This window comes from Anser brachyrhynchus (assembly GCF_964034855.1).
Source record: "Anser brachyrhynchus genome assembly, chromosome: 3".
NCBI lineage: Eukaryota > Metazoa > Chordata > Aves > Anseriformes > Anatidae > Anser > Anser brachyrhynchus.
Window position 1 is genome coordinate 83,839,536 of NC_137696.1, and position 144,179 is coordinate 83,983,714.

A 144,179-nucleotide genomic window follows, 5' to 3' on the forward strand; every position below is an offset into this window, starting at 1 on the left:
AAATAAAAGAGGGGAGATTTAGATTAAATATTAGGAGGAAATTCTTCACTCAGAGGGTGGCGAAGGACTGGAACAGGTTGCTCAGAGAAGCTGTGGATGCCCCGTCCCTGGAGGAGTTCAAGACCAGCTTGGATGAGGCTCTGGGCAGCCTGATCTGGTGGTTGGCATCCTTGTTCATGGCAGGGGGGTTGGAACTAGATGATCTTTAAGGTCCCTTACAACCCAAGCCATTCTATGATTATATGAATAGACTTTGCTCCCAACTGGGTGCTTATATTGTAAGGACCTTAGATCCAGTTGAAGGTGAGATAGACTTTTCTGTCTTGTATAGAGAGGGTAAATTTTGCTTCTCCAGGTACTGGATACCTTGCAACTATAATAGTTTCTATATTAATGTTTCAAAAGGGACAAAACAGTAGCGCCACAAAAGACTTTGGTGTATAGATACAGGCAGATATTTTATGCTTACATCTAAATTGTAGAAATTTTACATCTTCAGAAAGTAGTGCTTTTTCTGACGGTGCTCAACGGTGAAAAACAATATTTTAAAAGAAAACTACTCCTGAGTTTTCTGTCCTGAAGCAACTATTATTAATGAGTACAGGATGGTTCTTTTCCATTTTACATATGGCATACTTAGCATAATAATTATTGCATTCAAAAGAACAGATTTATTTTATAATTTATTTATACTACATAGTATACTGCGTTGATATAATAAAAATAAAAATGATAATAGTCTTTTTACATTTCTACTGGTAACATCCACAAAATGGACCACTAATGGGATAATATTTTGATTCATCATGGCTGCCAGCAATGTAACAAGACAAAGAGAAGCTAGTGCTGATATTTTACTGCTTTGAACATTTACTATGCAGTTCGTCCTGCCTATAAAAACTCAGTCTTTGGGTAAAACTAAGTGGTGAGTGGGATATGGATGTTTTAGCATTGAAAATCTCAAGCTTGGATGATGTTTGTTCATGATAAATAATTAATATAAGACAAAGACAAGCCATTTGTGACTATGGTTTTGGCATCCGCAAGGAGTCTAAAATGTCAAATGGTCCTTATAGTAGAATGGGGAGGAAATGAAGGAGAGAAGATTGTCATCATATGATAAGGAAGAGAATAATGAAAATAATGGCAAAGAAATAGCTAATAGACATCAATCAATGAAGGATTAGTGGGGAAAGTACAACTACAAGATTGTCTTCAAAGACAGGGTACATTTTCATTTATTATTACAGATTTTTTTCAGTCTTGTCCTTTCTGCAACAGATATATTTCCCTATTGCAACTATCATTACCTGTTTTTTATCTATTAATAAATTATTCAGATATGCTATTCACATCTATTCAATATTTAAACTTTGAAAGTGGTCAGGAGTTTCCCCGACCCCTCTCCTTACAGGAGTTGGTAAAGTAGGTAAAAGTAACAAGCATGGACTTTAGAAAGTCACAGCCTCAACTATTGCACACTGAAGTGGTTCTCATCTACCTCCCATCATTTTGGTAACATAGACAAAAAACAGTCACTGACAACTGATTAATACGACAACTGTTTTCCATCCCTAACAAACAAGACTACTGAAACACTAAGACTCCTTTGATTCTTGTAAAAACTAGTTCTGTTCCTTGAGGTTCCCCAACAGTGGTGTGATTGCTCATATCCCTGCACCATCCTGCACTATTTTTCTGTATACTACAGTTTTCAGTTTCTGTTATCTTATGGTATGCAATACCATTCTGGTAACTTCACTGACGTTACAAACAGCAAAGAAAAAGAGCTGGTGTATCAGGGAGATTTTTTCTTAATCCTGCAAAATCTTTAGCTGTGCACTTCACCCTGTAAAGTATGAAGTGAGCTAGGCCACACATAGGTGCCAACTCAGCAAAACAATTAAGGAGAACGTTTTCAAAGGCACAGATGACAATTAAGCAATAATTTGCAATTGAGGTTGAAAGTAGTAATTATCTAGCTGTTATCTGTGACCTTTAGATCCATGCCCACAACCTGTATAGATGCCAGTACATCCCTAAAGGCATAAAGATTCAGCGTAATGCTGAAGGGCATGACTAGTGTTTTAGGAAGAATTACCGCCAAATCTTAACTTATATTCTGCCACTGGTATGCAGCAAAACACATAAGCACATCCCCTGTAGGACTTAAAGGACAAAAGTGATTTGATAGTTGCATTCTGCATACAATGGCTCCCTTGGAAATAAAATATTTCTCCCTTGGTAAGATTATATGTTAAAAGAAAGCTAACTGCAATAAATAAATAAATAAACTGCAATAAACAAATAAATAAAATAAATAAATAAATAAATAATATTTAATGTCTAAAGAACTGGACACAATTTTATCATTTTCTTCCAATTTACTCTCTGACAGAACAGCTGGAGGTCCAATAAACAATCTGTAACTGCATTGAAATGCTGTCAGTTGGCACAGTTGTAAAAGTGTCTGGAAGTGCAGTGAAGTCTGGAGTGACAGTATGAAATGATCATCCTGACTTTGTCTAGTTTTTGATGTCTTTTATTTCCTTCTCTGCCTCAGACTTGTCAGGAAACATTCTCTGTCTTTGAACAGCTCTCTAGAATTCTGTCCACATGAAAAAATAAGAGATATAGACTACATGAAGAAAAAAAAAAAAAAAAAGACAATAAAATTGATTAAATTTGTTTGCCTCTTAGTCACAAAAGCAGAAGTCAGGAACATACTTTCTGAAATCAGTAAGGCAAGATTAGATTTCAAATCAGTAGAAATCAAGAATAATTCATTATCAGTAAATGCAATGACAGCAAGCCTAAAGTCTCAATTAGCATTTTAGAAATCTTTGAATATAAAGGTGCATCTTTCAGTTTCTTACAAGCCTAGCAATAGAAAAAAATAGAAATTTCATGTGAAATGTTGTTTTCTTTGTCTCTGTGTTTTGTTTACTCTGGCAGCTTGGAAGGCAATATGAATGCGTTTTACATTCAGACATGCTGGGTTGGGCTGAGGGTTGCTTTGGTGCAGAAGCTAAAATTGCATGATGAACTGATTGCATATATATTACATAAAATATATGTGATATTGCAATATTACATATATATGCCCCTATTTCTTTAAGACTGAAATATGTAGTTACCTATTCAAAGGGTCTTTCAGAATATCCTTTCTAAAGAAAATAAAATATACTAATTTGGAGACTGATTGGTCTTTTGAAACCATGGTAAATCTTTCCACGTATGTTAGAGCAAGTCCATAATAAGATTACTTGTATGAAAAAAGCAAGGAGGATTTAGCCATATTGTTTTTCATTACTGAAGACCAATGTTTCCTAGAAAATAAGTAAATCAAAATTTAATTTTGCACTTGACATGCTTATTCTCTTTTGCGAATCTGATATTCTACAGTGGGAAGAAGATGTAATATACATTTGAAAATGGATGATATTTTCTATGTTTTTGGTTAATAAATGAGCATTATGAAACTGATGCAGGGATGTCCTAAATATCTGTGTGAGGCACTGAGTTTTGAGATAAAGTCTAGTAACTTATACGTACTCCTATGAAAGTTATCTTACAGTCATCATATACAACACATAACTAGATGTCAGTTTCAAAAGTAACCTGAACACTATTAATAAATATCTTAATGAAATCAGTCAATTAAATAGTTTAATCCCATATTAAATCCCTCATAAAATCCCTGTTAATGCATACTTTGTTGATATGCTTTATTATGCTAAAGAAAAAGGGATTGGGAATTGTGTTCCAAGCACAAAATCAGATGAGCCAATCTAATGGCAAAGAGCTGGTGAGCAGGGTTCACACGCCCATTCCCCCATCCCTGGGCTGTCCTTGGCCACAGGTCCCACTATCTCATTTTTCTCACCACTAGCTCTTGTGCAAACTTGTAATGAGCTGATTTAGAGCACTAAAACACAGAAAATTATTCAGTGCTTTTGTTGGATTGTTTTCCAATTCATTGGTAAACCAACTCACCATAGAGTTAGGAAAAAAATCAGCTTCTGGGAAAAAGTGGTGATGGGAACTAAAAGCCAAAGAGAAGGAGATGCAGACCCGCATGCCATCCTGCTGTAATGTACTTTAAGCACTATGTAACTTTTAACAAGGCAACAGAAATAGACATAGGGGAATTTGTCTTTCCCTTCCCTATTCTGTCATGATGCAAGGTAAAAGGGATTTTGGAACAAGCCATGGGATAAAAGATCATACTATAACTTAGAAAGGAGGTAAACCTAATTCAAATAAATATTGGGGCTGGTAGTGAAATGAAATGCTAGGGTGAGAGGGAGCCCAGAGAAATGCCAGAAAGAGGAATGTGTATGGCCTGGGCAGGTATTAATAACAGTTTTTGCTGTTAGTAAGCTAGTAAAAACTGAATTGTGTGCTTGTCTACAGGTGAGGGAGACTTTGTGTTTTTACTAAGAAATAAAGTTTGAAAATCCTTTTTAACTATCTAGCTATTATTTCCTTCTATGGGTAAGGAAAATCTTCAAATAATAGGTAACATTGCATTTACTCAAGCAGACACAAATGTCCTTGCATTTTTGGGAGGAATCAAATTCCTGGTTCTTCCAAGGCAAGTGGATGGACTATTTGTCATCCCCACAACCATACAACAACAACAACATCAAAACAAAATATCATTCTCAGTGAATATAAGATAAAGAATTTCTTTGAAATCCTCCAAAGCAGTAACTTTTTTTCTAATCTTTCTCTATTAAACAGAAGATATTCTTGGTATTTCTGCCCTAAATAGTCTCTGAGAAATTAATCAATTTGTGATGGTGAATCTATCAGTTGAATTATTATCGGTTATTATAATTCTTAAAACAATGCTGGTCATTTTCTGAATGAACCTTTCACTTCTTTTTGAATATAAGAGGTCATATAAACTTTTATAAGTAGGTATTTACTATTGTAGCTAAGTCTTCTAAGAGCTGAAAGCATTCTGGAAGAGAGGCCAGAGAAGATCCTGAAGAGATTTAAGCTATTTATATGATAATATGCAGTATCTATCAACAAGAAAGGAAGTCCTTTGGCCTCTAAGGATTTTGCAAACTCAGGCTCGGTAAGAGTTTCCATCTCGGTTTCTGGATAAAGTCTGAACCATCATTATTTTATAATCAGAAAAAGCAGATAGAATAGAGGAGTAGCTAGATGGAGAACACTGCGAGACAGGCAGTTGTAAGTTTCCAGACAGTAAAATCCTTGTGGATGAAAGGCAAAGAAAAATTGTACTGATAACAAGAGTTGAGGGTGGTTCTAAACAACTCCAGTGTCTGGTAAACTTGATGCTTGTGCATCTCTGAAAGCAGTTGTTTCTGCCCATATTGGCCAAAACCTATATACAATGAATCTGCACTGCTCTGACAGCCAGGTATTTGTAGAGACCTATTTCAAATTAAACTAGATTCTTGTATGAATCCTGAACACACAGAAATAAGATGAGATTCCCACAGCAGGTACTATATTTTAAACTCTTTGTGTTAGCAAAACTAGCTCTTCGTCTCTATAATTTGAATGAGAGACGGGTGTTTTTAAAGATCACCTCCTTAATGTATTAGTATTACTGTTTTCTGCAGAGAAACTTTTTGTTTCTATCAATGCTCTTGGCAGAGAAAAAAGACCTTGAAAACAATTATATTTATGCAAAAATAGATAACAACTGCAAAACTACTATATTTTCCAAGGGTTGACTAGATTAAGCTATAACATGAATTGAATTATCTTTTACTCTTCTAAGACTATCAAATGTTCCAATTAACAATACTAGCTGAAAACCTTTTTTTTCTTTTCTTTTAGATTTGTATTCTTTTCACTTCCTCAGCCCAAATTAGCAATAATACAGCAGTGAGCTACACAATTGCAAACAGAGAAATATCCTTGCCAAGTTTCTAGCTGCCATGACTGTGTTGGATAGAATCCGTATTATCCAAGGAATCAGAGTGACCTGGGATATCAGCCACAGTTTTTTGAGAAAGAACTCTCTATTCACTGGTTATTTACTCATTCTAATTAATTTCCTTGTTTTACTCATTTGTTCAAGTATTTGAGAATAGGTAAGTAACATGGGAAATGTTCCAGATTAAACTATGAATTGATAATTAAGCTACCTGGCACTTACTACATGAAATAAGATCCTTGTGAATTCAACAGTTTCACTTTGGAAAACTGTCTTCACAATGGAGCTACCACTATGAAGTTATACTTCTGTCTGCAGGAGACGGTGGTTTCTCAAGGGCTGTTCCAGTAATGAAATGAATGGGTTTAGAAACCATGACCTGATCACAAATGGCTGCAACTTTCATTTGAAGTAAAAAGTATTTTGATTTTACCAGATAAGAGACGTTTGATTGCTTATAATTCCATTCCAGTGAAAAAATGCAGAATAAAGGAGCTGTGTAAGTCAGGTCTTAGTCATATCAGTTAATAAGCATGTAGAAGGTGATCAGACACAATAGTGAACAAAACTGGTGTGAAAGAACACAGAAAAGGAGCCTGGCTTCTTTCATCTGAGAACATTTATCTAAGTGCAGAGTGCCCTCTTTCTCATTTTGAACAGTGAGCTTTTTACAAAAACAGAAAAGACAAAAGCATAGGAACTTCACCTTCCCAGCCAAATGCTGTAAGCATGTTGCTCCTGTGGTCTTTTCTGGTAGTGTCCAAGGTATCGAACCTCCAGTCAGTGGGAACCTGCTCCCAAAAGCTAAACAAACATAGAGAAGTAAAATTCAGCCTAAAGTAGGAGCTCACAGACTGGCCAGCTTAAATTCTCTCCAGCTCCAGCAAGAGCAGCAAAAACTTAAGCTTCTGATGCATATGGACATCTACATGTGGACATGAAAATCTAAGAATCTTAACCTGAAGTGAAAGCCTCTCCTTGCACTGCTTGATGCCCTGAGGTGCTGCCACTTTAACAGGAGAGCCAGCAACAGCAAGAGCTTGGTTTCTCTCTCCTAACTGTCTCTATGTTTAAAGACACATATAAGTATTGTGTAAGTCCCTGAACCCCTTGCGGCTGTAGAAGGCACAGAACATCATCAGCTGTGGCAATAACTTCCTTTATAGCCAGTATCTCTTATTCCTAAGGAATAAGTATTCTTCCTAAAGAGACAGAATGTATTTCTTTGACTCATTGACTTGCCTAATGTCGTATCTCATTCCTATACGTGAAGTGTGGGTACTAGAAGGGCCATTTGCAGAAACGTGAGGCACGAAAATGGAATTTTCAGGTAAGGTGGGGAATGGAGCACAAGAAATTGAACAAAGGTCTGTAGTTTTGGATTCAAGTGCCTGCAATATAAAGAAGTCATCTGCCCTTACTTGGATCTAGCCTATTTCTTTCATCTGGGATGAACATAAAGTCTCTGCTGTTGATACTATTATAAAATTGCATTCCAGGCAGCTAGACCAGCATTTTGCTTAGTTCATTACCCATAGTAACCTTCTGCCAAACAGAACAGACAGAGAAGCTTTCTGTGTCAGAGGAAGGTTAAATGTTCTTTTCTTTTTATTGGTGGTGCAAATGATTTAATAGCTCTTTTAAACTGTTCTTTGTTTATCCCAGTATTTCACAATGTATTACTAAGACCACGGATTTTTTTTTTCTCCTGTTTGATTATGATATATGAATCTCATCAATAGCCTCAGTAGATAGGGTTTGGATGTCTCCCAGAGCAATGAAGAAAATGTTGGGATCACATTGGATTTGTTTTGATTTTTCAGTGAAGGGGAAAAAATCCATCCCACTGTGAATTGCTATTGCTTTTGAAATCCTTATCCACAAAAATGAGAACAGCTGAGATGTTTGGATACAACAGAAGGAGCAGAAAAACAAGATGCCAAGAACATAGAAAATTACTGATTTAACTCTTGTGATTCAGATAGTAACAATTTCAGTGAAAACACGGAATATAAGTGTACAGAGTATAATATACACTGAAAGATAGGTGAAGTATTCAACATTTGTTTGTTATATCAACACACTTTCACTTTTCTGCACCTTACAAAGTGATTTTTCCTCCTCTCCATCATGTTGAAAGTTATGGCTAAGATTTCACCTTGCTTTGTCAGTGAGTACTGAGAAAAGTATGACACTGTTAAAATTGTCCCCTTGTCTGCTATTTTACTTGGTTTAGACTTTCTAGGAGCTGTCATTTTCCAAGGACAGCACTGAATTTTCTGGCATCTGTTTTACTGAAGTGTTAATGAGCTTCTGTACTTTCTCCTGAATATAAGTGCATAGCCCTCCAATGCAATGCGTTGCTACTTGTATGCCTGGACTCCGATGTACTTGTGTCTCTTTGAGCTGACAAATGCAACACAATCAGCATCGTTCATCTATCCTATGAGTGGCAGAGTTTATACTTTATGTATCATATATCCAAGTTCAACCCTCATAAATCATGCCATGAATTTCCGAGAACGCATGAGATGAAGGCACAAGGTCATTGCTGGCCATAATTCTGTCAAACACAACTGCATGCACCTTCAAAAGCTGCATTCAGGAAGGAAAAGGGACAAATTCCAAACCCGAGAACTCACTGTGAAGTCTCTGTCTTCACTGCACTTGGCAGCTGCTCAGGGCAGTACATTGCATGTACTGTTCTCTGGCCACATTGTGCCTCCCCAGGCAGCCCATGTGGGAGGGTTTAGCAGCATGCTGACCTGCCAGCCCTGTTTACCCATGCAACTTACCCCCTCCTTTCTGGCTGGTGGATGGGGGACCCTAGGGGCACAGGGGTACTTTCCAGCAGCTTGCTGCCTGCACAGGCGATGAGGATGACTCCAAGATGAAGGGCAGCTCACCCTTTTGAATCCACTCTCACAACTCCCATGCCAGTGCTTCTCACTTGGTCTGAACAACAGTCAGATGATGTGACTCTCTAGGCTGCACATTGCTGAGTTGGATGGATTTTCCGGCTATGTCTCACTGGTTATAAGTGCTGAAACACTCATCAAAAGCTGACAAACTTGACATAGCCTGGCCTGTGTCTGAAATGTGGCCCCTGTGTGACAACATTTTGTATAGCAAGATTGCTAATGACTGCAGGGCTCCCTGCTTGAGGAGGAAGTCGCTGTCTCTGAAATCCCCCATGGCATTCCTTTCCTACTAAAACTAATATGAGTTGTGTCTACAAGTTCTGTCTTTGAGCAGTAATGAATAAATTGAAAGTAATAACTTACTCTTTAAATACTTTAAATGCTGATTTTTGAACTAATGACACTCTCAATATGAAAGGTTACTTCTTACTGAAGGGCAAGTTTTTTCCTTACATGGAGTTATATTTAATTATCTCTGAATATTCCTACTTTTAAAGTATGCATTTTCTGTCATGTTTGCATTTTTTCCCTGACAAACTGTTGAGAACAGTTATGAAACTGTATAGCTCATTTTCTTCTCCTCCAGCATATAAAACCTCTGCATTTGTAAGAAATACTGGCAGGAATCATATATTGTGAGAAAGATATACAAACATCATGGCTAAAATGTTATTACAATACAGAGATTCAAAAGAAATGGGATTTTCTAAACTTGACTTTATGCTAAAAATGCCCATTACTCTTGCTGGGGATAAGTTTATAAGCCAGGGTATACAAATCAGACTGTTGGGCTTTAAGCTTTCTGGAGTTTTAGGATGTGCTAATTCTGTACTGGAAGATAGTGAATCTGATCTCTCTCTTTCAGTGGAGTTTTTTTGTAGAGTTTTTAAGAAGGGAAATGGGGGAACTTGGGAAAAAATACGGACCAAACGGGAGCATCAATAAGGTAAACAGATAAAGTATTACTAGTTCAAAAGTATTGGCTGAAACTTGGAAATTTCAATTTAAGTGGTTTAAATAGACATCTTTAATTAGTTGTCCTGCTGTTTTAGAACTGGGGAGTGTTCTATATTTTCACACCATCCTCAGTGATCAGCTGATATACTTTAGCCATCTGGCAAATCATCCTTTTCTGATATTCTGTATTCAAGTTTAGAAATTTGTTACATACTACATAGCTTACATTCCAGTCCCTGAAGAAGTGACTGACACTTTTTTATAGGAAAAATAGGGAACGATGTGCTTCTGATATGATTTTGTGTCAGTACTTACTCATAAGCTTTTACTGCCCTGTGATCACTCAAATATTCATGAACAGCAAATTGTAGTTGCAAAAGAAATTGAAATAGCGTGCTTCAAAAACAAGCCTTTATGATCACGATCAACTCTTTTGCAGGTCAGTGATATCATTCCATTTTACTTGAGACTGCAAGTGCATTTTTAAGGTTGTTAGAATTCAGACCTACCTCAGATTTCTCTGCGTGGGGGTAGAGTAATACAACAAATAAAGCTGCAGTAGACGTTGCCATAGCCCCTCAAGTTAATATCCAACTTATTGATATCTTTGTAGGGACTGACTCAGTAAAGATAATGGTAAGGACATCCCACACCCATAGGGAGACAGTTCTGATCAGGCTGAAAGATGGTGAGCAGTCCCCAAGGAACAAAAGGGTGCACAATGGAGAATGCAGAAGTAGACCCCACCATTTTTTTAAAGGGGATTTACCTAGCCACTGGTCAATTTACAAGCAATGAGTTAAGGAACGACTTACTCCTTTTCCCTTTCTTTTAAAGTTACATTTAGGAGTTTAAGAGTCTGTGGTTCACTTGTGTTTTGTTTTTTAACCGTGTCTATGCATATAACGCAGGATTGGGTGTTGGAGATCTGCTTTATAACTTTTGGAGTAGAGGGTAGTCAACATGGATTATTCTTCCTTGGAATTAAAGTGCCAGATAGTTAGTATTTTACTCCATTTCTCACAAAGCCAGAGACTCAAAGTTTGGTTAAATAAGTGCTGGGCTTTGAAAAGAATGCTCATTATTTACAAGACTGCTCGTGTGTCACACACTATGGCTTCTATTCAAGGTGAATAAAAAGCCATAGATTTAATTTCCAGCAATAAAGATGACCATAGAGTTCTTGGTAGACCTGTGATTGTAGTAAAAATGCATAGCTGACGTTCTTACAAGCTGAAAATCTTTTGTTATCCTCAAAAATCTTTGTAAGCAAGAGAGCTCTGTAAGGACACAGACTGACCCAAAACCTTGGCAAGGCAGAAGCTGCTCTCAGATTATGAATTATGTTGTTTCCTGTGACCTACACAGTACGGTCTCTTAAAAGTCAGATTTGGTAAGTTAATAAAATTACAATGGGCTACTGAAATCTTCCCTTAGCCAAATCAGACATCAAAGAGACTTGTGGATGAGTATTACGAACTTCACTAGAGATGAGCTTAGAGTGATGTAAATCAGTTCACCAAAGGGAAATAGGAAATACGCACACCTCCCAGCTCCTGACACAGAATGGTGCAAGAGAAAGGAGGAGTGAATGAGGGGGTGGAAAGGGTGATTTGGCCTTTTGGAGAAGCCATATTCTTGCAGGGGCAGTGCTTCTTCTTTCCCAAGGACAGTGCATGTTCTGGCTTCTGCAGTGCTCCACAGTGGAGCTGGGGCATCCCTGCTGGGGCATCCCTGCTGCAACTCCTGACTCTCCAGGCCAAATCTCATCTCCAGTTGCTGCTTCAGCAAAGCATTTCTCCAATGGTTACTGCTGCAGGGAAAAGAGCATCTCAGTTTATGTCATTTAATTCATGATCAAAGCAGTACATAGACTTGTTAACAACAAAGAATTAACTGGTAATCAATACACTAAATATTCAGGGCAAATACCAGCAATCCAGCATATAAATGACTATATTAGGCATTTACAGAGCATTAATAAACAACTACATATTTCCCAGCCCCTGGAACTAAACCCCAGAAGCACAGCCCCTATATAACCTGTATGGTTATATACTCACACCGTCTTGCATGTACATTTATGTTTGAATTATTCTCCTTCTGGACTTTGGAAACAGAAGGAATTGCTATCACTTATAATGGGACTGACAGGGAAGTAAACACAGTTAATAGCCCTTAAAACATTTCAGTCTTTTTATCTCAAATGCATTTTCTTTTTAAATGAAAATTTCCTGTTTCTGCCAAACCTACAAAGATAGGGAGGTTTCTTATCTCTCTGCTTACTTACAGGCTACGCTAACTGGGAACCAATCAGCTTTTATAGTTGCCTTCTGCTACAGAAATGAAAGAAAAATGAAGCTATTAAAGGGATAAAATCAATTTTACTGGATGGTATTCTGAGAAAAGAAAAAAAAAAGTGTGTTGGGGGGAGGATGTCTTAAGAAAGAGGCAAAAAATAAAAATTGTATGACGTGCAAACAGTCATCGCCAATTAACTCAGTGAAAGCCAGCACCAGGAACACAGAACTCATGTGAGTTTTCCTCTGAAGAGATCAAGGGGGTATGCAGAATCCTCATTCAGACAAGACAGTCTTTGACATATACTCTCAGTTTTTCATAGCTCACTTATGGCAACCAAAATTCTGGGTTATATCTTAGAAAAATAAACAGGTTATATAACACCTGTAGAAGAGTGGGGATTCAAGACAACAGTTTGCACATTAACTAGGTGAAAAACAACAACAACAACAAAAAAAAAAAAACACACTCCAGCCTGCTTCCTCACTTGTACAGAGTTCATTTTAAATTTAAGACCTAAAAGCTTTCAGACATACAAGTATAAACTGAACTGATCAAACAGATGTGGTTCAAGTAAATCTTTTTCTTCCTGGATCAATTTAAGAAACCTGTAATGATGCCAATCCTTAGTGTAATAGCCAGTAACACTTTGATAGAAATATGATAGAGGTGTCTCTGTTTCTGCATACAGTTTTCTTAATTTCATGATTTTCAGTATTTTACCTGCAAAATATTGTCATTTCTCTTTCATCAATTCATACACACTGTCTTTTTCACTTTGTTGACCTTTCCTCTCAAGAACTGCTCAACAAAAACAGCCAAAAATTCCACAACAAAGTTCACAGGTAGCTTGCCACACATCTGAGAAGCACAGTGTTTCTGGAGGGAATGGATGCCATTTCCTTTTCTGATCTTCCAGCTCTGAGTGACTGAGGCACTGCTTAGCTTCAATACATTATGCCTTACGTTAACAACCTGTTAACAGCAGCACAAAGGTGGTGTTACAATCACAGAAACTTTGATTTGAAGGGATCTCTGGAGGTCATCTAGCCCAGCCTCTCCATTGAAATGGGTCTTCACAGTCCCACTCAGACTTGAAATCTGTACATTGTAAAGAAAAGTGAAGAAAACTTAATTTTCCCAAGAAAAAGAGAAGTCTAGCTGACTGTATTTCACGTGTAACACTATTCCCTTTAGCATCTGAAAGAACAATGAATCTCTATAGAAAAAAAAAAATCAGTTGTTTTGGCTGAGTGTATGCAGTTAGCTATTCTCTTTTGTATGACCTCTCTATTTTGTACTCCACACATCTGTGCATGTTATTCCCTTTAAAGTCTCCAGCAAAGTAACAGCATAAGTTTTGTTAATTTATCACTTGGGGCTTCGATCCCCAGTTTGGTTCTATACCACAAAGCTAATAGACTACCTAAATTAAAATTACAGTGCCAAATCCAGATGTATGGAGGACACTAGTGGGGAACCACATGGATTTCACAGGAACATTCAACAGCTGGCTGTACTCAATCTGCTAATATTTATGTGCCTGGAGACACAAGATGAAAGTGTTTTAGGACCAATTTGATGTTATACCCTACAGGTGGCTTTGTCTGGCAGTACTTCACATCAGTTTTTCACTCTGGAGATGGGCCATTGGAAGCTCAGGGCTACTATTTTACTTTATTTTCTATGCATGCATAAACCACCTTTGTTTCTGTTGTATATGAGCATATTCTGGAAATACATTATACCTGAATGACTGGGGACTGGTGAAATACACCCTATCCTATCTCTGTAAGTGATACAGTCAAAGCCCCCACACAAATCCCTTTTCCTCCATTTACTCAATTCACTGTTTCTAACATCAAATGTTTTAATATGAGTTCAGATAGCTAAGGAGCAGCAGGGGTCAATGTGGCTGAAACATTTTTCAGGGCAATGTCTGTGATTAAACAAAGAATAGGAACCTCCAGACAAATTCAAGAATATCTACTTCTGAGCACAGGCCTAGAAAGTGAGAGAAACAAATAAACTGCATTTCTGAAGATGGCTACTTGTCATGTCTACATTTATGGAGCAATTGCTTGACCCAGAAAATCCAAGTTAAATTTGTCAGTGTTAAGAGATAATTAAGATTTTAAAAAAAATCTGAAAAAAATCAGGAAATTGCAAGTGCTATTTCCAATCAATAACAACAACACAGCATTTTTTCATCTTTTTCAGTTATCCTGCATTTAGTTCCTGTAATTGATTGAGATGTTTTTTATACCTAATTTTCAGCTCATGCACTTTCTTTTATCTACTCATTCATCTCTTTGTATAATACTTTATTTTTTTCTCCCTGTCTCAGTCTCAGTTTTTGCTGAGATAATTGGCTTCATCTGTAATTTTCAAAAGCACTCAGATGCATTTTTCCAAATGGACTTATAGTCCAAGTTACATTATAAGTCACTGAGCCTAAGGGTTCTTAAGTGCATAAGCAGTTTTTGAAAATGGAACTTAACCTCTTAAGTCAAGTATCTGCTTTTGAAAAGTTATCCTTCATGTAACATGCAAAAGACAGGAAGAAAACCTAAAAAAAAAAAAATTGTGATGTGCTACTGTTGATCAGTATGTATATATATATCAGTATGTATATATATACAGTACGCATTTCACATAAAATACTTGTTAATTAATTCTTTGAACAGAGGAGAAAAATACACTTAGGAACATAAAACTGCAGTATAGTGAAACAGATAATAACAAAAATATTCTAGAAATAAAATGTCATCTTGTTCAGACTATGCTAGAAACTCTCCAGAAAGTACCTACAGTTCTGCAATGATATCGTGTTCACTCTCACTGAAGCTGATGACAAAGCTCCCAATTTCTTTTCAATTATTGTATCTTCGGAGCTTCACATGCATTTCAGAAAGAAAATGTGTCTTTTTTTTTTGTCTTTTTTTTTTTGTCTTCTTTTTTTTTTTCCCTAAAAACCTCAGTATAATTTAAGTAATACCTTCAGCTGGGCATGTTATCTGTCTGCAGATTAAGTGAAACTTTTTCAAGCCTAGCTTGTCTATTAGGACTGTGACAGGTAATTAAAATAGAAATAGATATGATTTAAATATTTCAGCCTTTATGAACTATATTTCCATTGTACCTAAGGGAAACATGTACAGTCCAAGCAGATTGGACTTCAGAAATATTTAACAAAGTTAGTACTTTAAACACAAGTAATTCCATCAAAATCTGTAAAGCTACATTTGCATTGCTGGACAAAACTATTGTGCAAGTTTTAGTACCTAATTCAGTAACTTATTTAAAAAAGCTCTAAAAGCCAGATAACTTTGAGGTAAAGGCTTGACAGAAGCAGGATTGTCATGCTGGTGCATATTGTTGGTGAGGTGCAGAAAGAGTTCTGCTATGTCAGGAATAAGCTTTGTATATTCGTTAGCAATAGGAATGACAAATTATTTCTCAGAGTAGTAAATGGAATCTTAAATGGATCTTCAATAACATGCTAATTTAGTCTAGTGTCTTGACTGTGGAAGTAATTTTCTAACTGCCAATTTAAGCTGGCCATGCAACTGCTTTTGTAAATTTCAAGGTGACCTTTTTAAGGCCATAAGAGACATTTTCGTTCAGTGGATAACAATGTTGGTTCCTTTAAAGACCACTATTTTGATCATGCAGTAAGTTGTTCTCAGTGAATTTATCAAGCACAGGAAATATTAACAAGATAGCCTTGTCAAGCATCTGTATTCACAACAACAACAAGTTCAGATGTTAATGAGAATTGTTATTGTTGTTATATTGAGATGGGTGGCTCCCATATAATAAATCTATTTGATACAGAAATCATAGTCTACTGGAAAGTGAGAAGAGGGAAGATGATATAAAAGGGAATTTTTGGTTTTAGGCACTGGTTGGGAAAACTACTGGCACATCAGGCAAAGATGGTTAGTGATTGCATGGTTATGACTTTTATCAGAAGTAGGGTGTTTACTCTTCCGTTCTAATACTGTAACACCTAACATCTGCTAATTAACTGAGGTAAAAATAATATGATTTTGATGGAGGCATACTTTTTCAGGAACCATCAGAGAGCATTTATGAGCTTTCTTACACCTAAAACCTGAATGGGTAGCTACTCTGAGTTGTTCAAGCAGAGCCCAAAGTAAATTAGCTCTCTGCTCAAGATCTTGAAAATGGATGTGAGTTTACCTTTTAGTGTCCTGTAAGAACTCAGTGATACTTCTGCAAGTAAAGACCTGACAACCTCACATAGTCCATATATCAGGGATAAGCAGAACAGAAACCTTTGTTCTTGGGAAAGCTCAGTTGATTGACATCCTGTAAGAAACCTGGCTGTTAAGGGTCAGAAGAAAACCTCTATCTACACCCCCTCATTTGCCAGTGAATTGGCTGAGCAGTAAAATGTGAATTTACTCCAGCTGTCTAAAAATGTGTATCAATTATTTTCCTCTTAGCACAACCAGGCTGCTTTGAGAGATAACACACTGAGAAAGGAAGCATCATTTTCAGCCCCATGAGGCAATGTATCTTCACATGGCTTCTTGCAACAGGCTGTGCCTGGAGGCACAATTTTGTACACTGCTAAAGTGATCAAATGAGCAGAGTGTAAGCCTGAAAATTGTACTAATATAAAAAAGGACTGCTTAAGTAATTTTGTAGGAGAGCTTATAGAACTTTTTAATAAATTTGAAAGACAAATCAATTAAAATGTTTGCCGCAACAGAAAAACAGGCTTGTGTGCCAAAGCAATGCATCTGTTTCTCTACTTTGGGGGCCTGGCCTGAAACCTCTTCCTAAGGCTCCATGTATCAGTCTATGTATCATCCAAAAGAACACCTAGATTTGAGAATAGGAAAAAAAAAAAAGAAGAAAGGAAAAGAAAAAAAGAGATGTATTAATATGAGGTATCCTTGAAACAATTAGACTTTCTGCAAAGCTAATCAAAACACAGTGACAAATAGCAGAGTTGTTTGACACACCTAGTCACTGTTTTTGGAAAAAGTAATCTGAGTGGATTTCAATTTATGTAATAAGAAGATAGCACAGAAGAAATGCACATTTTACATTGCTTTAGGTATACTTTCCTAGAAATTTGCATTCTTGTCACTTGATATGATATGCTTTCCTCCAAAGGGAGAAATAACTCTAAACAATACGCCTTATAGTATTTCTCTTCATCTTGAGGATCAGTCCTCTCAGGCAGAGAAAATGTAATAATAAATAGTTTGGGCTGAATTCCTTCAGAGACAAGAAAATCACCCCAAATCCATCTCCAATTAGGTGGCAGAATTCATCACAAAGGACTCCCAGACCTCCTGTAAGCTTCTTCCAGCATGTCATTTAATCTGCCTGACAGCACGGTGACTCTTCAACTATAGCCTATTTTATTCTTTTCAGAGGTTTACCTTCAGATGTCTTTAAAGACTTTCTTTAACTTTTTTTTTTTAAATTAAATAAGGTTTTTCAAGCTTGAGGGATGATTTTTTTTTTTTTTCCCAGCAATTGTTCTGCAGTCATGAATGGGGATCTAGGCTAAACCTACTGCTTCAATTAGTTTAATTGATGGAGGCTGGTGTGTGTGGATTTTCTCAGCTGAGTCTAATGAAAGTAGCATTCGGTTTATAGATGATATTTCACAGTCCAAAATGTAAGTTTGAGAGTGAGGAGACCATAATTTGCTTCTCAACTCCTAAAATGATTTATAATGGGATGCTGGCCAAATCATTTCACTTCAGTGTCTCAGGGCTCAGGCAAATGACTTCTACTGAATTTTGATGGGATGATTTAAGAAGTTACCAGTTTTAGCTGACAGTCCCCAACCTTGTAACAAAGCCTATCATGAAGTATGCCAATACTTCAGCTATGCCAGTAGAATAAACTGCAAAGAAGATTGATTTGTGCTGATACTCAGCTGTACTCAGAAGAAATGCATCAGTATGTTGTTCTGCTTCCCCTGCCAACAGTGCACAGGCCTGGCTGTGAGGCTAGGCTCTGGATGGAGAGTTGTGTTTAGTGCAATTCTGAGTCTTTCTTTCAAGGGCTGGGAGGAGAGCTTTGCCTGTAAAGTCACGGTTTGCATTAATTACCTTGCTTGTAAAATGATGTTGGATCTATGAATGAAATGTGGTATATAAAGGACTAACTGCCTATTTTTTGTTAGATCAATACTTAATTTCCATTGGTGTTTTTTTTTTTTTATCTCCTTCATCTAAGAATCAGTTATGTTTTACCTAAAAAGAAAGCTTTAGTTATTGCACATCAATATTTTAGAGCAATCATACGTGATTGATTTTTTTTTTTTATGCTGAACTTTTCAGTAACTTCAATGGGGATTTCTCCTTCACATTGATTGTACAACATGGCCATATGTAACTAACAAGTAATTCTCACATACTATATATATTTAAAAAAAAATACAAGAGGTTAGAAAGTATCTGTGTGGAGGGTTTAAATTAATCAGAACTATGAGGTGGAACTGTCTCCATATTTTTGTCTTGTTAGTGAGACTATCAAAAGAGCCCAAAAGTTTTCAATCTCCTATGCTATATTTTATTAAAGCACAAAATAATAGTTTGGGACACAATGACTCTTTTATACAGGGAGAGGGATTGGAACCACTGTCTCAGGCAGATTAAAGAAAATCTTTGGGGAAAAAAAATAATAACCCTCACCCCTTGTACAACATATCTTTGCAAGTGAGGTCCTTTTGTTCCTTTTAGTCCAAAAGGCTGTATAGTGTGAGACCAGGACATAAATACAAATACACAGTCTTCTCAGCTTCCTGTTCTCACAATATTTTAAATAATATATATATAATGTGCAGTACCTTGTCCTAGTTTCAGCTAGGATAGAGTTAATTTTCCTCCTAGTAGCTGGTAGGGTGTTATGTTTTGGATTTAGGCTGAGAAGAATGTTGATAACACACTGATGTTTTAATTGTTGCAGGGCAGTGCTTGCACTAAGCCAAGTATTTTTCAGCTTCTCACACTGTCCTGCCAGCGAGCAGGCTGGGGGTGTGCAGCAAGAGCTGGGAGTGGACAGACCCAGGACAGCTGACCCAAACTGGCCAAAGGGGTATTCCATACTACCTGGCGTCATGCTGAACAATATATAGGGGTGGCTGGCCAGGGTGGGGGGCCGGCTGCTCGGGGATAGGCTGGGCATCGGTCAGCGGGTGATGAGCAATTGCATTGTGCATCACTTGTTTTGTACACATTATTATTATTAGTAGTAGTATCATCATTATTTTCTTTTATTTTCAGTCCTGATAAACTCTCTTTATCTCAACCCACAAGCTTTTTTTTTTTTTTTTTTTTTTTTTTTTTCCAATTCTCTCCCCCATCCCAAGGGGAGGGGGAGAGTGAGCAAACGACTGTCTGGTGCTTAGCTGCTGGTTGGGTTAAACCACAACGTACTTGTACTGATATCTGAAAGAAAGCAATATATAGATCTGTTGTCTGTTACGAAGTCATCACTCAGTGTTATGTTGTGCTTCCAGGATCATATATCCTTTCAGGTTATTGACTGAGAGGCATTTTAAGTTCATGATACCTTCTAGGACATGATTCTTTTTTCTGACTTTAAGGAGGAATTGTGTACTATTTTTCTTTTAGTTAAACAGTTTATGCATTTTTTTTTCCTTAAAGATACAGGTAAGTCACAATGTTCTGCTTTTTCTTTTGACTCTTACTTAAGGTTAGAAGAAAATATTGGATAAGATGTAATAATTTATCTATTTCTGATCTTGTGAGCCCAAACCCAAGAAGATGTTACACCATTTCTTGAAGAGCTTTATATCCCTATTTGACTAAGTAAGGCCAGGACTACCTAGGTTTCCTTCAGTAGGCTAGTTTTCCACCTGGAGATCTCTCCAGTCTATCAGTATTTCCCAGGATTTGTTTCATTTGAAAGTCCCAGGCACTCCTAAGACATCGATCCTGTAGAAACCTCTGTGCAGTTTGGAATCCTTGCAAGCAGCACTATAAAAGTACTGCAAACATTGTGACACGTACATTTAAGAAGTTTTCATGTAATCAGTAAATATGCTAAATTGAATAAATTAGAGTTACTTTTTCTACTGCAGAAGTTTCCACCTTCTGGTGTTTGTGGCAGGAATATAGACTTAGAATTATCAAATAAATCAACGTGAAGTTTCCATTTTTTTTCTGCTTAACTTGTATTTTCGTTGCTCTCCTTGAGATATTAAGAAAATAACCTATATGATTATTATTTTTTTTCAAAAATTACTTCTGATTATTTTTCAAAAATTACTTCTGATCTTACTAATTAAGTGAGCTCAGCTCAGATTCAGATTTCATGTGGAACTTTAAAGCCCTATCATCTTGCTTTTCTTTACTATTAATTCTAAGTATTAATATTTGTATTGGGTCGGGCTGGGATGTTAACTTTCCCTGCAGCAGCCCATACAGTGCCATGCTCTGCACTCGTAGCTAAAACAGCAATGGTATCACACCAGCGTTGCGTCTGCTGCTGAGCAGTGCTGGCACAGCATCAGGACTCTCTCTAACTCCCCTGGGGGTGGGCAAAGATGTGAGAAAAGAAACATCACCAGGGCAGCTGACCTAAACCAACCAAAGGGATATTCCATACCATATGGTGTCACACTCAGCAATAAAAGATGGAAAAAGGAAGAAGAGGGGAGGGGCGGGCTCTCGTTGGGAAAACATCTGTCCTCTTCCCGAACACCAGCTACGTGTGTTGAGGCCCTGCTTCAAGGACGTGGTCAAGCATCGCTCATTTGTGGGAAGTAGAGAGTAATTTCTTTCCTCTGAACTTCCACATAGCCTTTACTTGTTTTGTTTAGTTTTCCCTTTCCCCCTCCCTTTTCCCCTTTCCTTTTTTTTTTTCCCCCTTTAGTTAAATTGTTAATTGTTTAGTTAAATTGTTTAGTTAAATTGTTTAATTAAAAATAATCTTTCCTTAATAATTATTTATTTTCCCTTAATTAAATCATCCTTATCTCAACCCGTGAGTTGTTCTTTCCTTTACTTCTTCCCCTCCTCATCTAAGGAGGGGGAGTGAGAGAGTGGTTGTGGTGTTCAGCTGCCTAGCACAGTAAAACCACCACAATATTAATATTGACTGGTTAGATAGGTAAACACATACATATAAACAGCTAGCTAGCTAACTAGATATAAACATCTATATACACCTCTTTTCTCAGATAGACTATATGAGAGCTCAATAAAGCAGAACTGGTCTTTTATTTTGCTTGGCATTGTAGAAACATCAAACCAAAACTACAGTCCCTACCTTCAAATGTTTTTTTTTTTTTTTTTCCCCCCTAAATATAAGGCCGGGGCAGCAGATGAACCAAACAATAAGAAAGAAGAGTGCAGAAGCAAATCATGAAACAAGCTTTGTTCCTGACATCAAGGCCAGTATCTATTCCAAGACACAAGTAGTTTAAATGCAGTCAATTAGTCAATCTTACAGTGACTGTGGAAAAAGAGGATATTAAACAGCTTTGCAGGTGTTATGAGAAGTTAATCTGAAGTATGAGTTTGGATAAAAAAAATCAAAGTTTTTGTTTTCCAATTTAACAAATGTTATAGAGAAACTGACATCTCAGGCTGCCTGGAAGTGAGATCTGACATTTCTGCAATGAATGAAGGCTTCATTGGTAAGATGGAGACACTTGCAAACAGCTTTAATGGTGAAAATACTTAGCTTACCTTAGAAAACAGAAAAAGAACTATGTATCAATAAGGGTAACAGAGTTGGTGTGGCGGGCTGGGAAAATGACCTGTTCATCAGAAGACCAAACCTCACAGGAAAGGAACGGTGTCCTTCAGGCATCTTCTGGGACACCATTAGTTTCTACAAACATTCAGGATACCTGGAACAAGTCCTAGCAACAAGATGAGGATATCTGCAGCCCTTCAGAATCGAATTGACGGGATGGGATGGGATGGGATGGGATGGGATGGGATGGGATGGGATGGGATGGGATGGGATGGGATGGGATGGAATGGAATGGAATGGAATGGAATGGAATGGAATGGAATGGAATGGAATGGAATGGAATGGAATGGAATGGAATGGAATGGAATAGAATAGAATAGAATAGAATAGAATAGAATAGAATAGAATAGAATAGAATAGAATAGAATAGAATAGAATAGAATAGAATAGAATAGAATAGAATAGAATAGAATAGAATAGAATAGAATAGAATAGAATAGAATAGAATAGAATAGAATAGAATAGAATAGAATAGAATAGAATAGAATAGAATAGAATAGAATAGAATAGAATAGAATAGAATAGTTCCAACTGGAAGAGACCTAGCAAAATCATCAAGTCTAACTGTCTTATTACTTCAGGGCTAACTTAAGGGTAAAATAGATACTTAAGAGTGTTATCCAAATGTCTTCTAAACAAGGACAGGCACGGTGCATCAACCACCTCTCTAGGAAGCCTGTTTAAGTGTCTAATTATTCTTGGAAAATAAAATTTTCCTAATGTCTAGAACAAACCTCCCCTGGTGCAGCTTTAATCCCCACGTATCACAGAATCACAGAATGGTTAAGGTTGGAAGGGACCTCTGAAGATCATCTAGTCCAAACCCCCTGCCAAGCAAGATCACCCAGAGCACATTGCACAAGATGGCATCCAGGTATCTCCAGAGAAGGAGATTCCATAATCTCTCTGGGCAACCTGTTCCAGTGCTCTGTCATGCCCACCGTAAAGAAGTGCCCTCTCATATTCAGACAGAACTTCCTGTGCTTCGCTTTATGCCTGTTGCCTCTCATCCTGTTACTGGGCACAACTGAAAAGAGTCTGGTTCCATCCTCTAGACACTCTCCCCTCAGATATTTCTACACATTGATGAGGTCTCCCCTCAGTCTTTTTTTCCAGGCTAAACAGGCCCAGCTCTTTCAGCCTGTCCTCATATGACAGGTGCTCCAATCCTTTCATCATCTTTGTAGCCCTCCTCTGGACTCACTCCAGTAGTTCTATGGCTCTCTTGTACTGGGGAGACCAGAACTGGACACAGCACTCCAGGTGAGGCCTCACCAGGGCTGAGTAGAGGAGGAGGATCACCTCCCTTGACCTGCTGGCAACACTCCTCTGAATGCATCCCAGGACACAGTTGCCTTCTTGGCAACAAGGGCACTTTGCTGGCTCATGGTCAGCCTGCTGTCCACCAGGACTCCCAGGTCCCTCTCTACAGTGCTGCTCTCCAGCAGGTCAGCCCCCAGCCTGCACTGGTGCTTGGGGTTATTCCTCCCTAGGTGCACTAGCACTTGCCTTTGTTGAACTTTGTACCCTGTCATTTGATACCAATGGGAAAAGATCACAGAATTGTAGGGGTTGGAAGGGACCTCGAAAGATCATTGGGTCCAAACCCCCTGCCAAAGCAGGTTCCTTAGAGCAGGCTGCCCAGGTAGGCATCCAGACGGGCCTTGAATATCTCCAGAGAAGGAGACTCCACAACCTCCCTGGGCAGCCTGTTCCAGTGCTCCGTCACCCTCACTGTGAAGAAGTTCTTTCGCATGTTGGTGCGGAACTTCCTGCGTTCCATCTTGTGGCCATTACCCCTTGTTCTGTCCCCACAAACCACTGAAAGGAGGTTGGCCAAATCCTTCTGTCTCCCACACCTCAGGTATTTATACACATTGATGAGATCCCCTCTCAGTCTTCTTTTCTCCAGGCTGAACAGACCCAGGTCTCTCAGCCTTTCCTCACAGGGAAGATGCTCCAGGCCCCGTATCATCTTTGTGGCCCTCCGCTGGACTCTTTCCAGGAGATCCCTGTCTTTTTTGTACCGGGGAGCCCAGAACTGGACACAGTACTCCAGGTGAGGCCTGATCAGGGCAGAGTAGAGGGTGAGGATCACCTCCCTTGATCTGCTGGCCACGCTCCTTTTAAACCATGCCAGGATCCCATTGGCCTTCTTGGCCACCAGGGCACACTGCTGGCTCATGGTCAGCCTGTTGTCTACCAGGACCCCCAGGTCCTTCTCTTCAGAGCTCCTCTCCAACAGGTCGTCCCCAGCCTGTACTGATACGTACGGTTGTTCCTTCCCAGGTGCAGGACTCTACACTTGCTCTTATTAAACCTCATTTGGTTTCTTCCTGCCCATCTCTCCAGCCGGTCCAGGTCTCGCTGAATGGCAGCACAGCCTTCTGTCGTGTCAGCCACTCATCCCAGCTTTGTGTCATCGGCGTACTTGCTGAGGGCAGACACTATTCCCTTGTCAAGGTTGTCGATGAAGATATTGAACAAGACCAGACCCAGCACCGACCCCTGAGGAGCACTGCTAGTCACAGGTCTCCAGCCGGACTCTGCACCACTGATCACCACCCTCTGAGCTCAGCCAGTCAGCCAGTTCTCAACCCACCTTACTGTCCACTCCTCTATCCCACACTTTCTCAGCTTTGCGAGCAGGATGTCATGGGAGACTGTATTGAAAGTCTTGAAAGATAAACACCTCCTTCTCCACTTGCCCTCCTCAGGAAGTTGTAGAGGGCAATGAGGTTACCTCTCAACCTCCTTTTCTCTATGCTTCACAAACCCAGTGTCCTCAGCCTCTCCTCACAGAACATGACAAACAAACAAACAAAAAACTTCTGAAGTGCAATGTGAGCTTTCTTCAGCTAATACTGTCTTTACTGAAACATCCTTTTCTGGACTGGATGCTTGCAGCCTTACCCATTTTTACCCATGGCAGTTCAATGTGCTACAAAAGCACCCACCTGAGCTGTTTGGATGTTGCTGACTGGAGGAAGGAACATGGACCAAAGGATCTCATGAGGTCCCTGTCCTGTGACTCAAAGCTTCTCTGGAAAATATGTGTGGGGGTGGAGTACAAAAAGACAAGGGAAGAAAGTGAGAGGCCAATGAGCCCTCAAAGTTAAACTCCAGGTCAGGGAGAAAGATTGAAAATGAGTGTTAATAAATGACAGTAAATGCTCTGCAGAGTGGTTTTACAAGGCTAAACAGAAGAAGGATACCCAGAACTGAAGCAGGGCAGGAAGAGATATCATTCATACAAATAAGCTAGATGGTAGCTTGAGGAGAGAGGTAAAACCTTTATAAAATCTAATGATGTGTAAATACCACCTGCATTAATTATGCTGCACTATTGAATGTTAAAAATCGAGGCCTGGAGCTAGAATAATTAATCTGCCCTTGTCGTTGCCTTGGAAGGGAGAGAAAGCTACTGTTCTTGGAAGCGCTCCCTAAAGTTACAAATGGAAAAAAAGGGAAAGTTTACTTTGCTCAAAGACTTATTTTTGGCAACAGAGAGTTTCTCAGGGTTGTTTGCTAAAAACCTAAGGAAGAGAGACACTGTCCTTTCATTTTCTGTCAAAAGAGATGAGTCATTTCAGCCTAAAATTCTTAACACAGGACAAGCCATTTTATTTGTGTTAGAGATTTGATGAACTGAGTTGCATAGTCTCCCAACAAACTAGCCCAGAAAAAAAAAAAAAGAAAAAAAAAAAAGATAACTCCCATGAAGGAAGGATATTAAATATATGAATATATGTAGAAGCAGAAGTTTTCTATTTTATCGTTGGTCTGGAGAGTTTACTTTCCTATAGTGCAATTTCTTCAAACAGAGTTTTTTAAGCTGTCTGTGACAAAATGACATTTCAGCTTAGACTTGGCTGTTTACAGTCTATCTTCCTGTCCTAAATTTTCGGAAAATAAGGACACGTTGCCTTAGAGATGAAGGCACTGTTAGTAGGAATTAATATAATGTCACCAAGAGTCAAAGGAAAATTCATTCAATTATTCAGAGGCATGTATGAACAACTGTACCACAATGAGAGAGATGTTCTGGTTGCTCTATTCATAATGAAAGGGAGAGACAAGCCCCAGCTGCTACAGCTGTCCTTTTCTTAAAATGACATTACTTTGTGTCATTGTAAATGATGATAAGAGGTGGCTCTGCTTTAAATAGGAGAATAGTATTTTATACTGAATTGTCCTTTCACTGAATGTGATATATTGGTTTCCAGGTGTAGTTGTTCAATATAAAAGCAAAAATACAGAAATGTATAAATATAGATATATATCTCAATGTTGAAAAAGGAATTCATCCTGTTTTTTTTTGTTTGTTTTTGCTTGTTTGTTTGTTTGTTGTTTCTTCACTTAAATCATAAAAGTAAGCATTCCAGAGAGAAAAAGAACCATCTATTTTTCTGCAATATTTTGTTATTTCGTTCTATGGACAGCTTTCTTTAGCAGATTCTTCTAACACAATATCTGGAGCTCACTCTGCATGAAAAAAATGTCAGTATAAATACTGTGATTTCATTTTCAAATGTAGACATGTATAGATAAAAGTATAGATAAAAATATCTATATTTTTAGAAAAAATATTGAGTTGTTTGGCCTGGCCTCCTCAACCTGTTTGCATATTCACTATTTATACTGCTTCCTTTTTTTCCAGATTGCATTTCTATAGCCAACATAGAGTGACCCCCCTCACCCTCAACATGATTGTTGAATCTTTAGGATATTTATAAAAAATCCTACCTCATATTTTTCTTTTCCCAAAAGGAGTATGAGCCTGTCTCTTCTATTTTATAGGGCATCCAACAGAAGAGATGAGCAGAGTCCGTTCTCCTTCTTTAAGTATCTTCTAGGCCAGCAGCTAGAAGGCGTTCATAAAAACTGACTGCCCGCAGGTTTAAGCTCTTCTGTGCTTAGAGCTGAGAGATTTTTGAATGACATCCTAGAGACAGAGCTATGAAGCCATGGCACATTCATTCTAATTCTTGAGCAGTTCCACCTTGCATGGGATAGTTAAATATTAATTCATCTAGTGAGAAAGAGATCCAGAAGAGCTGTGAGGGATTTTATTGAAGAGATAGCAAGAGAGAACACTTAGCTTTCAGTCACTGATCAAAACAGCTTGTAAATATTTTAGATCAAATTGACCATCTTGAAAGCAAAAGGTGGAGAGTAGCCTACTCAGCTCAGCAACTTCTTTAGCAGCTGAGGCATACCTCTTGCAAAGTTATATCCTCTGAAGCACAGGATAAAATTAAACTTTTACTATGCACACTCTATGTGAGTATACATGATTAAAAGTGATGGGCTGTTTGTTTCCTGTCTGCTTTTTCTTTTCTTTTTTTTTTTTTTTTAATAAGTCTATCTCTTCATTTCCATTGCTTTCATTTGCCAAAACTACCAGAATTGAAATTGAAATGTTTAGTTTTAGAATCACAGAAACACATATTTTTTTCCCCCATATTAAGTTTTTATTTATATATATATAATCTTCACTTATCTGACTGGATTTTTCTTTTCGGTTTTCAAGTTCAGCCAACTAACCAGAAAATTAGTTATTTAAAAAGATCACATTCCTTATTTTTTTGCTCCTTCTACTGTAGAACTTCTCAGTGTCCTTATGTAGTTGGGCTTTTATAAAAATTCCCTAACTCAATTCCTCAATTCATGATAAAAAAAAAAAAAAAGGAAAGGAAAAGATACGTCAAACAGTGCTCTTGTTCACTTTTCAACAACATAGTAAATGGATCAAGTGATTTGAATAATGTTTGTCTCCAAGGTCTTCCAAATGAATTATTACTGTGGCTAAAACCGCATGATTGGTAAAAAGCTGAACAATTGTGGGAATGAACACAACTTCTACATGCTGTTCAGATAGATGAATATTTCAGACAATTGGGATATCAGCTGATAACCTAGTTCATCAATGCGTTAAATCTCTGCACTTATTTAACTTAAGCTTTCTCAATTAACTCCCCAGTATGCAAGGGGTTTTTGAAACATTCAGACAGAATTTCTTCACCTGTGAAAAGAATACATAAAGCACCAAGCTAAGAGAGCTCATTGAGCAAATCCTGAGTCAGATGAGGATGGTCAAAACCATCCATGTCAAAGTCAGTGCCTGTCCTGTCTTATATTTAGGCCTTCCACCTCATATCACCTCTGTTACACTTCAGTCACTCCAGTCTTCGGTAGTGGTATTTGTCTTCTGCTGTGGTCCATCTGTTAGCAAAAGCATGATGATTATTGGTGGTATAATTTTAAACTTCCATTACAATTATTACTATATTATTTTGAATTCATGAATGAAAACTTGTAGAGATGTGCTTGAAATTGTGTTCAATTTCTTTCTTAAAACAAAGTTTTTTCTTTTTATTTGAACAGAAGTTTATACTGTTGATTACAGTTTTAGATGAGATCATGGAACATAATGTTTTTGGAATTGATACTTCTGTAGTATGAGGAAAGATGGTTATCATTGTAAATTAAATCTGTCACCACCTGAGTGTAAATATGTAGTAAATACTAAAACTGATGGCTTAGATATAATTCATTTATTCTACCAAGTATACAGAGCCTTCATGTAAGTAGTATTTTGCAGATCCATAAGCAGCTGCTAAGTCTGATGCTCAACAGTAAAGTCAATATAAACTTGTATCTTCATTACAGGTAAAAAAGTTGGTTTTAATTCTTTTTTCCTAGCAAAGCTGAATGGACTTCAGCTAGTTACTCTCATATGATACTTCCACTATGTGCAAGAAAGATTCTGAGATTAAAGGGGTAGGTCTGACATTCCCTTATACTTCTGTGTATGAAAGGAAAACCTGAAGGGCAGCTTCATCTCTTGCCTTTCAAAACTAAGATATGCTCCCCAGGGAATAAAATAAACAAGTTGGAAAATTATAGAAAAGGAAATTACCCCCACCATTAAAATAAATAAATAAATAAATAAATAAATAATCTATCACTGCTGAGTTTTGCCATGTAAATTTTGATAGTAGTCATAACTAAAAGTAGAGATGAGGCATCTACTTGACAAACTCTATGTATAATAAGACAGTTGCTCTTCAGTTCTTCAATATTATGTCAAATTCCTTGTTGTAAGATTTCCTCATTTGTTCTTATTGCAACAGCTTTTCACACGACTCATCATATCTCAAGTATATTATTCCAAACACTAAAGTGAACTTAAACACACTTATAAACAAAAAGTTAAACCCTTTATTTAGTGAGGAAAAGAAGCATATGGAACTATACTTATGAAATGGCATACTTTTGAAGTGCCATTTTTAACTTGACCAAGAAGATATTTTAGCATTCTGCTATTTCCATTTTTTTTTGAGTCACGAGTAAAATTATAACTTTGATCCCTCAGTTGTCCATCTAGATTAGTTCCAGGATGCAAGTGACTTCCATAATTTCAGTGAATTACTGTGTACGGCAAATGGTAGTACTGCATTAACACATTTTAGACTAAATGTGGTGTTTATAACAAAGAGTTATTTCAGAGGAACACAGAAAAGATAGGTTCATTTTGCATAATAAACCACATCATTTTCCAGGGAAAGTAGATATATCAGGTGGTAATTTGACCCAGGATCTTGCCTAGCATCATGGGAATCTTTCTGATTTAATGAAAAATAGCAATGATTTAAGTATTGTCAGTACAAGTTAGTCTATGTGACATTACAAAGTAAAAAAGGCAGTGAAAATAAGCAACATAGAGTCTACAGAATTGATGTTAAGGTAAAATTACATGAAAAAGTACTCATATGATAGAAAATCACCTTTCTCTGCAGGAGAGACATCCAATAAAGGAGAGATTTATGAACATAAGACATAAGCACAAATGTTCCCTCTGAGTTCCAGACTGCAAAAGGTCTGTTTGACTTGTTGGTATTAAAACCACGAAGATACTATATAAAATGTGAACAGTGGCAGCAGAAACAGCAGAAGATAACCATTGTTTATGAGTCCATGACTAGTCTGGCTTGTTTCCTAGGTGCCTAAAATGTGATGTCACCAAAAAGTCAGAAGGACTCTATTAAGCACTTCATTATTTGCTTCTTATTGAATAATCTGCCATTTATTTAAATTTATCTGCACATCTCTGTGTCCACATTTTTGTGTAGCAACTTAGAGAATTTAAACGTGTTTGGAAATAGGAGATCTAAATTGCTAGTCATTTTTGTCTAGTGATTAGTCTAACTAGGTGAACAGAAGTATTTTTGCATCACAGGAGTTTTCTACGACAGCCAACTTTACCTTTCATCTGTCTAGTTTCTTCCTTCCCTCCCAGCACAGTTTCTCCACTAACTTACACAGGCTAGACACTTTACAGTGTACTGTCAGGAAAACTGTGCACCTGTTGTCATGCCATGTCTGAAATGCTTAAATGATTCATTACTCTTCTTTTCCCTTTCATAAAAGTGAATAAATTACATATTCACTGACAAAAATTTTAACAAAGTAAGTTTTAAATTAGAAATTAATTCAGGAATATCTTGGGACATTGGGATACATGTTATTTCTATGTATGTGAGGGTTTTTCTTTAACAATGGAAAGGCAGGTTGTACAGAGTTAATTTTGCATTCCTCTGAGGATCCCTGTGTATACGCTCACTCATCTCTTGAGCTGCCAGACTAACTAATTTTGTCTTGATGCAATAGCATGCACTGCACATATGACAGGAAATTTGTTTTATAACTTATTTTGTATTTTTATTTCCAAATCTATATTATCTTCATAACCATGTTTATTTTTGTCTTTTTAATGTAGCAGTTGTAACAGCATGAACTTTGGCACATGAAACTTGCACATGGAAGCACGTTATCTCCATGTCTAAATTCAATTAAATGACGTTGCTTTTTAACAGTGAAAAATAGATGCCAGGAAGAATATCCTCACATCCCTATAAATTTTAAGTGTGTAAGTAAGATACCCAGTACTTTGGTTTATGTTTGGAATTAAATATAAAATATTTAGAGAGTCAGAAGCACCTCAGAACAACCAATATGCTGACTGGTTTTGTGCCTAGAGCTACTTAGAAGGAATAACCTTACGATGACTGTTTTCTTAAAACTTAAAACTGCATGTTTTTAGCTCTTTCTTGGAATTCCAGAAAGACTTTTTCTTCTTCTTTCTTCAAGCCCAACACTGAAGATATGTCAGAGAAAAATTGAGATTATTTATTTATTTCAAAATGGTGACCATTTTTCCAGGAGGTGGGAGGTGAGCTGTTCTTCCCACTTTTGGAGGTATATAATACCTTCACTGTGTGCCAAAGGAGTGGTCTAACCACCAAGTTATAATTTATTCTGTAACTGGGATGGTGGACAAACATTTCCAGACATTCAAAACCTACTGCTGAAGTCATTTTGTAGAAAGGAACTCAAGCTTAACTCGGATACAGAAAGACAAAGGAAAGAAAAAGAGAAAGAGAGAGAAAGTATTTAATAAAAACATCATAAGCGATCCTGAGAGCAAAGCCAAGTGTCAAAATGTTTTATTTTTGTATTGATGTTTAACCTCTAAATGCTCTCCTATCACTTCTTTCACCTTTTCTCTGCCCTTTCTCTTACCATTACAACTACTAAAGTACTAAATAAAAAGTTGTGGTTTTGACCTTTATAAAAAAGAAGTAACTACCACCTGTTATGTAGTGCAGTGTATTTTTTCAGAGTATATCTATTAAATCTGGGTAAATCTTCCAGGAAGTCAGAGAAATACTTACCACCACTGAGAGGAATTAATTTCTTATGTACGTCTCTGGGCAAGGTGCAAGGAATGGTGACAGGTACCAGGGGGATGTAAAAATCAGGGAAGGAGACCCTTCATACTTTCAGGACACGTGGCAGCTGAGAAGACAAGATATGGAGAATGGTTTGACTGCTTAAATTCTGTCTAAATCTGATTTCCTGCTGTATTACTGTGGGAGATAATTGGAATTAGTGAACCATTTCTTTATTGTAACCTGTTAAATTATTCCGTGTGGACAACTGTAATATGGTAAAATCTTAGACCTCCATAGTCTATTGAAACCTATTATAAATATGACTCATGGCAGAACAGGAGAGTGGCAAAAAATTTGAACAAATTAGAAGCAGAAATCCTACTCCCCAAGCCATCATGCACTCTTCTTTCTGCCTTACTCACAAATTATGAAATTCAAGGATCTATTTTCTCTATCTGCAGAATTTTGAAATCTCTAACTTTTTAAGTTTCAATATCATCATCAGTCTGTACCTGAGCTGAAGGGGAAGTGTCAAGAGAAATCTGCATCTGTTTGTCAGTCTGATGTTATGCATTTTGAGTCTTACACTATGCATTTTCTTTTTACAGTAGCTTGTGTGTGTCTGTCTGTCTGTATGTGTATGTATGTATGTATATATAGATGTCTTTTACATGCAAGTTTCTTTTGAAGGATATGATAAAAGACTAAATGTGATGTAGATGAGGGTAGAATTCTACCTAGAGGCTGTAGCATTAGTGAAGAAATAAAAGTACATGTCAAAAAGGAAAAGAGGGAAACTCAGACAGTGATCATCTGATCTTATCACCTGCAGGATTAGAAACTGTTCTCACAGTCAGGAAGGTTTCTTTGAATCCTGTGTTCCTAAATAGCTTAACATCATCCAAAATGGTATGAGAAGAGGAAAACAAAAAGGGCTGTTCTGGAGGCTTCAACACTGTTGCAAGCTTAATAATGGCTTTGTCATCAAAACTTTGAATTATGGTAAGCAATGAAGCATCAGGAAGAAAAATAAAGAAATGATAAAGTGTCCTTCAGACATCATCTTACCTTAATTTTTTTGCCTTTGTGATAAAAATGAGTTATTCAAAATATATGTGTGTCCAAATGAAATATAAAATATTACAGCATGCTCTGAGATTATTCACTGCTTTGAAGGCATAGGGTTCCATCAGTGCTGGTCACTTTTTAAGTACCACCTTTTCAGAGCACAAGAATGCACAATTCCAAAATGTCAGAAGTCAAACAAGTGGGGTAGAAAGTTGGCTTGGACGAGCAGGGATCTTCTTCTAGAGCTTAGGTTCAAAAAGAAGGTGTATGGCCATTGGAAGTGAGGTCGGGCAACGTCAGAGGACTACAGAGATGTTGTTCACCACTGCAGGGAGAAAAACTGTGCATCCAAAGCTCAATTACAGTTGAAGCTGGTCAGTAGTGCTGGGGACAATAAACTATGTTGCCAGAAAAGGGAGGACCAGAGGTAACATTGGTCCATTATTTGATGAGCATGGTCACATCACAAAAAGAGATGTATACAAAGCAGAGATGTTTAATTCTTCACCTCTTCTTCACCTTCTTCACTTCTTCACCTCTGTCTTCAACACTGATAATGGGTTCTGGGACCTCCAGAGACCTGAGTTGGAGGACCATGACTATGTTAACAAAAAATTCCCCAGCAACACCAAACTTGTGTGGGGTTTGCTGCTCCAGCTGGATGCATATAAGTCTCTGGGGCCTGTTGGGACTCGTCCCAAGGTACTTGGAGAGCTGACTGATATCACTGCGAGACCTCTCTCAATTATTTTTAAATTATCTTGGGGATCTGGAGAGGTCCCAGTCAACTGGAAGCTGGCAAATATTGTTTCAATTTTCAGGAAGTGCTAGAAAGAAGACCCTGGTAATTACAGGCCTGTCAGTCTCACTTCAGTGCCTGGTAAAATTATGGAGATCATTCTGGGAGGTATTGAAAAACACCTGAAAGACAATGCAGTCATTGATCACAGCCAACACAGGTTCTTGAGGGAAATGTCCTGTTTAACAAACTTCCTTTTATGACAAGGTTACCCACCTAGTTGACCAAGAGAAGCCAGTTGATGTAATCTTAACGAATTTGAGCAAAGCTTTCAATACTGTTTCTCACAGTATCCTTCTGAATAAAATGTCCAGCACACAGATGGACAAAAACATGATGTGATGGGTGAACAACTGGCTGATGGATCGTGTTCAAAGGGTTCTAGTAAATGGGGTTACATCAGGCTGGTGGCCAGTCATTACTGGGGTTCCCCAGGGCTCCTTTTAGGGTCAGTTCTGTTTAATGTTTTCGTAAATGACTTCGATGACTTGAAGGTACACTAAGTAAGTCTGCAAATGACAATAAATTAGGAGGATCTGTTGACGCCTTCAAGGGTGGAGAGGCCTTGCAGAGAGATCTTTACAAATTAGAGGGCTGGGCAATCACCAGCCGTGTAAGTGCCAGATTCTGCAGCTGTGATGGGGCAGCCTTGGGTATATGTACAGGATGGGGGATGAGTGGCTGGAGAGTTGCCTCACAGAAAAGAATCTGTGGGTTTTGGTTGATGGCAAATTGAATATGAGTCAAGAGTGTGTCCTGATGGGCAAAAGGGCCAACTGTACCCTGGGTGCATCAGGCACAGCACTGACAGCTGGTTGAGAGAAGGGGTTGTCCTGCTCTGCTCTGCACTGGTATGGCCTCACCTCAAATGCTGTGTTCAGTTTTGGGTACTACAATATAAGAAAGGCATAAAACTACTAGAGAGCATCTAAAGGAGTGTTAAAAAGATGGTGAAGAGTCTAGGGGACAAGATGTATAAGGAGCAGCTGAAGTCACTTGATTTGTTCAGCCCAGAGAAGAGACTGAGGGGAGGCCTCATGGCGGCCTGCAGCTCCCTCACAGGGGAGCAGAGGGGCAGGCCCTGATCTCTGCTCTCTGGTGGCAGTGACAGGACCTGAGGGAATGGCATGGAGCTGGGACAGGAGAGGGTCAGGGTGGGTGTTAGGAAAAGGTTCTGCACCCAGAGGGTGGTCAGGCACTGGAACAAGTTCCCCAGGACAGTGCTTACAGCACCAAGCCTAATGGTATTCAAGAAGCATTTGGACAATGCTCTCAGACCCATGGTTTGATTTTCGGGTGGTCCTGTGTGGAGCCAGGAGTTGGACCTGGTGATCCTTGTAAGTCCCTTGTAGCTCATGGCATTTTATGATTCTATGATTATTGATTTCTTTGTATTTGTGTGTGTGTGTATATATATATATGCTCATATATATAGCTGCCAAGCAAAGCAAGTCTGAATGTCAAATCACCTAGAACAATTAGATATAAGCCATCTTTCTCTTTCTGAAACCCAAAATAACAAGAACAGACATGTATCACTGGCTCTGTAACAGTTCAAAATCAAGGGTATTCAATTACTTGGTGACAGCTGACAATTAGATTAGATATGTCCAATAGAAAATAATAGTAAGAGAGGTTTTCATGGAAAAAGAAATGCTTAGAAGCAATTATATTTCTAATTATTTTTCCTGCATTGTTATTTTTTGCTTTTCTTAAAAGAGGGTGCTATGTGTTATGGGTAGAATCATAAGTTCATTTGTTATCTGAGATATACTTGAGCATTACTGAGAAATGGGTCTCTCTTTTCCAAGAAAAGTCAATTACAGAAAAGGTTACTTCCATTCACTCTGATGGAAACAGAGTTCTGAAAGGATCAGCTAGGTGGATGCAAGACAGCCCTAGAAGCCAAATAACATCAGAAAGAAGGCCAAGAGCTATAACATTTTGTGTTTTAAAGAAAAGTGAACAGCAGGATGTAAAATCTCTCTATGCTGTATCTCAAAGAGTGCAGTAAATATGGGCCATCTAAATCTTGACTGATATGGCTGAAGTGCAGAGATTCAAAAGGGTCTGATCTTAATAAATACATCTATTTTCAAAGAACTTTCTGAGCTGCCATCTAGATAACTGCTTCTAAGTATGAAACTGCTTTAAATCACTTCTAGTTTAAGAGTAAACACAAACAATACTTTGACAGTTTTCATGCCTTGTCAGACTTCAAATGGTTTTAGAGAGTGTCTGACAAAGCAGTCAGATAGTCACATGTGATGTTTCTGTTTCTGCTTAAATGAGAAGTGACCATATGCAGTATGGAAACACCACAGTGGCCTTATTTCCATACTAATTCACTGGCATTCTGGTATCACAGGTAAATCTTGCATATAATACTTGAGATAGAAAAACACATATAATAGTGATTTCTAAAAGGAGTCTTTTATGTGTGGATTGTATGACAAGTAGTTTTCCCTGGGTTGTCCAACATAATAACATCCAGCATCAGCCAATACAAAGTTAATACTAAACTCTCTTGAGATTTGATTTTCACATTAAAAATCCCATGGATGCTATGAGATTCAAAAAGAGAAAAGAGAAAGCTGGAATGAAGCCAGAGTTGAAGTGCCACCAATAGGTTTTACGTTCAAATTGCAATGACATTGATGCAGTAAAATACCTTAGAAATCAGTAAATTGGACAAGCCTTCAAAGCCCCAGGTCTGCTAGCTTCTGTAGACAGTACCCTGGGATAAGTGGGCTCATCAGAGGGGAGATCCAGATGATATAGAAGAGGAAAAAGGACACACTTACAGGACACACAAATACAGTGGAATTCAAGATAAGTGCCTGAATCAAGCAGACTTGCTCCTACCTTATGTGTATAAACATCTGTGAGTATCTGAGCCTTAGCTGCAGTTTAGATGAGATACCTACGGTAAGATCCAGTTTCGAAAACAGGTGGTACTTTAGTTTCTTTGCAGTGATGGTACCCTGTCTTGCTGACCAAAGCTTAGACTATTAAAGCCAGGTAGTCAGTAATGCTGGTGTTATATTACCAGCAAAATTGATACGTTGGTTCTGTAAAGTATCAAGATCACATTAAAACAGCCCCATCCAGGTGGCAAATACATGGTTATTGGATCAAGTTCAGGTAAACATAGGTACCTCATAATATATTTATGCATATTTAACTCAGCTTTCTTTTATCTTGAAGTGAAGAGCAATCCCTGACATAACATTTATCCACAAATATCACTTTCTAAGAGAGATTTTAAGACCTTTGTTAGCTAATGAAGCTGACTTTCTTACATGTTCTTTGCATATAATGGATACATTTTTTTGATGTCTAGAAGGTATTTTGGTTTTAGGGAAACATATGGACCATGGCCAACAATTAAATTTTATAAAAAATATACTTACTCTAAATGAAAATATTTCAGAACACGTTAATATCCACTCAGTTCTCCACTCTAGTTTCCTGTGCAAAACTTGACATTTAACAGTCACTGTCTCAAAAATTCTGCCCTCCTGTGGATCTCTGGGATCCATAACCCATCCACGGAGGCTGTGGAAGAAAAAACTAAAGTTCTTCCTTTCATTTGCTCTTGTAAAGCAAGATCCTTTGTTTTTCTTTAAAGTTCAGTCTGCAAAGAATTTGCAGTACTATGTACCTGTAGGTATGACTTCCTACAGTATTGGTTTACAGCACTTCTGAGTCAGCCAGAGAGAGTTTTACTGAGACAGTAGTGGGAGCATATTGAGAGTATCAACAAATGTGTTTTCCAGTTCAGATCTGTCCAAAATCCCTAACACACACACACAATATCAGCCTTCCATGGAACTCAGAGCTAGCTTATTTGTTCAATATCTACATCTTTGTGTGATACCATTCACCTGCATTTCTACTCCTAGCCAAATAATATAGCCTATGGTGTGTTTTAATCACGATGCCATTTCTCTGTTTGAAATGAACATCTGTGAACTTTGCACATCAAGGAAAACAGCAACCCCAAAGTTTATTTATTTATCAAACTATGTACTTTTTTCTGATGCATGAACAATTTCAAAGGTCTGTCTTACTAGCTGGATGGTATTATTAAAGCCACAGAACCCAAAGGCTGGGAAACCTGTTGGTGCATACTGTATTGTCATCAAGACAGCAAAAGAAATGCTGTGAAGGCATTCTATGTCTTGAAGAATCGTGCTATTGATTTTGTTAAGTATACTCAGATCAAAAGTTTGCATTTTGTATGAAATATACACTTCAGCAAGAAAGTAAAACTGTATTAAAATTAAAACAAAATTCTGTTATTGAAGAGGAATGCAAAAGTACTGATGAATGCACTTTATTAAAAATAAAAAGAGCAACAGAGCTCTAATATCCAAGAAATATACTTTGCTATTGATGCAAGTATCTTAAAAATTGAAACTTCAGAAACTAAAAATAAATAAATATATAAATAGATCTGACCATATTTTTGCCCTTACACAGGCCAGGGAAAAGAAACAAATATTTCATAAAATCCATGGGTCTATTCACTATTGCTACCATCTTCCATGTGGGAGGTAATGGTTCTAAAATATCACATCTCAGTGATTTGAATAAACAAATATATTGCTTTAAATTCAAGTATAATATGAGAATATCAGTGAATTAATCAAATATAAGACGACAGGCCCCTATGACTTGACACTGATAAAATAGCAGATAAAAAAAAAAGATCACGATAAAACGCGTATTCATTTATATACATGATTAGACCATATACATTGTGTTATTGGTTGAAAATTTGTTTGCTGTAAAGGTCACTGTAAAGTGATTTTACTACTTTAATAAAAGATATTTATTTTTTTTTCTAGCCAGTACTGGTGAGGCCACACCTGGAGTGCTGGGTTCCACCAGTGCTGGATTCCAGTTCTGGACTCCCCAGTACAAAAGAAACCTGGTCAGAGACTGAGTCTATCATGACTGGAGACTGTCCAATATAGGGCTACAAAGACTACTAAGAGACTGGAGCACATCTACAATACGGAAAAGCTGAGACAGCTGGGACTGCTCAGCCTGTGGAAGAGAAAGATCAGAGGATCTCATCCATGTGTACTAATACTTGAAGGGAGGATTCAGAGGAGATGGAAACAGGCCCTTTTTAGTCATGCCCAGTGACAGGACAAGATGCAATAGGTACAAAAGGAAACACAAGATTCCTTCTGAATATCAATAAACTATTTTCCACTGTGAGGATGGCTGAGCAGGCTATCTAGAGAGGTTGTGGAGTCTCCTTCCTCGGAGATGTTCAAAAGCCATCTGGACATGGGCAACTGGCTCTAGGTTGCCCTGTTTGAAGAGGGGTGGATAAGATGACCTCCGTAGGTCCCTTCCAACCCATTCTGTAATTCTGTAATGAAAATCAGGAAAAAATATGTAAAAGCTTGGGTTCTTTTTTAACCTTTGTATTTTTTTTTTTTGTGGTTGCAGTCATTTCAGATAATATTCCCTTTCTTCTAGTTCTCTGGAATCTCTGCTCAGGTCACCTGTACTTATGGCTTTAATGTTGGCTGGAATTAGTTGCCTTCAGTATATAGGGCAAGTCCAGTCATCAGTGCAATAATGTCAGCTGCATCTGAGCTTTTAGAAACTACGGACACGTTTCCCGTTTTAGGCTGGCTGCCTGTATCCTCATTCCTTTGTGTCACTAGATCGATGTACGATACTAGAATGAAGAGCCAGGTGTTTCCATTTCACATAGTATTAAAAAAAAAATAAGTATTTTGTATTGATTACTTGGTACCTTTTTTCCCTAGAGTTCAAACAACTCTCCTGAAGTTGATATGCTATAGCATTGCAGTGAAAAGGGATTGATATTTGATTCTCGTATTAATTAAAAGAGAGAGTGTTTCCAAGTCAAAGCTTTCCCTTGCTCAGCTTTTCTTTTATTACTTCTGTTGCAGATGCTCTCTGTCTCATCCTTCTTCCCTGACTGAATCTGTCCACAGCCTGTGCAGTTTTGTTTAATGCAAGTAGTTTAATCCCTAATGTCCACATTCTACGTAAAAATCCACCAGTGATGCATTGTTTTTCTGTCTCACTTTGGGCTTCACAGTGGTAGCAATATATATAGGCAACCATTTATCATTTATGATTTTTATTTTTATACTATTTAATATGATATTAAAAACTAAACACTGTCGCAAGCAAAAAAGAACAAATGGATATTTCATTTTCTCAGCCTTACTAATGTGGTAACATAGGCCCAAAAGTTTGTCAAAATTTGCTTGACTGGAGACACATTATTGAAGGCCAAAAGTCAATGAGCATATAATCAGTAATATATACTGGGCATACACGTTAGAAACACAACGGAGCCTAAAAAGTTAAGAAAGTCCTTTTATAGTTTTGCCCTCTCTATACAGAAGATATAAGCAGCCATTTTTCCTGTCATTATTTAACTTTAGTATTTATGAATGCCATTCATAAGACAGATCAAGAACTGTTGTGAGGTAGAAGGGTACAGAAGGGACTATTTCCATATTTCTGGCTAATAGATTGTAAAAATAAGCATACATACACTCTACTGATAGCTCTGTTATGAATGTTTACTTTTAACATTTTCCAGTGATTCTAAAACATTTCAAGCAAGGTTTCAACATTTGCCAGTCTTTTAAATACTAAGGATATACATACCTGAATTAAAAATAATAATAATAATAAAAAAATCATTTTTCTCTTTTGTTTGATATAAACATAATTATATCTCCCATACCATGTTGCAACATGGTACTATCTAGAAGTCCATAGCTGGAAAATGGATATACTTATGAATTCTAGAATCTGAGCATCAATATTTAATTATTTCTCAATTTCTGTATTCCAGCAGAAACAGTGAAATTCTTCCAAACAGCTTGAATGTCCCAGTTAAGCTGAGACACACCTTTATTTCAGAAACTGAAGGGCATGTATAAAGGAATTACTAAATTATCACCAGATTATCAATAATATGCTTAGTTTAGCTTATCATATACAAGAGCCAAGAGAGTAGTGGGATGCAAATCTGTCATCAGTCTTTTTCTCGGAATGTTATACTAATACCAGCATGGTACCAAAGCAACGAAAGTGGAATACTTTCTCTTATAAGTAGTTCATAGTTAAAAAATAAAATAAAATTACATCAATGCATGCATGATTCATGCAAATAAATAATAATAAATGATAACATTGACATGTATTTAGCAGATGCCGTCACAGCTGATGATGCTGATGCCTATTCCAAGTGGGCCACATCGACAACGTAAATGCCATGTAACCGAGGAAGAAATACTTCCCATATTCGTCTGGAGATGTGCTTCAAGTATGCCATTATGAAGCCTAACTACAGTGTTGATACCTCTAGCCACTATCCCTTATTAGATTGTTCAGCAAGATTATTAGCATAGCTTTCAAAAAGCGACATCTCAGAATTATTTACATATAGCTGACAGAAAATTGCAGATCTTGCAAAAGTTATTCTTTCTGAGAATAATGCGTGGAGACATTCTAGAGCTCTCAAGATATTCATTTCATCTTTGCCTATGTTATAGAATCATAGAATCGTAGAATCATTCAGGTTGGAAAAGACCTCTAAGATCACTTAGTCCAACCTAGTACTGACAAGTCCACCACTAAACCCTCCTACTAAGTTATACATGTACACATTTCTTGAAGACCTTCAGGTCTTTAGGTTGATGAATACTTCAACCACTTCCCTGGGCAGCTTATTCCAATGCTGCACAACCTTTTCAGTAAAGAAATTTCTCTTCATGTCCAATCTAAACATCTCCTGGAGCAACTTGAGGCCATTTCCCCCCATCTTATCACTTGGTGCCTGGGAGAAAAGCCCAATTCCCACCTCACTACAACCTCCTTTAAGGTGATTTTAAAGTACAGTAAGGACTCCTTGTGCCTTCTTTTCTCCAATCTCCCATCTTCCTCAGCCACTCCTCATAAACTGCTCACTTGTTCTAGAGAACAAGTCTTAATGTCAAATATACAAATTGTATTGAGTAACTTCAGCAAGACTTTGGTTCATATTGAGATAAACAAGAGACATCTTTGGTGCAGGGATACTGACAGTAGGTGGGTAGCCTATGTGATCTTTTCTAAGACATCATAACAGATGAGAATATAAAATTTAATCCTGTTTGGATTATTCTGTATGGAAGTAAGGAAAGATCTGTAATAGATTCTCCTTCTATGATTCTTGGACTATAGTTATGATGTCATCTTCCTTTCTATCTTCTTGTATCTACGTCACAAGCATTACAAGCCTTTCTGTGACATTGGAAACTGGTTTGGCAAAAATTACAGTATGATACTCATTCTCTGTTTAATCTTCATAAAATTAACTAATGGTGTTTCAGGCTGTGGTCCAATGAATGCAATGTGACCACTGGGTTTCATCCACATGATGTAATGGTCCCCCTGCACTTAATGTCTCCTCAGGCTGGTCCACATTGTCCTAAGACAGGTTTGTATACACATAGGAGTAAATGAAACATGAGTCCTGCTTCTCAAGGCACAAGGCTGTATCATTCTCCTAAGTTAGTGAATAAACTACATCCTATGTCCTATCTGCTTTAGTATTCAAACAAACTTCCTGCTGATTGTTATTAACTTCTCAACAAACATCACATGCTTTGGTGGATGAATTTTTCCATTAGTGCCTGTAGAAATTAAGTCTTGATAAAATAATGTTATCATCTTTTCAGTACTAGATGATGAATTTAATTAATCCTTTGACAGGAAAATTTATTGAGCATTGATTGAGTCCTGAAGGTAGAGAATATCAGAACATATCTGTACCTTTCACTTTTTTTCACTTTAATGTCACCTACTATCTGTAAATCAGCTCTTTTCAACTTTTTTTTTTTTTTTTTTTGGCAGTAGATAATCTATGGCAAGTTTATCCTGGATATACAGTAAATTTTCCTTATTTAGTACAGATAATATGAAGTACTCCTTCAAAGTTGATCTTCATTTTGTGATGGATGTAGTTCATGGTTGAACCTTCCATTTATCAGCTTCCATGTTACCTCACAGACATCTGATTTTGCTGTGACTTGTTAATAGCCGGGATAAGCAGCTGGCATAAGCAGCTGGGATAAGCAAATATTATTTTTGGTGAATGCAACTAATTCAGAGCTTTTAGTCTTTTAGAATGTTTAGAATCTGGATCATCCTTCCTACTTCCACACTTACTTTTACGTCTGTTTTATTATACAAATGCTAATAACTTCAATAATAATGTAACTCTACAAGAAGACTCTGTTTTCCTGATGTGAAGGACCTGTTGTTCATCTTCCTCACTGAAGAAACATTTCACATTTGTGCATCTTCATGTAGTATATTACATTTAACCATCATTTTGCAAGACCCTTGTCCTCTCAAGAACTTGTTTTCTTCTGAGAGGTCACACTTTCTACCTCATTTGTTATCAATCCACTTGGAGTCTCTCAGTGACTTTCTAAAACTTTTTTTTTTGCTATTGTCATTGTTGTCTTGTGTCTTTGACATAAAACTATCCAACAGCCTCTTCTTCCTATTACAAACATTCTGTAGCATTTCTAGTGTTATTGGATCTACAGTGTTTCATCTTCATTTGTTTTTTTTTTGCTATGTCCAGAACTGGAACAAGACTGTTCATCTGGGCAGCTCTCAGATCCTACACTGGCACCTGGAGTTACTGAAGTTGTAAGAATTACACACACCTTCCATTATCATCTGGCCAGATGTAAACTATCTGCATCTTCACTGTTTAGTCCCACGAATGTGATATTTAAAATTCAAGACTGAAATAAAAAATGCAGGTATTGTAAAGTAGATAAAAATAATCTGCCAGCATCTTGGGAATAAGAGCAGTGGTAACAGATGTACAAATGAAAATGATACTGTGAGATACAATTTGCCTTTTGGAGAACATCTTTTTAAACCACTTGTGTGGAAAGGTCATTGCATAAACATATAGTAGACAGATAAACTGGTCTCATACAAATTTTGCTACCTCTAATGGTGCCATTTATTGTCTCAGCTCATACACTAAATTACTTAGCTGACCTTTTTAATGGATAAAAGTGGAAAGGGAGAACAGATTGTGAAGGAGGAAAGAATGTGCATGTCAACTGCAGTTTCAAAAACTATTTACAGTGTATCATAATATACTATTACCATGTCTTCACTTCTACTTCAAGAAAGGGAAGAAATAAACAATTTCTTCCATTAGTTCTCACTTAAGAAATAATTTTCATTTAAAAATCCAACAGATAAAATTTACAGGCATGTTAGGAACACAGACTTAGATACTATGATACTTTCATACAGATAGTTATTAGCTCAGTCTCCATCTCCACTTTATTGCTGGTATAGTTCTGATGAATTTTTGTAGCTTAGAAGGCCAAAATGTTGTAGAATTCAAGGTCTGATGACTAAGTAAAAACAAATTTGTAGTCAGGAAATTAACATACAAAAACAAACCCTTTGAACCATATGATATTGGATAGTCAAATACACCAAGGCTTGAACATTCCGTATAGAATATGGAGTGATTCCTTCAGCAGGATAAACTTAACTGTAATCTAGTATAAAAGAATGTAATCAGGTTTCTTTATCCCCTAAAAATACTGCTCTCCAACGGGTCAGTGTTTTCAACAACTGCCAAGAATTTGCAAATCCTTCAATAAGGCAATGATCCTGCCCCCAGAGTCTTACTTACTTCATGCTTTACCACATGTCACTATCCAGAATTATGTGCAAACGGATGCAGAGATGAGTTCATGCTTGGTGGTCTTTGATGAGGCCAGGATTTGTGACATTTGCCTGCTCAGAACAATTCACTTTTCTACCATTGAACATTTAATTTAACAAAGATTAATTCTTGGAAAAGTTCACAGAATATTAGTTTTGTGTTTTAACTGCACATGTATTCTGAGATTGATTTTTAATAGAAAGAAAGAAGGGAGCATAATTAATGTAATGTAGTAGAAAGCTTGATCTGGTAAATTATCATATGCATGAAAGATAGAATTGGAGGAGGCAAAGACTATGAGGACAAACTTCAAGACACACATTCTCTTTTGATGTATCAAAAGATGTGCAGCTAGCAGGTCAAAAGAGGTGATTTTTCCCTTCTAATCTGCTCTTGTGAGATCCCACTTAGAGTACTGCATTCAGCTCTGGACCCCCAACATGAGAAGGACATGGACCTGTTGGAATGAGTCCAGAAGAGGGCCGCAAATATAATGAGAGGGCTGGAGCACCTCTGCTGTGAAGACAGACTTAGAGAGTTGGGGCTGTTCAGCCTGGAGAAGAGAAACCTCCATGGAGACCTTACACTGACCTTACAGTGGCCTAAAGAGGGCCTACAAGAAAGCAGGAGAAGGACTCTTTATCAGGGAGGGATAATGGGGTAATAGTTTTAAACTAAAAGAGGGTAGATATAGATTAGATATTAGGAAGAAATTCTTTAGTATGAGGGTGGTGAGGAAGTGGAACAGGCTGCTCAGAGAAGTTGTGGATGCCCCATCCCTGAAGCATTCGAGTTGAAAGGGGCTTGGGGTAACCTGATCTAATGGAAGGCGTCCCTGCCCATGACATGGGGTTTGGAACAAGATGATCTTTAAGGTCCCTTCCAATCCAAACCATTCTGTGATTCTATGATTCTCAGACAAACAAGACTAAAAGAATGTCGCTTCTTTAGCCTTGAATCAAAGTCTGAGAATAGGACAAATCCACACAGAATTTATTGCTTTCTTTAGATATATTGGGAGGGTATCATGGCTAAAGGAGAAATGGTTATTTAAGATAGGAGGCAATATGTATAAACCAGATCTGCATAAACCATATACTTGAACTGAAAATAATATATATATTTATTCCTAGCAACCAGAGTGGTGAGATTCTAGAGCTGCTTCCCAACAGAAATCCTATATTTGTTTTGATGACAAGATCTTGCTTTTTCTCATTTGGAGTATTGGTCAGTCTTCTATCAAGGTGCAACATAATGATACTTGACAACATGCTTCCCAGAAATCAGCATTTTGGTTTGCCTAAACAAGATTATGATGGCTGAAAAACTAAATGTTATCCCTAGATATTCCAGGAATTTTATATATTGGATTGTTTTTATTACAAAGCCAGAACACTCAGAAATGATGAATGTCTCAATCACTTTCAAGTTATGGCTTCTGATGGACATGTGCAAGAAAATGTCAAAGAACCCTCTTGATTTAAAATCCCAAAAGCACTGGCATGAGGAAAGTAAATTAATACTGTAAATGTTCTGTTTTTAGCAACCAGAGTGCAAACTGAAGCTGTGACTCTTGATTTTGCAGTCTAGCAAAACTGAGAGCTACAGAAGAAGAACAGATTTCAACATAAAAAATATTACAGCTTGTTATTTTTGTGTCAGTTATTGTATTTATCCACTTACAAACAAGAAGTAGTTTAATTCAATGTTTTTCTAAAATACATCATTTTGCTTTTTTATGTCAGGGAGAAGGCAGAGAGGAGTTCATCACTTTGAGCAAACAGTTTCCATCTTGCTCTCTAAGGGTCGTGGCTACCCTTGATATAGAGATATCTCAATCACACCTTCTGCAAGGGCTTATGTAACAGCACAACAATTGCAGTATACTCACTATATTATTTTTATGCCTATTGGGAGATAAACTGCGCTACTGGAACAATAAAATGTCACTAACTGTCTAGAAAACACATTTCTACTAGCCTGTTAACTATAAGTTGTAGCAACATCCAAATTTTACTTTACTGTATTGTGCTTCTGAAAATTTCCCCCAACATCAGCCTCCAAAATAGGAAATATTTGCATGGACTAGCAGAGAAAAGAAAATATTTCACCGTTCCAAGGTATGACTCCTGTACCTTTTCCTTCCACATTATCAAGTAATAAATTTCAAGGTGTACTGCCTCTTCCTGAAAGTGGGAAAGGGGGCCACTCTGCCAGGACAGAGCAGCAAACTGTAAACTCCTAGTCTGTAAAAACAAATACTTAAGAAGCAGACCAGCATATCTAGTGTAATACCAAGTTTTTTTCTCCATCCTATGCAATGGGAGGATGTTAGGCACTGAGGTTTTGAGATCGAGTAATATCATGTAATTCAAGATAGAAGATGTTACCAGAGAAAGGTGATTTGTATGGGATAGTTCATGTTGAGAAAATCTAGTCTGTGTTGTTTAATAAAGTTGTCCCTAAGTGCCTAACTGTTTCATGTCTTCTGTGTCTTGCATTAACAACTAGCGAAATGTCCATCCTTGTGGTTCTTGTGTTCTGAACAGTCTCCTTCTCTGATTTTGTTCTCCTAGATTGTTTACTTTCAATTCTAGTAAAACCCTGTTATATTTTTCTCTTCATGCTGATGATGTAAGAAGAAGGCTTTTCATAATCCTCTTAATGTTTCTCAGGAAATGAAGCTAAAAAATAATATTTTCTTCACCTTATTTCACTACAAGGTAAAATGAGTTCCACAACATTCAAGTTAAAATGGTTATACCGAGAAGGGTTCATTCTATCAGGAGCTATGTTTTATCAAGTGTTATGTGAGAATAAAGGTAAAGCATTGCATGTTAAAAGATCATTGAAACGTTGGATCAAAAGGATGTTAGATAATACAAGACAATATATATACATATATATATTTTTTTTTTTTCTGGTGCCTTTGCAAGTAGCAAAGTACTATAAACCCAAATTTGTCTCACCTTAACCTCACTGATCTGCTAAGTCTATAGCCAGATCTGCACAACAATTTTCTGCTCCTTTTTTTTTTTAAAAATGTTATGTTGTGAAAAAAACACTAACATGAGCAGTATAGAAAACGCAAGGAAGATGCTAGTTTAATGGGACTACTGACAAAGGTAGGAGTATTAAGAATAGTCATATATATAGCAAATAAGAATGAACAAAAATGGGGCATTTGGAGAAATGGTAAATGGGGGGGCTGTTAGTATGGAAGGAGAATAGTAGAGAAAAGAAGAATAACTTGAAGTCAAGGTCATCAGACTAGAGGGACGTATCTTGGCTTTGGTGAGACATGTATTGCAATACCTGTGGAGCAGTGTTAAGAGCTTTTTCATTTGTGTGCTGTATACAGGTTTATGAAAAGCTTGCTTTTGATGAAAAAAATGATAATCTGTAGAAGAGTACTTGAAAGCTCAAGAGAGTAGTGAGACTGGCAAAAAGGGTTCAGGGTGGGTATCTTTTGGAACAGGTTGTAATGGTTTGATTATATTGATATCAGCATGGGAAAAGCTCAAACCTCGTGTATTCCATTTTAAAACACAATATACATTGAAACTGGCTGTGAAGAAGGGTATGATCAGTGGGTTCTGTTGTTTTATTTTGTTTTGTTTGCACTGCAGGAAGTCACAGCAATATTCAGGTGTGATTTATTTCATGAGAATAATACTTTTCTTGGTGAACATCATATTTAGACTGATTAAGAGGGTTTTGTGAGTGTTCTTTGCAGATCAGATAAGCTGGATTATCTGCAAATCATGGCTCTGGGGGGAAACTGGTGTTCTAGATTCAAGTATTGATCTTCAGTTATTCTATATGATAATGCATAGTAACATAGATCAGTGTTTTCTCTCACAATAGAATCATCAACATCTAGCATGTATATTGCAGAATTTCATCTAGTGCACAAAATGTCTTCTTTGAAATTATTTAGATAAAACAACATCCCCACTGTGCACTAAAATGAATTCACATATGCAATCAATGCAGAACATAAATATACAGCTACCACTGGGAAAAACTTTTTCACAGAGCAGCTACCTCATTTTTGGCTATTCAGTCCTGATACTCAAAGGAGACTTATAAAATACTTTCAAAAGACAAGCCTGGGAACTAAAATGTATTACTCTACCATATACTTAAAGTCATAGATCCATCATCCATATATCCACAGAGATATTGTTTTTTTTTTTTCAATAAAATAAATAAAAAATCTTCCTTCTGCTCTGATCCTCAAGTAATTCCTATTCTCTTGCAAAGTTCCTGCTCCCATATGTGCTTATCAGAATTTGGTCTTATCAATTAGCGTGTAAGAAGCTTAACAGGAAATGCTCATTCCTACTCTGCAACTAATTTGTGATTTTTCTACTCCTGCTTCCAATATGCAGCATTTTTTGTATGTTTTTTTGTTTGTTCGTTTGTTTGTTTGTTCATTTTTTCCTATCTCTGTCAGCTGGTCTAATAAAAGATATCATTACTTTAATACAATCCAGTCTCATATATTCGGAGAATTGTGGCTGTAGCAGTATTGTTTGCTTCTTTTTTGTTTATTATTAAATCATGTCAATGTTCATATACACTTAACAACCCTGTGACCCAATACAGCCATTCATTATCCTGATAAATGGATCATGAATATTGCAATCTTCACATTGTCAAAATAAACCTTCTGATTTTTACATGTTTTTATTTTCTTCTAGCTTGTCCCTTGCTCTGGAACCACCTTTAAACTTTTTGTCATTAAATGCCTGTAACAAGAATTCAAGCCAACAAGGCCCACAGGCCTAGTCTTGGCAGTGTCTTCCAGAACCTCTGAGCTTTGCTGATGCCTGATTTACTGCTGTGCCTTTTGTTTAGAAATCCAGTTCTTGAAGGAACAGAGTACTGAAAAATACAGTACTCTACCAGTATGCCTGCCAGTTTATCACTGACTCTCTCACTTACATAGAATCACAGAATCACAGAATCATCTAGGTTGTAAGAGACCTCCAAGATCACCTAGTCCAACCCCTGACCTAACACTAACAAGTCCTCCACTAAACCATATCACTAAGGGCTACATCTAAATGCCTCTTAAAGACCTCCAGGGATGGTGACTCAACCACCTCCCTGAGCAGCCCATTCCAATGCCAAACAACCCTTTCAGTAAAGAAGTTCTTCCTAATATCCAACCTAAACCTCCCCTGGCACAACTTTAGCCAATTCCCCCTCATCCTGTCACCAGGCATGTGGGAGAATAGACCAACCCCCACCTTACTACAGACTCCTTTAAGGTACCTGTAGAGAGCAATAAGGTCGCCCCTGAGCCTCCTCTTCTCCAGGCTGAACATTCCCAGCTCCCTCAGCCGCTCCTCGTAAGACTTGTTCTCCAGACCCCTCACCAGCTTTGTTGCCCTTCTCTGGACTCACTCGAGCACCTCCATGTCCTTCCTGTAGTGAGGGGCCCAAAACAGAACACAGAACTCGAGGTGCAGCCTCACCAGAGCCAAGTACAGGGGGACAATCACTTCCCTAGACCTGCTGGCCACACTGCTTCTTATGCAAGCCAGGATGCTGTTGGCCTTCTTGGCCACCTGAGCACACTGCTGGCTCATATTCAGCAGACTATCTACCAGTACTCCCAGGTCCTTGTCTGCCAGGCAGCTTTCCAGCCACTCATCTCCCAGCCTGTAGCTCTGCTTGGGGTTGTTGTGCCTCAAGTGCCGGACCCGGCACTTGGCCTTGTTGAACTTCATACAGCTGACCTCAGCCCATCGGTCCAGCCTATCCAGATCCTCCTGCAGAGCCTTCCTACCCTCGAGCAGATCGACACACGCACCTAACTTGGTGTCGTCTTCAAACTTACTGAGGGTGCACTCGATCCCCTCATCCAGATCATCGATAAAGATATTAAAGAGGACTGGCCCCAGTACTGAGCCCTGGGGGACTCCACTAGTGACCGGCCTCCAACTGGATTTGACTCCATTCACCACAACTCTTTGGGCCCGGCTATCCAGCCAGTTTTAACCCAACAAAGCGTACGCCAGTCCAAGGCTTGAGCAGCCAGTTTCTTGAGGAGAATGTTGTGGGAAATGGTATCAAAAGCCTTACTGAAGTCAAGGTAGACCACATCCACAGCCTTTCCCTCATCCACTAAGCGTGTCACTTTGAACATGAACATATCTATGACCAGTTAGTCTTTTTTTTTTTTTTCACTTTAAATGTGTAAAATTATGTTCCTATTTTTTTCATTCACTGATGCTTGCTCTACATCCTGCATTTCTTGATTTATCACTGTTTCCCATTTTCCAGACACCTCCGTATGGGGAGAGGCCAACATAATAAATTCTTCACTGGTTCAGGGATCTTTGGACAGACAGATCATTACAGAATTAGAGCTTTGGGCTGTGAGCTCTTTTACAAGGGCCTTTGTTACAAGGACCTCTACAAAGACCTGTACTCGAGCACATCTTCCCTAGGACTGAACTGCTCAGAGATTAAATGTTTCTTATAGTGCCTGCTGGCTTAATGAAAGGTACTGATTGACAGACATCTGCCAAAAATACTTGCAAGATAGAAGCCCAGCTTTATGAACCTCCAAACATATTAAAACAGTCAATACAAGGCATGTCTGTGTTTCACAGTTGGAGAGGTCATTTTTCAAAGAGAATAGTGGGTAGAACATTAGTGCTTTGCATCACGGGTGCTGTCAGCCAAGATGATTAACACTTTGATCTATATACAATTATGACTGCACTTTTAATCAAGGGCATTTTCATGCAGAAAGTGAGCTGGAAGTTTGTTCTTTCTGGATGCATGTAGGAATTGGAAATCCATCTACCAAATTTCTCATATATTGTGGCTTTCTGAACATTTCTAAAATGTTGGTAACTGTTACATAACTCACTATGAAATGTTTAATGCAAAGAATATTACTTTAAGACATAAGATAAGGATAATGAAGACTTTCTTATCTTGACTGACTAGCTCTTTACTGCTAAGCCCTTCTATTTTCTTATTTTAATATGCTTCTAAATCTGTCTACATGGTAGTTTCATAGACTTAACAGAACTCTGTTTCTACCTGAAACTCACACAGGATTTGTGGAATGTTTGCTTTTGAGTCCCTGTGCAACGCTTTCTCTGGAAATAAATTAGTCATGAGAAGCTTTATTCTCCAAGTCAGAAGTCATTTAAACATCCTTCTTGCTGCTTGCCAATGGGTTTTGATTATTGCCTGTCAGAAGAGATTATTCTCTAGTGACATGGCATTTAGTGTCACCACTTCCCAAAACAGCCCTTTCACTGGAAAGGAAAGCACATGCTTCCATTCCTGAGAACTCGGTAATTCTGCCTGAGTAACAGACTCTCTGACAGTTGTCATCTCACCCCATATAGAGGTTGATCATTGTCCCCTATTTGCCAGCTTTCTTGGTGATAATGACTGACAGGAAAAAGGGGGTTAAGAAAAAGAATAATTAAATACTATCTACCAAGATAATTAAACATTCAATTGTAATAGTAATAAATGAAATAATTTAATTAATTATAATTAACCCCCAAGAATTTGCAATTAAAAGATTAAAAAAAAAAAAAGTTGTTTCCTCTACAATCAGTTGCTGGTTCAGGCTATGATGGTGTTTTTGAAGTGTTTAAAGCAAAACCAGTCAATGTCAGCTAGGTTCCCCTGCACTCCCTTTCCTTCCCCATGGAAGATGCACCTTAAAGAACTGATCAGAGGTTCTTTTGGCTTGTTGTAGTTGAGGGAATTATTTCAACAGATTCTCTCTCCTGAATGCTGTTATTTTGAAATTAACTTTCTCTAAAGAATGAATTGTATTATAGTTGCATTAAAGTTTAGGTAGGTCAAAGGGACTCAAAACATAACCAGACCACAACTGGGCTAATAATTACTCTTAGCATTTGTGTCATAGGTTCTCCTCTGGAGGTATGCAAAGAGAATAACACAGAATATTGTTATTTGGTTTTAGCGATAAGAATACTAATTCTTGAAAAGTTGAAGTGCACTTGTGTCACATGACAGATATCAGAAGAACCTGATCTACTGATTACCTTTCAATTTTATGGAAAACTGCCATGAGAAATCTTGGGGAAAATGCTGTGACATGAAAGAATATGAATCTTAAGAACAAATTATACAGCACAAAGTTTTTCTTTAGCATCATGGTCAAGTGAAACTGTCCTGCTTTTAACTAGTGATGTTCAGCTCAAACTATGTTTTTAATACTTTCTTTCCATTTTAAAACTCTACTTTGAAGGCCACTCTGGAAGTACATTAAGAGATAAGGCTTTCTCTTGTTTTAAATTCACATCCTATCTTAATCTGTACTACCTGCACTGTGTATGAAATGTATAGCATAAGGTGTACAAAACTAGCAAGGTAGGGTAAGATACTGGGTTCCTAATGTATCAACTGATACATTTAAGTAAAATTTGATTGATGAATATTAGAGATGGAAGAAACTGAATGTGTAGTCTGCCTCCACATGTAAGCAGAAATATTGTGTATTGTATTCTTATCGATGCTTTGTCCAGTCTAGTTTTTGTGCTGTGAGAAAAGAAGTATTACAGCTAGGCACACTTAAAATGCTAGTGACAGTGGCTGTTTATGGATACTATTGGATGTGGAGGTGACAGAAACAGCAAAACCTTACACTGGTTTTATCTGCCTTCATAAACTTCCTGTGCTTGTGGACTAACCTGTGAGACTAAAAGGATTTAATCTCATCAAGATTATCTTTTCTCCCATCTATGCAGGGACAGCTCAAAGCAGAGTTGCCTAATATTGTACAGATTTCTTCCAGGCAGTCCTAAATCATTGGAAAACGTACATCTGACATCAAAGAAGAGACTAAGCCAACATGGACAGTTGTTTAATGAGAAATGACTTGGTACTTCTCTTACTGGGAAAAAGCTATAACTTTCCTGTATAAGCATTTCTTCATATGAACCGATTTTGGTAAAACTGATAGAGATGTTCAAAGAGGTCTTCTTTAAATTTTCCACTGAACTGAAGGAAATCAGGAAAGTTCTTTTACATAAAGGACAAACAGATCTTAATTACAAACATCTTGTAATAGAAGATACACTCTTCCATAGTTTCTGGCAAATGAACAACATTGCCGCTGGCTAGGCTGTTAGAACGCAAACTATTGTAACCTCTGATGAATCTTTCTGGTGACTTCTCTTCCTTGTTAAGAATCTAGATGAAATAACTTGGAAGTGTTTTGTATCCAGCAGCTCTGAAAGCATACCCATGAGAACTACTACTGCCTAAGCACTTCTAAAAGTCCATTCATAGCTTTAAAAGGATTCATAGAAAGATACGTGGCATAAGGAATGGGGAAAATACTGAATTTGCACTCTGAAAAAGGGGAAAAATTAATGCATGAAGGAACTCTGGCTGCTAATGAGAACACATCACCCACACTGAAAAATGCAGATTATCTCTGGAAAATATCATTATAAATGGAAAGAAGGCATAGCGATATTTCCCATGGACTCAGAGGCAGATGAATCTCTTTAAAAAAAAATATGCAAATCCTGTCTGCCTAGCTATTGGGAATGAAGTAGCTCTGACTGAGGGTAGCAAACACATATCACAGACACAAACCTCCATCATTAATTTCAGGTCCCAGTTATATAAATCTAGATGAGTAATTAGATTTTAATGAAACTGAATTGTAATTCATTAGATTTTAATTGCATTAATATACCTTTTCATATGACATATGTCTATTAATTGCATTCAGATAGCACTTGTATTTTAGAAAAAAATCCAATTAATGATCAATTTACCTTGACGGTTCTATAAATCCCCTTGATTTTATGGTTGTCAATTATTTTTATATGTTTGAGGTTTATCATCAAGCCTTTTTAAACTAGATAAAGTGTAAACCCTCCAACCTGAAGGAGCCCTTATGAATTTAGCTGGGTCTAGTAGTATAGATAGATATACAGATATGAAAGGAGAAGTGAGCATTATAATGATCAAATGAGAGCTTGGATTTAACATGCACCTTTAGGTATTCATTGAATTAATTATGTCCAAACTAGGACAAACCATTAGAAAAAAATAACTGGTCCAATCTTAAAGTAAAGCTTGTTATTCTTTAAAATGGTGTACAGACACTTTCTTGTAATAACAATATTCCTCTTCCAAAGAAGACATTAGAAATGACTTTACTTCATGTGGCCTAAGAAAAATCTGTTTTACATAATCTCAGTCATAAAGATATTGTCACTAAATCAATGAGAGTCCCAGAGTATGATCTGACATTTCCTGTCCTATCCAGATGCTTTCATCTGTTTCTCAGTACTGCCAATACACCTGAAAAAGAGATACCTACAGAACATATACCTATCGTCCCTGAACAAAACAAAACAAAACAAAACAAAACAACAACAACAAAAAAAAACTACTGTTGGTAGGTGAAATGTAAGATTTAGTTTGTGAGCTTTTTTCTCTTTTCAAAAAACCTAACAAAAGCTACATGTGCCACATGAAATCCCAATTTTCCCATGAAATAAAACTCTTTGAAACCATTCTATTGTAGAGGGAGTAATACTGTTTACAGCAAAGTCCACAGTAATCCTCCATTAAGCTCTTAAGTGAAATTATCATTTATTTAGTTCTCACAGAATTGGGACTTAACATAATTCACCAGAATAAGTGATCATAGTGAGGAATTTATATTGAAAATGTGGCTAGTCTAAAGATCCCAGAATATTTAAATTAGAATAAGTCTGTTAGGAAGAAGGCATTGAGGCAGTAAAGAAAAAATAATGATAAAAAAAGAAGCAAATGTTAAGATTTCAGATCAGAGTAACTCTGCAACCTTTAACTCAAAAAACATGACAGATTTTCTTAACATTTTGAAGGAACATCTGCTTTTGTAAACATGCAACCTTAAAAGCAAGACAATATTTCAGAGGCAGGAAATTTGACATACAATATAAGCTACTGTTAGACTGACACTGGCCAGGGCTATGCTTAGCTCATCTCCAGTCTGGGGGGCTGAGGCTTTAAAGTGAAGCATGCCCTTCTGAGTGATGGCAGCACTGTGTTGACATCTTGTAGAAAAAACACAACGTGGGTGAATGCCATCAGCCAGCAGGCCCACAGTATGGGTCCTGCATGTTATTTTTCATTCAGTTTGAAGGAATTTCTGCTGAACAACTGGGGTCTATCATATAGAACTCGGTAAATTTTATGATCATGATCTTGTGTAAAAGTCTGGGCCACCACACTACACATATGGGTGGCTGAGATAAGCAGTCACTTGAAGTGAATCTTCACATAAAAAGAATCTGATAAAGTAGATGCCATATGGGCTTTAATTCTGGGCATTCCTGAAAGTTGAGGAAGGTTAGTTTGTAGTTTTACAACCTAGCCAAAACACATTGCTGCTAATAAATTATACCTCTGCTTCTATTTTGTTCCTGGTGGTGAAGGAGGCAACAAGCATATTCAGCTCTGTAGTTCTGCAGCCCAATTGTCTTCCTTTGCTGCCAGCACTCCAAAGGAGAAGAGCAGAGATCTTCTTGACAGTCCTCTTCTGCCTGTTCACAGGAAAAAGGCAGGAGATGTGGGCAAATAGATCCTGATATTCCAGCATCAGAGAACACGTCTGAGAAAGACCAAGCAGTGAATGAGTAAAGGACACAGAGACACTTCTCTTTTCCTAAGCAGTGTAAAGTGTGGTGGCAACACATCCTCCCCTGCTAAGTACCTGAAAAATCAGTTCTGACCCTCTCGTGAATTGCTTGTAGCTTCACCTGCAGCTTTTCTACACGCTTGGATCAGACAGCAGAAGTAATTTATACTTCTTTATTTTCATTTTTGTTCAGAGTTTGTAAACACATTACCAAGAAAAGACAGATAAGTGAGTATTTTAATTGGAAGAATTGGTGTAGTTCCAGAAACTCCTTTTACTTTTTCTCCTTATTAGGGGGGGAAATATTGGAGGGATTTTTGTGAATATTTACTAAGCATGTCCAACAGATTAAACAGCTTGAAAACGTGTCCATGCAGACTGCTTCACCACTTAGTTAATGCTGTTTTTCATGCTGGCTTGACACAGGTGTGACAGGAGCTAGCTTCCAGTCTATTGACCAGGGTATCTGCTGAGTAACTCGGACATAATTTAACAGAAAGATTGCCCTAAATATCCCAGAAGCACTTAAAAAGATATGAATTTCTTAAAAACCTCTATCTTCATTGAGAAGTACAAAAGAGGAAGAACATCTCTGTGTAGAGGAAAAAAAATGCAGGTCTTTTTTTCTTTAATCTCATGTTCTTGCTGTTATTTAATGGTTTATTAGACAAACTCTTCAATAAGAGAGGGTGATGTTCAGCTAGCACCTTTGTAAAAAGCCCAAATTCTGAGGAAACTGAAAACAGGATATTGAATAGGGCATTTCAATGGAAGGGTCTTCATATATCTTCTCTGCTATTTATGCTCATTCTGTGTTCACTCAGAGCATTCAGAAGTTCTATAACAACACCAAGTCATGTCTTCATATTCATTTTCTTGCTTCTTTTATTTATTTATTTTCTGGGAACTTGAACATTTCACAGTGTTTCTACATAATTACCTATAACAGTAATTTTACTTAAAGCTTTCAATAATGTAACGATTGTGTAATTCTCCCTCTCTCTCTCTCTCTCTCTCTCTTTTTTTTTTCTTTCTTTCTTTCCGTGATTTTAATCAACAAATTACTGTTATATGGAACTAGGGTAAATTATATAAATCTACTAATCTGCTTGCATACAAAATATACATAGACCTCATTGTCAACAAAGTATAAAGAAGGGTTTAAAATCATAAATCATGCCTTAAGTAAATAGTATTTGCATACTGTATTAGTGCCATATGGGTCGTTCTTGCAAAAAAAACAGTGAAAGGCACTGCATGATTTTCTGACAAACTTCTCATTTTCTGACAGAAAAGTGACTCAAATAGTCAATGATCTTCTAAAATAACAGTAAAGTGTGGGCTTGCAAATGATTACTCTTAACTTTGTGAGAGAGTTCCATGCTGTCGCTGGCTTTACAGCTTGACACCAAGGAGAGGCTGAAGAGCACAACACTTTAGTAATACCTGCACTACTTTCCTGTGGAAACACTGTGGGTATCACTCTGGGCATTCCTAACCACAGAGGAGCTGCAATGCCTTATGACAGTCCCAGCAGTTCCCATTTGTCCTATTTGTCAGGGCCCCGAGCACATTGACAAGTTTGGCAAGCTCTTTCCCCCTCCCGCGTGTCCAGCTGCTGATGCTCAGACCATTGATGAGACAGGCTTACAAGCAAGGGGGGCTGCATCTGTGGAGTTGTCTGATCCACAGAGCATTCCCAGCATTAGGACCCTCAGGTAGATACTATGAGAACCCCAATTTTTGGGGGGTAAATGCAAGCATATTTACAAGCTCTGTACCTTCTGAAATGCATCTCTGCTATTTGAAAATACAGTAATACACCGTTGATAAAGAGCTATAGAGATCAAGCTTACAAGGTACAGGAGTTTTTCTATTATAACTGTAGAATGCAAATAAGCAATATATAAACTCCTCAAGGACAACATTTAATTATGTTGCATACCAAGCAGGACACTCACTGGTACTGCGTGATAGATGGCAAAGCTAAGCACGCTCATTTTAGCTCTTATCTCTTTAGCAAATTTAGTATGATGATTGGCAAAGTCCATTGTGTTGTTGAAGAAGATAGTAGATTAAATCACCTTGGTTTTTTAAATTAAGCAACACAGAATTTAAAAACAATAGACCTGCATTATGGGTACTGAAAGAATGTATTTACTTAGCAATTATATTACGACTTAACAAAACAGTGAACAGTACGTTCTAAAATAAGTGTGTATGTGCAGTACCTTGACAAACAGAAACTGGCCAGGAAGTGGAATTTATAAGAACTATCCCACATTTAGTCAGAGTCTCATGATTTAAACATTCATTAAGAACATGCTACGCTTGCTTTCAAACAGTCTCTTGGGCATTAGGTTTCTGGGTTCACAGACAGTGCAAGGCAGGTTTAGGAGGAAGAATTCTACCCACAAAGTATTTGGAGCTCTGATTTTCTAAGACTACTCCCAAACCATGCTTAAATATTCCAGAGGGCATAGTATGAACTTCTCCTTACTGAATTACTGAATTTCTTTTGGATCAGTCATTTAGGAATTGCTTTCTCCTGAAGACATTTTTTATGGGAACAATATATAATTTTTTCATGTTAAAATAATCCACAAGTAACAAATGGATTGATGTTTGTGTAACTAGACTGACATGAAAATTCGCTCCAGCATATTTTCCTTATTTTCAATAGCTGTTAACTACAGTAGTGTTCCAGAGTTGTTCAAAAATATGCCTTGCATAAAGGCTTCATACCTTGGTTTCTTTTTTCCTTGACTATTCTTACATTTTATGAGTTGTTCAGAAAACATATATTTTCATCAGAGGTATTTAATGATTTTTTCACTGAAGTTCTAAGTGAGTATGAGACTGTTCAAAATAATTGATCAAACACTTTGTTGCATGTAATTTCTGTCAGCCGTTTACAAAATAAGACTGTCGGCTGTTTACAAAATAATATAACATTTTTCCTTTATATTCCAGAATGTGAATCTTACAGTTAGCTCATATTTAGCTATAGTTAGCTAAATAGATGATTTTTACATTTTCTTTCACAGGTTTTGTAAATACAGAAAAAAAGCTATAAAAAGATGCAGGCACAAGCTTAAAATAAGACTTGCAGCTCTCTGGATGATTGCTGCTGGAAAAGAACTGATTCAGGGTAGAACGGGATGTATGTTTAAAGTGTGCTGTGTGCTAGACTGTTTGATTTTATTACTTTTTTAAATTATTTTTATTTTTGTCTACAAAAATATACTTTTAATATTTTTAATTAAATATCTATGGGACTTTTTTCCCACCTTCTGCAAGAAGGTGCATCTTCTTTTCTATTTGATAATGAAAAGAAATTAGAATCTTCTGTGCCATTTGATGTACAATCCATGAGGTTTTAGGACTACAAGGGCTATGATGCAGGCACAAAGATCCATTCATTGAATTGCTACACAGTAAAAAAGCAATTGCATAAATATTCATTATATTGCATTTTTTACATAAGAGGAAGAATTCCATCTGTCACCCTTGCTGTAGCTTACATTCCCTGTTTTATATTCTCTATTTTTAAGTGAATAGCAAAAGTAACATGCCAACAGTATAACTCTGCATAGATCGAAATGAAACTATGCAGTATAGCATGCTGCATAAACTAAACTAATGTAAAGGAGAGCGTTTAGAAATAGAAAAGCATTGCTATTCCCTCCTCCCTGCAGTGATTCAGGCTGACATGGTAACATCAGCTGAATCCCAGGATAAGATTTTCTGCTGGCTCCTTGTTCACAGGTCTGACATGGTTGTCCCCTGAGTTTCCTGGTAGCTCTGTTACTACGGAGAGAAACAGGATTTTAGACATTGTTTAATACAGAGCGCAGAGAACTGCTTTGTGGCTGTGCTATATTTAGAGGAAGGGTTCAGTGAAAATTAATACCTGCAGCAGAACCCCTGATTCACAAAATGCCTCAAAGGCCTGCTCAATAATGAGCTTCGGTTCAGCATAAAAGTAGCATTGATAATCCCTACAGCCCCAAAATAATCACAGACAAAATATTCTCCATGTTATTGACAAAGTACTTCTAAAAATATCCAAATGCTCCTTATTTCTTTTCAGCTGTCTCAGGACAAGAGAAAGAGTCAAAATAAATAAATAAATAAATAAATAAATAAATAAATAAATAAATAAAATTTAGTGGGATTTAGGTGTAAGATTGGTACCAAAGGCCAAAATTACCTTCCAACTCTCCTGTGTACCTCACAAAATTCAATAGGCCTCTGATTTTTTATTATCTTTAAAGTCCAGTCCCCTGCTCAAAGCCATCATCTATTTCTTCTGCTTGACTGGATGGTCTATAACATTCTCCTTCAGTGATGTCTTATCTTTGACAGAATAACCATGTATAGAAGAAAGGACCAGCAAATGGCCTGGCTACCGTTCTCTCTTGTAGGCATTCTTCCTCTCTCCCTTCATCCCAAAGACTTTTGATGTCTTTTTTGGACTGTGACATTAAGGGGGAAGGCAGTAAGTGCCCTTCATTAATTTAAATTACTTGTAGCACAGTACTGAAGATGTCTTTCTAGAACAATGTAGGTTACAGTTAACTCTCAGAGGTTCGGGTTCTCTCACTTCCTTGGCAAATGTCTAACTAGTAGGCTAGTTTCTGAAAAGGAGAGCTGTTTCCCCTCTAGTTGTGTCCTCAATGGAAAGCAGTTGTCATAATTGTGTTTTTTAAAGCCGTCCAACATCTCTGCTGTGTCTTACGGATTCTCTGAGAAGATCTCTCCTTCTGATAGATCCTTACAGGACATCAACCCAATCTAGGCACTGAACTGCTTAGCTATGTCATGGTTGTATGTGCACTATATGCAGTCTGGTCATGTAAAAAAGGGGGAACTCTAGACACTGGAGAAACATGGACTGAAAACAAAACAAAACACACACATTTATTGTTTCAAGACTAGGCAGCTGCCATTTGGGTGGAAGAAGGGAGAGAAGTTCAGGCTGCAGTTCTGAAACTGGTGCTTACTTTTACCATTACAGCTTCTGTCCTGTTGCAGGATTTTGTTTGAAATCTCTGTAGATATTTAGAGATCAAAAGTTGCAGTTTCAGAAATCAAGGCCCTGCAAGCACAACTGCATCTGAAGAATCCAGGCTCCATTCCCAGCACCAAACCAAAGCCAGCAAGAGCTTTTCTGTCCTTTTATGACTTTGATTTAAACTAAGATAACAACCAAATAGATGTTTTGTCATAACTCTGTTCACAGGATCTTTGGTAACAGCATGATGTCAGTTTGGTGGGGTGAACTCGTCATGCCCTCAGTCAGTATAGCTATGTTTACAAAAGCTCCTGGGTGACACGGCCACCCTCTGTGCTCTCAATAAGCAAGATGACCTCAGCAGTGTCTCAGGACACAAAGCACTGTGGATTGAATGGGCACAAGAAATAAAACAGTAATGTTTTTACAAAAATATTTAAGGAAAATAAGATGAAGGGAAGAGCTGGCCATAGTGGGGTGTGTTTCTGGTTATACTTAAGTGCAGACCACATATAGTGTTGTCTTGAGCACCATATGCAAGGGAAAATTGGAAAAGGCTGGGATATATGCTGTTGTTCTGCCTCCAGACAAACAGGATTTAAGAAATCAGTGAAAGTCAAATGGAAGAAAAATCCATTTCATGGTGTCAGCCACATGTACCAGAGAGGAGGAAGGGCAAAGAGAAAGACAGAAATTGAGCCTGACACTTTGAAAATGTATTTGGGACATGCAGGCAGTATGAGGAGAACTAAATGTTACCTTCAGCTAGGATGGCTGTGCAAGCTTAGTCTGCCTGAGCAGTCATTCCTGGATAGGCAATCCATTAGCTGTCTGTCCCCACATCATGGACAGACATATGCATGCACTCAAACACACATGCACACACTTGATGGTGAACATGAAAATAAATCAAAACAGGGAGTTGTAAGTGGCCAGATCACCATAAATCCTGCAGGTGTTCAAGCACATGTGTAAACTGTGTATTTCCGATTGGAACAATTATCATGGCCAGTCCTGACATCTGCATTCTCTCATGCTACAGTGGGAAAAGAAGATACTGCGTCTGGGCAATGTGGGTGACACAAATAAGAAGTGACACGTTTTAGAAAATGTATGAATGTATAGAGAAGGTCATCTGAACATTCCTGCTTATCCTTCCTCAGAGCCATGCCCTCAACAAAATTGGCTGACCCCATATTCAAAAGTGATGAAAGGAAGGTGCTTATATTCAGCAGCATTAATGTGACTTTGAACTACAATGGGATTTCAAATGTTATTGTAGGAATAGAAAAAGTATGCAATATTTTTCAAAGCCTGGGAGTCAGCTTAAAGTGTCTGGAGAATTCAAATCTTTATGCTCCAGGTTATATATCAATTACTAACTGCCTGGGTTTAAAAAGAAGCTCCCCTGTAGTATTGTTATATTATATTGTTATATTGTTATAATTATTCATTATATTGTAATTAAAAGCATTTATTATATTATGAAGATATGTACAGGCTGGATATGTCCATTCACATGAAGTCATCTGTCTTTTCACGAATTTGTTCTGCTGTACACAATTTTTTACAAAGAAAAGAAAAAAAAGTAGAAAATGATTACCCAAACAGACTGGCATCTATAGTTTAGACACAATTGAGTGCACCCTCAGTAATTTTACAGACAACACCAAGTTGGGGGGAAATGTTGATCTGCCAGAGAGTAGGAAGGCCCTGCAGAGGGACCTAGACAGGTTGGATCGATCGGCAGAGGCCAATGGGATGAAGTTCAACATGGCTAAGTGCTGGGTCCTGCACTTTGGCCACAGCAATCCCATGCAGTGCTACAGGCTTGGGGCAGAGTGCCTGGAAAGCTGTGCAGAGGGAAAGGATCTGGGGGTGTTGGTCAATGCTCATCTGAACGTGAGCTGGCAGTGTGCCCAGGTGTCCAAGAAGGCCAATGGCATCCTGGCTTGGATCAGGAGCAGTGTAGCCAGCAGGACCAGGGAGGTGATTGTCCCTTTGTATTCTGCTCTGGTGAGGCCACACCTCAAGTCCTGTGTTCAGTTTGGGGCCCCTCACAACAAGAAGGACATTGAGGCCCTGGAATCTGTCCAGAGAAGGGCTACGAAGTTGGTGAGGAGCCTGGAACACAAGTCCTATGAGGAGTGTCTGAGGGAACTGGGGTTGTTTAGTCTGGAGAAGAGGAGGCTCAGGGGAGACCTCATTGCTCTCTACAGGTACCTGAAATGAAGGTGTGGGGAGCTGGGTGTTGGCCTCTTCTCACAGATAACTAGTGATAGGACTAGAGGGAATGGCCTCAAATTGCATCAGGGGAGATTTAGGTTGGAAATAAGTAGACATTTCTTCTCAGAAAGAGCAGTCAGGTATTGGAACGGGTTGCCCAGGGAGGTGGTGGAGTCACCGTCCCTGGGGGTGTTCAAGGAAAGGTTGTATGTGGTGCTTAGGGACATGGTTTAGTGGGTGACATTGGTGGTAGGGGGATGGTTGGACCAGATGATCTTGGAAGTCTTTTCCAACCTTAATGATTCAATGATGATTATATGATTTGCATCATTCATGTTTTACAATCTACTGTTACTTTATTTTTTTATTTTTATTTTTTAAACTTCAAGAAAAAGCTCTGGTGTCATGCTATTTAAATATAGTTCAGGATTTACCTCCTGTAACATGCAAATATTACTTTCGTGCTATGATATTTGCATTTGTTCTACTTTTAAATGCCAAAATATCATTAAACATGATTCCACAAACACTGCTCAGCTTTTTCCAAAGCCAAGATCAAGTCTGGGCATATACTCAATACTGACAAAAGTAATGAGGTCATACATAGAAGAGTTAACCTTCTCTGATGTAAAAGATCATATGAGGATTCAAAAAGCTACCTGAATATTTAGGAATTTATTAATAGTGTCTGAAATTAAATTTTTTGCAAAGATAAGGGTTACTGTCAGGAACACTAAGAGGTAAAATTCTGCAATATTGCATGAACTTGGGAAACGCTTGTTGTGTCTGACTCAGATGTGTCCATTTGCTAACTCCACCTACTCAGGATTCGGAAAGTCAGGGTTCCCCTGACAACAGCTGAAACAGAAAGTATTCATGGCTGCATTTTGCCATGAAGTCCAGTGGTCACTGCATTTCTGCAGGCTATTTGGCTCTCCTCATTGTGAGAAAGTTCCGTCTCTAAATTGTCAGTGAAAAATGAGAGTTGGCTTGAAAGATGAAGACTTCCTTGAAAGATGAAGACTTCCTCAGCTAGAGATGGTCTGTACATCATCCAATGCAACCTGCACAAGAACAGGATACCCCATGCCACTAACCTCATTGCTTGAATTGTGTGCAATTTGGTTTTAAGAGAAATGGCAAATAGCTTTTCTTTCATGCCAAACTATGTCAATAGTCTTGCAATTACAAGAGCCTTCTAAGAAACATGAGAATGTGTTTGAATAACAGATGGTCAGAAGAAGCATAGATACCAGGGCTGCCCCTTCCTGTATGAATGCTGGAATTGCAACACCTTTAAGTAAAAGCTAGTGTCACTTCTGCCACTTGTGCTTTGTGTTGGAATAAAAAGCTGTATCTCCACCAGTAAATAAAATACACTCAACATTGCTGTCTGTTTCTGTCAGAGGCTGACAAAGAATGGCCTGCAGCCATACTGCTAAACTCCTCATCCAGAACAGGATCAAATCCAAACTATCTTTTGGAAATGGTCTATTGATTGTTGTCAACACTCAAACTATGTTCTGGGGACATGGAAGAGGTAGGGATAAGGAGGCAGTCATTACCATTGGACAAAAGTGTGCTGGGCCCATACTAAGATATGAACAGCACAGGTAATCAAGTTGCAGTGCCAAGATCCTAACTTTTTTTTTTTTTTTCCTTATACAGCATAGCCTCTGTTGGCAATTTGGAAATAGGAAATTTCAGTTTCTCTCCATGGTCTATAGAGATGGTACAGGGAAATGAGGCTTTAGCAAAGTGCCTTAGGAATGGTGAATACAGGACTATTTTTCTACTTGGGCTTGGACAGCAGACTGGGACATTACAGAGAATATGTGGGATCTTACGACTAAATACCTGAGAATCTTTTCTGACCCAGGCTGCAGATTTCATACTTCTGCAGATAGTCAGTCCCTGCAGATTCAGGCATGCAGCCCACATGTAGAGTTCATGACTGTGCTTTGTCACATTTGGAAACTATCTTCTACCAGTGATTGGACTTGGCAGATGTTTTCTGAAAACTCTGTCACATGTCCAACTTATCAACCCTGCTGGCAGGCACTGCTTTCTCTTTGGGACAGGATGTCCAGCCCATGTAGAGCTTTGTGCCAAAGCAGCCAGCCTGCAGCCCTGAGACTGCGGTACAAATATACCTCAGGGGAGGTGCAGGTAGGATGCTTTTCTCACCAGTCTTATCCATTTATTTTACAAGACAAATGGATTAACTAATTCTGAAATACTAAAGGTCTCTTTGGGTAGCAAACTGCCCCTAACTTCACTGGCTTCTATGAGAATTGACATTGCTCAGGATGTCTCCAAGTTCACTCAGCACTTTGTAGGGCTATTTCTTAAATGATCATTGTGGGTGTGAACTGAGTGCAAACAAAGCTAGGCCCGTGACATAATGAAATTTGTATTGTAAATACATCTTTTAAAGGTCTTGAAGAAGCAAATGCAATCCATTACAATACGTGAGAGAAAATCAGATGTCTGTTGGGAAACACAAGATGAATGTGGATTCAGCACCTTGGCTTGACATTCCCATCTGTCAGAAAGATCAGTGGGGACAACAAATCTTTAGCTGATGGTTAAGTAAGTTATGAGCATTTTGTTAATAATTGAGTGAATGACCTTCAAGTACAAGGCCACTGAAAACAGAGAAACACATTATTATTGTGGGTTGTGCATGTCACTGACATAGTGATTACCAGAAAAACAAACAACAACGAAAAACAGTAACTTAGAAGACCTAAACTTTCAGACAATAGCAATCATGAGAAAAAACTATGGCTGAAATTTGTTTTTGTATACACTCACACTTGAAAAGAACCTTTCTATATCAGGGAAAATTAATTTATTGTCATGAAAACAAAACATTCCAAAGCTGTAGTAAAAGTAATAAAAATAATATTGAAAACTCAGAATTAAGTGATAGTATCATCAGTCCTGGGAAAGAACTGTAATAATAACATTATGCAGTGTTTAGAGTTAGCTAAAGCTCAAACTCAGAACTTAAAAAATAGGCATTAATTAATTGATTTTGCATTTTAAATCAGTAACTACTTTAATTAAAGCAGCCTAAGAAATAAAGAATCAACCAAATTTTATTTTTAGAAAATCACATTGTCAGGTCAGCAAATATGGTGAGAAAGAATCCATTATCAGAATGTTTTCCCCTTTCTATTCTTATCTCACTAGTGGATTCTGGTGGATTTTGCCTTTATGCATTCATTGTCCTGTAAGCTTGGACCACTGTTTGCTTAGCAGCAGGCACTGAGTCCCTTGCTCCTATGATCATTTAGAATAACGAGCTTAGCCATGGCCTGGCTTTCTAGATAATTTCTGCTGAGAAAAGCTGATAGTTTGGCACAGCTCTTCCCATACAGACAGGTAGCTGAGCTATATAGCTAAGCACATGGTAAAAATGTAACCACTGTCAGAGGGACTATATCTATACTAGTGATGTCAGATAGTATGCCTTCATTTCTTTTCTTTTATTTATTTTATAATCATGTATATTTTTTGTTTGTTTGTTTGTTTACTGTGTTTTAAGTATCATGGCACAGATTGCATCCAATATCCAGAAAAACATGGCCTCATTCATATTGACTATTGTGAGCAGATTTTTGTTCAGATTTTGGTCACTCCTTGAACCATGTTTGTATATTGTCTAGAAGGATGTTAGGTTGCATGGATCAAAACTGTGTCAAGGAGCGTGCCAAAAATTAAACAGTGCCTACCACAGACAACTCTGACATTCTGAGTCAAAATTCCTTCATAATACAGGTCTCATGATGAAAGCTACGGATCAGTTTAAGACAAAGAAAATATAAAAGATTGGAGATAAATATTGTGATTCTCAACTGTGATGTATCTATGTGATGTACCCATCAGTCCAGTTCTGAAATTATCTAGAGCTGAAATGCCTATGTTTCGGTTTTCCTTGCATGAAAATCCACAAACAGAAAATTCTTCTTCCAATGTAAACAGAGCAGATGTACTGTGTGTGTACCCAGATCTAGACACTGGGAACTACTCTGGTCCTTCAGCAGCAACATGTAGCTACTGTCATTACAGTAGTTTCTAATATGATAAATTAATACTTCAATGGATAGAAGCAAATGTCAAGGGGGAAAAAAAAAAGAGCCTTTAAATCCTTAAATACAGAGACTACTTCTTGATGCATTCCTACAAGGCCTTGAAATGTTTTTTTTCCTTGGTCACCCACATGCCTAAGGTCTACAAATAGGATTACATGCAAGAGTAGGGATCTGTTTTTATGTTGTCCTCTGCAAAATTTCAGTCTTACAAAGCTGAACTTGGGCAAATCTCACCTATCAGATTTACAAGAGCATCAAATGGAGGAGACAAAACTAAACAGGCTAGCACCTTTTTTCTCCCCCTCCACTCTTTCCTTCTTACCAGCAGCAATCTGCTGAGATCTTCACATGCCAGTCTCTGCTCTGCAGTATGTCACATATGATAGACTTCCATTCTTTGTACTCTGCTTATAAACCAAAACTCACCAAAGTTCTCCCAGCAGTTACTGTCTACCCCTGAGCAAGAACTTGACAGAGAGGGGTCTACACAGTATTGTATTACTACATTTTTATTTATTTTACTAAGTAAAACTGACCACTTACTAGTATAGTCTGAAGATTCATAAATAATATAAGGATAGCTTGAGGAAGTTGCCTATTTGTTGGATAAAAATCATATTCAGGTTAATCTCTGAGGCCAAAAGCCTCACAGTTTATTAGTGGAGGATAGGATTATTACTGCTAAACTATCTAGGTGCAACCTTGAGCTATCACTTTTATTAAATATTCAATTTCCAATTGCAAATTAAAAAGACTTGCAATAAATGAGTAAATAATAAATGAGTATAAAATAAAATAAAATAAAATTTAAATTGTAATTCTATTTTTTTTTCTTTTCTTTTATTCTCATCTTATTTTCTTCACATTTTCTGCATTTATTTTTCCTTACCTTCTCTCTCTTTATTCCATTCACATTTATCTGCTCCTCATCTTCAGTTGAGACCTTTCTGGCCCAGGAAAATATAATATATTTGAAGTGGAAAAGTCATGTCACCTACTTTGTTCAAAAACTTTTCCTGAAGCTGTCTGCTTTCATTAGTCACTGTACAAAGAAACCAAGAAACAAGATTTGTGAGTTTCTTCATAACACTATTTTTAGATACCTAAAGTGAAAGTGATGTGAATTTTTCTTCATTATTTATCAGCTGAGCTGGCACATAAAGGTTGGAATTTCCAAATAATAAAAAAAAAATACTGCCAGCAAAGGAACACTGTTTTGGATAGCATTGGTCATCTGCAGGTCTCACGCTGCCATATAAAGGAGAAACCATAATGTTAGTTTCATATGCCAGGTCAAAGCCTGAGGTATGAAACGGGTAAAGGGCTTTCCAGAAGTCATGCTGCAGACATGTGCCAGGGTCAGGAACAGGGTGCTTGACTTTTGTTGTGGCTTAACCCGGCTGGCAGCTAAACACCACACAGCCGTTCGCTCACCCTTCCCCCTCCCTCTCTGGGATGGGGGAGAGAAACGGGAAAGTGAAGCCTGTGAGCTGAGATAAAGACAGTTTATTAAGACAGGAAAATAATAACAACAACAACAACAACAACAATAATAATAAAAAAAATGATAATAGTATTACTAATAATAATGTGTAAGAAACAAGTGATGCACAATGCAGTTGCTCACCACCCGCTGACCGATGCCCAGCCTATCCCCGAGCAGCCGGCCCCCCACCCCGGCCAGCCACCCCTATATATTGTTTAGCATGACGTCAGATGGTATGGAATACCCCTTTGGCCAGTTTGGGCCAGCTGTCCTGGGTCTGTCCCCTCCCAGCTCCTGCTGCACCCCCAGCCTGCTCGCTGGCAGGACAGAGCGAGAAGCCGAAAAGTCCTTGGCCTGGTGTAAGCACTGCTCTGCAACAATTAAAACATCAGCATGTTATCAGCGCTCTTCTCATCCTAATCCAAAACATAGCACCCCACCAGCTACTAGGAGGAAAATTAACTCTGTCCTAACTGAAACCAGGACAACTTTAAATCATCAGGTTGATTCCTCAGGTACTCTGCTCAACAGCCTCTCCTAGCAAAGCAATATCATAGCTACCTTGCTTAATAGAAAAGCATAAAGGTCAGTATGAGTTTTGTTTTCTCAAAAGCACATAAGCATTTGAAAAGTATGGCCACAAACATATATATATATATAAATATATAAAATAACATACATAATAATGTGTTGCTATTACATTTTTCTTCTCTTTGTCTAATATTTTGAGTGTTCTAGCTAAAAGGAGATGAAAGCTCAGGAAATCCCTTAACATTGTGAATGCAGAGGATACAGCTGAGCAATTGGAAAGTTCACAGCAAAGTTATGAGGTAATAGGCATTATACAAATAAGGCACCACAATCAAGCCCCTGCCCCTGCAAAGGGCACTACTTGGAGCAAAAACTGTACAGGTTTGCATCAGTACAGCGTTTCTGTGTTTGATTGTCTTACACAATTTAATTCAATATTGTTGATAATGCACTTAAACAGAAATAAATACGGTTTATTTCTGTAATGGACTACAATTGTTTTCTTGAATGTTTATTTGCCTTTTTCCTAATTTTCAAGTTTTAATCATGTGCAATGACATATTCATTTGCAAGTTTCTGCTAAGCTCAATATATTCCTTTTTTTTTTTTTTTTTGTATTCTGTGAAAGAAAAATAATACTAGATGATCTCTGGCAACATTTTTTGAGAAAAAAAATAGTATATTTTGCAAGCAGTATTACATTAACGCAACTGTCCAAACATTTTTAATGGCCCATGTGTTGTCTGAACTGCTAAATAGCTCCTGTTATATGTATCATGGATACTCTTGCTTATTTGGATGAAAAGTTGCAAACTAGTCATGTATTTATTTTTCTTAGGATGTAAATTAATAGGAAAAAAAAGGAATTCAAATAATTCTAATATTTTTGCGGTTATAAGAGAGAAATATATAATAATGCAATCTTTGCAAAACATTATGTGAAACCCTCTAGGTACTGCATAATTTTGGAGACAATGTTGCTAACATTCCACTTAACCAGAGCAATTTAATACAATACATCTGTGTTAACTGCTGAATAGATTGCTGGAATTTGTACAGGCTATAGTTTGAGGCATTAATTGATTGTCAGCAGGAGCTAATTAACAAATAAATATGTAACTGTAATCAAACTAGCAATGGCAGTTACGAGCATTTGTTTTTGATCACAGTTTGTCTTGTAGTTTGCATGTACATACGCATTATAATGGGTTTCCATTCCACTTTCTGTATCCTTTTGGCCTATGCAAACTATGTAGTCATTGGGGGGGGGGGGGGGGGGGGAGAATCTATTCTCTTCTGTACAAGGTAGGGTTGCTTACCTTAGTGCTGGCCCCATTTTGTCTGAGGCCACTTGCAGGAACTGTCCTGGAAGAAGATGCAACAGCAGCCAGTGCCCTCTCAGGGAGGTCTCAGGCCTTGCCCTCTGGCACCCTTGGACAAGTGCAGAACTGGTATCTACTGGGAGCTTCAAAGCTCTTAAATATATTTAAAGGCTGCCCCTGAGCACCAGCCATCCTGGGCACGTGCAATAGTTCAGCTCTCTCCACATGCATTACATTTGTTGCTTCCAGAGTACACACACATTTTCTTGCTCCTTCATGAAACAGCTGTCCTACACTTATGCTATTGGTTTCCAACAGGTAGCCAGTCTATTGCTCACATGCAAGGAAAATGTTTCACCTGTGTGCCATTAACACTGGTATTAAAAGTGGTACAAAACTGCAGCTGCTCTGTGCATGCTCAGCAGACTTACGTAAGATGGAAGGAGCTGTGGCATGCAGCTCTCTGCTTTGTGAAAATAGGTGGTGATAAGCCTGTTAATGGTTCTGAAATGGTAAACTGCAGAGATTTCACTCTTGCTTTATTCCTACCCTAAAATATCATGATTACTAATAATGATAAATAGCAATGAGTTGGCAGTAACAACTTCGACACTTTACTTGCAATATGAACCACAATTCCAGACTAAGCTTCATCTGGACTCAGTCACAAAACCAACAGAGCTTGTAAAAACATAAGAATTATTTAAACACATTTAAAACATGAAAAAGTAAACTGAAGCACTTGGCTATAACTAGAAGCTGTAAAAGATACACAGGCTGTAAAAGCTGCAAAGAATTAAATGTCTCTCTGTATTATATAAAAAGCATAGGCAAAATAGCATCTGTGCATGCATAAAGTTACATTATACTTATATCTTAAAAAATCATTTGTTTAACAGCTTATAAAGCAAAATTGATTATAGCTAACATATACAATGAATTGTTGTCTTCTTACAGTGTGTAAGAGAGAGTAACATGATAAAGACATTTAAAGAAAAAGTACACTGCAACCATAAATTCAGTTCATCATAACCTACTCTTAAGAAGGAGGAAATGTACATGGAAATACCAAAAAATGTTCACTATTTCATAAAAACCGCCCCTGTTCTTGTGTAATAGTTCTGATACTAACAAGCAGTCTACAATAAAACCATCCACTTAGCAATCTGAGCAAAGAAGGTGCAAAAGGAAATGGAAGTAGCCACATGAAACTGTGCTCTCTTTCTGAACTCTGTCAACTGCAAACTTTTAAAGAGCTTTTCCCAGTTTTTCTCATGCTCAGTCTAACCCCCCAATTCAGTTCTCTTTTATTTTCAAATAACGTCTTGGTTTGTGATTGCTGCTTCTCTCTCCATGACACAAGCCTCAGCTGAACCTAACTAACTCTGAGCACCTCAGTGTGTGCATTCAATAATTTGCCAGAGCATTGCTATTTTCACGAAGAGAACACTGGCTAGAGTGCAGCACAACTTCTCACAGTACTTACTGCTCTTTTATTTTTCTGACAGTTCCTGACTCAACCTTATCCCATTCCCTTTAATCTGCTTCCTTAGATCCTCCCCACCCATGCTCTCTCTGACTGAGCTTCTGAATTTCACTGCACAATTGCTTGCCCATAATGTATTTATCTGGTTTGAGACCTTGTGAGCTAGTCTAGTTCATGCATTAAATGCTGTCTGAGGATGTGGGAAGGATATCCGTGTTCAGAATTTTGCTCTGACTGGCAGGCTAATATCTAACCAGGAATTTTCAAAAAGCAAAGAACCGCATTTTGGCTTTAAGCCATTGGCAGTTCAGGGTCATTTTAATCATGTACTTGAAATTGGATTTGTCATGCCAGCAAAAACTCTTGTGCTGTGGCACAGCCCCTTACTTTATGCACTGCACCCACAGGATTTACTTGGGCAGCTATGGGCTAATTCTTGTGCGTAACACGTTACAGTTCCATGCTGAGGTCACCTTTCACGCCCACAGGCCACGTCTCAGTTTATATGTTGCCAAATGCTCCTTTTCTATCTATGAAAAGGGAAAGCTGTTATTTTGAGTTTATCTCGAAGACCGACCCTTCCACCCCAGCAGTCCCTCCTGCCTCTTCTTAGTAATCTTAGCTACTAGAATACTTAGGAAATGTGGTAACTGCAAAGTGAGAAAGAGATGGAAAGAGCGGGAGGTGATATGGAGCAGTGAGATATAGAAAGAAGATCAGCAGAAAGGTGAGGTGTTGTGAGCCCTCTCCCTGTAGACCTAGAGAACAGGGCATGAAACAGAAAAGCAAAAAACAGGGAAGTTCTTTTGTCACATCCAGTGGTGGCCGCAACTCTGTGAGAAGTGATTTTTTGTTGTAAGACAACCTTTTCCTCGTATGATCAGTGAGTGCAGCTTGAAGTATTTCCCAAGGCTCTCTGTGCCCCTCATTTCTCTCTGGGCTAAGAGAACTGCACTGTTTACTTCTTACCTACCTCAGGAGCTTGTTCTGCTGGAGATTTTTGGCTTATGAAGGTGCCTTATGTTTTAGCAGTATCTAGATAAGCATGTGAGTGACAGGGTACCCATTCTTCTCTGTAGAAAAATCATCACAAGCAACAGTCTTTGCCTGAAAAAATGCTTTTGACAACTGAATAAATCAGATGGCCAAATCATAATCGATAAGGACTATTACTTCAGTTTTACACATGCGGGACTTAGGCAATTGCCTAAGGCCAGCAACTTTCTGTGACATAGCTGGGGATTGAATCTTTTATTTGGAATCCTATTGCAATATCCAAATTAAAAAAAAAATAAATAAAAATTACCCTTCCTCTAAGAATCTCACCAAGAGACATTACATAATTATTTTTCTACATCTGTGGTACTATAAAATATGTAAATGTAAAAATGGAGAGAGAGCTGGGTGGTCTTATGGGAAACATTTATGAATAGCATAATATCTCTATAATTTCATGAATTCAGATTAATAATGAGAAAACAAACAAAAACAAAACAAACAAAAAACAGCATTTCAGAATTAAGCTCAGAATTTTACACATATCTCACCCTAAAGCATCTATGGTAGGAGTAGATTCACACTACATATTGATATTATACTTAATCCTTGTCAATCCTGGAAGAGAGGGCAGAGCCTCTGCTTCTATCTCCCTCTATCAATTGTTTCTGTTCCCATCTGTTCTACAGATCAATCAGCTCAAAATTGGCTGCTCTCCCCTCCTTGCTAACAGAGTTTTCCCAGTTCCCTCTGGAGGAGCATCTTTGCCCCACCTTGGCTGTTTTCCATATGACAAATTTCACGTGGGCATGTCTTGGCTTTCAGAGTATGCACCCCTAAAAATGTTCGATTTTTCCTCCTGTTTCTTGTGGAAGTGAGCTACAAGTTGATGATTTACCATTACTGTTCCTCACAGGCTACATGCTTCCATCCAATACTCTACAGCTTCCTCAGGAAATTAGATATAGGAGAAAGGGCCTGCTTTGGTTTTTGTAGTCTTAACGCTTGTGGTATGATGATGATGTTTGCATTGTGTTCTGTTGTTCTATAAATTTGATTTGAAAATACTGTATTTACTATATGCTGTGCCTAATGTGGATGTCATTTCCTATTGATGCTGGTGTTATAGTGATGCTGGCTCCGTCTTTGGATCTGTGGGCTGAACATCTTTGAACCTGCTATTTTTGCTAGGTCTGTCTTCATTTATACCTTCTGAGGGCCTTGCATAATACCGTGTCATCAGCAAGCAGTAAATGGATAAAAGCTGAGCATGCTAACATTACATAGAAGTGGGGCTTATAAATTGAGATTTCAGGATTTCAGATTTTACTGCAGTTTAAAAACACATGAATATTACATCTGGTCACCTCTAGCTTATTCTCACTAGAAAGTAATGGCATTAAAAATATGGTTTAAGGAAGCAAAATAAGCATTTATTTATTTTCTCTTTATCTATTCTGATTTAAAATGCTTTTGGGCTGTTGCTGCCATGCTTTTATGTACATAGCATGTTAAGTATTCAAACAGGTCAGCTTTCCTGCTTTTTTAGTAAAATTTAGAAAACCTGTTTAGGACCTACAGCAAAGCTCAGAATCACAATTAGATCCTAGTATTCTAATGCACTGTATAAGCTACAAGTTAACATTTTATAATATCTCAACTAAAGGAGTGATTGTGGGCTGTAAGCTTAAGCATACGAGCTCTTTATCATATGTCAGCCTTATTTTGTACATTTCAAGCACTGGCAGAAAAACAAGGGCACAAAAATACCTGCATTCTGCATTCACTGCTCATTTCCTTTCTTGTCAGAGCTTTCTTAACTAAAGGTTGAATACCAGTGGAGAAGAAAGCTTTTGTAATCATACTAAGTACAAACATTTTGCAAGCTAGTTCTGAGGCTTTTTATGTATTTCAATTAGTCTCACAATTTAAAGTTCTTATCTATTTTTGGATCAATATGAACTTGGTACATAAAATTATTTATATTTGAATTACAAAACAGAGATCTAAGTACCTGTGGACATGTATTTTATCATTTGGCAAAGAATGCAGAGGATAATATGAAAATCATTGGAAAAGCACATTTCATCAGTATCATGGGTTTTTACACGTTTACTGAATAGATTTGGTTGTACCATATTTAGCAGCATATTGTTGCATTGAAAATTTTGCTATGCATCATGTTTTCATGTTTTCAGAGGGAGAAAGGTACAAATTGATTTGTTCAATGATGACCCCAACCCGACATACGCACATAGACTTTATAACACATATTCAAGCTGCATGCATGGGATGTACAATCCCCCTCTCCTTCCTGATGCAAATAAAATGAAACCAATACAGATCGTTATAATGAACAAACAAGTACTTACACTCAGGGGAGTATATTTGGGCTGAGAAGAATGAGCTGTGTACATAAAACTAAGGATATAGATATTTTCTGCATGAATCAGGCTCAAATGAAAAAGGAGAAAGTAAGAACAAAAGCAATAATCAATTCTCCATAGGAAAGCTTTATAGATCAGCTGTAGTAAAAAAATAACAATACCGCTTTATAAACTCTTAATAAGCACATGGTTCTGTTACAGATTGCTTGTAACAATTTATTTCAGTAATCTCTGAAAATGCCACTCATTACTACCCTCACAATTTCTGAAATTTAGGAAGAGATGTTTGCGTAAGTAATCTCATTGTTTACTTTGTAACCTGAAATTTTCTTCGTTAAACTTCAATGTTTTCCCTATTAATAATTAATTTACGTGTTTTACATGCTAATTATGGCACTGTCATTCATATAACTATCCAACTGTTCATTAATTTTCTATTTTCAGCTTTATAAATATGAAAATTATTTTCAAATCTGAGAATTGATAAGGTTGCAAGCCTAATCATTCAGAAAGCCTCTGAATAAATCAGAAAGATGTCTGAAAAAAATCTCACATTTACAAAGAATTTTCTACTTCGCATCATAAAAGTGAATAGTCTCACATTGCTCCTGTAAAGTTGTGTTCAAAGACCTATCATGGTTCCACCCCCACTGAATTAATTTAATCCAGTTTCTCACCTCAGATGTAGCTGAAGATGGTATAAGCCATATGTTTTATTTTACAGTAAAATATCCTAAAATTGATCTCACACTCCCTTATCAAGCTTTGTCAGAAGTGATAAGTAGCAGTCATCAGTTCAAAGATTCCTGAAGTTAATTATCTGACCATGATAACTGGAGATTTTATTTTATTTATTTATTTATTTATTTTATCATGGACTAGTATTAGTCACAGGTAAATTTCTAGAACTGCACAAAATGACTTCATGAGATTTAGCTAGGAAATAAAATTGCAGATGGAATTGAACAGAGAAACATAAATGGATATAGAACGGCAAAAAAATAACTATAAAACTGTAAAAAGTCGGCTGTTACTGACCTTTCCTATTGCTAATCAGAAAAGAAATTTGGGGGTTTACAAACTGAATTACATTCTAACCATAAAAAATTACAATTTGTAGGCTGTATCCCCTGGAAGTCTTATGATTAATGCTCCACTTGTCCCCTTCTTTACCTTTATAATCTTTACTCAAAAGGCCCCTAACTCCAGAGTCTCTTTGCGAAGCTCAGAGAAAAAACTTGCTGTGGTCAAATTGGTCATATAGAGCACCAGGATGAAAAGCTATATTGTGATAGGTTAAATTCTCCTGCAACACATGGGGTCTATTTCCATCCTCTCCGGTCCTTACGCAGTTCTCATAACAGTCAAGCTGCAACACCATAATCTTTGAACGTCTTTAAGAATATATGGCTCTGATACAGCACAGAATGCTTGATATCCCTATGAGGTTTCATAGTTTCAAGACGGCAACAGTCAACCCCACACTTAAAAAGAAAACACAACCAAACAAAACCAAACCAACAATCACATTAATTAGTTGCTACCACTGAATCATTCAGTTTTTTGCCTCCTTTCTTTTCTACTTCCAGGTTGAATATCACTCTTAATTTCAGAAAAAGCTTAAGATTTATTTTTTTTCTTTCGATGAAGAAATCAATGCAATGACTGTCACAAAATGCCCATTGCAGTACAGGAACTAGAATTTATATATTGCCTTCCACACATACCTTTGCTTGCCTTCTGTCAATTAGCTCTTTAAAGACTTTTTTAGCCAGAAGCGTTAAGAAATCAAAATCTGATCAATGCTATGTGCATTTGCACATACTATATTTTTGATTTTTTTTTTTTTGGTAGCAAAGACTTCAATAATTTAACTGAATTGAATGAAAACTATTTCCTTTTGTTGTTTAAACATGCTATCTGCAAATTTAACTAGATGTCCATCTTTTGTTATAAGGAAAAGAAAATTGTTCTCTATTCATAGAATTGTTCAAGTTGGAAAGGACCTTAAATAACATCCAGTTCCAACCTCCCTGCCATGGGCAGAGGGACACTTCCCACCAGACCAGGTTGCCCAAAGCCCCATCCAACCTGGCCTTGAACAACTCCAGAGATGGGGCAGCCACAGTTTCTCTTGGTAGCCTGTGCCTCACCACCCTCAAGAGTAAAGAATTTCTTCCTTATATCTAATTTTAGTTTTCATATCCCAGGTAAACAGGTCTCCCACTTCCTTCTAGAGAGGGCCCACGGTTTATGTAGTTTCCATTTTATCACCTACAAGAAGCCTTTCTTGCTGCCCTCGATGTCCCTGGCCCTGATTTAATTCTATCTTTAGCTTTCCCAATCTGATCCCTGTCTGCTCGAGCAATTTCTCTGTGTTCCTCTTGTTAGGAGACTACCTGTCCTTGCTCTTGCTTCCACTCTCTCTAGGCTTCCTTTTTGTGTTTGAATGTGTCCTGGAGCAAATATCACACTTGTCTGATTTCATTCATAAGACTACTTAAAAACAAAACAAAACCAGAAAATGATTACACAATATTTTTAACGGATTAACAATTTCATATTTGAGTTTCCTGAGAACTCAAAAGTCAGTCTTACTGGGATTTGTTGATTTTTGCCTGCTGATTTTAACAATCTGTTCAAAAATCACTTGTGAGATGTCTGAGTTTGGGCTATTTTTTCAGATCATTCACCAATAAGGAACAGATCTATCATGGAAAACTTAAAATCTTCTGCAATAAAGAGGTACAAAACACTCAACTTGGACAGAACCTTCTCTAAAATACCTTTTATTTCTGTTTTCTTTATTCTACTGTTTAACCACCTCAATTTCTAGTCCTCTTAAAAATCTTTGTTGATTGGTGTAGTAATCCGAACACACTAATGCTATGTTGCCTGCATATAACCTCCAGATAGTTTAGCACTTCAACAATGCATTTAACTGTTTTCCTCACCTTTATGGAGCTTACCTGTTCAGTGTCATGTTACTGCTATGGATTTTTATTTTTATTTTTAATTTTGCTTTGTGTTTGTTTTCAAGTTGTTTCATTAAAAAACAAAAGAAAATGTATAAATCAATGTAAAAACTTCCAAATGCTAGCAGTGGATGAGGAATTGCCAAATGCTGGACTTATGTAGGAAAGCAGATGTATCCTTACTGTCCTGACAGCAGGTCTACTGCTGATTTCCATTTGTGCTTTCAAATTGCATTCTTTAAAGTAAATCCTTCACTCATTTATCTGAAATAAAGTTCGTGTAATAAACAAGAAGAGCATGGGAGTCAATATAAAGACTGCTGAGCTTCTCACAAACTAAATTGCTGACTATTTCCTACCGCCCTAAAAATTGTCAGAATAATTCAGCTTGATTTCTAAGGTTATTGAATTGAGACAATGTGTTTCTCTTCTTTTAAATGTAAGCATTCAATGTTATCAATTATTTTTATTAGTGGTAGTGACATTATGAGATACCGCATCGTTGAAATATATCTAGTTGAAGTTTCATAGGTATGAATTTATGTATTATAATGTATATATCTGGTCTTACTGGCTAATGAATCTTAATGACTAATGATGAAAGCATTTTCCATCAAAATATGAGACTTTTCCAAGAAGTTTCTGCCAAAAAGGCACAGACTGCCCATCTGATTTTTCACTAGTGTTCTAAAAACAACTGGAGTTCTGGTCTGTTCTTTATTTGTTGAATTGCACTGCAGCTTGAGAAAATCAGTCTTGAGACATCATGGTGTGTTTCCATAGCAATAACTTTAAGTTACAAAACCAACTTTGAAGGCCAGGTTCATTTCAATGTACAAAAAAATTTAAAAAAATCCGTATCTGTTGCAGTGTTATCTCTATGCAGAACTAGTAAAAATTCTCCAAAAATTTTAAATCACCTATTCAAAATTAAAAAAAAAAAAAACAGCAACAGTAAAAACAAACACAGCAACAGTAAAAACAAACACACACACACACAATTTATATGTTCTAAGTAGAGATGAGAATATTTTTTAAAAAAAATTTCCAGAAGTGGTAGGTCATCTCTGAGTGCAATAGCAGAGATCAACATTTTAAAAATATAGCAGGTTTAGTTTTTCTCTAACATGAATTTTCAGGCAACCATCCTACATTATTGTTACATTAAAGATCTATGTTGAATTCATTTCCATTTAATCATTATTATTAAAACTAATTATGAAAAATTCAGTAAAACTGTATGTTTGGATAAAAGATGGTTGGGAACCATCGGCTTCTATTTATCCACATTCCTTAACTGCTAGGGTCAGAAGAGAGACTTTCTGGATCAATCCATGAACACTTGACAGGCAAAGATCTGGGAACAGCTGAAAATTGCACCAGATCTTCTCTACCATACAAGGATAGTTATATTTTTCATGCAAAAATGGAAAAGAATCAATTTTGTGTGTGCATAAACTTACCTATGTATATCCTAAGCTCAGAATTCATTTGAAATGTTACCATTTTTGAATATGCTTTGAAGAGTAGCAATAGTGGAATAGAGTTCCCATCATTTACACTAAGTAAATCACACTGTACAATAATATAAATGCCTTCTTTCTTGACTCCAGCTTAACAGAATGTATCCTTTCATTTGTAAAATACTAACACAATTATAATTGTCTTGAGATATTTTTCTCCAAATCTACCAGTAATGCAGGTCAAGGAATTGATTTTTCAAAATTTTATTGTTATATTTCTGGATATTCTATTATTCTCACAGTATTTTTACTTAAATGGAACTAAACTGAAGTTTAAGAAATGAAAGCTATAGGTAACTTTTTACTGTATCACTGTACTCTACCTAGCCCAGCTAAGGAAAGAAAAATACATGAAGATAGTCTTTCTTATCTTTAACACACACACACAAAAAATGAACTTGCAATTCTGTATACTATACAGAAAGTGATCAAATTAGATGAACAAAAAGGCAATAAAATCCATATGTTATTTCTAATTCTTCTTACTACTAAATTCACATGAAGTGATATGAAATACCCTATGAGATATTTTATCTACTTAAAATGCACAAGTACTTCACAGTCCACTGAGCTACAGTGTCAATTATGGGTCATGCGGAAGTTCAAGTTTCAAGTATGCTTTATGCTGATTATTTCTTGCATTTCCTGAGACACAAAATTTTCAAGAAGTCATTTCTATTGTGGAGTAAAATCTTCTATTTTTACTGCAGCCAAGAAACACTGTGATAGACAAAGGAAACATGAAATTATTCAACATTTTTAAATACTTTTATTCACATATTCACTCAGTACTGCATGTTTCTATATGTGAATTAGCTTTAATTCCTTTATCACCAATGCGGTTAGTTTGCTGGGAATAACAAAATATATTTTTCAAATACTGAGGTTTCCCATTTCTGTTGCAAACAGTCAGATGGCAACCATTACCTTCTTGATAGTATTTACACCCAAACAGTACAATTTACCTTAAGAAAACAACTTTTTAGACCCAGTTCTAGTATTCTCTTGTAAGCCATTCTTTTGTGGGATTAATTAGTGTGCCCATCCTTCTTAAACTTCGTTTTAAACCACAAACTTTGGTTTTACTTTGTTGAAATATAGTACTACCTCAGGACTCAAAGATACCTGCACATTATCCCCACACAGGTGAATTCACTTGACCTCCAAAGATATCATCCAAATAGGCCTAAAAACTTCAGGATGGATGATTGTCTGTTAAAAAACACTGTAATAAGCCTGTTGTTTTCAGCCTCAGTTCTACACCCATATTGTGATAGAAAAGTAAAAATAAAATAATAATAAAAAATCTTTCCAATCTCATACTATTCAAAAAATGCTATCAAACATTCCATTTAAGCCATCCTTTTTGGGCATATGTTTATTATTCACAATAGTATTCATACATAAGCAACTTTATTTTTTTGTAAACATCATAGGGAATTAAAAACATTGCTTGCATAAAAGTAGCCAAATCTAATCTATAATTTAATACAATGATATAGTACTTTACAAATAATGACTTCAGTTATATGCATACATATATATGTATGTATGTATAATATATATAGACACACACATTTGTTTTTGTTGCATATAAGCAAATGCATCTCTGCCACAGACAGGTAGTGTATTAAAGGAAACAAATGTATTTTATTTATCCATATTCAATACACAACTGAGATACACCATCCATTCACAAAAAAAATCATAACTATACAATATGAAATACATACCAGGTTCTTCTGCAGTGCTAATGTTTTTGTAGATTCTCTTAATGAATATTACAAAGTCTGAGAAATATAATCACTTCAGAAGTTTATGCAATATTTAACGAAGTGGTCAAAAGTAACAGATAAAAAAGGAATGAAATATTGACACTTTTAAGCAAGTAGAAGGATAAGGATTGACACTTGTAAAGTACCTTAAGACAGGCAGAAATTTTCAACTTATGTTAAATGGCAATTATTTTGTAAATAGATTATATCTCCTCTTCGGTATTTAGGTACATGAGATTTACCACCACCACCACCACACATACACCAGCATGGCCCTGTCCATGTACACAGAGATATATTCTACTAGCATCACTGTGCTGAAAACACTCACTCCTGTAAAACGTTTTCCATAGAACCCAAGAGTCCTGTGTGCAATGTTAAATTCCAATTATATACAGCATATATATATAGAAAGTCTCATAATAAAAATAAAGACCCTTCTGTTTCAACAACCTGTTAAGAGACAAATCATTGGCACCTCAAAAGAAAGGCTCTAGACACACATCATGTACCCCAGTACAGAAACTACCTTCACAACAATTTACAGCTTACCACTGAAATAGTAACAGCATATGCACATGCTCTTTCCCTTAAATTAGAATTCTGTTATAGTTTATAGATCTATGCAAGATTTAATATAAATCCTGACTTCAGAGAAGATGTATTGGGCTTCACTTCTGAGCTCATAGAACTGAAACAATTTACTTGATCACAACTGACAGAAACAGAAACGAACCTAGAGAGTTTCCTTTGAAAGTAAGCTCTCTCACCACAAAGACTTGCTACTTGTCTCAGAGATCATTTCCCCTCCAGTGATACTCAAGTCAGTAGTATGCAATCAATACAGGTATTTCTGTAGGTGCAGATGCATAGCATAGCATGATCTCTATTTAGTATTCCCATAGTATTTCTTCCCTAATTTGTATAAACTTAGTATATCACTTCATCTAAGTACTATAACATACTACAACAAGATGAATCAAATGAAATTCATCAGTCTAAAAATGCTGAGTAATCATTAGATTTTTTTTTTCAATTAGGCAAAAAAATAGGGGTGTAAGGCAGAAGTGAGATGGGATTTAGATATTCCTTAAATTTCATTTAAGGAATCTGAAACTAAGAATAGCCACCTCTCCCTCCCAATTTTGATTGCACATTCAATCATTCAATTTTTTATTTTTTTAAATGCAACTGTGAAGCTTGGAACAATCATCTTCTATATATATTCACCCCAGAAAATGTGCACTTAGAGAATCTTATTTCTTTGCATTTTGTACTAATCTTTTCCCATAGGCATACTTTAACCACTTTGAAAAAAAAAAAACAACAACAACAAAAAAAAACCTATTATGATTGCAGCAGCAATTCATCCACAGAAGTCTAGTTTTTTCCTCTAATACTTGCATTAATATTTGCTCCAAGTATATAGAAAGTACTGGGAAGGCAGATGGGGTAGTCCTAGCAGCTGCTACTCCGTCAGATCTCCTCAAATTAAATTCTAATCTATGAATTTATTTTTTTTCAGGTTGCATATTTAGCCTTTAAAACACATTAAGCTAAGTGCTCAGAGGTGATGAGAACTAGGTAACTTTTTTATTTATTTTTCCAGAAATTCTGTACATTCTTCTAAAGATCCCATTGACACACCTGTGTGTCACAGCCCAAATCACTTCACAGCAAGGGCTAAATGATACCTTTACAGCAATTACAGTCTTTCTAAGAATGGAGATCCATTATGTTGTTACCATAAATTATATTTTAAACCAAGACCATCTCAGTTGTACAACACTACGCAAAAATTTTAAACTTTCAAACATCAACAAAAGAAGCAACTTTTACAGTCACAGAGAAAATATAAACTGCTACCGGGAGAAAGTAAGAAGCTGAAAGCTGAGTGCACAGTTGTCAAGACTAGTAAAGAGTTCAGACAACTACTGCGAGAGAAGAAGAGTGGATGACAAAAGTTTAAGCAGGGAAAAAGAGATTTGTCCTTTAAATGGTTTGAATCCAGAATAATTTTTAATAATATATGCAATATAGATATGCAAATAAGTTAATCATTCTTTTACATTTAAAATAAATATATGGGCTCTTTGGACTGTAAAAAACATGTACCAAATTATGAAAACAAAATACACATAGCTATTCAAAGGAGTTATAGTAAAAATGTATAAATCATTTTTCCTTAATAAATGGCAAAGTGGTTAATTTTTAAGTGGTAAAAGTCTAACAAGTGCTTCATGTGTCTCAAACACAATTTTGTGACTGTGGTAATACCTATATCTTTCTTCAGTTTATCCACTTGAGTGCACGTAAAATAAGCTCTAGTAAACATTTCTGTTAGAAGAACTTTCGAGTTTGCAGAGACACAGTATGAACGTGAAAAAAATTAACAAATACAAGTAAGACTGCAATAACTCTAGAGGCACACTTTAACATGTCAGATTATACATCTGTAACCCAATTTCTGCATTTTTTCAAGCAGCTGATGGCATTGTGTGACTTTTTTTTAATAATTGCAAAGAAGTGACAAGAGAATTAAATTGCAAATAAGTGGAATCAAGCCTTTTTCATACCAGCAGAAGGACTCTAAAACATACTGTTTTCTTTTTTGGTTTGTCTTCTTTTTTAGCCAGAAGTCCCCACATGCACTTTACAATTTCATGGACAGAGCACTGTGAGTAACTGAGTAAAAAGTGTGAGTAATTACAGTGGGTAGTGCTGAAATTATAGGATTCTAGTGGTCGCAACAGTTCCAGCATACTAACTACAACACAGGATCAGCACCTTGTATAAAAAATGTTTTTTTGAAAAAGCCACTTTGCTACAGATTAAACACTTGCTGCAAATAAACAAAATACTGCAGTGTCTACTATTCCAATGTCTACTGTTTTCCTATAAAGTATGAAAATGTCTTGCCTCATCCCCCCCACAAAAAAAGGGATCTTAAGGAGACATGCCCATGTGACTTGAACTTTTCAAGATTCAGTAAGAAAACCAGTTAATAATCACTCACTACATCTGAAAGGTGAAACTCCTAGGTCTAAAAAGTATTTATTTCCAGGCACACCGTATAGTTAAAGGTGTATAGTAATTGGTGGGGAACTTACTTGAACAATTAGAAGACTTTAGTATCTACTATCCTGGAACTACCCAATGAACTCTATGAAAAATTGAAATCTCATATTTCAAACAAAAGTAATGTGTGCTTGCTGTCACTGCTACCACACTACACTGCTCCTAAATTACAAAAGAAAAAGCATAAACTAAAATTGCATTTATTGTAGGACTAGAAATATATTAGCTTTAGAATCCTTAAACATTTCTAAAAAGAAACTAAAACTGTGTCTGCAGTCAATCAATTGAAAATGTAATTTAAAAAAAAAAAATTAGGAGTTTTCCCCCACAAAAAAAATATATATATTTTTTAATTCAAACATAGAAAAACAATGTTATTGGTCAGTATCCAGTATCCAAAAGTCCGCACCATGTATTGAACAGAACAAATAGAGTAAACTATAAATCTTTCAGCAGTTCTTTAGAACTCAATCTTTGAAAAAGCTTTTGTTTTAAAAAAAAAAAACAAAAAACACCATTGTTGCATCACACATACATCTTCAGTGTTTTTACCACAAATTAATCTTATAATCAAGAAATAACAATGTGCAAAGCATAAAAACAGTAGATGCAGATTACTCCACACACTACAGGCATGCATCCTGCAAGGATCTACCAAGATAAAATTCAGCTTAAAGCATCACTTTGATTAGGAATACAACTACATGAATAAGTACGTAAATATAACTGCCAAATTTTTGTTCTACTTCAGTCATGTAGTTATCCCATGCAGACGTTCTTGAAGTTCAGCATGCAAATTACTATTAAAAAAAAGCTTTCTTGAACTACACTATCCAATGTTAGAGATGTCAATTGTTGTAATAATTTTTTTACTCTTTGAAATTCACATTCAGTAGTAGTGCATATACATTCAGGTGATATAACAATTTGGACATATTTATAATAAAGACATTTTATAACAGATTCTTCAGCTCTCCATTTCTTTCTCATTGCATTCAGTACGTTAAGAAACAATGGCAGCAGCAATAGCTCACATAAGCCACTGCTCTTTTTCTTTTCTGTACTTCTCAGACCACTTCTGAGTCAGCTCCAGGTAAACATTTGGTTTATGGGGCTTATAATCAAGGTAAACTATCTGTCCAGTCCGTTTGGGGACAGCTTTTTCAATCTGAGTACCTTCATGCCATTCATTAAAAGATGTAATGGAAATAATTTCTGGTCGCACCAAAAGGGCTGCATTAAAGGCAGTCTCATAGTATTTTCCATTGACACGATTACGGGTGTTGTGGTTGTTCCATGGTCGAATACTGGTGTCAATATAGCCTGGTCCCACGCTTGGAATAAACATTAAGTTGTTACTATCACAAAAGGCTTTTAAACTTGCCCAATTATGATGAGATGAGCCATAAGAGAAGCCATTGGTGGCGAAGTATGTATACATTCCATCAAAGCCACTTCTGTGAATATCATGCTTATGTCTTTCTTCTACAAGAAGAGCAATGAATAATGCATCATATGGAGTATTTCGAATAGTCTGTGATCCAGATACAGTTAACAGATTTGCCCATATTTCAGGAATTGTTACATAAGAATCATAAACATAAAACATGGGAAGAAATCTGCCTGTGCTGGTCTTATGCCTGTAAAAGGCTGGATGGGCTCCATATCTATAAAGCAAAGAAGTATCATTAAAACAAGATTTGCCATTTGAAAAACACTGATTTACAATCTGAAGATTTTTAACTCTAAAAATCATTTTAAAGACAGTACAGGTGCTTCAAAACGTAGCAATCCATATCCATTTTCAATCTAGTGCCTGCTGAAGTATTGAATAATCAATCTCCAAAGATCCGTTAAACTATTGCTAATCAGTAATTTAGTGTAGAACTGCACTATAGGTATTACGTTTCTCTGAAAGGCAATTCTCTAATTCGGTAAGGAACAAGACAGTGATAGTAGCGCTGATGAACAGAACAACCAGTAGCTGTACAAAATTTGACAAGCAGAATTAAAATCATTACAGGTCAACACGTTATAGCTCACTGCTCATTTGTCACTATAAAAACATGTCCGATTTATATATCGTATACTTAATACTTTAATTGATTTCATGAATGTTGAAAGCAATGTACATTTGAATAACTACACAAAGTGGTTGTTAAAGTAGTTCATACTTCAGTACTTAGAAAACAGAATGAGTTTCAGTACTACTGGAAATATGAACCAAGTGTCTTAAAATTTTATTATGTCTCAATACACATTCTTAATATATTCTTTCAAGGTGTAGATAACATATCAAAGTTCTCTAAATCAATATGTAACAAAACTAAAAAGAAACATTCTGAGAGCACTCACTTGTCAATGATGTATTTGACATTGTGGTACATACTGCGGTCATCTCTATCTTTGTAGGGCTCAATATGAAAAGTGACCTGAAAAATGAAAATGCAGTAAAGCAACAGAAACCTAAAATATTATTAAATACTTGGCATTGTCTGTTATATGAAGCAAGTACCAGTCGCATTAAAAATATTTCCTCCTTACAGAGCATTACAGTTTTTGTTAGTAATTTGAGAATAGTCCAAACCTAATTGAACTCTTAAAGATGAGTAGCTTAAGATCCAAGAACGTTCAGAAATAAATATTTTTCATTAATACAAAACACTCCTTTTGTTTTCCCTAGGCTACAGTGAGTAGTAAGCATGCTTCAGAAAATTTAAAAACTACAACAGAAACTAAAACTTGAAGTAAAAGATTATTTATTTGAATGTCAAAGAACCGGTTAACCAATTAAATATTTTGATTTTTATTTTCCAAAGAATGCATTGCTATTGATAACAATTCTCCAAGGAGAGTTTTCACTGTCAGACTAGATTTTAAGATATGGAATATGAAAATTTTTATTTAAAATTGTATGGAGTTTTCAACAGCAATAAGCCCCTGTAATTAGATCTAATATGATGTCTTCCTACTGCTCTGAATTCAAGCTTGGGGTTTATGGAATTCACATACACATGAAGTCATGTCAATATAAAAATCCTGTCGTTTTCAACTACACAATTAAAGGGAGGAGTATATTACATCAATCAAAGCAACTAGTTTTTCAGAAGCAAGTTTAGAGTAGAATACATTTAATAAAGCATTCAACTAGTCTGCAATAGTAGCAAATTTCATTGTAGAGCCAATGTCTCTATTAGGTACAAACTATATAAAAATAGAATGTTACACTAAATCACAAGGACCGATAGGACAGGTTGAAGAGCATTATAATTTCATACTTCATATTTCTATCTCTCAAAAACAGGCAAATCAAAAAGACAACTTTATCAGAGTTGCATTTTTAGCGGATGTTTATTTCTTATTTTAATAAAACAGATTTATTTTCCATGCTGTTTTGGGTCTACTGACATTCCCCAAAGTTAACTGTACTCATTTACTAGAGCAACGATGTTTAGAAAACATTATAATGAAAGTATAGGTTCCCTGGTAGTATCTTTACTTAGTATCTGTATTCCAGATATTACAATTTTCTTTGGTAGTTTATTTCAGTTTTGCCTGGCTCTTTTGAGAGACCTGAATGTCAGCTAGCTCTTTTAGGTTTAGAAAACAAGCTCCAACAGATCATCTGAAAATTTTGTGGAAAAATAAAACTTCTTTAATAGTAATATATATATATATATATATATATATATATATAAGGCTGCATCACATCACAGTGAAATTCACATACCATTTGCAAGTTTGCTAATTTTACTTCTGTATCTGATTTAATCTTCCTACATTCCTCCTGCTTTACAAAGGATCTACAGCTGATGCTAATGACAGATCTTTTTTCTGTAAATCTGAGCACCTAAAACCAGAACAGATGAACATTTCTTTAGTGCCCAATACAGACAACACACTCCAGAGATGACATGCACACAGCTACTTAGATCATTCAAAAAGTCAACTTATTATTATTTGACAAAAATAAAAGGAAATATGTTTCGTTTCTTCATCCCACCCTTGCCCCTCCCCAACCATTCAAGGTAAAATAAATAAAATCAAAAACTGATTTTAGATTAGATGTCATCCTTAACTGATTTGGTATTTCAGAAGGCAGGTAATTTAGCCTTTCTATCCTGTCATACCCTGGAGTATCCTAAAGCCAGAGCAGCATCTTTCCGACCCAACTGTCCAAGGTAAGTTTTACTGATACCTTTCAGAATAAAGACATTAATACAAAACAGAAATTCTGAATTCCACTTTGTTGTTGATAATACTTGCACCTGACCTTGAGTACCAGCAAGTTATATGGTAATGTGAAAAATTAGGTTACTCCTTTCTTCTTTCTCGGTTACCTAGTTTATAGATCATTGTATTCTATAATATTTTGAAACATAATACTACCCTCATCTCCAAAGACTCATTAAAAAACAACAACAACAAATATTGCATGATTTTAAAAACTATTTCCTAAAAGGAAAGCAAAAATAAATCTTAGATTCTTCAAGCGTTAGCTCTAAACCAAAATAGAAAAACAAACAAACAAACAAAAACAGATTATGGTATTATTCTAGTTATAAGGCAATATTGCTTAGGTCTCACCAAAATTTAGTGTAGTGCAAGGACACTACATACCTACTTCTGGACAACCCCTCCCTCCCTCCCTCCCTGACCCCCCCCCCAAAAAAAAAAAAATAAGTGCAACATAACAGGAGACACAGAAGATACTATTACATCACAAATCTCCCTGCTCTACATCATGGTTCAAATGTAGAAAACTTTTACTTTTTTGCTTCTTTCCTATGTACTCCTATTTTAACTGTCTTAAAAGACTTTACCTTTAGATTGTATTTGTGTGCATAATCCAAAATAACAGGCACCAAATCATCAGTTGGTTCTCCATTTTCATCAGCCATACCTGGCGGGTACCATGAAAGTGCTATTACACCTGAAAATACAAAACACCACTTTTAAATTATGTGAAAATGTAACACGTAGATAGCTTGCCATGAGATGTAATTATTGTTTGATGCAAAATCTATATAATATAAATGAGAATTTCAAATTACTTTTTAATCAATTATGAAATTTCAGTATTCTCAAGGTATATTTTAACTTCTCTTTCCCAATTTTAAAAGAAACCAGTCATAAGAGCAACTGTCAAGGGAACAGATTTGTGGTCAGTGTCCCAAGCTTGCCGTCGCCTTCCACTTTTCTGCAGAGCATGAAACATCTCTAGGTGTTGATGAGGGGAGGTGGAGAATACTCTGAAGGCATTATAGCTATGCCTAAGTGTGGCTAGAGAATACCATGATACATAGGGCTACAGAACACTCCAGAGATGAGACCTATGCCTGTGATCAAAGACATTCTTATTTTATTAAAATTTATTCCACAAAGTATTTCTGCATTATACTTCATGCTCTATTACAAAACAACCATTTTGTACTAGAAGCAGTGACTGTAATCTCACAACCTTCCTTATAGCCAAAAGCAGTCCCTGTGCTGTAATTCACCCTTCCAACTAGGTGAAATTAGTTTTTAAATTTATTACCTAAAACATGCTTGAGTAACTCTCAAAAATTTAAGCAAGTTATTATGCCTGACAAAAAAGAAGACAATAAATACAATGCCCATATGCTGTAAGTCTTCTTAATGCTCTCCATGAAAGCAAAGGAAGACATACCTCTTCAGAAGGGGCTAAAACCTTTCCTTCTAAAATAAAATGCTGTCAGAAAAACAAGTGAGACCGCTTAGGTGTGTAGCTGGAAATAATGTAATATATCAGGAAGAAGGTTAAGACAGAAAGAAATATATGAGATAGTGATGTAGGAATATCTTCCTAACAGTACTATTTTAAATATATGGAACAATAACTCAGTGTGGTTCTTTTTCACTAGATAAAGATTTAAGTAAACAGATTAGGTCACAGAGATAGGGATATGCTCTAAATTCATTCCACTTTACTAATATTATAAGTTTTCTAACTAACAATTTCCAAATAAACCCCAAATTATTCAAAATACATAATTATAAGGAATACACAACCATCTTCTAATGTCAAAACCCGAAATTTCAGTTCACTATACAAAGTAGAGGTTAGTTCGACTACCCACAATATATTCTCTCAACATTTTTTCAAAAAGGGAATCAAAAATAACAGACTACCCCAACAGACAGTCTGCTTTAGGACAAGAAAAATGCAACAGTTTACTGCATTTTTATCACCCTATATTTTATTTAACACAAGAAGAAAGGACAAAATTCAAATGATTATGATGTTAAGGACAAACAGAACAACAAAAACACAATCAGGTTACAGTCTTCAAGGTATCTCGAATACAACATCTGTCAAGACCCCCTTCTATACTGTTAGGAAACAGAAAATTTCAGGTTCTGTGAAAAATTTTGTCTCCTAACTCACACTTACATTGCTCTTTCCCTGAAAAGACGGACTTTTTTTTTCAATTTTTTCATTTACATCACAGAAAAGAAAATATACGAGCAAGGGACCACTTCAGGAGACTACAATGGGATTGATTTGCTCACAAAAAGTGCAATGTAACATGTTTTAAATCAGAGTATAGTCATTCAAGACAAACAAAGGACTTCAAAATGGAACTACCAAGAAAACAGGGTGGTGCAAAAAATAAGTTTCACCAAGCACTCTGAGGAATAACAGATGAATACAACAGATTTTGAAACTAGGAAATTAAATAAGGAAAAATTGTGAAATGTAAGAATAACACAAGGCAGCACTGCATGTGGCTCCTGCTGCTCTAATCTCTTATGTGCCTTTGATCATTACACATTATTGGCTGAAAGAACCACTTCTGAGAGTCTTGATAAAGCCTCTCAAAAAAGGCTAAAAGAAAAATTATTTGATATAGCATAAAATGCATTAGATTAGGATTAGAAATCAGCTAAAATACAAAAAGAAGTTATAAACAGTCAACCTCAGAATACACAAAAAATAACACAATATTAATCTCATAAAAAAAAGATATGAAGTAATGACCTGAGAAAAGCAGTAAATTATTGTCAAATCTAGCCTGAAGAAAATTTCAAATGTACTTCAGAATGACAACAGAAAAAAAAATAACTTTTGACAAGTACAAGTAATATATCACAAACAGTATGTTACAGGGAGCATGTACCACTCATTCATATTGCTGAGATTAAACGCAAATATAACTTGAGGTCCTAAAAAACCTCCTTTCTTAGAAAAGCATTTTTCCTCATCTTTTGGATGTTTCCTACTACCAGTTCAGCTTTAACAGGCATTTGCATTAAGAGGCTGAGTGATGTCACAGATTCTTCTAAAGCTATGTTTCATCACACTACCATGAATTATTTTGTTTTAAATAAGACAAGAAAAGTGCTTACTGACAACTAACATCGAGTTTTCTCTGCAGCAGCTTTTCCACTGTCGCTAGTGTTCCTGTTGTTAATAGAGTTATCCTGTTACTTAAAATAGTAAGAAAATTCCTACTTTTGTATTAATTCTTGTTCAAAATACAGGTTAGATCTAAAATAAAACAAAACAAAAAAAAACCACAATAATTAAAAATTACAGAAGCACTACTAATTGGAATATAGCAGTTACATCAATCCTTAGATCCTTAGTATCTAAGTGAATGAAAGTGGTTCCTTCTGAAGTGATTTAGTGCTCTGAATGATTCTATAAACTCTGGTCTTGTTGTTCCAACTATATTTATAGAAGCTGTTCAGAATTTAATACTAAATTGTATGACTGCTTATTTTAAAGACGGTAAACATAAGAAGAGCCATAAAACACACTAACGATGAATTAAAATGTATTAAATACTGTAATTTATATATTCCACCTATTTAAGAAATGGAATGTCAATTTATATTGGAAAAAAAGGTATTTTTGGTATGGAAAAAAAAAAGAGGTATTTTTTAACCATTATTAGCTATGCTGAAACTATCTTACTTGAGACACTTCTATAGCTAATGAGAACACCTAGGAATAAACTACATAAAATATAAGTTACATAAAAGCTCTAATCCTACCTGTTTTTGAAAGAATTAATATAATTTTTACGCAGCAAATACTTGGAAAATTGTTCCATTGCCATGTTAACATGATTTACTGTTATTAAAACTTAAGTATCAATTTCCAAAAATAACATACACAGACAATATATTCTAACAATGATTTCTATATTCTCTCTATATACCATATAGTATATTCTCTCTCTATATATACCAGTGCTTAACAGTAAGTCATGAAACACACACACCTAAAGGATTACAAATACAGTTCTTAGTTTCTGTGCTGTTACACTCATCAGAAGCAGCTTCAGATCGAGGTTTCAGATTAGAGGTTAAACCTTGAAAATACAAAGACATTTACTAACTTCAGACATTTGCAGAACTACACAGGAAAAAAAAAATGGTCAATCATGTTCCTTCAAATATTTAAGGCTGGATAAATGAACAATGTTCTGAAACATTAACATTCATTACCAATTGAAGCTGAAAGCATTTGTTTCATGTGTGCTTCTATGACAGAAGGGTCTTTGGAACTGTAAGATCCAAGTTCAGGATAAAAGTTAGCACCAATGTCCTCAGGAGGATTATGCCTGCCCTTCGGATAATTGTTTGCAATTTTGGGATCCCAGTGTGGCAACAACGGATGGTTCCAGTGAATATATTTGCCATCAAACTGTGGATTCCCAAACCAACTATAATAGAATATATGAAAGTTATAATTAGGAGAAGAAAGCTCTTCTTCCAACTTGCTTACAGGAGGCATAGACGCTTTCATAGTATTGACTGCAACAGCATGCATATTGCTGATTTGTGTTACAGCATCTCCATGAACCCTATTCAGTGAATTTTGTCTATTTTCTAAGAGCTCTGTCCGTTGTTGAAGCTCGGGCAACAAACCAAGTCCAAATGGGTCCCCAAAGCCAGCTCGGTCAGGTCTCAGAGTCTTCAATGCCATCATTATGGAGCAAATAAACAAAATAAAAAGCAACAAAATGATGCATGTTCTTCTGCGAAATCTTGCCATGATGTCATAGTTCAGAATCCAAACAGAAGGATTTGGGCAGCAACTATCAAAAGACAAATATTTTAAAGTCAGATTTCTTATTACCTAATTTAATAGCATAAATTTATTTATAAAGTTTCTATATAACAGAATATGGAGACAATTATGTGACATTTATACATTGCATAAATGACAGGTTTTCGCAAGAGATTAAAAGGGTGGAAAGGAACAAAAACATTTCTGGGTTTGAGAACACATGTCAATGACTAAAGTTCTACCACTGAGGAATCACAGATTTTATTAAATGTCTTACTTTTGGACTTTGCTGTTTTCCTAACCCAACTAAATCCCATGAAATTGAAATCTTTGTGATGTTATTTAAGAAGTATTACATTTTGACAAGTCTGACAGAAATAAAATAATTACAAGAAAAAAGCAAAAGCCTTGAAAATATAGCGATGTCAAAGAATAAGAATAAAGAACAAAATGAGATATTGACAGAAGCACAGTTTATGTTCAGAATATGGGTTTGTTATTACTAACCACTTACTGGACCAACCACCTCTTGTTTAGTTACGAAATTCATTGCCTAAATATTTTTGGCCAATTACACTTTGGACTATAATGCTTTTCAACTTTCACATCTGAAAATTCACATTTATTTGCTGATTTACCTAATAAATAAATAAATAAATCAGCATAGCATTAAAGATACACTCAACCAGAAAGCCTACAAGTTATCTGCTGGCAGCCTGTTAGTACAGTACCACAGCTGCATGTGCAATTCCAGGACTAAGTTCAAAGCAATAGCGCACAGTAAAATTTGAGCACTGGAAGGAGGGAGAAGAAAAACTGTATAATGAAACCTTGATTACTTTATTCCTTGATTACTCTATTTCCTGTTCAACATTAAACTCAAAGCAAAAGAAAAGAAGAAATGAAAGTTAGGTCACCACAGAATTTCGTGGAACAAGAAAAATGCATAATGCATAAAAAATGCATAAAAATGGAAAAACGCAGAAAAATTTAAAATCTTAAAATAAATTTCTGATTCAACAGCTGTTAGACATAGCATAGCTGTGATTTTGTGTTTCTGCCACTGACATCCAAATTTTAGAATCCAACTTTAAATTACGGAGGTATACACAGGTCATTTTTACATCCTTATGAAGTATCTCTCACCTTAGTTTCCTACCAATGTTCTTGACTACTGTTAAAGTGCTTTAATTGCTATGTATTGACATATAGCTTTAATTGTCACAATACCATACTTGTCATTGCTATGACAGTGATAAACTTAGATAAGGAATTTTAGAATATGTTTTTTAACAACATAGTTTGAGTTAAATTAGCACTGTGACACTACTGAAGTGGGAAATTCTGTTTCCACTTGAACCTTATTCCATTCATCCTGTTGCCTGCCTTTTGTAACCCCTGGTATTCATCTGGTATACATAGTACTCGTACACTCAAAGACCAAAATCCTGTTAACATCTCAAAAATAGCCAACAAAACCTCTTACTTGGAGAGCTGACTCAGCTGAGTTAAGTATAACAGCATCAATGCCAACAAATGAGCTAACAGCACAGATGGAGGAAGGGAAGAAAAGGAAAATGAAGTAGCTCATTTTCAACAACTGGACTGTGAAACCATACCCTTGGTTACTGTCAGGGAAAATGATTTTACAGCATATATTCTTATAGTACTTCACTTTATTTAAGACTCTTCATTTAATGGATTTCACATCACTTTACATCAAATTACAGAGCTCTTTTTATCCAGCTCACAGCCCATCCCAAGATCTTAGAATTCTGTCACAGACCTTATTTGGAATCCTCAACAATTTTCTTCTAGTGAGAAATTAAAAGACATTCAGACTAATTCTACTATGTTTTTTTTTCTGGCCTTCCCAGCCTTCTTTCTAGTTTATCATGCCGAACTTCCGGGAATTTAACTCAAGTTTGGGATCAGGCAAAGTTTTCTACAGGATGAGGGTGCATTTTTTATTTTTTGTTCCTCCCTCTTCCTTCAAAGGGAACAATGTCATTTACCTGGTTAAATATATTAATGCATTCCAATTTTCTTCATTTTAACCACACACTATTGATGTTCAGAAAACAAAATACAGGTTTGCCAATTATAAATTACTTTTGCAATTATTATTTTATCTCTTCTGTAAAGAGATTTCATGACACTAGGGATTATGGTCTATCATTAGAATGTGTTAAAGTTTTTCATTAGGGCTCTCGTATTATCTGTTGAAGAAACTGTTATTTTCTGTTCTTTGCTTGTCAAGCAAAGAACAGCTCTCAAATTTTTCCTGAGCATTTTTTCACTCTCATAAAGTATTTTTTTCTGAAACGTCAGGAATTGATCTTAGTGCTCCACATTGTTATTTAAACATTTTTCCAATGAAATATTTATAATTAAAATATATTAAAAAGTGAGCACCATACGTACTAATTGTACTTCCATTGGAAGCTTGTGATTACACAGATAAAAATTTTACTAGCATCAGGACAGACTCTGGTCTACCATAGCATATTATGAACCTCTCATGTACTTATACAGAGGCTCAACATTCAAGTGCAATATTTCTAAAACAAGTACGTGATACCTATGCTAACGGCTTGTGTTTTGCATGCCAAGATAGTCTCGATGACATAGTTCAGCCCTGGCATAGACACCTGTACTGTAGCAGCTGCATTCAAGAGCTACAGGTTGGCAGTGTTTGCATTATGTCATTCTTCAGAGACAGTGAGCAAATTATGCTCATCCACACTAGTGCCACAGCAGAACAGTAATATCAGGGAAACAGACTGAGCACATATGCCATGTGAAGCAGCTAACTGAAGTGATGTTGTTTGGCCTCCGAAATGGAGGCTTAGAATACATTTCTGATCAAAAGACATAAAAAAATCACAGCTATGCTCTGTTATCAACATCCAAATTTTAGAACAGACTTCAATTTACTGATGTAAACACAGGCCATTTTTATATACGTATGAAGTACCTTGCCTTGGACTGTTGGATCCAAAGGCAATTCCTCAGCAGGGAAAAGTATGCCTGAATAACGTCAGCTTTATGCAGGTTAAGATCTCATATGCAGTTGCTTTGACTGGTAAGATGCCTTGTTAACTAGTTAGCCTTGTAAACTTTCGGATTCCAACCCAAGTTTGTTGAACTACGTTGACACAACAGAAAATATATGAAAGAAAGTAGTTCAAGCTCCTTCTATTGACTAGGGAATTCATTTTAAAAGAACAGAAAAACCCTGCCTATAACAGATCAGAAGGAAAAGTAAATTAGCTTCTATCACCAGTCTCTGCCTGTGGACAGGTCCAATGCATGGCAATGTTTTATCAAAATATTTAGCCAACTTCAGCTATTTGTGGATCACAGACTTCTTAAACCGAAAGTCATTTCTTTGCCCAGTATGAAAAAACACTTGCAGTCCAGAAACTCACCTGCAAGTTTAATTTGATGTGCCTAGCTCTCAAACTAGGAGAGCAAGCATTTGGTTACATTCATTTTCACTTTCATCTTCTACATCACTGCTAATTTAACTACTTCTATCAAGTTAGCTCAATTTTCCTTTAGAAACAATTCTAGTCTTTAAAATGCATTTCTATAACTGGATATATTTAAGTGCTCGTTTTTTTGTTTGCCTGTTTTTGTTTTTTTCCTCTTCTTCCTATACCGTTTGAGGTCCACGTACATTACGTCCTTCCCTTGTAAGGGAACAAATTTTAATATGGTTCAGCACTCAACATGCATCCTGGATAAAACATTTTTTTTAATTGGCTCTCTATTCCTTTCCCAAAACTTTTGCATTCTATCAACTCAGCTGGCAGCTAATAAACAATCTGACTATAGAACTATTACCACCCCTAAATCTAGTTCCTGTGTTGTAAAAATGAGCTCAGCATTTGTTACTCTAAAATTAGAATTGTTTTCCTCCCTCTATGCATTATAATACATCTTTTCAAAATTAACTTCAAATATATGTATACACATGCACACTAATCATTCATTCACTCTGTGCTTTGGAAAGTATGGCGTAAAGTCCTTTGGCTATTTTTCCTGGGAAAGGTCTCTGAAAAAGTCAGAATCTTCAGGGAACTTGGGTTGGAAGGGACCTTAAAGAACATCTCATTCCAACCCCCCTGCCGTGGGCAGGGACACCTCCCACCACACCAGGTTGCCCAAAGCCCCATCCAGCCTGGCCTTGAGCACCTCCAGGGATGGGGCATCCACAGCTTCTCTGGGCAGCCTGTGCCAGTGCCTCACCACCTCTGAGTGAATCTCCTCCTAGAATCTAATCTAAACCTCCCCTCTTTTAGTTTAAAACCACTCCCCCTTGTCCTGTCACTGTCTGCCCGAGCTAAAAGTTGCTCTGTATCTTTTTCATAAGCCCCCCTTTAGGTATTGAAAAGCTGCAATGAGGTCTCCACAGAGCCTTCTCTTCTCCTGGCTGAACAGACCTAACTCCTTCAGCCTTTCTTCATACATAGGAGAGGTGTTTCAGCTCCCTGATCATCTTCATAGCCCTCCTCTGGACCCGCTCTAACAGGTCCACATTCTTCTTGTGCCCCCTCTGCTCTGCCCTCGTGAGACCCTACCTGGAGCACCACGTTCAGCTCTGGGGCCCCCAGCACAAGGACAGAGAGGGCCATGAGGATGGCCAGAGGGCTGGAGCACCTCTGCTATGAAGAAAGCCTGAGGGAGTTGGGGTTGTTCAGCCTGCAGAAGAGAAGGCTCCGGGCAGACCTTATACCTCCTAGAAAGAATTAATACTTCCATGAAAAAAAAAAAAAAAAAAGCATTTTCTAAACTGTTCCCCAATCTTAACAATGAGCCTGTCACAAGGATAACTTCTTCCTTTCAAGCCCACATTTGACAGCAATGTACTTTCTTCTCCCTCACTCACCACTGCCTTTTTGCCTTCAGCTATTCTGCAAGATAGCTCTAAATTTTACTGTTTGTCCCTTGCCCTGTTATGAAGACAAAGGGTGTAGAGTGACAGACAGTAACCCAGCTTTCCCCCTTACCCTCCATCATTTTTCCCAGAATAAGTACGTTTCCTTACTCATAGAAAAGAATGGGTTTAATTTCTCTAGATCATTTTGGTCCTTTGATAGCTCAAGTTTATATAACCAGGCCTATATTTGTTTGTTTCTCCTGCCAGTTTTATTGATCCCAACAGAGAAACATGCAATGCAAGGAAAGTATTTTCAGATAAAACAGTATCTATTTTAGTAAGAAACAGCAAACACTATAGATTTCTTTGTTCTGATACTCCTTAAACATAACAACGTAACATAACAAACAAATGAAAGCATAACAACAGAAGGTTAGGAAAATCTGACTTTCTTGATTCAGTGAGAGGAAGAGGTAGGTAAGGGCATCCATAAGTCTTTGAGGCTGGTGGCCCACAGCAAGTATCAAAAGCTTCTCAACTAAGTTTCCTTAGTTTAGCTTCTGCTAAAATTTCCCAGCTAGAAGAAGAACCTGAACACTCTGAAGTGACAGATCAGCTCCAGACAGAGCTGAAGTTTAGGCCTTTAAAAAGTCCGATGTTTTGCAAACAGGCTGTCCTTGATCCTGTGCTGCATTCTGAGACTACAGTGCAAATATGCACCTGGAAACATTACTCAGGGTCCCAAGTGACTGAGCAGGTGACATTTGGTAAATTAAATCTCAGGGGAGGAGTCTGTCCAAACCACACTCACATAGCACATTTGGGTCTGAAATACAAACACTAAAAGCAAGAGAGGCTGGCCTGGGCAATTTTCCTTTTGAGAGCATTAGAAGTGTTTCTAGCATTAAAGGAATTTCTCCAGTAGTGTTTGCAGAGGACGTCTTTAGACAAAAAGACTTTTTTTTTTTTTAAAAAGCCCTTTAAAACCATTAAAGATGAGAGAAGACATTTTATATGGCATTTTATAACTGAGTTTACATTTTAGTATACACAATACATATACACATTTTTAAGCACTTCCAATAATGCAAGGTTTCTTTTTCATCCACCCAACTTAAAAATAGGGATTTGACACTTGACAATTCTGACCTGGATCATTTTATAACATTAATAAAACAGCTATTATCTTTCGCTAATCTGCTTTGAATTCCAAAGAGAAAGCAGAGACAAGGACAAAAACCAACCCTGCAGTATTTTCTTTGTTTTAAACGTGCTAAGGCAGCCTTCAGCATTACTTTATGCTAACAGATTATAGTGCTGGACTTCAGACTGCCAGCCTCCTCTTGCTTTGTGGGGAGGCTGAGGCTGCCCAGAGAAGCTGTGGATGCCCCATCCCTGGAGGTGCTCAAGGCCAGGCTGGATGGGGCTTTGGGCAACCTGGTCTGGTGGCAGGTGTCCCTGCCCGTAACAGGGGGTGGAACTGGCTGGTCTGTAAGGTCCCTTCCGACCCCAGCCACAGACACCTAACTTTGAGCATCCACGGACCGTGCACAGACAGCGACCTGCAGCCTGGCTCCTCACTTGCAGCCCCCTGCGGGCCGGCTTCACGGGGCGCTCAGAGCCCCCTGACCGCAGCGAGCCCGTTCGTGCAGCTCAGCCCCAACGCCGGGGCCGCTCCCCTCCCTCCCCGAAACAAGCCGCCAGCTTACGGAGGCTCACGCTTCGCCCTCCGCCTCGGCCCCCTGCCCGCTGCCGCCGAGCCCGCCTCGGCCCCGCTCCCCCGCCCCGAGCTCCCCGCCCCACCGCCAGGGCCCGCAGCGCGGCCGCTACTCACCCGGCCGCGGCGGGAGGGCCGGCCCGGGGGCGGCCGCAGGGGGAAGCCGAGCGCCGAGCCGCTCCGACACGGCGCGCATGCGCGGGCGGGGGAGCATGCGCGGCCGCTGCGGCAGCTTCAGGGTGGGCGGCGGGAGCCGGGCGGCGCGCAGGGCCCGCGGCAGTGGTGCGTGGGTTGTGGAGGGATCCGGAGGGGTGCTGAGGTGCTGGGGTCGTGAATCCCTTTTGCCAGGGTACGGTTTTGGTCGTGAAACCTGCCGCCGCTTTTCTGTCGGCAGCTGGCTGCGCTTGGTGTTGTGGGGAAGTGACTAGCTGCTTATTAGACCTCCTCACGCTTTAAAGCTTTAAACTACTTTTTTTTTTTTTTCTCTTTCATTTTTAACTCTAAATATATGATTTAAGGTGCTTTCCAGCGTCGACCATTGGTTTTCATCCCGGGGAGAACCAAAGGACAGTGCATGTTGCTGTGTGGTGACTTCAGATCATGGTGCTTCCAGAAAGCCAATGCGTTGGGGTGATGCCCCTTCATACCACGTCAGAAGCAATAAGCGTGAGCGTGTGGGTAGAAGCTTGGTCTGTTACACAGCCCTTATGTGTTCACATGCAGTCACAATAGTGTAAAATTGGGTTTTTGTATGTTTCATGCACTGATGGTCAGTGTGTGATTTACTCTTTTTTTTTTTTTAAGTGAAAATAGGGTATGAATAGTTGCCATAATGAGTTTAGCAAACAAATCAATTAAAAAATACATGCTCATTTTCCCCTGTTACATTAGAAGCCTGTCAAGAAGCTTGCTTGTTGATGAGTACTTGAGATTGTCTCGACACAAATTGTTCCCCTCGATGAACGACATGGTTTCCCCAAAGAATAAAAACATTTTTTCCCTTTGCCTCATGAAAAGTTACTGTAATGAGTTGGATCCCCACGGTGCAGTTTGACTGATTTTTTTAAGAACCTCTCTAAGCCCCGAGAGAGACAGAGTAGAAACAGCAACCAGAATTGTGGTTGCACGGAAATCAATGCAAAACTCTCATTGATTTCACCTTGGATGTGGGTGAAAGGACTTGGAATAAGTGTCTCACAGTGTCGATACAAACAAGATAAACAAGTAAATTCAAGACCTCCTGTGGTTCTCCTTGAAGTCTGAGAAAATGGGCAGGCAGAATTGTTGCATGATGTTTCCTTTATGCTGAGTGCTCAGATGGGAAATACATTTGCAGTAATGCACATTTCTAATATTCTTTCCTGCAAGCGTCTGAATAATAATTTCATTAACAGGGAATATATTGTAAATGGTTCAAGAATGTCATGCTTTCATAATAAATGAGTTTGCATATGAATAGACTGGAGACTGAAACTTGAACACTTGATATCCATATCATTGAGTCACTGGCTCACAACATTTTTTTAGGTTGCAATTTGTTTCTTGCTTGCTTTCTTTACCCTTTATTTCTTCCCTTAAGAAAAGATCTATTTTTTTTTTCCTTCTCTCTTTCAAAAGAAAAGATACTATAGGTACCATTAGGATGCTTTTCATTTGTATTTTGTAGAGAACATAACTTTAATTTTTACTTGCTCTTTATCATGTGGACGAACTACTACTAGAAATAAGAAAGTTTATTTGAAAATTAAATAGCTTAAGAATAGAGAAGTAAATCTGAAATTTCATTTGGTCATTTATTTGGCAGGAAGAATAAATATATTCTTTTAATCAGAGAAAAAAAATCAGATCTGTTATGTTTGAACATTGTTGCTGAACAGACCAAATGTACTGGCTAAGATTTAAAAAAAAAAAAAGTTCAAATTATATAATTAGTCATCATTATATTATCTGCATAGTAATGAAATAAGATAATTATGTCAGTTGAAACTTAGGTGGGACAAGGAAGGTTAATATGCCTGTGGTAATATTGTTAACTGGTTACACTTAGTAACACTGGTTGATTAACAGTATTACCACAATTATTTTGAATTTTTAATGTCTTACATTTATTTTTCCTTTGTCTTATACTTGTTTATTTTTCTATGTTAGATTAAGGTGTACCTTTCACCAGCCTGTCTGCAGTGTATGTTCTTACCTTTCTTTCAGCTTTCATAATTTTCCATTATATCCTCTGTTTTCTCACTTATTCTTTATTTATGGACATAATAGCTGTAATAGCATGTTCTGGCTTCAGAGCAAATAAAAAAGAAGGAGTACCCTGTGCTTGTAGCCTTTTCTTTTATTCCAAGGAGTCCTATCTGTGTCAAAATCATGAGTCTCTCTTTCTCGCTTACAATTCTGTACTCATTCATATCCTTAGTATATTCACCTTTTGTCGTAGAATATTTGGAAGACACTGAATTGTCAGTGTATGTATGTAAAACAGATGCCCTTGGGAGCAGCAGTCAGGTGAGAAGCCAGCAGCTGGAAACCTTTTTGTTCCCTCAAAGTTCATTTAGTGACAACACGATAAGGTATTTAATTTCTAAAATTATGTGGAACCTAATCTAATATTGGAATTTAATGCTGAGTTATATTTTCAGATAGCAAAGCACTCCTACAGAGCAGGAATACAGAGAATACTACCTTGACCATGGAATGTACATCTCTCCTTCTCATACTTTTAATACTTTTAATTTTTTTCTTCTTGATACTGGACATGTGAATTCAATACTCTAATCCTGATGCTTCGTAGCATGCTTTGCAGCATGGGTAACAAACAAGAGGAGCTGGAAGCCATCATGCAGCAGGCAGGCTATGACTTGGTTGCCATCACGGAAACGTGGTGGGACCACTCTCATGACTGGAGTGCTGCAATGTCTGGCTGTAGGCTCTTCAGGAGGGACAGGCAGCACAGAAGGGGTGGTGGTGTGGCTCTCTATATTAGAGAGTGTTTTGATGTTGTGGAACTGGAGGCTGGGAATGATAAGGTTGAGTCCCTATGGGTTAGGATCAGCGAGAAGGCCAACAAGGCAAGCATCCTGGTGGGGGTCTGTTATAGACCGCCAAACCAGGATGAGGAGACGGATGAGGAGTTCTACAGGCAGCTGGCAGAAGTTGCGAAATCGTCAGCGCTTGTTCTCGTGGGGGACTTCAACTTCCCAGACATATCCTGGAAGCACAACACAGCCCAGAGAAAGCAGTCTAGGAGGTTTCTGGGGAGCATGGAAGATAGCTTCCTGACGCAGCTGGTTAGTGAGCCTACCAGGGGAGGTGCCCCGCTAGACCTTCTGTTCACAAACAGTGACGGACTGGTGGGAGATGTGGTGGTCGGGAGCTGTCTTGGGCAGAGTGACCATGAAATGGTTCAGTTCTCTATTCTTGGCGAAGTCAGGGGAGGGCCCAGTAAAACTCCTTTCTTGGACTTCTGGAGGGCAGACTTTGAGCTGTTGAGGACACTGGTTGGCAGAGTCCCCTGGGAGGTGGTTCTGAAGGGCAGAGGAGTCCAGGAAGGCTGGGCACTCTTCAAGAAGGAAATCTTGATGGCTCAGGAGCGGTCTGTCCCGACGTGCCCAAAGACAAGCCGGCGTGGAAGAAGACCGGCCTGGCTGAACAGAGAGTTGTGGCTTGAGCTTAGGAGAAAAAAGAGGGTTTATAATCTTAGGAAAAGAGGGCGGGCCACTCAGGAGGACTATAAGGATGTTGCGAGGCTGTGCAGGGGCAAAATTAGAAAAGCCAGAGCTCATCTGGAGCTCAATCTGCCTACTGCCGTTAAAGATAACAAAAAATGTTTTTATAAATACATCAGCACAAAAAGGAGGACTAGGGAGAATCTCCATCCTTTACTGGATGCGGGGGGAAACTTAGTTACAAAAGATGAGGAAAAGGCTGAGGTGCTTAATGCCTTCTTTGCCTCAGTCTTTAGCGGCAAAACCAGTTGTTGTCTGGATACCCAGTACCCTGAGCTGGTGGAAGGGGATGGGGAGCAGGATGTGGCCCTCACTATCCATGAGGAAATGTTTGGCGACCTGCTACAGCACTTGGATGTACGCAAGTCAATGGGGTCGGATGGGATCCACCCGAGGGTACTGAAAGAAAAGTGGCGGAGGAGCTGGCCAAGCCGCTTTCCATCATTTATTGGCAGTCCTGGCTGTCAGGGGAGGTCCCAGTTGACTGGCGGCTAGCAAATGTGATGCCCATCTACAAGAAGGGCTGGAGGGTAGACCCGGGGAACTATAGGCCTGTTAGTTTGACGTCAGTGCCAGGGAAGCTCACGGAGCAGATTATCTTGAGTGTCATCATACGGCACTTACAGGGCAACCAGGCGATCAGGCCCAGTGAGTATGGGTTTATGAAAGGTAGGTCCTGCTTGACGAACCAGATCTCCTTCTATGACAAAGTGACACGCTTAGTGGATGAGGGAAAGGCTGTGGATGTGGTCTACCTTGACTTCAGTAAGGCTTTTGATACCATTTCCCACAACATTCTCCTCAAGAAACTGGCTGCTCGTGGCTTGGACTGGCGTACGCTTCGTTGGGTTAAAAACTGTCTGGATAGCCGGGCCCAAAGAGTTGTGGTGAATGGAGTCAAATCCAGTTGGAGGCCAGTCACTAGTGGAGTCCCCCAGGGCTCAGTACTGGGGCCAGTTCTCTTTAATATCTTTATCGATGACCTGGATGAGGGGATCGAGTGCACCTTCAGTAAGTTTGAAGATGACACCAAGTTAGGTGCATGTGTCGATCTGCTCGAGGGCAGGAAGGCTCTGCAGGAGGATCTGGATAGGCTGGACCCATGGGCTGAGGTCAGCTGTATGAAGTTCAACAAGGCCAAGTGCCGGGTCGTGCACCTGGGGCGCAACAACCCCAAGCAGCGCTACAGCCTGGGAGATGAGTGGTTGGAAAGCTGCCTGGCAGAGAAGGACCTGGGAGTACTGGTTGATAGTCGGCTGAATATGAGCCAGCAGTGTGCTCAGGTGGCCAAGAAGACCAACGGCAGCCTGGCTTGTATAAGAAGCAGTGTGGCCAGCAGGTCTAGGGAAGTGATTGTCCCCCTGTACTCAGCTCTGGGGAGGCTGCACCTCGAGTACTGTGTTCAGTTTTGGGCCCCTCACTACAGGAAGGACATGGAGGTGCTCGAGCGAGTCCAGAGAAGGGCAACGAAGCTGGTGCGGGGTCTGGAGAACAAGTCTTACAAGGAGCAGCTGAGGGAGCTGGGATTGTTCAGTCTGGAGAAGAGGAGGCTCAGGGGCAACCTTATTGCTCTCTATAGGTGCCTTAAAGGAGGCTGTAGAGAGGTGGGGGTTGGTCTATTCTTCCACGTGCCTGGTGACAGGATGAGGGGGAATGGGCTAAATTTGCACCAGAGGAGGTTTAGGTTGGATATTAGGAAAAACTTCTTTACCGAAAGGGATGTTAGGCATTGGAATGGGCTGCCCAGGGAAGTGGTTGAGCTACCATCCCTGGAGGTCTTTAAGAGATGTTTAGATATAGAGCTTAGTGGTATGGTTTAGTGAAGGACTTGTTAGTGTTAGGTCAGAGGTTGGACTAGGTGATCTTGGAGGTCTCTTCCAGCCTAGACAATTCTGTGATTCTGTTTTTAATGCTGGTCATGCTCAGTAAGCATCTGATAAAATTGGATCCCTCTGGACACAGAGAGACCAAAAACTTTTCTTTCCTTCTTGTCATGGCTCACACTCCAAAGCTCCTTGTTTGGTTTCATCAGTCTCTGGGCAGAAGCAAAAGACAGCTTTGCTTTTGTGCCACAAAGAGTGGCATAGTGTGGGTCCTGTTTTCAGTCCATTTTTCAACAGCAGGAGAGATACTATAATGTTTCGGTCAGATTTTGGTTTTGGATAGCCCTACCGTTGCTTGGTACATGTTTGGAAAGGCAATTTTAAAACAACCATGGATGACTGTAAGTCTTTAAGCTGTGGATGTAAGCGAGCCCTAATTAAGGTCATACTCTTTCTCTGTCATGAAACTAATCCCTGGATTTACTGAATGGTTCACTACACTGTTTTATTTATTAGAGGTTTCTTCCAGCCTTCTCAGAAATGACCTACAGAATACTTCTGTACTCTATATACACCTACTTCTATATATACAGAAGTTACATTAGATTCAAAAGTATTACTCAAGTGTATAAAATCAGTGTTTTTCCTTGGAAAACTGTGGACTTTGCATATTTTTAAATTTGTGCTGTGAAATTAATAACCTGGATAAGCGAGAAAAAAATAAGAACTTGCAGCCATAGGAAAAGTACTATAGTCACCTTAGAAAGTTCCATTTATATTTTTATGTCTAGGCAATATATGTAGGTAGAAATTTCTTTTACTTACACAGGGAAATAATATTTATGTAGCTAATAATTCTAGGATGTCAAAATGCTGTATACCTTGTTTACCAAGCTTGGCAAGCTGTGCTGTTGTATATATTGGATTTGTATGAAGGTTATTCATAGAGCAAAGAATGCAGACAATATGTTGCATGTAGGTTATGTTAGCATATATTTGGAGGAGCTTTTTCTTTCTTTCATTCCTTATTAAGTTCTAAGACCTTTTCTGGAAAGATAAAAAGATATAGTCAGTTAGCAAGCTTAACTCTTTTTAATATATATATATATATTTCTGGTTAGAAGCAAAGTTGCATATTTTAGGGAAAAAAAAAAACATTTTTTTTTCTCTCTGCTGATAAAGAAAATGATACAGACAGAATTTACATATTGTTTTCAAGGTTTTCCATGGAGTAGTTATCAATCTGTGGATGTATTTGATTTGGAGTCTCATCTCCTTCAGAAATTAAAAGCCTCATTTGTGCTTCCTCTTAGATTAAATGAACTGTGATAAGACAATGATGTTTTCTTCTTCTGGCAGAAAATGTAATTCAACCTAGGTAGTCATATGCAATGGTTTATTTATTTATTTATCATCAGTTGCAACAGAATAAATAGTTCTTCAAAGGAAGATGATACAAAGATTGAGTTGCTTTGGTGATAGGGTGGCATATGCTTTAAACATACCTGAGATAGGTGGGGTTGGCAAGAAAAAGAACCAAAGCAAGGGAGTGTTTAAAAAAAAGGCACATGGTCCGCAGCTATGCATTAAAAACATCAATTTGGATTCAGAGTGTTCCAATACCATCTAAGCATTAATTGATTTAGTATTAATTGAGAAAATAAATAATCTGAATAGTATTTCATCCCATTTCTAAGAGTGATCCAGCATTTCAGTTGCTAGTCATGCATTAATGCATGCAAACTTTCAGAAGAAATAAGAACTGTTCTCATTGCCACACAAGGTAATACACATATAAAATGCAAATGCACATTTACCTAACTGTACATCCAGAAAGGCTGTAGTCTTACCATTTTAAAAGGCCCAGTTTAGAGTGCGTATTAACTTTCTCAAGATAAAACCGCTTAGTGATTTTGTTTTGTGGTCAGGATAGCTCTGCAGGATAAAATAATTCCTTTTAATCTTGTAAGGAAACCAGCAAAGATCACATAGCTACTGCAGAGTTAAACTACCACCAGGGTTTAAAAGTGAGGTTCAGAGGTCTGTGTGCTTAACTGCTGCCTGTATATGTGAATATTAAAATAAGTAGTGCTATGTTTTGTTATTGTTGTTGCTGTGGAACATCAGTGATGAAAATGTACTAGTATCAAACAACGTGCTATTTGCAATTCAAACTTTTTACTACCTTTTTTTTTTTATATTATTATTATTTTTTTTAGGAATAAATGAAGCACTAATACATTTCACGCTGAGATGTAACTATCATACGAAGACAGCTACATTTTCTTTTTGACCACTGGGTACATGATTAAGCTGCAGTTGAATAAACAGTAACAAATGTACTTTTTTTGTTTTGTTTTGTTTTGTTTGTCTGAAGGATTGCTGGGTGAGATAAATTATTTGTCTCATTTCCCAGTAAAAGTTTATAACAAATTTCAATTTGTAGTCACATATTGAACAGAAATACTGGCTCAAAGTAAGTTGAAGGTGTGCAGTATCTTAAAGCACCGAAATGTACTGCATGGCCTTATAGCAGTAGTGCAGCTGGGATGACAAAAGGCTACAGAGAAATGTATATGCTGCCAAATCAGTCTGCAATTTGAAAGGTGCTGGCACCGAAGGAGTCACAAGAGAATGGAGGGAATATGTTGAGTTAGACTATGAAATGAGCACTTCCAATAGTGGAAGCACTATGAAGCACAGATTTTCCTCATAAAAAATAAAATAAAATAAAAAAGATGTATTTGTGTTTAAAGTATTCCTGCCTTCCATCCTGGTTAGTTTGAGCTCATAAACCTAGAATGGGAAGCATACTAGAATTTTTATTACATTGCTGTTCTATAAAACAGCATAGTTTCCTTCTGTGTATTAGTGTTTATGTAATTGAGATGCAGAAAATGTTTGGTGCAGTTACCAAAATAGAATCCCCATTGCTCTTTCAGCCACACAAACTGCACTTGAAGAGCTCTTCTACCAACAGCATACTTTTCCCGCATTGAGGGTCTCATCTTGGAATGTTGTTAGAATTGCGAGAAGCAAAACAGGATCATGCAGACCAGGATACAGCAAGAAGGTGACCTGGTAGTTCACAAGAATATCTGTTTGCATTATATAGCCAAGCATTAGTGTCTGGAAGGTCGCCAAGTGAGTCCAGTAATTTCCGTAATTATGCAGTTAAAACCATCTGCATCATGAAGGCATCTAATTAATTCAAAGATCTTACTGTTTTACGTGATGAGAGAGGGATGAACGGCATGCAGTTATTGTTGCACTTGAGACCGTAGGCAGACTTGGCAGCTGATTTATCACGAAGAGAAAAGGAAACCTCACTGAGCTGGCAAATGGTCAAGCACTGCAGCTTTCATTATTACAGTCTCTAACAATTTTTGACATTAGATTATTGACAGAGCATGACTCTCCATTGGTCAGTGCCTATATAATAATAACAATAATAATTTATTTCGTGTAGCCCCTAATTGGATGAAAATGTTTCACAAAATAGATGAAAAGAGATATTGCTTATCATGAGGGCTTACAAACTTCTCAAGCATGATTCAATACAGAGTTGGAAGGGAGAGGTAGTTGTACACCATTAATGACTGTCTTATCTTACTGTTATTATAGTATTTGTATTACCAATAGTGGAATCAAAACTAGAATTTAATTGGCTAGATTCTTGTAGGATCTCCTAAATAAATAGGTGTTAAGGTGACCCTTGGTGGCGCTGCAGGTCAGCTCAGGAGGATAAAAATATGTAGGATATTGGAAAGTATAGACAATTGCATAGATGAGTGTGGAAGCTGGTAGCAAAATGCAAATTCGGAGCACAGATTTTGCCCACTTTTTTTTTTTTTTTTTTTTTTTTACTAAAACAAATGCAAAAGTCAGGTATGATTTTTTGTTTACTCTCATAAAGCAATATTGTCAACAAGTATCCTGACAGTTAGTGCTTATTTAGAAATATGCAGATGACTTGATTTTTCTAGGAATAGAGTGTCCTTCTTTGGGGAAAAGTGCCTTTCTCTGGTGTCTGTTGTACATCATCTACAAATATTGCTTAGTCTTGGCCCCAGACTTAAGAGATACTGTATGACTCACTTTCCTCCCATGTCTTAAAAAGCAGCTAATGTGAGCCAGGAACTTAATCAAAATACAGTTCATAGCAAAGATGATGATTTGAAGATCATTTTATGGTTACTGATTTTCTATTGTAAAGATTGTTAGTCCTGTGTAATGATATAGTATGCTGCAGAGGATATGGGGGTTGATTGGCAGCTTTGATGCAGGGCTTTCAGGAAGTCACTGGGGATAACACAAGCACATCTCGGGGAATAATCACATCCCTTAATTAAAAACCATTCAGTACATTTCATAATTCTTTGCAATTTTCATACAAATAAATAGAAGATCATGAGAAATTATGCTTCCCATTGTGCTAGGGAAGAAACTCTTTTCAAAAGCATTTTACCCACAGGAGTCATCAGAGGGTCAGGTATGCTGTGGAAAGTTAAAAAAAAAGTAAGTTCAAGTAAGTTTCTCAGCTGTATGCACCTTTCAGCCTCTACTCTTGGTTCAAGGGCATTGCTTTAGATGATCTTGTAGTATAAGACCTGCAGAGGTAATTGAATTCTGGTATATCTTGAAGGTATACTGTAGAGCAGATTACTTGTTAAGCACAGCCAAACAGCACCATGATATGTATGTGGATTAGTCCTTTTTAAGGGATGTTTTAGTACATGCTTAAAAAAAGAAAATCTCCATTTAACTAGCACAAATTTATAAAACGAAATATAATAATTTATAATCAATCTTGCAAAATATCATTCAAAATAGAAACAATGGGGCACAAGGAGGGAAATAAAACGAACAGTATAATCAGTTTAATGTTAGCGCTGGTACATTTCAGTTGCTACTTTCTAAAAACAAACCTTAAGATTCTGTAGACTTCTTGTGTTGAATTGTGATTAAAAGCAACAGGTGCCTGGAACAATTGTTTGCCTAAGCATCACAGGAAAGATAGGGGAGGAAAAGAGAGACACATGAGAGATCACCCATATTTGTTTTGATTTGTGGGGTCTGAAGGGAGCTATTCTTCAGTTGATACTGAAAGAATAAAAAGATTTAAAGAGTTTACATATGAAACGTTATGCATTTTATAGGTAGTATTTCTTTGTTTACCTATTGTAATCAGAGGTAAAAGCACTTTCTGACTATCATCTTCTTTATGATTGGTTAATAATACACTGGGAACTAACTTACGTAACAGTGCATTAAAAATAACCCAGAGAAAAAGCCCATCCATTTCTTAACTTATAACGCATTATTTGTCAGACAAGTCTGATGGACTAAAATACTAGGGAGTAAAAATGATCTTTTTGGTTTGCACATGCAAACTAGGTAGAATAAAAAGAGTTTAATCCTCGATTGTAGCCTGTACAGGCTACTGAAATAAAAATAGTGTGTTGTACAATTTTTTTTTTCCTCAGTAGTGAGGAAATGAATATTAAAAGGAAACATTATTCACTATAATTCTGTCATTCTTAAGGGACAGTTATAAAAAATTTCCTCTAAAAACTTGCACAGCTTTGCTTAACAACCTGTTCTAATGCTTCACTGTCCTCACTTTTAAATAGATTTTTATGATTTTTAACTTAAATCTCCTTTTCTCAAATTTAGTTAGTTCCTCACCTCAATTTCTGTAAAGGTGATGGAGGAATTCCTCCATGGAACTATTTCCAGATACATGAAGGGCAAGAAGGTGTTTGGGAGTACTAAGCATGTATTAACAAAGGAGAAGTCATGCTTTACCAACCTGACAACCTTCTACAGCAATGTGACAAGCTTGGTGGATGAGGGGAGAACAATGGATGTCATTTACCTCAACTATAGTAAAGCCTTTACTACAAGTGCAGTAAAGCACTCTCTCCCATAACATTGGCAGCTTGGCAAACAAGGTCTTGCAGGTGTTGGACGGGTGTTGCCAGCAGGTCAAGGCAGGTGATCCTCACTGGTGAGGCCACACTTGGAGTGCTGAGTACAGTTCTGGGCTCCCCAGTACAAGAAAGACATGGACATGCTGGACTGAGTCCAGTGAAGGGTCACAAAGATGATTACGAGACTGGAGCATCCTTCGTATGAGGAGAGGCTGAGAGGGTTGAGGTTGTTTGGGCTGGAGAAGAGGACTGAGGGGATCTGATCGGTGTGCATCAGTACCTGATATGAGGGAATGAAAATAAGGGAGTCAGAGTCTTAGTAGTGCCTAGTGACAGGACAGAAGGCAATTGGCACACATTAAAACACATGAATTTTTGAATACAAAAGAACACATTTTTACTGGGAGGGTGATCAAACACTGAGACAGATTGCCAAGAGAGGTGGTAGAGTCTTGCTCCATGGAGATATTCAAAACCCTTGTGGACACAGTCCTGGACAACCTGCTGTAGCTGACCCTGCTTGAGCAGCAGTGTTGGACTAGATCATTTGAAGAGATCCCGTGATTTTGTAATTCGGTGATCTTCTAATAAAGAAATGAAACAGTGAGATGCTTATTTTAGTATTTGTAATAGATACAACAAATCACCAATAGGAAGTAGTATTTTCATTTGTCAGATATGCTTATATTTAGATATCAATAGCGTATTGTAACAATACTTTAAGTATTGCGAAATTTAGAAATATTGTTTCTTAGACTTTGAAAATACACTGGAATTTTCTTTCTTTATTGGTGAGGTGAACCCTACCCATTATTTCTTTCAAGAAAGAGTGTCTGAAGTGGCCTTCTTCATCAGTAATTGTTACTGCAACTGTAAGAAAAGTTTATTTTTAGTAAGTTATTTGTTTCCATACAAGTTTGCAGACGCTGTGCAGTCTAAACTAGATGGAACATAGTTGTTTAATCTCATCTTCTCATGTGGAGTGAAATGCTGATCTAGTTGAAGTTAGGGATAATAATTTTCTCTGACTTGACTTAGGGTTAAGATTTCAACTTAGGGCTTCTTCATTTGGAAATGTTATCTAAAAGATGCATGAGACACTTCAGGTGCTTCTTGCAAGCTCTTATATTTTCTAAGTATTATCATTATATTTCACTTTTTTCTATTCCCCCATGAGTTGTCCTACAAGAACCAGCACTTTCCATTTTGTTTTGCTTTCAAAGAAAAGCAAGCTACTACTCTGCATAAATGATATTTGAAGGCAGGAGAGATTTTGCTAACGGGGACTTTAGCACCTTCTTTCCTTGTCTTGAAAATCTATGAGAGGTATCAAATAACAAGGGGCAGATAGGTCATTTACTGCTTTCTTTTACATGAAAAGTGCTATAATTCCTTAAGTATGCAACTTGACTTGCTAACTCACATGAATGAGAAATACAAGGAATGTTTTTTCTACAAAGTGCCTCTCCCATATGTTCAATACAGTATATTTTGCCATTCAGTAGCATGCCAGAAGAGAGTTGAGCATATTTTTTTTTAAGGTCCTGTTATTAACCTCTGACATCTAAGCAGTTGCTAGTAAAAGACAGCCATAAAAGACCAGACCTGCATCTCATTTTAAGTCAGAATCTTCCCCAATAAGCTGTGGAAAAAAAGGGAATCATAATGAAAGGAAATGAATTACCACATTGTGATTAGAGGCAGGCCCTTTTTTAACACAGGAGTCCCAGTTGAACCATGTTAACAAAGAGAAGCTGAAAAAGAAAAGCCACTGTTAGGCTTAAAAAGAAAAAAAGTTTTCATTATGTGCCACCTATTACTTTGTACAAGTCCTTTCTTTCCAGCGTGATACTGGTAAAATTACTTTTATCTCTGTGTTGCAACAAACTCTTGGCAGTCTGCTTTTAAACCGGTAAGTTTTTTTTTTTTTTTATTGCTTATGTGACTTGGCAATGACTGCTCCCTGCCTCTGCTAATAATTTAACTTTTTTCCACCTACATTGCAGGTTGTCTGTGTTTTGGATATTCTTGGATATTTACAGATATCTCTACTGCCCCTCTTTGGGGAGCACAGATGGTGCTCCCAAATGGACATAATTACATACAGCAAAACAAATTGGATGTCCTCTTTTAAAAATAAATATAATATGTACAGAACACTGCAAATTGCAAGCAAATGAATAAATAATTAGGCATCATTATTTGTTTGGGAACCTTTTACTTCTTTTCTTGTTCCTATCTGGGCACAATTTTGGAAAGTATTTATGTCTAAGTTTCTTACATTGGTAGTTGAGGGACAGCTGCAAAGGGGCTAGATAGTGGTTGCAATTTGCAAAACCTGTCTGAAGCAGACTAGAGAAGAGGACTTGGAGGACAGGAATTGAGGTATATGAATTCTCAGCTCTGATCCTGATGTTCTGAGGCAGAAAGATGGCAATTAAGCAAGTAAGTGAGCCTCGGGTCTGGGAAAGACTTTCTCTGCCAAGATGTCACCAGACAAATGGGCTTCTTGATAACATGTAACACACTAGGCCAGCTAAAAAAATAGGAGAAAACTTGGAAATAATTATTTTAGGGGGATTAGTAGTTGAGAAGCAACATAAGAATAATAAATATGAAGTGAGATTAAATTGAATGAGAAACTAAATTCATTCAGGGATGATAGCCTATTACTTTTCTGATGCGAGATAATATGGAAGCAGAATAAGAATATTATAACAAGAAAAGAGGAAAATGGGGTCTTAGCTTTTCTCTATTTATTATCTTCAGAGAAACATATCTTTAAATAATAAACAGGTATAAGAGTCTTCAAACATTTTTTGCATTACCTCTGTTACAACTGCCCTTGCTAATGAATAGCATCCTAACCCATTACAAATCTATCCAAACATATGTAAATGCAGGATTTGGCATAAAAATGTGTGAATAGTAAAGATAATAATAAATGGATCTTCTAGGCAAGGAATTTGCATGTTTGCCAAGTGCAATATTTAGATTTTTCTAACATGGTATTTATTCTGACAGCTTGAAAGGTGAAAATACAGTATTGCGCTGTCTATAATTTCCTGCAAGATAAATCTGAACATCTCTGTTGAAATTGTAACCGTTATTTGCTAAGAAAAGCATCCTTAAAGTCTACAATTATTTCATAAAGTACTTCATAAGACATAAGTAAGGTCAAATAGTTTAATGAAGTCACGGTACCCTGAGAAGCTTCAATACCCAACAGCAGAAAATCTATTTTATAACAGAGTTTGATAATGATTTTCTTGGCCATTGACTTGAGTAAAGAAAGGCCTTACATTTTCTTTTAGTCTAACATAATGGATTTCGATATAAAGTGGAAACAAATAAGACACTCTATAACCTGATTACTTTTTTAACTTTTTGAATCACACAATGATTATGGTATAAAATAAAATCTATTTTACATAGGATACTATACTGTATTTGTCACTCTAACATATGGCCCTCTATCCTCTGGTATTTCATTGAACTTGTGGACAACATTTTTAGTATGCTGGTTGTTTTCTTTTCTCTCTCTCTCTTTCTCTCTCTCTCTCTCTTTTTTTTTTTTTTTTTTTACACAAGGAAAAACTGTGTGGCAGAAGGCATGTTCTACACTGTTGTTGGTACTGCAGCCATACTACTGTTTAGTGCACATGGTGCACTAAATAAAGTCAGGAGAAAGTGCTTGTATTGCTGTATTTATTGCTGCCAAGTTTTGCAGTGGTTTTAGCTACTGGAGAAAATTATTTTCCACGGATCTGAGTTGTGATCTTTGCGAACCACACAGAGGACCTCCATGTGGAAAGTTCTGCTGGGCCAAAGACAGGAAACATCAGTCTTCCCTTCAGAACTTTTTTTTGAGTTTTTTTTTTTTCAGAGTTTTAGGAAACATCATCCATCCAAGCCCTAGAAAATCCCAAACAAAAGGAACAAACTTTAAGTAATTTGGTATTTTTATTTTATAGGCATATCTTAAGTGCTGCAGGCTTCTAGCTGAGGTATGCTGTGGCAATCCTGCCTGAGCTGTAGGATGATGATCACATATATACTCAAACTGTTAGAAAACATTATCACAATAGTTATTAGCAATCTATAAATCTAGTAGCTGAACTAGCTTGTTGGCCTAACTAATTGACTAACTAACTAGCAGTTGCAGATTAACTGCAGGACAGCTAAACACCCCACAGCCATTTGTTCACTTTCTTCCCCCACCCCCTACAGTGGGACGAGGGAGAGAACTGAAATGAAAAATGCAAGAACTCATGGTCTGACACAGGAACAATTTAATAAGAAAGGAAAAGGAAGGGAAGGAAGGGAAGGGAAGGGAAGGGAAGGGAAGGGAAGGGAAGGGAAGGGAAGGGAAGGGAAGGGAAGGGAAGGGAAGGGAAGGGAAGGGAAGGGAAGGGAAGGGAAGGGAAGGGAAGGGAAGGGAAGGGAAGGGAAGGGAAGGGAAGGGAAGGGAAGGGAAGGGAAGGGAAGGGAAGGGAAGGGAAGGGAAGGGAAGGGAAGGGAAGGGAAGGGAAGGGAAGGGAAGGGAAGGGAAGGGACAAAAAATAAATAAACAGTGCAGTTATTTACCACCAGCTGAATGATGCCCAGCCAGTCTCCAAGCAACAGCAGACCCCCACCCCGGTAAATCCCCACAGATTTATCTCTGAGCATGATGCCATATGGTATGGAATATCCCTTTGGCCAGTTTGGGTCAGCACTCCTGGTTGTGCACCTCCAGCTTCCTCACTAGCAGGGCAGTAGGAGAAACCAAAAAGTTCATGATTTAATGTAAGCTCTGCTCAGCAATAACTAAAGTATCGGTGTGTTATTAGGATTATTCTCATCCTAAATCCAAAACACAGCACCATACCAGATACTAGGAAGAAAATTGACTCTATCCCAGTTGAAAGCAGGACACTAGCTAACTAACAACTGATTTGACCAGCTGGAGGTACATATTTTCCTCACAGAAACATCTATTATAAATTGTTTCAGATACTTTCCTGTGCTTTCCAGAAATTGAATCTGAAAGAGATCTGTAATTTTTCATGATACCGCCCTAGCCACTTATTCTTCAGCAATGAACTCAGTCATCTAAGAGCTACTTGTCTGGCTACATCCAGTAAATTATCAATAGCGTTATCTGACTATGCTGGCATTTGTGTTCCTTTATGCCATGGAGTATTTTTGATAGTTTGACTTGAGGGCAGAATGCATCAAATAAAAGCAATGTAGACAGGAGCACCAAAAGAAAATAACTATTTTATGAACTGCTTTTTACAGTGGTTTTAGCTGACCCTGAAATCTCTCCTCACTGAGTTTATCTTAATTGTTTTACTACAGAGGAGGCTCCATGCTGACAGTGTAATATATTTGTGCACTAAGTCAATAAGTTTGGGTAATATTAAGCTGTAAGAACAGTTGTACTGTGACAAACAAAAAGCATGATCTGGCCTCTTTTTACCAGTGACTAGCAGCATAAGCAATAAGCACATAAACTGGCCAAGCTGAGTGGCATAGAATATCCTTCTTGCTTCCAGTAGTAAGCTGTCTTGTGAACCAGAGACAGTATTTACAGCTTTTCCACCATTCATGCAGTAGTTCATGTAGCAGTACAGCTCTATACTTTATCTGCATATTGGATGAAAATTTACGTTTTTTTTTTTTTTTTTTTTCTGAAACAGTTGCCTCATTATTCATAGACTTTTTTTTTTTTTTTTTGGTTCTTGCATTATGAAAAATAGTGAGTAGCCATTTCTTTCATATGACTGTCATGATTTCACCATAATTTATCTTATTTCCCACCAGGCATCTCTCTTCTGAGTAGCAGAGTTATCATCAATTCAATTCTTCTTGTAAAGTAGCTATTTCGTTTCATTTCTTAGCTATCACCTATGTACTTTATATTTCTGTATACATTTTCTGAGATGGGGAGATCAGGACCCCACAGTATTTTTCATAGGTACTTATCACATGTTTATGCCATGGCATAATACTGGTTTTGTGTTTTGTTCTCTATCTTCTTTCAAACATTCTATTTGACTTACTGACCTCTGTTGAACAGTAAACTGCTTTGTAAGACTTTCTCTGCTGCCTCTCTCTGTATTATTAAATAAATACTGTACATACCAGGTATGGTATTGTGGTTTTGGTTTTGTTGTTTTTTATCACATCGTTTTTGAGTTTTTCTTTCTTTTTGTTTCATTATACATTTACTGACAGAATTTCATTTGTTATATTACTCCCCAGTCAACTACTATCATGAGATCATAGGCAATTCTTTTTGGTCAGCTTTTCTTTTAATAATCTATACCACAATGGAAGCTTTGTGGAACCCACACAATTGTTTTCATCCTTTGCTTCTAGTCTTGTAACTGGTTAGAAAACAATGAGAAGCCTGATTGCTAATCCATGCTTTTTCTCTAAAAGCCACTGATGCTATACTTGAGTAAAACCTTTTAGAAATTCAGTTATAGTATACTATTCTCTCATAACAGGCTTTCTGATGTTTTTTCTCATCTTAAGCATTCTGTAGATATTCAGCTTCTATACATTTGAAAATTTTGTCCCCTTAGCAAGTTGTTACTCCAAAGTATTTTTTGACATGTCTATTGTAGCAACCTTCTAACTGGTCAGAGCACATGTTATATCTCTCTTAATCATAATTATATGAGTAAAAATTTTCCTTTCTGAAGGATGGTTTTTGATTTATAATACACTTTTTTTGTTGTTGTTTGTTTGTTTAACCAAACCATTGAAATAAGACTGGTGCACTTATCTTTTCAAGATTCTATTGATAATTTGATATTCATTTACTGTCACCTTCTAAGTAAGCGTTTAAAGAATCTCTATACCACCCACACTTTAATACTTTTAGGTAATCTTCTAAAATCATTATAAAAAAAAATTATAGTTCCTCTTTTTTAATATTTTTTCAATATTTGAAAATTGGGTTTGATCCCTAAAGCCCTGACTCTTTTCATTTATTGTGTATTTTAAATGAACAATTTTGGCAGAATAACAGGATAGTTTAACAGAATAGTTTAAACAAAGTAAAACTGTCCGTGTATCCAGTTTATGTGGCAAGAGTTTGGTAGCAGGGGGCTGCAGGGATGACCTCTGTGAGCAGAGCCCAGCAGCTGCCCCATGTCAGAGCAGAGCCAGCTCCAGCCGGCTCCAAAGGGACCTGCTGCTGGCCAGAGCCAAGCCAGGGAGCCATGCTGGTTGGGCCTCTAGGAGAGCAGATTTGAGGAAGGGAAAAAAAAAATGCTGCGCAACAGCAGGTGGGAGAGAGAGGAGTGAGAAGATGTAAGAGAAGCAGCCCTGCAGAGCCCAAGGTCAGTGCAGAAGGAGGGCAGGAGGTGCTCCAGGCACGGAGCAGCAGTTCCCCTGCGGCCTGTGGAGAGGCCCCTGGTGGAGCAGGCTGTCCCCCTGCAGCCCATGGGTCCCACACGGAGCAGATCTCCACGCTGCAGCCCGTGGAGGAGCCCCCGGTGGAGCAGGTGGATGTGGCCTGGAGGAGGCTGCGGCCCATGGAGAGCCCCCGCAGGAGCAGGCCCCGGGCCGGAGCTGCAGCCCGTGGACAGGAGCCCACGCAGGAGCAGGGGGTCTGGGGGGAGCTGCCGCCCGTGGGGGACCCGTGCTGGAGCAGTTTGCTCCTGGGGGATGGATGGACCCCGTGGTACGGAGCCGTGTGGGAGCAGTGCTTGAAGAGCTGCTGCCTGTGGGCAGCCCCCGCAGGCTCAGTTCGGGCAGGACGGCATCCCGTGGGAGGGACCCCGCGTGGAGCAGGGGCAGAGAGGGACCGTGAGGGAGCAGCAGAGATGAAGCGTTAGGGGCTGACCGCAGCCCCCATTCCCCATTCCCTTGTACCACTTGGGGAAAGGAGGTGGAAGAGGGTGGATGAAGGGAAGGTGTTTTTAGTTTTCTTTCAGTTTCTTACTATTCTAGTCTGCTAGTGATAGGTAGTAAATTATATTAATCTCCCTATGCTGAGTCTGTTTTGCCCATGATGATAATTGGTGAGTGATCTCCCTGTCCTTATCTCAACCCTTGAGCCCTTTCCATTTATTTTCTCCCCCTTTCCCTTTGAGGAGGGGGACTGGGAGGGAGGTTGTGGTTGAGTCTAGCTGCCCAGCAGGGTAAAACCACCACAGTCAGTCATAATAAAAATTATTTCTATGGCTGGTTAAGCTGGACTAATAATGCCACATCTAGCAGTTTTATTATATAAAACTTGTATACCAGTTAGTCTCTCAAAAAGACAATCACCCAGGAGACCAGAGGAGCTGAGGCTTGTATTAAGATGTTTCTTCAGAGGTTCGTATATTAAGCTTTGTTTGTCCCATGTGAATCTCTTCTATACGTATGATCCATAACAGTAATATTTAGCCTTTATATAGCCTCACAGATCTTCAGAGCACTCAAAATATACTAAGTACCTGTGAGGTAGATATGTGTATTATTAAGTAGTTTTTAATTACATGGTGAGAACATATTCTGATAATGCAGAACAGTATCTGCCAATGGTACAGACTTGTTTCTTGTGCACTTAGAGATAGTTTCAGATTTTAATATTTTAACTACCAGATGACAAAATGACGATTTATTACTTTGAAAAGCAAAAGGAAAACTATTCAGAGTGATTCCCAAAAAACTTAGTAATATGTTTTACAGAGAAGACAGTGTTGCTACTGTATCTACCCAAGGGAAAAGGACATCTCATTAAGTCAAGTGGAATTCTAAAAAGAAAAAAAAAAGAAAAAGAAACACAACAACAACAAAACTCATTAAGATCTCAACCGTTACTGGTATTCGTTGCTAGTATTGTGAAGAGTGTTCATAGAAGTACAGTTATGGTCAGTAGAATTAACTGAGAACTGAGTAGTTATCAGAAGCAGAAAAGAACTTTAAAACATCTTGTGCTTTTACCTCATTTTTCCCCAATTAGCAGTAGTCAGTTCTTACCAATTGCCAGCCATAAAACTTCTATGATGCTCCATCTATATATTTAAAGCTGGGAGCTAAATATTGGCTAAGTGTTGACCATCAGACCATAAGTATTGGCTAAGGGTTGATCAGGAAGATCTTCTCTTCCAGATCTTGCAATCTGTGTGAAGAAAAGAAGCTTCTTACATTCTAGGTGTGTTTGTAAATTGGTCTGGATGACTGCACACCATTAACTTAAAGAGATTTTTGCATGCTGAAGTCAAAGAAAAAATACTAGCTTTGAAGGCTTTCAAAATATATGTCTAAGTATCAGCATTACAAAGAAAATATAAGCTTTACTTAATCAATAGAATAGTATCTAGCATTATTTGTAAGAACTACATGTGCATGTGTGAATGCACTAAGGCAGGCATTTTAAGGGTCATCAGCAGTCACTGCTTTCTCCAGCAATACGTAAACCTACTTAAGTGCCAAACCCTTCTTACCTTTTTGAAAACCTGAAGCTCTCCTGAAGACTTAGATAAGCTAAGGAACTCGTATTACCAGTTTGCATTCAGAACTAAGTAAAGCAGTGCATATAAATAAATAAATAAATAAAAATGCAGTGATACAGAAAAGATTACCATGGTTCCTGCTCAAAGATTGCATGCAAATTCAAGAGCAGAGAGGAGACTGTCTTCACAGAATCACAGAATTGTCTAGGCTGGAAGAGACCTCCAAGATCACCTAGTCCAACCTCTGACCTAACACTAACAAGTCCTTCACTAAACCATACCACTAAGCTCTACATCTAAACCTCTTTTAAAGACCTCCAGGGATGGTGGCTCAACCACTTCCCTGGGCAGCCCATGCCAATGCCTAACAACCCTTTCGGTAAAGAAGTTCTTCCTAATATCCAACCTAAACCTCCCCTGGTGCAAATTTAGCCCATTCCCCCTTGTCCTGACACCAGGCACATGGGAGAATAGACCAATCCCCACCTCACTACAGCCTCCTTTAAGGTAGCTGTAGATAATGATAAGGTCACCCCTGAGCCTTGTCTTCCCAAGCTTCCTCCAACAACCCCAGCTCCCTCAGCTCTTCCTCGTAAGACTTGTTCTCCAGACCACTCACCAAGTGTTCTTCTACAAGAACAATTCACCCTATTTACTTGGACAAACCTGCTGAAAAACAGGTTGGTCAGACAGAAATGGGGATTTTGTAGCTTGGTTGGAGAGAGCAAGAATATTGAGTTGAACAAGGAGTGCATACTGTGGAGTTGGAAAGGAGATCTGAAGGCATGGAAGGCACTTGTGTAGACTGGAGATTCCTAGGAAAGGACTGCCTCTGCAAAATTTAAGGTAGGCCCAGAAAGATTTTCTTTCAAATCTCTTATTGGTCTGTTTCAAGAAGGGGAGTCATGTTTTCTTCCTCTACAAGGTAGTTTATTCTAATTTGTATTCTAATAAAATAAGGGCATTAAAAATTCATAGTGCCTTTGCTGTGCTTTACTTTCAGAAAGAGTTGCTGGCAACTTAGTCTATACATCTGATCTATACATAAAACAAAATCCTTTAGGGTGGAAGCTACAGCTTCACTGTGTGATGATGATTATTAATCTTCCCTATCAGTAACACCACACTGAAACATTAGACATCATGAGACATCATTTCTGTTCCTGGCTCAGATAATGGAGTTTCTTGATTGCCTTAATATTTGTAGGTGCAGCACACTGCCAATAAGCAGAGCCCTCTCTGAAGTAACTTAACCTGGAATAAAATCAGCAGTTTCATCATCCAGATGAAGTTATTTTAATAACGGTACATTCCCTGTGAGAAACCAGATTGGCTGAGAAATCAGTAAGATGGATACTTTTTGTTTCTTGTCCATTAAGTCAGAGCTTTCATACACAAGGCCATTAGTCTGTTCCTGGATTTCACACTGTTGCTATAGATTTAGTGTAAGTTATATTCATTCACCCATTTAATGTCCAGACTTGCAATATCAGTATAGGTATAGGCATCAGCAAATTCACTTTTAACATATGCATGCATCTGCAGATTTATATAAATATTGTAAAATATTGTAAATGTTATTTTGAGATTGCAATGTAGAATCAATTTAGAACCATTCATGACAGATCTTTTTGCCAGAGAGTACTGGCAAAATATTTTTTCCGTATATGTATAGAATATTTTATTATTGCTCTGATAATTATTAAGAAATTGATACCTGCAAAATGGCAGCTGTCATTAGAGGGACCTAGGCTTACACAACACTTTTTTTGTAGCAAAATACAAGTTCCTTAAACAGGCTTTTTAAGCACTAAAATTGATTGAGTACATGTATTTCAGCTCAAAGTATAAATCCACATATTCTCAGAAAACAATTGACATGTTTTGCAGTAGACATGTACTTATTGGAAATTATGCTTCATTAATAAATGTGGAAAAATACATGTTAACGGCATTCTTTAAAGCTTTTAAAGAGTAATGCACTTGCTTTATTTTCTCTTAATGTTTAAAGAGGACAAAAAAGCAGTCTTAATACAGATCACCATTGCAAAAGAGAACAAGGAAGGGAACACAAATGCATTCTAAGGTATTTGATTAAAAAAAAACAAACAACAACAAAACCACAAACAAACAAAACCAACATATAATTTTGGCAGTTAAACTCTACTGTGCATGTAATTTTGTACTTAACTGGACTTGTGGTTCCAGTACAGAGAAACCTGAATCAATCCATTTGAGGATACATAAGCATAAATGTTTCAATAGACTTGTAAATTTAGCGGTGATGTTGTAAGCTTAGTGAAAAATGGCAGGAGGCCTCTTAACATCATTGATATAAATTAAAAGATTAATGCTTTCACTTGATCAAGAGTAAGAATACTACGATATAATGAGAATAAAGAAAAAAATGGGAAAAAACAAAACAAAAACAAACAAACAAACAAAAAACCCAAAGACTACTCTTTACCGGTTTAAGATAGAAATAATATGGATGGAATGAATTCTCAATATCTGTGTATGTAGTGCTTGTTTCCTAGACTGGCATTTTGTTGGTTAAATGGCACCTGGCTCTTGGTGGAGATTGACAGTCTCCTTGAGATTGACAGATTCCTGAAGAAAAAACAAACAAACAAACACAACACAGTAGAAGTGGAAAAAGATTTGTTTCTTACTAATTCTGCTCCCTTTTAATCTAAAGGGAAACCCGAACTTTTAACAAACAGGTCTGAAAATTTTGGATTTCAAGTCTGATGCAGCAGTTTTTTGAACCACAAATATAAAAGCTCTTTGTAAAGTGCTGTTGCATTTATTTATTTATTTTCCTATATGGGAAAGCTGAGTTCTAAGGCATTAGGGTGACTTGAGTGTGACTACAGATGAAATTTGCAGTGAAGCTAGAAATAGAATCAAAAATCTCTCCTATTCCTGTGTACTATTACACTATCAGTGTACTATTCAGTGGACCACAGCCTTGTTTTTCCACATGGGAAATGATTTAGATGCATCAGGACTTTCTTATATTGTGCACTTCACATTACTCCCTGAACCTCTGTGAGGGTGGAATTTGTTGGCACTTCCCAATGTCTAGTATATTTTGTCTGGTATGACAGTTCAAAAACTAGATGTGCATTGATTATTTTCTTTCCCTGCACCAACAAAAGAGGCAGGCTATATACTTTTAACAGAACAGCAATATGAGTCATAGTCAATTTCACAGCCCCTTCACCTTTTTACCTGCCAGGAAAGTCAATTTATGAAAACTCACTTGCATTAATGGATTTGAGTGCTTTAGCTGAAAGTAGAAAGCTTGACTACTGAGGCATATTCAGACTTTCCAAAGGCATTGTCCTAGAAGTAGTCAGGCTTATAAATTGTGACTTGCCTCTCAAGCTTATGACTGAAATATTGCATACAGAAGATAAAACCCTGTTATATTATTTCACACAAGAAAAAGGAAGTGAGAAATTAGAAGCCAAAAAAACTGATGAAGAAGGCTAGGACAGGGTTGTTTATAACACCAGGCACCTATTCATTCTGAAGTTGAACATACTGTATCAGAACCAGGTCTTTAGGGAACATCTGGTAAACTTGATACCAGGAGACTTGAAAGCCATGTGATCATACATGTTTTCGTGATTTACACAGCATTAATCACCATGTTGCCTAATATATCTGCCAACCTTTGGATGAAGAGAACAGGAGAACATCTGGGACCATGAGACTGACAAAGTGTCATACTTTTTTGTATGCCACAACCAAAATACTTCTCTGTCTGATGCAAAATATTAAAATTTGAAACTCATGGTGTGCCAAGAAACAGTTGAAATCAGTGATTCCTCTTTGTTCCCTAACATGGCTACAAAGTCTTTTTAGAAACTGAGTAACAGCTGCATGATGCATTTTACCTTGGTACGAGCAGCAGGAGCCTGCCTACTGAGCTAGACTAGGCAGAAGTCTAAGCTGAGAGACAGATGGTATCAGACGTGCTTCCTTCCTCAGGCCTATAGTTCCTATGTGAAAAGTATTATTGATTTGGTTTTGTGACTGAGGCAAAAAGACTGGACCCCATAGAGCTAGCCACCTTTGGCAGGCTGTGGAAACCATCCTATTTGCTTTTACTGGAACCTGCTACTTCTCTCAGGAAGAGGCACTACTGTATCTGCATTTGACCTTGGTGGAGAGGCAGAAAATAACAACACTCCTTCACCAAACCTTGTGCTTGCCTCCTCCTGGGAGGAGGAGAGATGAAAGTCAGCTGTGGAAGATGAAAGGCAGCTGGGGGAGCAGTATCAGCTGGGAAACAATGCTGTTACCTTTCATCTTAGAAGTGATCCCAGCTGACACAAGTGATTCTCCAGATTGTAGGAAACTGCTGAACAGCTGTGAGGCAGCTTTCTAAACTTGCTTTTAAAATGCTGCCCAACTCATGTATCAGCTTACTGTGGCGTGCTGATGTGCTTGAGATGCAAGATGCCAGAAAGTTTACAGGCCTAGACCAGTTAGCATAGTTGAGACTAAGCAAGTTAAGTAAACATCAAACATCATATTCAAACCAAGTTTGAATGTATGGTATAGATGTAACCCACTAGCTAGCCACTTCCTTATCATTTAGATACGACTGACTGTCAACATAAGAACATGGGGCCTTCAGCAGCATGTGTACAATGTCAGTTGTGTCACTTGACCCCAAAGTGGCTGCTAATGTGTTTCACAAGGCAGTATAGGTGCAGCTAAATAGAGACCAGGGAATGAAATTTGATGTGGAGGTAAAGTGGATGAGGAAATAATTCAGATTTGCTTAGATGCATAAAATAGTCCTGAATTCAAAATTTAGAATGCCTCCTTGCCCCAGATACTGTATTTGTTAATATATAGCAATGGTAACACATAGTGTTTTATAGTATATATGTGTATATGCTGGGGAAGAAATGCACTATGGGATATTCTTGGTCATAAGATAGAGGGGAAAAAAGAGTCCAATGCTCTGTATGTGTTAGATGTGCAATATACATACTTTTCCTTAAGTAATTTCTGATATGAAGGCTTTCTTTTTTGATTAGTGTGTTCTGCACACGTAAAGATTAATTCTAATGTCACCAGCAAAAGTTACTTTCAAGCAACAGGATGCTTTTTTTTTTCTTTCTCCTGTATTCCCTGAATTTTTAAGAAAAAAATGTCACTACATTAAAAATCTTGTCTGCAATATTTTAAATGAACTCACACAGCATGACATCTGACAGCATGTATTTTCTTAAGAACCCAGGAAGTAATAGACGCATTCAAAACATCACTGAATTCTTTTGGACTCTCGCTACTTATTCTGTCTGTCTGTATAAGTATTTTGCCTGTCTTTACAGTCTCTCTTCTGTCTGTCCCCTAACCCTCCTGTGTCCCCCTCCAAAAAAAAAAAAAAAGGTGGGGGTGGAGGGGAGAGAACAGCAAAAGCTCTGGACAGCATACTGCTTACAATGCTGGGAAGATAAAAAAAAAAAGCACATAAACAAAAATTAGTCTGAAAGGACAAGGGTAATTTATGAAATGAAAGAAAAAGCCCATGCATCTTCTTTGAAGTTTTTTGATTATATAAATATAAAATAAATTAAATCTCAAGAGATGATTTTAAGACTGGGGAAAAAAAAATCTTCTTACCTACTGCTTAGGATGGGATGTAATTTGGAATCACTTTTTTTTTATTTTCAATGAAATATTACTTAAGTGTTTTGACTCCTTTCATTAAAATTCACAAAGTTTATTAAAAATACTTCATGCCTTTCTCTAAGGGAGTTTCTCAAAGTCTCTAAGGGTCATAAGAATTTTCTTTCTCTTTCCTTCTTGTTCTATTACCACAGTGAATTCCCCAAGGAAATAACCATGAAGACTTACTTTATAAAGTTAGGTGACAGATAAGGTTATTTTAAAGGGTTGTCTCTCTCTTTTTTTTTCTTTTTTTTTTTCTTTTTCCTCTTTAACTGAATGGAGACAGTGAAATGTTGAATATCTTTTATGATTGCTCCCTAATAAGTACTCTAATTCAGTCCATGTAATTTTTTGTCTTTGATATACATCACAGAAATTAAAGACCATCTACATCTGGGGATATTTTTCCTCCAGAAAACTGCTTGGAAATCTAAAATGCTTAGTTGATTCACTGTAGCAAATATATATTTTTTCTTTTGCATCGGTGTCATTTTTCTGCAGTTGTGTATACCCTTATTTACCTTTAAAGCTATTTGAAATTTAATGGAATTCTTTACATTACAGGATAAAAAAAATAATTGGACAGAATTAGCAAAAGCAGATTTTATTTTCTATCAAGATAAAAAATAAAGGGCTTCTGTTACAAGAAGCAGGTAGTGACAGTGGAAAAACAGCTGGTTGCTGTTTACATTAATTAACACAGTTGGAACAGCCAAATGATAATTTAAGAATAATTGGTTTTGAAAGTGGTTTAATCACTATTTTGATTACCAATAATTGAATACAGAGATTCCAAGAGAGAAACTGAAAATTATGCCATCACTGGATACCTGACATTTTAGCTCCTAAACAATGAAAAATAGTTTATTCAGAGATTATTATTGATGATCATGTCTGTTAAAATGAATTTGTCTTTGCGAAGTTTAAATCACTACTCTTAAAACTTTTTCAATTCTTCCAACTTCTTTTATGAAAAAATACTGTTAATTCAGATGAATTTCTAAATAAGTAATTACCTAATACTGACCTTTTCACACTTAAAAATAAATACATAAAAGAATAAAAATCTACTTTTCTACAGGGAAAGAAAGTTTGGTTATAACCTGTAGCCAAACAGGTGGTATAGGTGGCTACAACCTACAGCCGAACAGCACATGTACAGCAGTACACCAAAGATTAGACGGCAGTGCCAAATCCAGTACTAGAAAACTGAATATTTCACTTCAGTTCGCCATGAGAAACAAAAATTACTATAAATTTTTACTATAACATTAGACTGTCTTACATTTTTCTTTGAGCTTTTCTGTGTTGTGGACCCCTTCCACTCAAGAACGATTTGTAGAATTGTGCTTCTGGGAGGGGAGAGCTGTAGGGGATTTGGAGCCGAGGTGGGGGAGCATGGTCTTTCAGGTCCGTCAAGACAGAGATGTCCTCAGCGTCTAGCAGCCTTCATGATATCCATGTCTCTTGGAGGCAAACTACTTTTCAGATGAAAAAATTTAAAACCTCAGACAGAATGCTCCTCAAAGGGCTGACCATCTACATTGCTCAGCCAGGTGTATGATTTGCCTCAGAGGCTCGGCTGGGTCCTGAATTACACAGCAAGAAGCTTACATTCACAGTGTTTTCTTGTTTATGAGGTTAGCAGCAAGAGTCCAAAGGAGACGCAGAACAATATTAACAATTCTTTATGTTCCTTTTGCTAAATGTAATCAGTTATGTAAGAAGTAAAACATGGGAATGACAGTTTTAAAAAATGTAGTTTTATGGATTCCCTTCTTTTCAGCAGAGAAAATCAAAGCTGACTGATCAGGGTTTTCTACCTGCTGTGGTACCCAAGCTGGTATCTTGAACTTAATCTTATACTTACCCCCTCTTGTGGGAATGGTGGTCGTTGACTGTTGCTGAAAATGTTGCATTGACTAACTGAAGTTGTAGTACCTAATCCTGGTAATAATCTTGAATAATATTTTAGTGGGTGACAATAAGAATGTGTGTTACCTGGGCCACCAGTCTTGAAGTTAGCTTCTTGCTATATTTGAACCCATTTGCAAAATAAGAAAGCTATTAAATATCTTGATTCAAAACATAAACTCAAGTTTTCTGTAATTTTGGGTTATTCAATTGTATTTGGTAAAGAAAGCAAATCTGCCAGTGGATTCATATTAACCGTGAATTGCTCAGCCATTCTATTCTACTCTTCTTTATCTTGCTGAAAGACGTGGCCTGTTATTCCAATAAATGTATGTAATGTATAAGAGAATAAACCACAACATAAATGTGTAGTTCAGATTTTTATACCAGGATCCTTGCTTTCATTTCTGTTTTTTCTTGTTTTACTGTTTTTTTTGTTGCTATATCTTTTTAGCATGTTGCCTTTATTTGCCTTATAATTTGACTTCACTCCTTACACACTACACTTTCACCTTGCAATTGTGACTGCATCAACTAAACAATCCCCAGTGTCTGTTGCTGAGGTGTAAAAATGAGCTTCCTTTTCCTCCTCTTTCTCCATTCCATGTTTTCTTACCTTCATATTTCATGACTTTAGAGTTCAACTTTGCATATGTACTTCCATCTTCAGAAATTGGGAGATGTCATTCTGAATAAAATTTGTTTGCATGAACATAATCTGTAGGGATTTAGTTTTATTTGTTGGTGACAATCTGGATAACCTATTATTTAAGAAGCTGTTCTTTTATGAAAGAATATCTGATGCCTAAAATTCCTGATTTTAACTTTCCTATGCTATCTTTCATAGTCCAGACAGCCTTTATAGAAAACCCACCTCCTGAAATCATTAAACATCTTCATGCTACACTTTGTTGCCCTTTTCATTCTTCTAGCTACATTTCTTTTCTCACTGTGTCCACTCTTTTGCACGTTTGCATGATTTAAATTTTTTTTTTTTTTTGGAAGGGTTAAAGATTGACGTGGTGGACCTCTAAAAACCAATGCCTTTCAAGCAACAAAAATAATAAAAATCCCCATAATTGCTGGACTGACATTACCAGCAAGGAAGCATAGGGATGGATGGGTTAAAATTAATGCATTCAACAGGATTATATTATTATTATTATTATTATTAATGTTTAATTAATAAATTATAAAAAGCATGAGGGGAAACAATCCTGCTATCCTGTGATTATTAGGCACTCTAAACATTTTATTAGATAGGAAATTCTAGATTTCCTTGCAGACTGCTGTTTAAAAAAAAATTATATACAATACATAATATGTGTGGGCTAGACCCCAGGTACCTAAATTTATGAATATCTCCTGTCATATTCATGCTGTCTTATTAAGATTTATATTACATAAGGGCTATCGTGCCTGGTATATCTATAAAGCTCATGATCAAGTTTCAGTAATGCCACTATTACTCATCGAAGTACCACATTTTGTTTATGTATCCCAAGTGTTCTGTTTGTTTTCAGTATAATATTTTTTGTGAAGTTAATCTTGGAACTTAAGTCTCAGGACGGGATTGTCACTATGCTTTCTGAAGTATTCAACCAAAAACTGATTTAATGTTTTCCAAAGTTGGTCTCCAGCAGAAAATATAGGAATGGAGTATATAAATAATTCATATTCAAGAAATCTCAGCTGTTCAATGAAGTAATATGTAATTATTTTTGATAGATGTTCTGACTATGTATTGGATAATGTCACTGCCTGCAAATTAGTGTGTTTTACTCCTGTGGCTGTTACAGACAGTGGGGCTAGCAAGTTTATTAGCTTCAGCCCTCCATTTAGGCAGAGTGGAAAGGCATTTTATCTCTGTGATGCAAAAGTAGAAGCTACCACAGAAGGACCCTAGAAAAGCCTGGGAAGAGACATTTCCAGAAATATATGAGTTTAACAGATAGCTAATGCTGAAAACATGGTATTGATTTATGATGGTTGTGTGTTTGCCAGCAAAACAAAACAAGACCATGGAAACAGTTATAAATGTGACAGAACTTAGGAAGGTGAGCATAAACACTTGCATAATACTTTTAGGTTTGATATATAGCTTGCTTATGGACAAGTGTAGAATCACTTGGGTGAACATAATACATTTAAAATTTTAAAGTAATTTTTAAAGTTATTTATGTGCAAAAATTACAATCTCATCTATCTCTGCACAACTGCTGCCTGAAAAAATATAGATGCCTCAATTCTGACTTGAAACTCTAGCATAATTTATATATTTTGTACTTGCCTGGAGTTCTCCAGCCTAAAAAAGGTAAGAACCAATATCCTCTTTGTTTTTTGATCTCTGGCATAAATGTAATTAGTGATATAAACTGTGAAACATGGGAATGACAGTTTTATATATAAAACAAATGTTTACTAGCATACCACAGAGTATAATCAGCCAGTTTTCAGAGGGCTGAGCATGTTTGTGGTTTTGCCTAAAATATACTACTAGCAAGATCTAATATTTCTTTTGCAGAACTGTAAATGCTGGGTCAAATCCAAAGAACATTTTCTAGGATAAGATACCTTTCCCTTTGAGTTCTCACGTGTCACTGTCATATAGCTGCTTTCTCTCTCCTTTAAAAAAAAATATCTAAATTTCTGTCTTCCGTTTCAGTAATGATTATCAGCAAGACAGCCATTGTTCCAGTAAGAAAGTATGATTCAGTACTGATGTTTATTTATGATGCATATGTGTATTTTTTAATCTGGGACTTCTTAAGCATTGGATATAGCTAAATATAAGCATCACTAAATTATGAATATTTCTTTGGGTTTTGGAGTTAGATTTGTCAATGATAGTATAGAGCTCTACATCTGCTATATTGCAACAATTCCTATCTTTATGCCTCAATGTGCTGCAAAAGGAAATAAGAGCAAGTCTTGTTGATCACCCGTTAGCTTTCCAGTCGATGAACCAGCTTATGGATGGGAATCAGGGAGGCCTGGTTGGTGTGATATTGCTGCCAGTGCACTGTTGTGGTAGCAGTTGGCACCTGCTGCTCTTCAACCCTCAGCAACCCCACAACAGAAGGGTCCTCCAAGAGACTGGGCAGGGCAGACAGCTAATTAATTTCCTTCATCTTCAGGGCAGCTATGCCAAAAGCCCACAAGTAAGTACCCTTTTGGGTCCTTGAAGTACCCTCTCCTGAGGTAGTCTATGCCAAGGATGCACGGAGACTTGGGGCCAGTCACAATGGGGTGCTTTTGCTACTCATTCGCGGTCAGGCTCACTTCGGCCACCCATACTCTTAGCTGTTGGGATCCCCCTGTCACTCCATAAATATAGATGGGTTCTGTCCCCTTCTAGCTTGATGACATTAGGGTACACTGTGAGCCAGTGTCCACTAGAACCTTATTCTACTGTCAGTCTTATGTGCCAGCCTATCGAATCCACAAAGTCTAATAAACACGCTTGTCCTTTTCCTCCACCTGTCTGGAAACAGGGGCTCTCTAGTCCTCGTCATAGAGTTCTTTTCTCACTTCTTGTAAATGCAAATCAGAAGTCCGTTCATTAAGGTCCCTTCTGCACTGTCTGGGGAACTGTCCATTGGAAACTGGCACAGCAATTTTCCTGGAAAATTTCCTCTTTTGTGATTGTTTTCCCTTGCATCTCATGTATCTGTACCTCTAGGGTCAAGGTAGGCTTGTGCCCCTTTTCTAATCACTTTGTCAATGCCCCCCTCACTAGAGAGGGATCCCAGCTGTTTGGCATCCCTGCCCTCTAATTCTGGGCTACTGGCCCCTTTATCCCAGCATCAGAGCAGCCAGGTGGCAATGTGCTCACCTGGATGACAGCTGAAATCTTTTTGCATATCTTTCAACTCACCTGAGGATAGGGATTGTGTGGTTACTGCTGTGTTTATGAATTCTGCCTCTTCCTCTTGCTGTTCTCTTGATGGCCCTGTTTCAGAGTAGCCTGCCTCATCCAATTCCTCCTTCCCCTTCTTAGTTTCATCCCTGACAAAATGAGCTGACTCACATCCATCATTTCCTTTTGTGTGTAGGGGTGACTGATACAGGCACAGGCTGGTTCTCTGGTTCAGCTGCAGTGCCTGTTGCAGGGGTTGGAGTGGCCACAGTGCCTGTCATTGTGTCATCAGATCCAGAGACCTTATCTTCCCCCTCTCCCTCCTGAGGGTACTGAATAGTGTTGAGCAGGGCTCAGTAGGCATGGGTCAGGCACTACCTAGCACATTGCAGTGGTTCACGTCTCTGGAATTGCCAGGGTGACAGCATACTTTTTCCAAATATTGCACTAGTTTTTCAGGACTCTGCACTTGTTTAGGGGTAAAGTTCCAAAACACTAGGAGTGCCCACTGTCCTAGATACCTGTCCATACTATCCCACATGCCCTGCCACTTGTACCTACCAAGCCTTGGGGCAGATCACTGGGTGGTATTCTTAAATGGTTGTTTAAGTTTAAACAAGACCTGAAACACATTCAGGAGACATAGAAACAGGAGCATGCTGATTTGAACATCCCAAAGATATTCACAACTCTCAAGAGCTATTGTAACTAACCTGGAGGAGAAGGGGAAGGTGAAGGAGCAGGACAAGGTATTTCCCTTTGTCTCCCTCATAGATTGGCTTGCAGAGGAGAAAAGGTAGAGTGTAATTATCAATAGTTTCTAAGAGATGGTTCCAAAAATATGGAGATGATGGCAATGCTTATTATAAATACCAGACTGGCCTCAAGACCATTGATTTTATCATATCATAAACCAGAATAAAACAGTTAAATAGCAAAATGATAAACTTAATCTAGGCCCCAAGGTGATCAACAGCACAACGGGGAACATATACAACAAGTAAGGTGTTATATAACACAACTCAGAAAAAGCACAACTCTGAGAAGAGAGGAAAAAAAAATCAATATTGTGACCAGCAACTACTAAACTAATATAATGAATAATTATAACATATTTGTTTTAACACTCTCTGATCAGATCTGTCATTAACTTGACCCTTTGAGCCTCAGACTGGCTCAAAACTGGTGCCAAAAGGACAGTTGTGTTTTAACCTGTCAGGCAGCTAAGCACCACATGGCTTTTCACTCACTCAGCCCTAAGTGGGATGGGGGAGAAAATCAGAAAAAAAGGTAAAAGTCAGGGGTTGAGATCAAGACAGTTTAATAAGACAGAAAAGAAATGGAAAATTATAATAATGTTTAAAGAATATACATAACAACTGAAGCACAAAGCAATTGCTCACCAGCCACTGATGCCCCAAGCAGTGCCCCACTCCCAGCCAACTCTGCCATTTTATTACTCAGCATGATGCCATATGGTATGGGACATCCCTTTGGCCATTTTGGCTCAGCTGTCCTGGCTGTCTCCCCTCCCAGCTTCTTGTGCACATCCACCCTCCTCGCTGGCAGGGCAACAAGTCCTTGACTAAGCTTTGCTCACCGATGTTTTATCACCACTATTTCCATCAAAACTCCAAAACATAGCACCATACCAGCTACCAGGAAGGAAAAATAACTATCCCAGCTGAAACCATGACACTAGTACAAGGTAATTAGAAATCAAATTTCCAGACTCCATACTCAATTGACTAGATAGGCTAACATATCTTGACATATGCAGTAGATCCCAAAATACCAACCTGTAAGACAAATCTGGTGTCCTTCTATGATGGGGTTATAACATTGGTGGATAGGGGAAGTGCAACTGATATCTGCCTCCACATGTGCAAAGTATTTGACACTGTCCTGCATTATGTCCTTCATTACTTCTCCTTGTCTCTAAATTGGAGAGATGTGGATTTGATGGACAAACCACTCAGTGGATAAGAAATTGGGAACTGGCTGGATGGCTGCACTCAAAGAGTTGTGGTCAACAGCTCAATGTCCAGGTAGAAATCATTAATGAGTGGTATTCCTTGAGAGGTGGGCCTGTGCAAACCTCATGAAATTCAACAAGGCCAATACCAAGGTCCTGCATTTGGGCTGGGACAATCCCGAGCACAAATTTGGACTGGGCGGAGAATGGATTGAGAGCAGCCCCGATGAGAAGGACCTTGGGGTGTTGGTTGATGAGAAGCTCAACATGAGCTGGCAGTGTTCACTTGCAGCCCAGAAAGCCAACCATATCCTGGGCTGCATCAAAAGCAGTGTGGCTAGCAGTTCAAGGGAGGTGATTGTCCCCCTCTCTTCTGTTCTCGTGAGACCCCAGCTCGAGTACTGCATTCAGCTCTGGGGTCACCAGCACAAGAAGGACATGGACCTATTAGAACAACTCCAGAGGAGGGCCATGAAGATGATCAAAGAGCTGAAGCCCCTCTCTTATGAGGAGAAGCTGAGGGAATTGGGGTTGTCCAGCCTGGAGAAAGAAGAGACCTTATAGCAGACTTCCAGTAGCTAAAGAGGACCTACAGGAAAGCTGGGGAGGGACTCTTTGTCGGGGTGTATAGTGATAGGACAAGGAGTAATGGTTTTAAACTAAGAAGGTAGAGTTAGATTAGAAATTAGGAAGAAATTCTTTACGATGAGGGTGTTGAAACAGTGGAACAGGTTGCCGAAAGAAGTTGTGGATGCCCCCTCCCTAGAAGTGTTCAAAGCCAGGCTCGATGGGGCTTTGAGCAACCTGGTGTGGTGGGAGGTGTCCCTGCCCATGGCAGGAGGGTTGAAATGAGATATCTTTAAGGTCCCTTCCAACTCAAACCATTCTATGATTCTAAAAACAAAACCAAAAACAAACAAACAAAAACAAACACAACACCACCACCACCAAAAATAAAATAAAATAAAATAAAGGACTGAATGTAGCTGTAAAGTAGAATAGCAAAACAGATGAGGTAATATTTCATACTTACAATTAAAACTGGAAGTGTATATCTGTCCACTTAAGTCAGTAGTGAGGATTCAGGATCATACACAATTTGTCAGCATTGATTCCAATTAAACTCTTGAGGTCCCACTATAAAGAGCGGTGACTAATCAATGAGCAATTAAGAGCATAAACCTTGAAAGTAACTTATTGTAGTAAACCCAGTATTGTGATGGTGCAGGCAAATTGCTATTAAACCACTTACATTAGTGATAAGGTGCTGCAGGTAACAACATTTGTTGCTCTTTCAGGGCTGACTATGGTGTAAATGGCTTTAGGTTTAACCTCCTAAATTCTTGTGACAACAAGCAACATTTGTGAGTAAATGAGGGCCTGGGCTGGTTTGTCCACTATAACCATCTACTACACCTCCCAGCTTTAGTAATGGTAGCTTAGAAAACATAAATCAAGTTCTTAAGGATAAAGTGTGCTTAAAATTATTAACGGCAGAAAATATGTCAATAAAGAAGCACCAAAGTTAAAATAAGGATATCAGTAGCAGAAAGTATGAATATGTTGATTTGGCCGTAGGTGTTCTAACTGGCTTTCATTAGGCTGAGGGAGGGAAATAGAGGCCAAGTGAACTTGTCACAAGTGTCATGCATACAATATTATTCTCATAATAATTTAAGGTTTTATTGTCAAACACAACATCTCTTTGAAAAATGTCATCACTTCAAAGAGTCTCTGTCACACTGCCTACAAGCAGTCTTTTTCAATTAACATATTATATATATTTTAATTGCTTCACTAACACCTAATTGATCTTGTGCCTTATTTTTCTTGTTCTTGGAGATGTGTGACTACCCAATTAGGATCCATTTCTTTTTGAATATATAAATATTCCCCTAGAGAAAGTATGTATGTATATATATATATATGTATATATATATATCACATATATGCAAAATGTAAACATGTATTTCTCAACGTAGATTAACTTTAACAACTTGCCACAATTACTAAAAGCTAATCTAGGAAGTGCAGCTATAAACTGTTATTGCATGACTTTTGACATGAATTGATGACTAGAAAACCACTGTGTTGTCTGTATGCCTGTATGGATGTGCCTGTATGTTTGTATCTTTTTTTTTTTTTTCTTTTTAACTGTATATTATTTTCCATGTTGCAGTACTATGTAGCATTTAAAATGAAATTCTAGCATTTAACTTATTTGCCCTGGTTGTTACACTCAAAATCTTGTTATGGATAAAAAGGGTTACACACCAGACGTGAAACGAAGAATTTATTGTTAGCCTATTTAAAATCCTAATAACCTTCACTAAAAAAAAAACAGTTACTCTGATTTGTCCAGTAAGAATCATACTAATATTTGCAGTCCAAAGACATCTCATTAGTAATATGGTTGGAAATTGTTATACCAAGCCTTCCTAGTATACGCCTTTTTTTCTGGTGTTATGGTCAGTCACCTTTCACTGCACCTTATCTCCTAAAGAAGTCAGAGGGATGGTGCACTGAGTTGTCAGGATCCTGAATTTCTCACAGGGAGGAGTGTGAAGCTGGTGATGAAATTTCTTCCTCTTCTTTGACAAGAGGAGTATGATTGTTTTCCCTTCATTCTAAGATCTGCTTGGGCTATTTTTATGCTTTCTAATGTGCTTTATGCCTTGCTTTTTCTTCATTGTTCTGCAATTCTACATTAAATTTAGATTTACATCTAAAAATGTAAATTTACATCTAAATTTACAATATATGTTTTACATATGTGAGATACTTGTTCTTTGTTTTGGGGGCTTTATTGTTACTCCAAAAACTGTTTTTGCCCACCTCCAAAGTTTTCCTTGACTGACCACAGGCTGTGTGCAGCCTTGGGGTCTCCAGTGTTACTCTACACCCTCATTTGTAAGATTGTGTTCCTGTACTTCTCTGTGCTCTGTCTTGTATTGCACTTTGCAGATCCCTGCTATCATCCTGTGCCTGCGTTGCTCTACACTGTGTCATTATGCAGGAGTCATAAATATTCCATTCGAAACAGAATAACATCTTGTTATTTCTCTCGGTGTAAAAAATATGTTTAAACCAAACAATTATATAAAGGTAAACAGAAAGGAAATGGATTAGACAATAAGCACCATGTCATTTGAAAAATTGCTGGTTCAGCTCTACCATCTGAAAGCAGGCTCCAGTCAAGCCATGATAATTTCAGATAAAGCAAGCCCAGCAAGCCACAGCCCCAAGGGCTTGCAAAGCTAGTACAAGGCTGGTACTGGTAATGGCATTATTGAACTACAGAGCTACTATGTATGTTGCTATTAAGCTGTGAATGCCATGGATACCTACTGTGCAATACAGATTTCACATCAAAACTGATTTTCATTTAGGTAGCTTTTGTTTAGCTAAGTCATCTTTTTACACATAATAGAAGATATGACCTTTTCCTAATATCCTCAGACGTCAAGCCAAAGTGACAGCAACTTTGTCTTAAGAAAAGTTCTGATTATATGTTGCAGTTTAGTGCAACTGCAGTGCAGTTTCCCATTTGGTCTATATATATACCCAGCTGAAAGAAAACAAAACACCTACATCTTTTAATGAGGTATACAAATATATATATATATATATATATATATTTTTTTTCCCTCACAGAGACTAACCATACACTATTTGGGGAATTTACTTGTTTGCCACACACTGGAAATAAGAGGATTTTTGTTTTCTGTTGGAAGATTCCGAGTTGGACTGATGTTAAACTTATTATTGAAAATCCATAATCACATACAAAAGATCACAGGAAATCGCAGGTTTAGATTTCTTTAATATCTTATTACGGAAGCTACTTGCATATGTTGAAACAAAAGTATTTTCACAAGTCTTTTACACTGCAATTACATACAGAAAATTGACTTGACATAGCTCACGAGCAAATCAAGTCCTCTCTACCTCAGATGCATTGCTATTTGGTTTGTTATTTTCTCTGACAGATAAATTACATTCGTATACCCTTAAATGGGATCGTAATCCAGAAGGAAATAAGTATGTGTAGTTTCTCTGTAAGGTTTCTCTTTAATCAGGAAACAAGTATTATGTGTGTTGACAGGTTTATGTGCATTCTGTATTACAGCATATGGTGGTACTGATAAGAACTTGTAATACTCTGTCTAAAGACCTCACATCTTTGCAATGTGCAGTGCTAAGTATTTGACATCCCACACTCATTTTGATCTTCAGTAGGTAAAAAAGAGAAATGCAATATTGGAGCTTACATGATAGAATTCATAGTTTTCCCAAACAAGAGTGTTGGGAGGGAAAAAAGAAAAAAAAAAAAGAAAGAAAGAAAAAAAAGACTTTCTGGTGTCTTTTGTTATATCAAAATAAACTACTTGATTTAAGTAGAGAAAATTAATTTACTCATCAAATAAATCTATTTACAATACTGGTTTTTAGGTATCTTTGGGTTAGCTGTGTGTCCCTTTCTTACTCTATCTGTATTATCTGGTTCATTAAAAGGTACAGAATTTTTCCCATATCTCTGATGAGCTAAGAATATAATGACACTAACAGTACAGTTTTGTCTTATAAAACGTTTTGTCTGCATGTACTAGTATGGCTTACCTGTTCCTACTCTAAGGAACACATTCAGTAAAACTCAATATAAAATGTAGGCCAAGAAATTTCAGGCTTAATTCAGAAATTTATGGACTCATCAGCACATCTATAACTTGAAAGTTTAATCTCTTATGCTGCGTTACAGCACAATTATGCTAAATGCTATAGGTAAGGGGCTGTCAGCAGTTTTAGTTTAAACGTCCATTTTTGGATATTACTTTTGGATCTCACTGCCATTGAGGGGAGTGTGGGGAGGCAAACAGAACAGTGCAGATTGAAGGTGCCACTCAGAAAACTCTGGACATCTGAGATGTCCTGTTCAGAGGCTGTGAAAACAATTGATGCAGCTAGGGTAGCTTAGGGCTGGAAGTGTAAGTGGGAGAAGGACAAAACAGGAGCTGTTGGGCTGTTGGGTGTCAGTAGTTTAGTAGTTTTGTCCTTGATGCTATGAGATATTGAGGCCTTTCCTGAGAAGTCCTCAGATTCTCTAGAAACTTCCTGATCTCTCTCTCTCTCTCTTGTTTTGTTTTGTTTTGTTTTGTTTTGTTTTTGTGACTGTGACAAGCTTTTGCCATTTGTTTGCTTGTTTGTCAGGTTTGGATCCTATAATGAAAGGTCTTTGTTTTAGGGTAGATCAGAGGTGAGCAGGGTTGACAAAGCTGTTTATATTTCACAAAATGCTCTATATTCTCTGCAGCACAGAAAAACATTTTGGCATGCCCCTATGAGCTAGAAAATCCACTCCAAACAAACAAACAAACAAACAAAAAAAACACCTTTGCAAGAGTAGAGAATATGAGAAAGGAGAATTTTAATTGTCAGTAAGAACACTAACTTGGTTGATATATAATTCATCATGTTATAATTTTCAGTGCAGACATCTCTCAACTTATTTGAGAAACCATTTCAAACATACCTACATTGGTTGGGTGTCTGGACATGGAGATACCAGTTAATATTGGAACTGTCAGAGTGTCTTGCAGAAGAATGCATTTGTAGTTTAATATAGTGAATGAGGCAACACTATTTTAAGTATTTCTTTTGGCTTGTTTACAGCAACTGGCTGTAAATAAGGAGAAATGCAATTATACCTTGTACTCGATATATACAATTGTTGTCTATTAATACTTTAGAGTAGTCATCTATATCTTTTTCTGCATTTATTTTATGGTGCAATTATTTGGGAATGATTTTATGCACAGTAGCTTTTAATATGTTTAGAGGTAGTAAAATCATACATGCTATGAAAATCCTGATAACATTTGTATACTCATTGCAAGATACTGGTATGCAGAGGAATACACATTAAAAGACACCCAGAGTGCAGGAAATAGAACTTCAGTATGGTGGTAATCAAAGAGTAACATCTGAATTGGAGGCAAATTCAAAAAATCCTAGGTATGATCATTCGTAAGCTGAATAGACTGATTTGAAGCTAAGTACAGAGCACCCTTCTTAAGCAGTTACACTTTGTATGTAAACACAAAGCGTGTGAAGTATGTAAACTTTTGTATGTAAACACAAAGTTACACTTTGTATGCCTGAAATCATCCTTAAACCCAAGTGATTCTCATGTTTGTAGTACTTAGATACAGTACTACAAACTACAGTTTGAATTCAGATGCAGACGAGCAAGTTTATGTGCAAGTTTGGGACATAAAAATAACGAATGTTCTTCCTTGTGTTGGATGTCTGCCATTATTTGCCCTGTGATGGCTCAGCTGGGTCCTTCCTATAAAGTTCTCAGCTTTATAGCTTTATGTTGCAGTCAGACTGATATTATCCTGTGGTTTGACCACAGGGGACAACGTTGTGGCTTTATCCCTATGACAGTGAGCGAGGCTGGGTGAGGCCAGGAGGCATGCTTGCTCATAGGCTGCACTGCTTCTAAGGACCATTGTAAATAGAGCATCTATCTTAGAGTTTCATAGCAATATTCATTTCTGAAGTGTAGAAAGCATCTTTCACATTAAATTGTGAAATCTAACCTTCAGACTTTGGATCTGAGGATTAGTTTTATTTCTCAGATAGTGCCAGAAAGCATTTGATTGCTGGGTTTTAGCCATTGCACCATTGCTACTGATCTCACTCTTAACTCTGTCATAAGATCCTCACCAAAAAGTCTTTGGCAGTTTTCACTGTCTTTAGGGCTCTATGTCTGTAATTCTCCATGTGTATTTGTATTTTGGTTACATGGACTGTTTCAGGCAATAGGGAACACCAGTGATCAATGTGTCTTTCTTTCTATGACGGAAGGGCAGGAGCAGTGACAAATACATCCAGCATGGAGAAGATGAATCAGTAATTCATCTTCCTTTCTTCTGACACAGATTTTTATTTTTTTTTTGTCCCACAGGCTTAGAGCAGAATGAGGACCTGTGACAATTCAAGTTGTGAGGAGTATACCCTTGGAATGGAACAGGGGTAGTTCTGACGGTGTTGGCTCAACAGGAAGGAAATGGAAATTAAGGACAAATCAGACGTGAAATTAACATGACATGTACAGGAGGTCTCATATCTGCATGTATCTGCATTCTCAGATACTAGTATCCTTTAATATACCTGATACCATATTCAGCAAGTGAGGAACTATGGTAATGGCAGCATTCAAAGCTGGTTTTGTTGTTACTTTTCCTTATGTTCTCCAGTCTTTACCATTACTATTTCAGTGGGCATAATGATGGAGAGCAATGGGCTGAAGTTCAGGAAGAGAAAAATAAATAAAAAAAAGAACCCCAAAGCCCTTCCCTCTTTAAGATATGCCTTCTGTTATGCACAACAATAAATTGAGCAGGCTGTTATTGGAGTTTTAATAAGACCATAAACTTTCTACTCTATGTAAAATGAAACAGTTGATTTAGTTTATAACAATACAAACAATAAAAGCTCCTGTAAAATATATGTAATTATCTGAAGTATGAATTTGATTACAGAGTATAATGCTGACAAAATGCACTGCATCTGATGCAGCTAGGCAGAAGAGGTAGGAGGATAATTAAAAACTGTTACACCATAATTCATTCAAAACTTGAGAGTCTGACTTCCGATATAAACCAACACATCCTGAGAAAGGTCAGCTGGGAAGATAACTGCAGTTACCAACCAATATAAGCTTCAGTCAAGGCAAAATAAGTATGCCTCTTCCAATCTCCTTGCCTGCAGGCATCTGCTTTGTGCCAGTCATAGTTAATTTTGCACTAGAATGCCATGTGGGACTGCCAGCTGGAACAGGGAGAATGAGAACAATGTGGGTAAGTGCCTGGAACTGCTGGAAATATGATGCTTGGCATTTAGATGTCAAAAAAATTGCTATTTGTTTATTGTCAAATTAAATGCCCTCAGACTAAGAGCTCATCTATAATTGAACTTTACTTCTGAAGTGAACTTCAACAACCTCTCATTCTGCTTTTGCCACCTATTTTTATTGTCCTGGGTTGGTCTGGAAGCATGTTGCAATGCCAAAGAGATTTCAAGCATATGCATCTTCAGGGAACTATAGGTCATAATTAAGTACTTCATCTGAAGTTGATATCAGCAAGTTTAGTAGGTTTTGCTATTTTGAAGAAAGGAAGGGAAGGGAAGGGAAGAGGAGAGGAGGAGAGGAGAGGAGAGGAGAAAGGAGAGGAAAGAAAGAGGAAAGAGGAAAGAGAAAAGAAAAACAAAGGAAAGGAAAGGAAAGGATTATACAGAATAATACAATAATTAAGGTTGGAGAGGACCTCTGAAAGTCATTTGATCCAACCCCTGTTCAGAGTACATCTCTATGTTAGTCAAAATTATTTAAACTTAGTGAACTCAACATGGCTGAAGAAGGAATGAAGAAAATATATTTCCCTCATCTATCTGGAGTGGGTCTGAAGGATTAAATATCGGTTTGTATAGAAATAGAGACACCCAGATTTGGAGACTGAAAGTGGAGATGTTTATCTGAACCAATGTTTATGTAGATGATAAAATTTTAATTTCCTATCTACTGTCCCTGCAGATCTCTCAGACTCTTTTTCCCTGTACTTTTGTAATAGTGCACCACAGCCAGAATTCATGATGGCTTCTGATACATGGAAGTCTGTTAGTTTCTTATTTCTTCATTGTAGGTGGTGAAGGATCACAGTGAGGGGGGTTCCAAGAAACTTTTTCTCTCATGGTGGCTGTGACCTTAAGAAGAGGAATCCAGAAGCATCTGAAACACTTTGTTAGGTAACCCATCCCATCCTACGTTTTTAAGCACAAATTCAGATAGAATTCAAAAGGTATGAGATGGAGAGAAGCCTAAATTAAAAAAACAGGTCTGGAAAATGTTTTTTCTTTAAACTTTAGCAAGGTTTCTCATGCAGAGCTAGATCATCGTATTAAGAATGAGGCATATGCTCTAGTTGATCATTCAGTGAAAATTTATATGTATTGAATGGCCTATCTCTGTCCTTTGCATGTAATTCCTCTGACCCTAGGGATTCTCTTGACAGAATCAGACCCTTCTATCTAGCTTCTACTTTATGGCCTCATAGTCCCTTTCAGCTGCTTAGCTCATATGTACTCTCACCACACCATTTTAACATTGAGATTTGAGAGCAAGGAGTCTCTGTTACTCCCAGGCCTGCTATAGAAATTTCAACTAAAACTCTATGAAATTAAATTTTAAAGCTGCTCAGGGTATAAAGGCTGCCTTTGGCTGTTCTGCTTCTCCTTGTATGAAAGCAGCAATGTTATGTGGCCAGCAGCATGGTACA

General features: G+C 37.5%; 1 protein-coding gene and 1 long non-coding RNA gene across 3 annotated transcripts; both read right to left on the reverse strand.

Moving 5' to 3' along the window:
• Positions 1–12,813: 12,813 nt before the first annotated feature.
• Positions 12,814–70,492, reverse strand: LOC308193439. 2 transcript variants are annotated; one of them, XR_013949633.1, is made up of 6 exons: positions 68,890–70,492; positions 68,152–68,304; positions 55,686–55,824; positions 31,623–31,746; positions 26,632–26,917; positions 12,814–13,203 (listed from the first exon to the last, which is right to left on the reverse strand). It is a non-coding gene; the product is annotated as an uncharacterized lncRNA (long non-coding RNA). The 2 variants fall into 2 exon arrangements; XR_013949634.1 differs by having other exon boundaries at positions 26,632–28,110.
• A 10,832-nt stretch (positions 70,493–81,324) lies between these two features.
• MANEA (mannosidase endo-alpha) lies at positions 81,325–100,895 on the reverse strand. The gene is made up of 5 exons (XM_080588134.1): positions 100,584–100,895; positions 93,300–93,892; positions 89,645–89,754; positions 87,177–87,253; positions 81,325–86,488 (listed from the first exon to the last, which is right to left on the reverse strand). The coding sequence occupies exons 2-5, from the start codon at positions 93,847–93,849 to the stop codon at positions 85,852–85,854; spliced, it is 1,374 nt and encodes a 457-aa protein (XP_080444260.1). The 5' UTR covers positions 93,850–93,892; positions 100,584–100,895; the 3' UTR covers positions 81,325–85,851.
• Between the last annotated feature and the right edge of the window lie 43,284 nt (positions 100,896–144,179).

Coding starts and splice junctions, on each gene's coding strand:
- MANEA (XM_080588134.1), bottom strand. CDS start 93,849: ATGGCAAGATTTCGCAGAAGAACATGCATCATTTTGTTGCTTTTTATT. Junction 87,254..89,644: donor CACACAAATACAATCTAAAG/GTAAAGTCTTTT, acceptor TTCATTTTTCAG/GTCACTTTTCATATTGAGCC. Junction 86,489..87,176: donor GTCAAATACATCATTGACAA/GTGAGTGCTCTC, acceptor TTTGCTTTATAG/ATATGGAGCCCATCCAGCCT.